A 144,179-nucleotide genomic window follows, 5' to 3' on the forward strand; every position below is an offset into this window, starting at 1 on the left:
AAGATTAGAAATTTACATAAAAATTAGTCCTGGGACAGTGATATCCTTAGAGTATCTGGCAGAAGTGAAAAGAGAATCTCCATGGAGTGACGCTTCCACAGCCTGGACCACACAAGATTTTCATAGGAAGGTTTCCACTGAAGATGAGTTTATAATCCAAGATGTAAGTACAAAAACAGAAGGATAGGTTCCCAGTAACCTATAATAATAGAAGTTTTATCTGAAGAAGATAATGTCTGAGTAGAATCTCCTGGAAACAGATTCTGAGATGGAGATTTGCATGCAGGCGGTTTATTGGAGAACACTCTAAGGAACACCGCTGAGGGAGTGAAAGAAGAATTAGGCAGAAGGAGATGTAGTGATACAGCTGCAACAGAGCCTCAGCTGATCCCATGAGGATCTCTGGAGTTGAGATAGCTCTTAAGAATATCCCAAATTGGGGCAATAAGACTGGTCCTTTATACCCCAACACCAACCACTCACTGGATGCAAGTTGCCCCTGAGAAGAGGTCATAAACTTGGGAAAGATGGCTCCCTTTCTCCAAAGACAATTCCCAGATAGACCCAGAAGGGAGCCGTCAGCAGCCAATCCACCCAGCAACAACAATGAGTGCCTCGGGCCTGAAATCACAGATAGGAGGTGGGAACTCTGAGCAGCACAGATCAGCATCCACTACAGTCCATCTTTGGACTGCTCAGTTCCATTTACATTTGCATTTTGTGGTAACTTTGTTCCATCTGTGAAGAGCATCATCAGGTTTCTGATTCTTTTCAATTCCTAAGGAATCATATATAAGGAAAGTTAGTGGAGAAAACTAGCAGTTCCTGCTGCTGCAACTAGTTTTAAGATAATAGCCAGTTTCTATCATCTTCCTTCTTTACTACCCATTCCAGATTCTCTTCACCCTTGACCAGTGCTTCTGATGGTCTTAATAACTTAACCGGTGGAAACTCTGAGGGTCTATGCTTCTGGTCACCCTGCCCTTCTGAGAATGTGTCTACTGCACTTGTCTATTAACCATCCAAATTGGGCAGCAGAGTTTCAAGAGATACTCCAACTAGTCATTGAATGTGAAATATATTCTTCCCTTTCTACATTATGTAATAGCAGCTGTAGCTCGTCCTGATGATCAGTGTAAATTACTCTGCAAGGATCGTATGTCCTTCTCTTGCCTACTGGTCTCTTGACATGAGGAACCCTAAGTGACCCAGTAGCAGCTGTAGTTTAAGGTAAAGTGGAACTCTTACTGTATCCCCTGGTGGAAGCCGCTGGAAATCAGTACTTCTACCACAGAGCCTGAAGTTGTAAGGATGGGAAAAACAAATTCCACAAGTGGGTTATTGTGAGTGATAGTAAGATAAAGAGACAGAAAACAGAAAAGAGCAGTTAAGAAATATGTTGGATAGAATGTGAAGTTCCAATACATGCATAATATGAATAAATATAACATGAACACTTGAAAAAGAAAAAGGTGTAGGATGGGAAACAAGCAAGGTGAAAGTATGGCTGGTTGAAAGCAGAAAATAATATGGTGAAAATAAAACCAAATGTGTATAATCACAATAAATATAAATGGATTAAACTCAATAATTAAAAGGCAGAGATGTTCAGATTGGGTTTAAAAATCAGTTGTATAAAAGAGACACCTAAACATAATGGTGCAGAAAGACTGAAAGTTGAAGGATGAGATTTATTAGATACATTCTTAGCAAGAGAAAACCATTGCAGCTATATTATCTCAAACAAATTAGCCTTTAAGGCAAAACACATTTTTATGGATAGAGAGGATCATTGTAAAAAAAATTACCAGGAAGATGTATGGCTCTGAATTTATATGTACTTAACAGGATAGATTCAAAGTATATAAAGAAATTCAGGTTTTGGTAGCAGCCTACCTAAAGTGCTACATCTCATAGGAGTTTTGCATTTTCATAAGGCTTACTACATCAAGAAAAAAAAATCAACTTTAAGAGAGTGATTGTCGGATCCATTTAATCCTAACTACTCAGAAGTAGGGTTAATTTATAAATACACCCTGAAAAGTGATTAAACAGATTCTTTTCATCTCGTTAAGTTGGTTTGCCAAGTACAGCTGTGTTTATGAACTTGAATTTTTGCTTACTGATTCTAGGAAGTAAATTGAGTAAATGAATTGTGGAGTTAAGCTGAACTATCATAAAGAAACCTAAAACATGAGCCAATTGTCAAAGATTCACGCACCAAGGTGGACTTTCCAGGTAAGTTTCTTACAAAACTGAAACAACTTTCGAGAACTTTGGACTGGCTGACAGCTCTGTAATGAAGCCAAATTCTGGAAATAGATTGGAATATCTTTTTTTTGTTTTTAAAGATTTTATTTTTTCCTTTTTCTCCCCAAAGCCCCCTGGTACATAGTTGTGTATTCTTCGTTGTGGGTTCTTCTAGTTGTGGCATGTGGGACGCTGCCTCAGCGTGGTCCGATGAGCAGTGCCATGTCCGCGCCCAGGATTCGAACTAACGAAACACTGGGCCGCCTGCTGCGGAGCGCGCGAACTCAACCACTCGGCCACGGGGCCAGCCTCCAAGAGAGGAATATCTTTATATTAGTTGTTTTGTCCTTTTGTTTTGTTTTGTTCGTTTAGCTAGGAAATTTTTCTTTTCTTTATTTAAAGTAAATCTCAGTGGCTCGGCTTATACAGTCATAGTTTCAATCAAAAAGCTCCTCCCTAGGGCCTAAAATTCCAAGAGAACAACATACCTGTAATTTTCAATATCTATTTACGAAATCAGACAATCTGTTCTCTCTTAAATGCAGAGTCTTCCCCTTCTTTAAGTCTCCATGACTTTCTCACCCACTCTTGCTTGTCCTTTCTCAAATGAAAGTGGAAAGAAATAAATTAATCGGGGATTAAATCAGGCAGGATTTTGTAACTGGTGATATTGTGACAGGATGAGGAGGTGGAGAGAGAGGGGAGGGAGTGAGGAAGGAGGGGAGAGTGAGGGAGAGAAAGAGCATGAGCACTAGGCTTTTTGCAGGGGGAGTAGATGTTGGGAAGGGAGGCGATAGATATGCTCTTGATGGCTTCACGAAAGGGGAGATCTGGCTGCTAAATTTGACCTTGCTCCCAAGTAATTGATGAGATGTAACATTATCATCAGAATAGTGGTAATGAGCTATAGATGCAGACTCTCTGCCTGTGGAGATTGCAGACAAAATAGACTTTTAAGGCAAAAAGCATTATTCAGGCTAAAAAGACTCATTAACATCTTGTTAGGAAAGGTTTGGTGGGGTTATTTGATTGTGGTGAGCTTAGCTCTTCCCCAGCTGAGAGCAGAAAACTTCACTGGGGAAAAAAAGCGTCCTAAGTTAGATTTGGTGATGATGTCTGAGGCTCAAGTCTCCTTGCTCCTGTCACCCTAAAGAGTCGAATCTCACTAATGCCTCAAAAACAGGTTCAGCATCAAGTTCGTTATTAGGCTCCATCTTACACTTTTGGTGCTCCTTCTCTGACACTTGAAAATTCCAAATATTCTCCTAGTCGTGGTTTTAGAATCAATTAACTTCTTCATTTCTGCTCTCTTTGTGTTCTTTCTTGAGAACGTTCCTTTGCAGAAGATTTTTGTGTTTCTATCTGCAGTGACTAAACAGTTTGCCGTTAAAACATCTCATTTCTGCTAGATAGTTCGTCTCGTTAAATGGGATTTCAGTCATGCGTCTTTGAAAAGCTCTGCCTCTGGAATTATGGGTTACCCTTGTGAATGTTCCCGCTGCCTTTGGAAGCAATCCCTCATTGTTGTTGGGTTTTTTCCTCTGTTTGGCAGCAGCCTTTCTACTGGTGTCTACTTTTTATTGATTTATGGTAATAGGTGACCAGCCCCTTCTCTTCTGTCACTTACAGGTTGACCTCCTTAGTTGAGGTTTTTCTAAAACTGGCACACAAGGTGTAAGCACAGATGACCTTGTAAATTCAAAAGCCGCTTCCACTGAGGTAAAATTCTCCAGCTTCAAAGTACTGGATCCTGAGACTAAGGAAAATCTAAACATACAGCTAAGTGCTTGATGTCTCACACTGTGAATGGTTGCCACAAATCTAGGTTTGTGAACCTGGGTTTGTGATGTCTCTCTTTTTAGACCATTGGCCTTCAAATTCTGGTGTGCATCAGAATGATGCAGCATCCTAATTAGAAATACGGATTTCCAGCCCTCCCCCTAGACATCATTTCAGTAGGTCTGGGGGCAGGGCCCTGGGATCTACATTTTAACAAGTTCTGCGGGTGATTCTAATGCAGATCATACTTCGACCTCCATGAAACAGGCTGAGAAAAAGAAAAGAATGCTCTGATTTCCAGATGCGCCTTGGTATTGCTAAAAGCTCTTCTGGCACTGACTTGTAGGCCCTGGTGTTCTCCTGGTGAGCAAACAAATTCACAGAACATTAACATCAGACAAGACCACGCTGTGACCCTGGTGGATCAAGACAGAAACATGACCGCTCTGTGATCATGTCTGAACACAGACAAAAGCAAGAACAACGTGCAAACCACAAAATTCTAAAGATCCCCCTTCCCTCAGCTAATATGAGTGACTGACGCTTCTTTACCAGTTACAGCTTTATCCTTGGTCTATCCTGGCCTCCTTATAGATACGATTTGTTGAGATATGCAATCATGGAATTACTCCTGCTTCCTCACAGCATCCAATCCAGAGCAAAGGCCTGCTTCCTTAAACCGTCCCCCAAATCACCAACACATGCCCACATCCTATAAGAAGTCCTTTCTAACTTGCTGAGATGTCCCCGTTAGTGTGCTTTCTCCTTCTCTGCAGCAAGTACTAAAGCCACCTTGTTCAACTACAGGTGTGTTTCTGGTGGGTTTTGGCTGAAGGATGTTGACAAGGCTCACCAGCTAGAGCAATGCTTTACATTCTTTCTTTATGGCCAAGTTGTGCTAGGCACTTAATGGCTACTAAGACACTGAAGGACCTTATAGCATTCCTGAGCATTTGTGCTCCCTGCAGAGGAAATGTGTGAGTAATTTCTGTATTGGTCACGATCACACAGGACAGTACACCTAATGGGCATAATGAAGGAGAGTTCATTGAATTGGCAGAGGCACTGTTAATATACGATGATAAAGCACCAGAGACTAGCAACGGCTGAGAGCTGTTACCACCCCTAAGCCTGAAGGAGCAGATCAAGGAGAGGTTACCAGAGACAGAGAGAGCCACACAAGAGGCCACCCAACAGGCACTGTGGCCTTTGGAAGAGGAAGGCAGCCACTGCTAACTGACTGGCCAATAGGGCAGGAGCTGGCGGGACAACACCCTGACTTTACTCTTCTCCTCCTCTTTGATCTCCTGCCCAATGTCTCCATAGAAGCCCCTGAATCCAGGGGCAAACAAGGCATGATACAGTCCATATGGTCAGCCTCCAGAGACCAGAGCAGGGCAGAACTGGAGGGACAAATGCAGAACAGGCAGCACACTTACAACGACTGCATTTGTTTATTCACAAACGTGTTTACACCACCTGTACTGCAGATACATTATATTATCGAATATTCTACGAACCAACAAAATCTAAGTACAAAAACAGAGTTCTTGATCCTATGAAAACTAAATTGAGTGCTTTGGGAAGACTGAATAACAACAACAAGAATAAAAAATGTTTGTGCTTATCAGATGCCAGGTACTGTTCTAAGTGCTTCACGCGTATTGAGTTAGTTCCCTCTTGACGCTGTAACAAATTATCACAAATTTAGTGGCTTAAAAGAACATAGATTTATTCTCTCACTGTTCTGGATTCCAAAGAAATTCCAAAATGGGCCTTTAGGACTAATATCAAGGTGTCAGCAGGACTGCAATTCTTCTGGAGGCTCAGGGGAGAATCCATTCTTTGTCTTTTCCAGCTTCTAAAGGCTGCCCACATTCCTTGGCTCATGTCCCGCTTCCAGAAATCACATCACTCCAACCTCTGCCTCTATCATCACATCTCCTTCTCTGACTCTGACTCTGTTATTATATATATAGGGATTATCTCATGTTTCCTACAAACAAGGACTTTCTCCTATATAACCACAATATAACCATCAAAACCAGAAAATTAACATTACTACCATCTAACCCTCAGACCCCATTCAAGTTTTGACAGTTGTTTCAATAATGTCCTTTATAGTAAAAGAATCCAGTTCTGAATCATAGATTGCAATCAATTGTCACATCTCTTCAGTCGTCTCAAATCTGGAATAGGTCCACGATCTTTTCTTGACTTTCATGACCTTGACAGTTTTGAAGATTACAGGCCAGTTATTTTGTAGAATGTTCTTCATTATGAATTCATCCAGTGTGTCCTCATGCTTTTATTTGGGAATATCATACAAGTGATGAGGTGATGCTGTGTTCCTTTCAGTGCATTTGATCAGATATTACACAGTGTTTATTTGTCCCACTGCTAATGGTATTTACTTGGGTCACTTGATTAAGATGGAATATGAAAAACTTTTCCACTCTAAAGCTACTCTTTTTTCTTTCATTGTTCATAAGTATTTTGTGAGTAGGTACTTTGAAACCATGTTTCTCATCCAACTTTCAATTCATTCATTCTTTCTTTATCTCCATAAGAACTCATAATATCCTGTTTTATTCATGGGTTATAATCTATTAACATAATTCCTTTAATGCTTAAATTGCCACCAATTTTGCCACTACCAGCCCCCTCCAACTGGCTTGATATATCCCCATCATTCTTGAGCACTTCCTTGCTTTTGGTACAAGTCGTTTCCAGCTCATCTTGTACTTTCCCTGCCCAAACCCTGGAATCAGCCATTTCTCCAAGGAGTCCTGGTAACTTAGTGGGGAATAGTGTTAGAAATCAAGTTCTGGGCACTAAGTATATTGACCACTGTTGGTTCTTACAGTGGACAGAGCTAAGGAATATATATTCCACCTATATTTATTTCTATAGCTATCTATTTATATTGAAAACCACAAACCACACTTATATCTCTGATTCCAAACCAACACCACAAGGTTCATTCTAGTTTTCTCCCTTTCCATATTTCGTGAAGGGGGGGAGCATTATTTTGCCTACCACATATATTAACTCATTTAATCCTTATAACAACCCTATGATTTAGAAAAAAAATTGCCAGCCCAATGCCTCATCATCCCCAAACACTATAGTGTGTATTTCAAATGGTTCAGAAAAAAAGTTCTTAGTACCCTACTTGCAACTTTTCTCTAAGTTTGTGATTGTTTCAAACTTTTAAACAGTTTAGCTAGAAAAGATCTCTACGGATCAATAGACTATGAGATACAATAGTGTTCATAGTGTGTCTGGTAATCTGAATGAGATAAGGGCATTAATACAGTTTCCAAATTGGGGGAGGGGAGGAGAGAAAGGGAGAGACAGGATTTTAATCTAAGAAGGACAGGAGCTGAGAAAGGTGACTTGGGCTGCCTTATCTTTAACAACCTGGGCTGGTGGTTCAGAGTTGGAATCTTCGCTGTGTCATTTCATTAATCATTTACACATGGCCACTGACAGCCATCCAGGCCTGAGGTCCATGCAGGAGTTGGAGGTTCTTGATTAGCTAATCTGCCATCTTGGCTGAGACATAGGCCATCAATATGGCAGAATATTAGCCTAAACTAACCACTGAATGAGTTTCTTAAGGCATATTCAGCCACCTCAATGAGAGAAAAAAAGAATAGAACAAGGTGACTCACTGGCATCTTAGAAATTCTCTGGTCCAAGTCTCTTACTTTACAGGCAGAAAAACCCAAACACAAAGTGGTTAAGGATTTGGACAAGGTTTCACAGCTACTGAAACACTCAGAAAACACTCAGGCCCCCATACACATCATCGATGGCAAGCCAGAATTGCCTTACCTCCTCACCGACTTTGTTGCAAGTAGGAATAGACTTTATCAAGTGGCAGGGGAAGCCTTCTTTATCACAGGTGATTAGGGCTAGGAGTTGTTTGGTTAGTTACTAAAGTCAGCCAAAGTGTGAAAGTTATAAAGAGTGATATGTAAATACCTTAAATATTTTATTTGATAGTTTCCCTTTGCGACTCAATCTCCTCATTAGAGCTCCATGGTGTTGTTCTTGTATAAACCCCAGCCATGGTGCATCATCTCTGATTTCCACTGTGTGTTTCTTTAAAGAGGAGTTAAAACTTAAAAGAACTTAAAAATATTTGTCAAACAATTTGAGTGGCGAATCATTCTAGATTTTAATGTTTTTTCTTCTCACTCTTTTAGAGTGGTGCCACCCACACAGAATTCAACTGCAGTTTTCTTAGATGTGTGACTTGGGCAAGTTACTTAACCTCTTTTTGCTTCAATTGTCTTTCCAAAAAATGAGATACTTAAGGCTCATCTTGTATCTTCCCTGCCCCAGCCCTGGAATCAGCCATTTCTCCAAAAAGTCCTGGCTCCTTTTAGTGGTGAATGGTATTAGAAGCCAAGATCTGGGCACTAAGTGTACTCATCACTATTGGATTATTGCTATTCCCAGGTCCTCACGGTGGGCAGAACCAAGGAGTTTATGTTACATATATATTTATTTCTATATCTATTTATGCATGTTGAAAATCATGAGTCACACTGATATCTCCTATTCTAAACCAACGTTGCAAAATTTCTTCTAGTTTTCTTACTTTCCATATTTGTAACTCCCTTCTCCAACCATGAATAATCTCTTAATATATTTACTTATTTGAGCAATAGTCTTGTGTGTAACCAATCTACTATTTCTACCACCATTCTCTTCCTGTGTATACTCTGCCACTCCGTGCCCAGTCATCTTTCTACATAGACAATCTGCAACACTAGGTGGGCTCTGATCCCTCCCCATGCTGGGCCACTTCACACAAGGATGCCTATTTCATTCTGCTTAGATTCTGACTCACTGTGCCACACTGTCCTGCCCACCATGGATGCCCTCCTCACTCCATTTGCTCTAACTCCCCACACTGGGCCAATTCCCTGCATGGCCACACTTGTTACCTTGCTCAGTTCTGATACCCTATGTCAGGCCACCCTTCTCTACACTAGCCTCAGTCCACTCAGGCTCTGACACCCATTCTGGGCCACTGTGGCTTCCCCCCTTCTTTTGGAATAGATGCCAACTTTGGTCTGCATTACCTAAAGACATTAGGACTGAATTGCTCAAGAAGAAAAGGGGGAGAAGGAGAAGAAGAGCTCTTTTTTTGTTTTTAACACCTTCTCTGACACAATGAAGACTGTCAATAGGGTAAAGAAAGGAGGAACTGTTTGCATTCAATGAGACCATTTGATGCTTCACCTGTATTATGTAGGAAAAATTATTTCCTGATTTATTTATCCCCCAAAGTGTTTTGTCACCAAAAGGCACAAATTACTTTTTCACTGAGAACACCCTTGGCATTCAAATATTTAATTGCCATTATTATCAAGATCACTCATTAATTGATACTGTCTTTTATTTCTTTTTCACTTCATTCCCTCATTGGCACAGAGGCCTTACCTGTCCCGTCTCATGGTACTTAGCTCTTTATGTAATTTTTATATAGTCTTAAAGCCCTGGCACACATTGTATGATACAATCAGTGTGGGCTTAGAAGTCAGACAGAACTTGCATTCAAATGACTCTTATTTATCTCTCTTTTTTATAAGAATTAAAGACACACATATCTTTAAGATATATAACATATATATGATATATTTATTACATCTGCCACATGGTAAAGCATTCTCTAAAGTTTGTTCCTATCACATCTACCTTCCTGACAAAGTCTCATGTTTGTGCACGTATGTCTCTGTCTGTCTCTTTGTTCATTTTTTTTTTCCTTTGAGACCCGAGACCATGGGAAGAACTTCAGGTAAGTAAAAACTGGTAAATAACAACAACTCTGAAAACCAGAAAATTGGTCTAACTTCTCATTAAACTTTAAACAGATGTATTACCTGTTTCTCTCAGAAGTTTTTGACCCACTGGGCATTCCTAGGACTTCCCTGAAAAATTTGGATCTTGACAGTTTCAAGTGTCCTATGGTGTTTAGCATTATCCCAATGGTATTCTCATTATAGCCAATACAACAGCAGAGGAAAAGGGAAGTAGAAGCAACATTTCTGTAAATCTGCCTTTCGGTGCCCAATATACCAAGAGTGCATCCTGCTGCCTACTCATCTGAAAGTCTTTCTGGGTCCTAGCTTGCTTACCTCATTCTCTCTCAATCACTCATCATTGAGCTGTGAGGATTCCCTGTTCCCTCCATGTTTCAAAGACCATTCTAAGGCAAGTAGAACTGGAAAAGCTGTAAAAAATACTATTGGTCCAATCCACCCCAGTTAGTTGGAAAAATCCATATTTGTTGCCACATGAAAATATTATGTGGTATCCTGCATTCTGTTCCTGTCTTTGACCCACTTCTGTTGAAACTGTACTTTTTCCTTGGTTATTTTTTTGTAATTTTTAGTGTAAAATCCTTCCTCTGATTACACTGAAGCCTTGTGCAGAGTGAAGCATAGCGTCTCTCTCCTGCGATGAGATGGAAATTGTTATCTTTGCCCCCATGACACCAGAGTAAAATGGGAAACTGCACTTGTGTAATCATCAGAGTACAGACCCTATAAGAGAGGTACAAAATTGTTTCCTTCTTAGAGGGCTTAATTAAAATCATTACTTAAAAATAAGCATTGTGACAACATCATGATTGGGCTATTTTTGAACCGTGGAACACCTATGAGAATTCAGTGTTCCATGAGGAAAGTGCCTCTTCTCAGTTCACACATGTACGTTTGCTGGATTCAAAAATTTAAAGAAATCTATTAATCCTCTGGTAATGAATGTGCTGATTATTTTATAGTTGTCTAAAAATGAGAGGCATATCAAAATAATTTAATATTTTGTAATATTTTAGAGGGTCATTACAAGACATTCTCTTTTACTCAGTAAGGATTAAATAACCAAGTCTATGTGTTTTATTGCTGATTTCTACGATTAAAGCAAGTACATATAAGCTGAGCTGATTGCAATATAAAGAATTATTCTCCCGGGTCCTACTTGTATTCATTCTCTTTCTACATTTTAAAAACCCATTCATCAATTACTCTGCAGTGGCACCAGGACTTAGCATGCGCATATTATCTTCTCATATTCCTTTGCCGTCTTCCAAAATCATGAGTGTGCATGTGGGAATGTGTACACCCACCCGCACTCACAAACACATATGCACACACGCAAGCACATATAATGGCATCCAAACATATTTACCCATAATTACATTCTAGGCACTTTATCGAACACAGATATTTTTGCATTCATTTGTGGAAACTGAAAAGAATCCACACTAACGTGTAGAGTCTTAAAGCAAACCGTAATCTTATAAACAGTGAGGTGAACCTCAGAGGCAGTAGTCTTTTGATATGCAGCATAAGTGAAATGCTGCATAATATAAAATGATGGTGCTATTAATCCTTCGGCACTGGTGGTGCCCAGCCCCCCCTTCGCTATTGATACCCACACCATTGTCTCTGGCTTTAAACTTCATCAGTATGCAAACGGAGTGTCACTATGATGGGTGGTAACTTGGTTGGATGCACTTTCTACATTTCTGGCAAATGAGTATAATTATTTTCAGAGCTGCGGGCAACTCATGCATGTTTTATCCTCCATCTGGACCAGCACGGTACACAATAGTGATAAAAGATGATTTTCCCCGTTGGATGTTCACAGGCCATCATCGACACAGTCCTGATGAAATGGCCATGTATCCCCTAGCAGTTCTATATCTGCCACAGCTTGACAACAAAATTATTTCCCCATAGTACTAAAACACTTCAAATATTCAAGCCCTCTGTGCATATATTTGTGTTTTGAAGCATTCAGCGTTAACATAATGTGGTAATTTATAAACTGACAAATTAACTATGCAGAAATCACAGAGAGGCCTTATGAGGTCTGCAAAGCAGCAGAAAAGAAAGCAGAAGCTTTTTGCGCTCTGTAATAATAATAATCCTATCAACTGTCGCAGATTGCCCGGCCTCCCATTGTTACAGCCACACGCTCTGAAGCTTGCTTACTGTAGGTGCTTCTGCCCGAGATGGCTCGCCTCAAACCACGCCAACCGGGAGGCTCGGCTCGGGCTTAACGTGCCATCCCTCTCCGGGTCTGGGGCTGATGCAAAAAAGGGCACCAATAAAAAAATGCAAGTTGCCCATATTGAGCACAGAGAGCCAGAAATGGATGTGCGGGATGGAAGTTGGGGAGGGTGAGATTTGCCTTCCAGACAGGAAGTGAATTGAGGACTGGCAAAATCCATAACAGCAAAACTGAGATTATGCATGTGAAAGGACGATCAGCCTTCTTTGTTTTGTGGTTATAAAATCATTTGAATGATTAAAATCCATCATCTTGCTAGTCCGCTTTAGCAAATGCTGGCAATCCTTGAAGGCCCACTATTGATCCTCAGACAGACAGCTGAATGGAGGCAGCATCCATCAAAAGATGCAAAAGAGCGCATTTTCACTTTTATTGTATTAGCCTAATTCTCTTTCAGATGAATTAAAGACTAATTTTGCTAGATCAAGGGGACAGTCTGTATGTGTATCTTCTGCTGCCCCCATCTGTTTAACGTGTAGATTCTTAGAAGGCAGAATTAATTTTTTAGAGGCAAGAAAGTATTTACAAATTCTTTGTAAAAATACAGAACATTCCTTCATGATCCGCCAAGCCAGCCTCTCTTCCTTCCTTCCCCATGCACCCTGATCTCCACTCCGCCTCCCCCAGTCACTCCTCCCACACACACAGGCACACTTGCTCTCTTACAGATTCACACATGCATGCTAAACACACACACACACGCACACACACACACTCACACATGCCGTTCTTTAAATGGTATGTACCATGCTACGAGGCCTACCAAACATCAGACACTCTTTATCAGCAGTTGTGCCAGGGTCTCCATGGCAACAGTATAATAGATTTGCCCTTATTCAATCCCAGAGGCCACATTGAAGCGCAATGCAAAATTTGCTGGGGCCTGAATTCCTTTCAAGCCATGGCGCCCGTGTCAGGAAACAAGTCAATGCACAGACAGCACTGCACAGAAAGATGGAAAGGAACCTTTTCTCTCCACTGCTGTTTGCTCACAGTGACATTCAGCAGCTCGGGCCCTTCTAGATCTTGTTTCTGTCTCATTTTCTAGTTATTAATTCACTTCTTTGGGAGGAGAGGCGAGTGGGGGAGGGGAGCGCCATGCTTTGCAGTAATAAACCACCAATGAAAGTGCAAAGCAAGCTGCATAAAAACGAAGCGTTCTTCTCAGCCTCCAAGGTTATATAGGATTCAATATGGCTGAAGCCCACCACAGCTGCAGACTAAATTCTGGGGTGTGGTGCACCCCAGTGCTGAGCAGGGCTGAGCAGCCGAGCCAACCTCCTTGCCCCACACAGGAGTGGTATTTTGTGATGCTCAAGCAAACTTCCCCAGGGAAGGAGAGGCAGAAGAATGGACACATGCCCTTGTCCCAAAGCCAGTCTCGGCAGGCAGGAGGAATTCCCAGGAGCTCACACCTGAAGTACACTGTGGCTAAAACAAGCACAGCTTAAAAGTTAAACAATCATTTGTTTTAGGTTTATTTTAATCATTAGCTTTGGGACTTACAAGATGATTACTTTGTGGGTTAATTATTTTCTGTGCTGTGGCTTTCCAAACCTAATTGCTCAACTTCATTATTGTACATAGCGATCCATAGCTGGTTCCTAAAATTACCTGTCCAAATATTTTCCCTTTTGATTATCACTGAGAATTTGCTATTTTTCTCCCTGCGTCGGAACTTTGCATAAATGACTTGGTTGGGAGATTCCTGTGTGATTTTGAAGATTACTAGAGATATCACGGGCACGTGATAGAACTCACTTGGTGATGCTGTTAGGATCTGAAAGAAGACTCTTCAGGGGCTTTGCCCTGGTGAAGCCTAATTAACTTCAGGGCAGTGGTTCTCTTGCTTTCATGTACATCAAAAGCACCTGGAGTATTGTTAAAACACAGTTTCCTGAACCTCATCCCCAGAGACTCTGATTCAGCGGGTCAGGGTCAGGGCCAGGGCCCAGGCGTTTGCACCTCCAACAAGCTCACAGGTGATGCCAACGCTACTGGTCCAAGGACCAGGCTTTGAGGAGCACTGCTTTAGGCCAATCTCCATCTGTAAAATTCCTCGACCTCTGACTTAAAGTTTATTTTGGCTGTTTACCATAGCTTCAACTTCAGTGTCCTTCTTGAAGGGCATTACTTGTCATCCTAATATAATTACCCCTTTCTCCAGTGGATCAGACCCACAATTTCACCCAGCTCCTGGGACACAGAGAAGATGGAAGCCTGTGGAGAAGAAAAGAGTGTCAGGAGGTGAGGATATATCCTCAGGACTCGTGCTATACTTGCCATGTATTAGGACTTGATCAATATTTTTTGAATGAATACATGAGTGAGTAAATATAATAGAATTTCAAAGCTTTCATACTTTAGGAAAGAGATCTTAAGAATATAGGTGTTCTGTGTTTTATTTATATTGAAATATATTCAATGTTATATATTTGATTTTAAAAAGTGACATATGAATTTTCACTGGGAGAGGGATTAAATAGCACTTCAAATTCTTCTAGGAAGTTGGAACCATAGGATGAATCACTGTAGAAAGTAAAATCCTTTTAGGATTAAAAACATTACTCTCTACTTTATTTTTGTAAGTTTGGAATTTCAAGTGAGAAACACTACATTTTCATTTTAAGAAGCACCAATTTTACTTTTCACTGAACTAAATAAAAGTGTGCATTTTTGCCTGGTGTTTTAACTTGAAACCATCAATTATTTCTTTTCATTTCCTGCTCCTGTTGATTTGACCCTAAAATCTGGGTCATTTTAACAAATAAATAGTGTTAACAACAACAAAAAGTTGAGTCAATGCCACATAACACTAACTTAAGATGACTCTGTTCACTTTGATCAGACTTTGATTGTCTGTGCAAAGGGAGCTATGCATTAGAAAATGACTACCGAGGCGGGGGTGGGGGAGTGGTAAACTGAGAATTACAGTGTCCTGCTTTGTGAATTACCTAATCTACAGTGAATTCGTGATACGGTAATGGCAGTGTTTTTCACCACACTTTGCAGTATGTCTTCTGTTCTGAGGCTTTTCTTCCCAGAATAAGGCCAATGGCGCAGAAGTGGGCAGCCTCTTAGGCAGGGACCCCACTGGGCCCTCTCCACCCTTCCCCAGGAGAGGTGCAGTGGAGATGAGAAGAACTGACTTTTCTTCCCCATTCTGTCCTTGCTTCAGCCCTTGAATAGCATCATCCCACACTGACTGGTAAAAAATAAAATTCTCTTAACATAAATCTAAATATACAGAACTGGAGAATTGTTAAAACCAGCCCTGGTGGTCTAGTGGCTAAGATTCAGTGCCCTCACCACTGGGACCCTCGTTCATTTCCAGGTCAGGGAACCGCACCATCCACTGTAGGTTGTCACACTGTAGCGGATGCTTGTTGCTGCGATGCTGAAAGCTATGCCACCAACACTTGAAATGCCAGCAGGGTCACCCATGGTGGGCAGGTTTCAACAGAGCTTCCAGGGCAAAACAGACTAAGAAGAAGGACCTAGCCACCCAACTCCAAAAAAATGGGCCCTGAAAATCCTATGAACAGCAACAAAACATTGTCTGATACAGAGCCAGAAGGTGAGAGGATGGTGCAAAAAGACCAGGCAGGGTTCCACTCTGCTGTCCACACGGTCACTAGGAGTCAGAATCGACTCATGGCACTGACAACAAAGAACTGGTAAACTACATCTTTGAGAGGGTGCGACTTGATGCCTCCTTTTGCCAGAGGAGATAGATCCCAAGATCAAGCAACTACTCAGTGGCAGAGATGGGACCTGGTCCCCGTGCCTAGACTCTGACAGAGGTCTGATGACACCCACCACATGATACTCCAGCCTGCTTTGCCCTCCCAGGATGGGTGGCCTGTCACACTGCTTGAGTACATGTCACCCCCCACAGTCAACACCCTGCCACAGGCTACCCAGAGGGGAGAATGACCTCAGACTGCTATCAACAACTTGCAATTTGACAGGTATTTACTGAGCACCTGCTGTGTGCCCGGTGCTACACTGTTCTCTGACAGCACAGGATGAATGGACACAGACTTTTATTACAAGGTGGTTACAACCAGGGAAGTTTCTTTTTCACCACTTTACAATAGCCGTCTCCTCCGTAAACTTTGCAAACGGGAGTATGCCCCAGTGTGTCGGCAACCACAGATTAAACTGATTGTTACTTCCTCAAGTTTCCATTTTCCTTGATTGTAATTACTCTATTTCCTTGATTTTATGACATAGATTTTTCTAATTCACGCTTTAAGCTTTGGAAATCTGGATGGTTGCCTCTCACAGTCAAGGTCTGCATTATACTGGTGGTTGTCTGTCTTTATTTCTGAGATAGATTAAGCTGCATCTTAGAATGATATCTTAGAATTGAGGAAATAAAGGCATTTAAAATGTGATTTTTAATGTTAAATCTTTCCAACTACTGCACAATATATTGGTTTTAGTTGCTTTTTAAAGATAAACAGATACAAGACTTCCCAGGAGTGTCTCCCTTGCGGAGGGTGCTTTCAGGCTCCCTGTAGGTCCCTGAACTTGAACTTCTGGCTCCTTTGCCATTAGGGGCACTTCAGGGGAAACCAAGAAGCCCTGGTTTAGCTGATGCAACATTTTTGAATGGCAAAGTGAGAATGGGAAACAATCTGAAGGACGAACATGATGCTGAGCATTCAGTCAGAATCTGGACCCGTGAACAGTCAGACACAAACACTTTGGGATGAACCGTTCATTTTCACTTTATTAACATCCCCCAGGAAAGCTGGTCCATCATTTACTGTTACATTGTTGTATTTTTCCGCCTTGCCCCCATCTCAGTTCTTTGTGACCAGCAGAAACTTGGGACCCTGCCCCTTCTCACTGTCCTGCCCGGCCACCTGTCCAGCCCTGTGCTCAGCAATAATGACCAGCAGACAGTGCCTTTCTTGCCAAGTGGAGCTGACGCTCTGTAGGCCATTGTCTGTGGGGCTACGCTGCTGTCCCCATCACTGCCCCTACAGGACACTCGTCAACAGCTGTGAGAGGTTTCCCACCCTGGCCCATATAAAAGGAAGGCCTGGAAAGGCTTCTCGGAGCATCAGTTCAGAGGTCCCACAACCAGCCAAACAATACACGATTATTCAATGGCTCCAATTCATTTTCCTCTGCTCCTCCCCCATGGTTACCCTTGAGAGAAAACTAATTTGCAGAAAAATAGCCCCTGCCAGCTAACTTCTCCTCCTAAATGTATTATGACCCTGAACTCTTGTTTCTGTGGGTGCTTATTCTCATAGTAAATGCACAAGAGTTCTGAAAAGCCACTTCTCCTTTAAAAACTACCCCACACCCCAGCCTGGGAGATGCTTTCTTTCCTTTTATTCTTTGCTTCTCTTTTTAACATGTGTGCTGAAATTGGCACTTTCTCTTTTCAGTTCACTCCCTTCCTACTATTAATGCAGGCAGCAATGGAGAAATGTGCGCAATTTTTCCAGTCTCTGCACTCGGCAAGCCCATGGGTGATGGATTAAAGGTAACAGGCTCTACCTTACATATCACTATTTAAGCGAAGCGCTGAGCCGGCCAACCGGTGATGCATGGTGTCATCCAAGCGCCCGCTGCAAGCAGGGGAGCACGGCTGCCTCCACTGTTGTCTGAGTAAATAATGGGGCTAATGGCGTTTGGTGCAAATGAGACTCCTAGAGAACACGTCGGGCTCCTCCATCTCCTTATTTTTTTTCCTCTCTCTCTCCTCTCAGGAGCTTCACCAGTGTGGCCTGCCTTGGTTATCTGGGGGAGGAGGGAAGGTTCTCGGGGAGTTCAGGATTTTGTAACGAATATTGAACGCCAGGGAGAATGGATGCCAAGGTCAGGTTAAGAATAAAGAAAATTGATTTGGAAGTCTGGGTCACGATGTGAAAGGCCCTGAATGCTGCCAAAATATTTTCATTATCGCTGTTTTTGTTATGGAAAAGACGAGGCCCTGTGCAAGGAGGCTAAGAGGTGGGAGCTGAGGCTGCAGAGAGGGAGTCTGAGAGAAACAGGGGAATCAGAACTCCAGGATTTCCTGGCTTTGCGTCCCTGAGCCTCTTTGCCTGGCATTTGCCTCCCCTGGACAAGTATGTGGATGGACAAACACTGATAATGGCGCTTATTCCCACAGAACCAGGCAGTTCTGAACTCTCCCTTTCTGTCTCTCTCCTGGTTCACAGAAGCTGGAGACAAATTCTTCTAGTTCTCTTTGCAGGAGTAAGCTGTTCCATGCATCACTGTGACTCTTCGTTTCGGCCAGGCCTACAACAAATCTGCAACGCAGGGCTGTATATTTTAACAAAATCCTGTTATTATTGGAGCTCTGACCCGATTTTGCTTCTATATTCTGAAGTAGAAAAGACTCCAGTGGCATGAAATTAGCAACACATTCTGCTAGTGTGTTAATTGTGTGAGAGTTTTTGGCAGGAGGAGCTCTTAGCGCAACATGGAATTTATTTTTTATTTAAATTTGGTAGTGATTTCATGTCGTGTTTGAAGAGAAGCACCGTGGCTTAAACCACTTGGGACTTACTGTACTTTCAGGAAAAGAAAAAAAAAATGTGCCTAATGCAGTGGTGCAGAAGGAATTATGTAATTTTTTTACTTAGCAGGGAAGCTGCCAGCGCCAGTTTCTAATTCGTTAGGAGAGGTGGGCATTCCCAGGCAGGGGTCTAGAATGCCCTGGGCCCTGGTGCAGTGTCCAAATGCAGTCGTATCTGGCGTAGCAGATTACCTAGTTTCATAAAAGCAAAGATACATGAAAAACAAAGTCAAATCTCACGGGTGAGAGTGGCTATTTTTGTCCCATAGATACCCCTTCTGAATCACCCAAGGACCAAAGGGGAAGTTGTATGAACATGGCTGTTCATGTGACCATGCGGATGGGGAGCCATGTCCAGAAAGGTGAAGGACGGGCAGACGAGCCAACAGATGTGTCCCACCAAAGAGGATGGACCCCTGCCCTTATCTTGGGGGCAGGAGGCCACTCTGAAAGAGGAAAAAGGTAACATAACATTTATTGAATACTTGCTGTCTACCGGCTGCTGTACGGGCTGGCATATGTCATCTCCTTACCCCAGCCATATAAAAGGATTTTCTCTCCCTTTCCCCCTCTGCTCCTGGCCTCTTGCCCATCTCCTCTCCCTACAATTCCCTCCTTGCCCACCAGCCACCACTAAGCTCTCACCTGAGAGGCTCTGAGCTGCCCCAGCCAGCTGCGAGCTCCTCATTGTCCTTTACTGTGTGGCTCAGGCCAGCAGTTCAAAGCAGGACAGACAAGGGCTCTTCTCCCTGGTACCAACACTTCTGTATCAATTATTCCAGAATAATCCACCATGACTTTGATTCTGCAGACAGACAGAACAGGACTCCAATCCCAGCTCTCCCTCTTGATGCCCTTGGCAAGATGATTTATTCCCTGGACCTGGGTTTCTGCATCTGTGAGAAGCAGCCACACTTTGGGCCAGGATTACACAAGGTGATGGATGTAGAGTTCACAGCCCTGGGGCTGGCCCATGACCCCGTTAGGTCCCTTTGCTTCCCAACCCCACAGTCATGGCAGTCACATCTACTGAATCCACATTAGGGGCCAGGCACCATGCCAAGCTAGGCATGAACAGAGATGTCCCTGGAGAAACCACGGAGTACATACCACCCCTCATTTAACAGCCACACAACCTGGAAGGCGCTGCATGACAACCATCCTTCTACAAACAGCAAATCTGAGGCTTAGACGAGGGAAACCACATGGTAAAGAGTAGAGCCAGGATTTCACCTTGATTTGTCTGATTCCAAAGACTCTCCTTTTAATTCATTGGGTCTCAACCCTGTCTATCACGGGGAGCTTCTAGGTTTTTAGCTTTATTTCTTTTTTTTTTTAGGTTGAGCCCTCCATAAAAGCACCCAGTGAAGGGGCAGGTGGGTGCCGAATCTTCTCCCTGCTCTGCTTGCCAAGCCCCTGGACTGGGAGATTGCATTGGCTCTGAGGACACAGAGTGTGTGTGTGTGTGTGTGTGTGTGTGTGTGTGTGTGTGACTTAGATTAGGGAAAGGGGTGTGTGCTTTTCTAATTCACACAAAGGTTTTGTAGTAACAGCAACTGCCCTGAAATTGAACCTACCTCGCTGAGTTATTATGCTAGACAAATGTGAAAATTTAAATAAAATGGAGGCTCCCTAGGGGAGTTGAAATTTGAACCCAAGCTGTCAGTCTCTAAAGCACCTATCCTAACCCCTGTCATTTTCCCGGGAATGCAGAGAAGTGATGGTCTCTGGGGAATTCTACAGATAGGAAATTCTCTGGGCAGGCAGACGGGGAGAAGCCTCACAGAGGCGGGAGGTGCAGTCCCTCCCTTCAGGGCCAAAAGCAGGCCAATAAAAGCCAACCAGCTTGTTTCCTTTGCCCATCTAGTTAAGGCCTCAATGCCTTTGACCTTCAAAAAACATCTAAAACTTGCGATGACAAAAGTTTTCTTGGGGGAGAGGGACGTAGCTGACAAGGGAAATGGTGATGCTTGGCACCTGACCTCTGTTTCAAGTAGATTCCTTCCAGGCTACCTACTTGATAGGTAGGTAAGGTAAAGAAAATGAGATCGTAATGTGATAATCTGTCACTATTCCTCCTTATCAGATCATTGCCTTTGCTGGCCTTTGGACTGAATACTTGGCACAGCATTTTAGAACAAGAAGATCCCTTAGAAATAATCCACTCCAGTGGTTGGCATCAGAAAGCCCTTTTAAGGATGGAGGTCTTCACAGGACCCTTCACCATTTCTGAGCTTATACGTGTGTTAAGGTGGCAGAGGCTCACTAAAATACCTTATTTCTTTGCCTTCGACTAGAACTTTAGTAACTTAATATGCTAAAACTTTGGACATCTCATGCTGAGTTCTGGCCAGCAGCTATCTGTCTTTAATTGATAAGAATGACAATGAAATCACTATGACCCCAAACCCCACTTGGGGTCCTGATTCCCAAGCCAGGGTTTAGTTCCATCTTCTTGACATTTAGGTCAATGATGAATTTTGTTTGGTAATTAGTTTCAAATCACCCAGCTTGATTTTCAAAACAATAAATTCGTTTTTCAAATTTCATTTTAAAGAAAACATAAACTAGTGTAAATTTAACACCAGATCATTTGCCATCAATAGAAATAACTAGGAAAACAAGGCATTGTGATTGAATTCTAGCTAACTCAGTTGCCTACCACGCTCTTAAACTAAGGCCTCTTCCCTCTTTGTTAGGGAAAGGGGATGGGGAAGATTGGGTAACGTTGGAGAGGTGTTAAGGGAAAACCGGCCCCAAACTGTGGCTTTGTCTAGACTTATTCAGAATATGGAAAGGCAATCAAAAAGGGAATACTTTTCTCACAAAAGTTACGTCATATTCCTGCTGCCTTCAACCCATGGGAGAAATATCACATTACAGAGGTCATCAAAGAAGTCAGAAATGGAGCCTCTGCCCGCATCCACTGTCTTCCCTTTTCCAGTTTGACCAAGGACTTACCCCTTTGCCCTCTTGAATGGACCATCCTTACTTCTCCTTCTTCTCCAGGGCTCGTTGATCCTTTTATCCCCTTTGCTCCCCATTTTCAGAGCCCTGCCTCTGCTACTAGATCTCAAGTCATGGAGTTCCTAGCTGGAAGGTGAGGGAGATTTGGATCTCGGAGACAGGGGGAGAGGTGGTGGTGGTAATGGCGGTGGAGGTGGTGGCGGTGGATGGAGACCACTGATATTAACCAGATCTGCTATTCCTGCTCAATAATCCAGGCTTGTTTAGTCCCTTAGTTCTCGCTCCCATTCCCATTGTGCTGTGGGAGTGCAACTGAGCCTAAATGCTAATTCTCACACCCCATAAAGCCCTTTAGCCCCCTGCTCCCTTCACCCGCCTCCCCGCTCTCCCTGTTCCTCCGTAACAAGCAGGATGATCCAGTCTTATCCTTTATAGCCTTTACTCTGTCCTGCCTTCCCAAGGCATTCATAAACTGCAACACTATTTTGACACTCAGTGACATAGGCTAGAGAGATTATTTAACTACCCAGCATTTTCTATCCGGTTCACCACCCTACCTCAGTGAATTTTGAAAATTTAATCATCCGACGCCAAACAGAATGTGGTTAGACATGCCAGCTTCCTTGTTACTTGAATCTTCTCAGTTAGTTCCTCCTCCACGTCCCTGGTGTTTGTTTACGCTGCCTCATTATCTAAAACTCCTTTATCCAGAAACTCTGTAACCTGAAATGAGATTGTGTTACTGGATGTGTTTTATTTACTTTGAAAACTGTCTAGCTCACTTGAACCCCTGCTTATCCGATTTAATTCAGTGCTTGCCTAGAATCTGCAGATCACCAGGACCTTGGGGATCCCTGCTCTTATTTGTCTTATTGTTTAACCTCTGCTGCAGAACAACGCCAATTTCAGTCTTACTTTCTATGGTGCAAACACACGTCATGTTATCTGAATCCTACAGTTGTTCCACTATCTCTGTTCCTGACTACTTTTTACAATTCACATTAAAAAAATAAGAATTGGACTTTTTAAACCTCCTTTGGTATCCTGGGGCAGCATTGCCACAGGGAAAGGATACTGTCTTGCATTTAGGGACCTATGTTCTTAGCTTGGTTCTACAGTTGACTGTGTAACTTAAAACAAGTCCCCTAAATTGTGTGTATTTCCATTTCTCAATCAGCCAACTGGAGACAATAGTATCCAGGCTTCCTTGTCATCCGATGTTCTATAGATAATAGAGAGTATAGCTGTAGACAAGTTTAGAGGGAAATATCCTTTATATAATTAATCTAGAGAGAGAGTCATTCACAATTAAGTAGTAATTAATCCAGAGAGAGTCCTTAATAATTATTTTTATAATTTCTCACAGTTGGCAAAGAATAAGATTGAGAAGTGTTAATGGAAAACTGGCATCAGACTGAGGCTTTCTCTGGATGATACAGAAATGCTGATTCCCAGCAAATGAGCACCCTCACTCTGCTTGAACACTTCCTGTCATAACAAGATCACCACTTCTTTTAAAAGTTTCCATTATTGAACTCCTAGTTAGATATTTCTTTCTCGCACAAGACACAAAATATCCCTTTGGAAAAATCTCACCTGCTTGTCCTATTGCAACTCAATTTACCAACATTTACCAAGCACCTACCATATGCAAAGTCCTGTGTCAGTCATCTAGAATTCCAAAGATAAATTCAGTTAGGTTTCTGCATTCAAGATCTTTGCAAATGTTCTGTAAATGAAAGGTCAAATGCTGTGTTGGATATTTTAAAGACAGAGATACTCCACTACTGGCTAAGACGTGTAATAGAGACCAGACTTCCCCTTCTGCCTGGACCAACCAAAATAATGAACAAAATATGTGCAACAACAGTCTTTAAGACACTGGATACCAGGCAACAAAAAACAGTGATTCCCAAGAGAAGGGGAACAAGCAATTGCTCCTATAAAATAAGCTCAACCAATCTTACTGCCTTGAGAGAGTTTTCAAGTCCCCATAGTGGGAAGGGCGATTCTGGCACAAGGGTCCAGTGGACTCCCAGAGAGAAGACAGGGATGATTCCTGGAGACAAGGACAGCTAGAGTTTGCAGGACAGACTACTGAAGAGAAGATAGCTGCACAGGGTAAGAACACCAGACATCTACAGAGGGTCCCCCTTGCATATTCAGCAGAGTACTGATCAAGGAATGCATGTGAGGAAACTACCCAATGAGGAAGGTACCACCCAAAAAAATTAGAGGGAGCAGAAACATGAATAGTGCCTGTTTCCACCCGCCAGACTAAAAACTTCATAATTCATGGGGCACTGGGTAGAGTACTCAGAAGGTTCTTTTCTCAGTAATGAAAAATAATTCACCCTAGACTAAACACAACTCTGGTTCCACCTAACAAATCTTAAAAACAAGACCCAAAAGGAGCAAACTGTTTACAAGCAATTTAACTGCATCCCAGAACAAAGATCAAGAATAGAAATTCAAAAATAGCCAGTACCCAACAAAGAAAAATTAAAAAAGTATGGCATCCAGTAAAAACTTACCAGTTATGCAAGGAGGCAGGAAAATATAACCAATAATTGAAGAGAAATAACTACTAATCAAAACCAATCCAGAACTGACACAGATGTTAGAATTAACAGACAAGGACATTCAAGTATTAAAACGGTATTGCAAGTGACCAACTAGTGAAGTACAAACAGGGGAGATATTCAGAAGACCCAAATTGAGCTTCTAGTGACGAAAACTCCAATTTCTGAGGTAAAAATTTACACTGGATGGAATTAATAGAAAAGTGGGCATTGTAGAAAAAAACTAAGAAACTTTAAGAAATAGCAGTAGACACTATGCCCAATTAAAGATAGAGTGAAAAAATGGAGACTGACTGATCTTTGGAACTACTTCAAGTGGTCCAATATTCGTCTAACCAAGCAGATGGAGAAATGGAAAAAGAATCAAAGCCCAGCATAGGAAACATAAAGAAACTAAACCAAGGAACATCATAAACAAATTGTTCAAGCCAAAGATAAAGAGAACAAGTAAAAAGCAGTCGTAGGAAAAAGACACATTATGTATAGAGGAAAAACAATGACAATAAGAATGGCAGCAGTTTCTCATCAGATACAATGCAAAGTGAGATGACAGTGGGCAACATCCTTAAAGATGAAATACTGTCAACCTAGAATTCTATACCCAGTGAAAATACCTTAAAGAAATGAAGACAAAATAAAGACTTTTTAGACATAAAAAAGAAGAAAGAATTTGTCACCAGCAGATCCATGTTCCAAACAATGTTAAAGGAAACCTATCAAGCAGAAAGAAAAATGATGCCAGATGGAAATATGGATCTATGCCAAGGAATGAAGAACACTGGAAATGGGTGTAACATAGGTAAGCATATAATGTTTTAAAAAATTATTTAAATCTCTCTTAAAGATAATTGACTGTTTAATCAAAAAATGTAAAGTAAGGTTTATAATGTATATAAAGGAAATGTATGACAAAAACAGCACAAAGCCATGGAGGGAAGAAATGGATGTATCCTATTATAGGGTGCTTAAGCTATGTGTGAAGTACAGTATAACACAACAAAGAGTTTAGCTAAGAAGACAATAAAGAATATAAAATGGAGTCCTAAAAAATAGTCAACCTAAAAGAAGGCAGAAATAGAGCAAAGAGGAAATAGGGAACGAGTAACAGACAAGAAAAAATATATCTTGTCATCCACTCTGGACTCAAAATACGATCTCCCCCTTTCTAGAGTAAAACAGCCTCCCCTAATGTGGAAACACTGCCATGGCCTCATCTGAGACAGGTGCTTCATAAGACAATGCTTGTCCTCCTCAAGATCTGACCTTGCCCTCCTCCCATTACTAATCACTGGAGTCAGGTCTCAGCACAGCCTGACCCAGGAAACACAATGCCTTCTCTTTATGTTGCAAAACACTTGCAAGATCTGGAAAATAGTCATTGGGAGAAATCAGCAAAACACACATGGAAGCGCATTTTGAGAGGGTTGGACAAGGGAGCCCTGAATATGAAGATAGATGGAAAGAATTCGTTGATATGGGAGCATCCTTCCCTAACTCAGGATTTAACATCCTGGCAAAAACATCAGAATCCAGTCACAACACTCTGCTGGCATGACTCGTTGAAGCTTGGATACAATGGACTATAGTAAACACGGCAGAGTTGCTAGAATGACTTTGGCACACTAAAGAGGACGGGTCAAAGGGAGATGGAAATGTTAAAATGGATTTATTACTGTGATCATAGAACTCTCCATCTGTCTGTACTCCCTGGGAAGTCTCAGAGGACATTCCTTTCACTACAGAAATAAGAAATGCACTGATGAAGAAAGCACTAGCATCCCTTGAGAAACTCCAATAGTGGTTATCCCCTATGAACCAGAGTTAATAGGAGGAGATGCTGCCATGGATCTGGGCACCTTAGCATCCATCAGGATGATAGGATTCTGGAATGTCAGAGGCCAGGTGGCAATTCTGGTATATGTGATTACTGTAACGGGCAACTAGGTTGGAAGATGCTTCGCCCCTCAGGAATCTGTGGCAGTGGCTAAAAGGCCAGAGTGTTGCCAGTGATGAGACAGATGAACAGCCAACCAGGGTGGTACTTGACTTGTAGAATTGGAAAAAAATTGAGAGCTTATACAAAGTAGATCCAATAGGTCTACAGACCCACCTTGTGGTTATTTCCCCACTTCCCAAGTGCATAATTTGGATGGATAAACAAAGTAGCCAGCACAATCCTCCCACTGGTTCCCTGACCTACAGAGTAAGAGTCACTAGAGTAGGAAGGCCAAGTGGAAGCCTCTGAAACTATCCAACCCCAACCCCACCAGCCAAGAGAGTAAACCCAAGTCAGCACTGCATCCTAAAAGAGAATTCATGTGAGCATCAAAGACAAAATATGTAGGGATGACGGTCTCCATCATATCCCTGTATAATTCACCTGCATGGCCCCTGAAAACATAAACTAACAGATCATGGTGGATGATAGTGGACTACCATAAGCTTAACCAAGGGGTAGCCCCAATCTCAGTTGCTGAGCTACATATGACATCTTTATTAAAACGCAGCCTCTGGCCCTCCGTATGTTGCGAATATGTTCTTTTCAACCCCTCGTGAATAAATAGGATCAAAAGCAGGTCTCCTTTAAGTGGGAAGGACATCAGCACACACTCATAGCCTTGCTTAAGGCTGTGCAAAGCTTCTTGTGCAATGTCACACAACAGTCTGCAGGGATCATAATTGCCTTGATATTCCGTAAGCATGCTGGAACACTAGATGGACGACATCATGCAAATTTAACCCAGTAAACAGAAACAGCAACCTGTATGTCACAGGGTGGGAATGAAACCCCACAAAGATTCTCTAACCTGCCCCATCAATGACATTTTTAGGAGTCCAGTGATCCAGGGGGTGCTGGTACAACATCTTCAAGGTAAAGGACAAGACATTAGGTCTTGTACCTTATTCCAGTTCTCTATTTCAGCATAACAAACCACCCCAAAACTTAGCGATGCAAAACAGCAACAATGCTATGCTCATGGATTCTGTGGGTCAGGAATTCGGACAAGACACACCAGGAATGTTTTGTCTCTATTTCTTGATTTCTGCCAGATTTCTAAACTGTGGTTCCATGATAGAATTAAGCCCTAATGCCCTAAGGCATCTATTTGTATGTAATGAGTTAATTTCTCTCCCGTGTATCTAGAATGGTACTAGTTACATACCATACTTGGGTGAACTGAGAAAATAGTCACTAAAACCATTTTCTTTCTTCTGCAGCTCAGATGAGGAACTTCAGTTGAGAGAGCCTGGCTGGAGCCTTAGGGGGTAAACTCAAGTGCCTCTGGGTGACTCAGATTGGACAGGAATCTTATGGAGTCATCTTCACCTGTATTTCCAGTGCTTGGGCTGGGTGACTTAAAAGGCTAGGCTCAGTGAAGGCTGTCGACAAAAACACCAACATACGGCCTCACCATGTGGCTTGGACTTCTTCTCAGTAGGGCAGCTTCAGGGTTGTTGGAAGAGCAAGTGTCCCAATGAATGAGGGAGAAGCTACATGGCCTTTTATGACCCAGCCTCAGAAGTCATGTGGTATATCTTCCACCATCTCCTATTAGTTGAAGACGTAAACCCTAGCCAGCTTCCAGAAGAGGGGACATGGACCCCATCTCTTGATGGCAAGTTTCAAAGAATTTTGAGGTGATGTATTAAAACCACTAAAAGTCTTCAGAAATAGGAGGCAGCATATACTACTCTTCGAAATACTGCTCTGACCCATTTATTGGGTGACTTGGAAGGCTGCCAGTTTTGAGTGTCAGAGCAAGATCTGCAGCAGGTCTGGGCTGTGGTACAAGTGGTCCTGTCACTCAGGCCACATAACCAGCAGAGCTAATGGTGCTATTTATTGCAAATAAAGATGTGTGTGTAGTCTCTGCCAAACCCAATAAGGGGAGTTGCAGCACAGATCCTAGAGTCCCAGAGTCCTTCCTTCTGCAGCAGAAAACTATAAACAACTTGAAAAACAGCTCCTGAGCCCTGATAGAGATGGAGCCTGACTACAGGACATCAGGTGACCATGTGGCCAGAACTGCCCATTATGTGCTGGGTATTATCAGACAGACAATGTTGGGCACGCACAGCAGGAATGTGTCATGCAATGGAAACAGTTCACTGGGGTGTGGGCCAGAAGGTATACAGAGGGCACAAGTAAATTCCACCTGCCTCAGATTCCCGTGTTATCTACCTGCTTCCCTCAGTTCATACGTAAGGCCTTATAATTTACTACAATCAACCAAGGGGAAAAAAACTTGGACCTAGCTCACCTCAACCTTGTCCGGGTTGCCCTGACAAGTTGGTGCTAACAAAAAATGGGCCTCCATCAGACTACAGCCTCATTCTGGGTGGCCCTGAAGGACAGTGGAGGTCACTCCTCGCCGTGAGCAGAGCTGTAAACAATGCACTGGTTCACTCACTTTGAGGGCAGGAGAAGCAGTCTGTGTTAATGGTATATCTGGACCCATGGGCAGTGGCGAATGGCTTGCTGGTTGGGTCAGGAGCCTCAAAGGAGCAAACTTAAAGTTTGGAGACAAGGAGATAAAGTGTGGAGAAAATTATGTAGATGGATCTATGGTCCTGGAGACATAGCACACGGATCTCTGGCTCATATCCAGGCCCACCAGAGCACCTCCCCTGCAGGTACAGCACAGAACCACTAGGTGGACAGGATTTTCCTGAGGATGCCAGCCAGCCTCTCTCCCTAGCAGCTCCAGAACTTGCATGACAGAGGGGACATGGAGCAGGGATATAGGATCTGCATGGCCCCAGCAGCATGAGTGCCATCTCACCAAGACCAGACTAGCAACTGCTATACTGAATATGTGCCTGTCACCAGAGAGACTGACACAGAACACTCCATATGGCATGCATCCCTGAAGGACGCCAGCCAGTCACTTGGTGGTAGGTTTTTTCCACCAGATGCCCTCTATCCCACAGGGAGCAGTGACTTAGCCTTACCAGAAACGGATCTGGGTTTGCCTTCTTTGACCCAGTGCCTCTGCCTGCACCACCATCAACTGAACCATTCTGACATATAGGCACACCCGGATTTTTGAGGAGTTAACATTACAGGGGCAACACTTGACCATTTGGTGCCAGGAGACAGGAAATGATACTCTCTTCCATTCCTTGAGAGGACAGTCCTCAAAGGTCCAAGAAGGATGGAGCCCCATTTGACCACCATAGAAACCATCTCAACAAAGCACCTTGGGCTGGCTTTCCCTCCATCTTGCTTGACATCTCTTAGTCTCCCATTCCTGGTGCCTGTGTTTCCCAAATAAACCACTTGCCTCACCCTCCTTTCTCAGGCTTTACCATCTGAGAGAACCTGGGATAAGACGCTCTGAGACCTATTCACAAAACATACTTTTCCTGTGAAGTGAGAAGTCCCTGTGTTGTGATTTAAGCAATCTCTACTCACATGGCACCATTGGTTTTTTTGTTAGTTTGCTTACTCTCTTGTTTTGAGGTAAAAAAGAGTTTAGAGAACACAAAAAATCAGTTTCCCGCTGAGGTATTGTAGATTCTGCCAATGGATGAGACACCCATCACACTGACCTTCAGGTGGGCTGTGCAGGTGGTGCCCTGCACAGGGGGCTTGGCTGAGGAGTAGGTGGCCTTCTTTCACTAAGCAGAGCCCCCTGGCACAGGCCGCATCTGCCCAGAGGAAGGGGAGCCTATTCCTAATTCCCAGAAAGGACTGTCAGCTCACTAAGCCATGTGCCTGAGAGGCACTTCCCCCCAAGAAGGGCACATTTTCTAATGAGCAGAAAATCATCCTATGGGCAGCAGAGTTTCAGCCTCCACCCTACTCTACGTCTGCCATTCAGCTCTTGATGCCACCACATTTGGTTCTGATCTAAGAGCATTTTCCTGATTAATTAAAGACTCAGAACACAACTCACCACATATTTTAAAGTTGTAGGTCCAGAGCTAGTGAGAAAAACATAGTTTTGAAGTTGGAAGGAACTTCAGAAATTATCTAAGGCCAGGCCAACCCCTCTGTTTGACAAATGAGGAAACTGAGTCCAGATCCACCTCTGCATCTCCTCCTACTCTCACCAGGCCAGATGCCAGGCTCCAGCCCGGGCACTGCAGGGGCAGCGTCCGCGACCCAGCTTAGTTTCAAGTAAAGAACTGCTGTAATTGACTAAATGCCTCCTTTCCTGAAAGTGACTTTATGAAGATGAGTAAAGAGGAAACACAGCACCTGAATCAACATTGTGCAAACTTAAATTATACACTTTCCACTTGTGTGCAATGTATTTGGAGGAGTTTCTGTTTTTCATGAACACGAAGCAATCTCTTTTGACTTTGGTTACTAGGCATCTGTAAAATTGAGGACATGGGGTTGCATTCATATTATTTCAATGTACACTGAACACCAGGCCAAAAAAAAAGGAATAAAACGAGATTTGTTGAATGGCCACTTGATTATTGTGTTTTCAACAAGCCATAGACATTACATTGAGGCCTTTCAACTCGCTGGTGGCACAGCTTTGAGCCTGTTCTGTTGTGGGTGGTAAGTGATCATATTTCAGTGTGAAATGAAAGATGAGACTGACGAAAAATCTAGTTATAAAGCTGCTGTCTAAAAGGAGGCCAAGAAAGAGAGGCAGGTAAACTAGTTTCCAAGAAATGAAATAAAGAGCAGGAGGGCTCATGCTGTGGCCCAGGCTTAAAGAATTCGTGAGCTCCAGTCTGAGCTCTGTCAGTTACCTGGACATCTTGTGCCGGCTTTTCCTCATTACCTTGCCCAGTTGACAGCTCCTGACCCTTCTCAGGTTAACTAATGAAGGCAGATTAACTGATGATAGCAATGTGCTTGACATGCTCCACGCAAGGAGGGGTCTCCCCATCCTCTCCTTCTGCCCACAGCAGGCAACTGAGCTGGAGCACACGCTTGCTCTCCATGGTGCACATTTTGGAAAGTGAGGACCCACCTGGCTGATGCGGGCCCTGAAATTCCCACAACTCCGCTCTCCGTTCTGTCTGATCTCAAGAAAGAGGGGACTCAGAAGGAGCTACTGGTCTGCCCCTCCCCACCAGCTGCCTACTGCTGGGGGTCTACCCACCCACAGGAGGGCACCCTGGAGGAAGGGAGATTTGAAGGAAGGATGGGGCTTCTGCAGATTGTCCACTGCACAATGGGGAGGGTGTTCTAGAAGGTGAGGGACTTGTTTTGCATCTTAGGCAGGCAGAGAGAGTGCATTGACTTCAAACCCGAGGAGGTGATCCCAGGCCCTCTGCTTCAAAGTAACAGGGAGCAAAAGAGTGGGCTCCTTTGTATAATACTGGAACCCTACTTCCTGGTTAGAGTCCCAAGTCTGCTGCTTATCAGCTCTGTGACTTGAGGCAACTACCTTAACATCTCTGTGCCTCAGTTGCCTTGTGTGGGAACTGAAGACGATAACAACTAACATATATTGACTGCTTGTTATGCGCCAAGCCCAGCTCAGAACAATTCACTCGTATTTATTGATGTATTCCTCCTCCTGAGCCCGAGAGGTAGACATTATTATTGTCCCCATTTTACACATGAAAAAACTGAGTCACACACCAGGGAAATGGCAGAGGCAGCATTCAAACTCCGATGGTCTGGCTCCATTATGCAAGCTCTTAGCTGCTCAGTAGAGTAGTAAACAATGTTACCTCCTTCATAGGGTTGTTGAGAGACTTAAGTGAGTTAATCATGTCGAGTGTTTGGAGCACGCAGTGCCAGCCACCTGGGAAGTGCTCAGTAAATGTGAGCTGCCACTGTTACTTGAGTCCCACTCTCACTTGGGGCTGGTGTTGAGGCCACTGAAGTGGAAGAGGACATGGGACAGCAGGAAATGGCTCGGAAGATTTGGGATGACTTGGGTCTTCCTCTCCCCAGCAGTCCCTTTTTCTGCCCAGGCAGCAGGGAGGGTGTTATTGGTATCCAGGAACGCACAATTTTATCTCGGTGTAACATTCCACAAAGAAGTCTGCGCTCACCTTGGGCCACGTGATCTCTGATCCCATCCCCAGGCTTTTGAAGCTCTGAGCACAGGCAGAAAAATCAGATTCCTCACCTCAGGTTGCCCCAACAGGCTCTTCCTTTCTGTTTCAGTTTCCTGACCAAGAGACACCCCTTTTCTCCAGGGGACTGACACCGGGGTGGGGGGTTCTGCTCCCTGTGTTTGCTGCACATGCCCAACGTCAGACCCATTTCCTGCCCTTCTCTTCCTGTTCTGTGCACCAGGGGGCTAACCTCTATGGACTGCTGACCCCGACTCCCTTGCCAGCTGGCTTCTGGCTGGGCTTGGTCAATGGGAGGCAGCAGCAGGAAATAAGAGGGTGGGAGGAAAGGGGTCGGAGGATTTCCTTCCTGCTTCACTGGCGTCTGACAGGGCTGTGACCCTTCACCACTACAGCTTCTGCCAAGGGGCTTTCCTCCACAATGCCCACCCCTGGGCTCCAGTGACTATTTCCTCCTCTTGTCCCTTTGGCCTAGGGGAGCTTGTGGCTTCCCACCACTCCTGGTGTCTGGGTGCCTTGTCATCCTTGTCTGCTCCCCTAACCCCTTTCACACCACCGTAAACTGTGCCTTAATTCACGCTCTGCATTTCCACCATCTGGGTGAACTCAGGTCCCTGCCGGGAAGATGGCTGATTCACCTCCACGTGTAGGGCTCACCTCACCCATGAGGCCCCAAGGTAGAGCTGCACCTGCTCCGTTAATTATTGTTATAAAAGTTAATCTGGTTGAAAATGTTGAGTCGCACATTGTTTAATTACATTAAAGTTGGAAGTGATAGATGAGCATGAGAAAGAAAACAAATATCACACATATTCTCAGCACACAGAGGTAAGCACTATTTTACCATCACATTTTTTCTTATCACAAAGAGATCATCCTACATCATTTACCAGCTTAAATATATTATGAATCATTTTTTTCATCCATAAATATACTTCAGCACTAATGGATTTGCTTCTAATACCTCTAAGTCAAAATTCCTAACGGCTGTATAGTATTCCATCCAGGCCCGTGGCATGGTTTCATCAGTCCTCTATTCAGGAACATTCAGGTAGCTTTCCATTTTTCCTTATTATAAATATCCCTGTACAATATAAAATACTTGAAAATACAACACAATAAACTCAGTCTTCCTAAAACAAAAGCCACAGGGCCACGCCCTCTCAAGAGATAATAACATCTGCCTTCCCTGCCTCCCACTGACGTTGTGAGGTGCAACTGAGAAAACATCTGTGGAGGCTCTTTATAAACTGTAAAGTGTATGGGGTGGTTATTATAGTATGATCTTACTCGTTCGCAGCGAGCCTGCAAGGCAAGCACGGTGGATAGATCCTCAAGGCACACTGTACTGACAATTTTGCCAGACATAAAGAACTGAAGGCTTACTTTTAGGCTTTTATATATTTATGTCTCTTTAGCACAACAAAGAATTGTGCATAAGAAAAACAGCCTTCCTGTACAAAAGTAAACTACCAGCTGGCAGGACATTCGATCAGTTCTGGTGTGTGTTAACTCATTGTGTCCCTTCCAGAGGACCAGTTCAAACAATGGAAGGAATTCGAGTTGTCTGAGAGGTCCCCGGGGCCCTGAAGGCCCTCCGCCAATATTGGTTCCTTCAACCCCTGCAGTTGATTAGTCATAATGACTACTTTCCGGTTCTTTCCTGATAGTCTCTTCTAAAAAGCACTTTAGATAACTCTGCTTGATTAAAAAAATTGAGCAGTAGTTTAGTTTTTTTTTAATGGGAACTTTCATGTCAAGTGTAGAAGCTCCATTGACATCTCACATAAAAACCACCCCATCACTCAGAAGAAGGCACTCCATTTTGGATGAATTCTTGATTTACTTTCTATGAATCTAAGTTCCTGGATATTCTCTCATCTTACTAAGGCAATGCTATTAAAATGTCAGAACACGGTTTCCTGGAGCAAGAGTCTTACACAGTTTTCAAGTCTTAATGAAAGGCACCAGACAAGTTTTTAAAATCTGACTTGAGTCACGCTTAATGCTATTTGCTAACTAGTGGGAAAAGCAAAGGTTTCTGTACATTAAAGGGATTCTGTTCTACCAAGGTAAATGATGTTCTGGGGCATGATATTTTATATGATGGCTTGTTTTCTATCGCGATTGGGTTTTTCCACAAAAATTCAATAAAGGGGACATAATCTACTTTATAATGTCAAGAAGGGTTTTTACTTTAAATTTCTATGAGTTAAGAAAAGGTCCAAGGACTTCTCTCTGACTCTTTCTCAACAACTTAATCATTTTTCTGTCTTCTGGGAAGGACAGACAGAGGGAGCAGAGCATGGTGTTTACATACCAGATGTGACTCGCCTCAACAGAGCAAGAGGCCCAGGGTGGTTTTTCTGTGTGAGTCAAGGAAGCACCTGCTACCTAGTCAGACGACCTGGTCCAGGGGTCTCGGCAAGGAAAGGTGACCACGCTCTGCACAGAGACACTCAAATCCCTTTGCTTCCTTCCTTTCTAATTTAATCTCTGTAGATGTTCCACTGTTTCCATGGGTTTATCTATTTCTATCATCTCTACTGCCCCCATGTTTTTTACAGGTGTGTATTCAACCAAAGAAAACGAGTAAGAAAAACAATTATGACAGTGAAAAAAAAGATTCAAAACTGCCATATGTGACACCCATGGGAGTCCCTGATTAATTTTCATTTTCATCATTTAGTTCTGAGCTTGGCCTGACTCAGTAACTATGTGAACAAGTGTGGTCATGGACTTGATTTCCTTGCTGCTTTAGAGAAAATGAGTCAGCCCAAGTCTCTTTCTTACCATCATAGGTTCCTGAAAGGCAAGAACTGTGATTCCACGTGCAAGCGGTCCCAATGCCGCCGCAGCAGATGCTTGTCACACAGCAATTCCCACGATGGGAATTTCAATAGATTTTAGAGAGCAGCCAGCCAACACTGAAAACATCATGTTGTAGACAAAATTGTCCATTCATTTATTTGTGTCTCCCTTATCTTTCCTTGGAACCATATTCTCCTACCCATTTTGGATATTCAAAATATTGATTCTGAAAAAAATAATCTATTAGCAAATAGTTACAACTGGTAGGATACTCGAGGAGTCTAGCTGAAAAAAGCAAGCACTAGCATGATAACTGCACAAAAAATACTCAGGGAAATCCAAAAATGGGGAGATCACCGTATTTTGAGAATAGTTAGGAAGGGCTCCACTCAGGAGCAGAGAGGAGAGCTAAGCCTTGGACGGGTAAGGAGGTTGGACGGGACTGAGCAAGGTGGGCAGGAAGAGGAAAGACGTGGCATTTGTGAAGTACAAGTTGACAGAGGTGCGGAGGTAAGTTTGAACAGGTGTGTTATGGAAAAGGTGAGTTGGACTAGAAAAGAGTTTTCACAAAGAAAACATGGCACCTAAAGGCAACGTGTCATTAGGAACCAGGTAGTTCATTGAAAACCTAAGATTTAGACTTGATTCTATGGGCAATAGAAAGCCACTGAACACTTGTGGGCAGGAGAGTGGCATGGAGAAAGGTATCTTTAAAGATGATTAACATGACGCTAATGACCAAAATAGGTGTCAGGAGGCTCCTGACAGTCCAGCTGGGAGCCTCTGAGGCCTAGGAGAGGGGGGTGGCATGGCAGCGGAGAGAGTAGGAGTGGGTGATCAACCCTGGCAAAGAAGACCTGACAGAACTCCAGGAGCTGCCCACGGTCCTCTCGAGAAACATCTCGTGGATAAAGCCTTTCTCTTTCTCTAAAAATCCCCCCATTCTATTCCTCTACTTTGCTCTTAACAGTCACTCAACTATGCTGTGCTAACATGTTGAGGACAGATTATGACTTAAAATAGGAGCAAGAAAACACAAAATTGCACAGTGATAAGAAATGTTAAGCAGCAGGCACACTACGAGAAGTAACTTCTCATAGAATTCCTTCAAAATCCTTTAAAACCAATAAAACATAGATTTTAATAGTAAGAAACCAAAACAATTGGGTAGGCTTGGGGGCAGTTACACAAGAAACCATTTACTCCAAATTTTTCACCAAGTTGCAGCATTCGGGTTGTGGTTGGTCACTCTGACACCGAGAGAAGACAACTTATCATGGATTGCATATCGTTTTTCTGCTTTCCAAATTACCTCGATTGCTCAGGGTCATTGCACTCTACACAGCTGGGCTCCAGGAATGAGTCATTTAAAGAGGCGCCCCCAAACAGAAGTTTCTGTTCTCGTCCGTTTCTCTAACGTGTGCTCTGTGCTTAGACCGGCTGCTAAACAAATTACAGAAGAAAACAGGAGTATCTAAGCAGTCACGCAAATTTCCACAGGTACAGGCTCTGAAAGACATCAGCCCAGACAAAAGGACCTCAAGCATCTGCCAAGGAGAAGAACCTTGCTTCTAAGAATGTTCTGCAGCCTTCCACGTCTCCTTCCATGACAGGCATCAGCGGTGTGACAATTAGGTGTGGGGGGTGGGCATTTCTGTGGGTTGGCAGCCTATTTTAACTTCCAACTGTGGGAGTGAGCTTCAACTCTGTGCTAAAATTAGGGGAATCCAGCAACTCCTGTGGTTATTTCAATCAGTTCCCACTTATTGAGTAGCAGCAGCACAGTTAAGTAATAACATGGTAACCTTGCCAAGACATAAATGAAACGCTGAGTGTTGCCCAGTTGGCTCTGAAATCGCTTCAATGATCTAAGTGGAGAGCTAGACCAACAAAAGGGCTGCTGTCAGCTCTAAGGGCCGGGGAACTGGGGACATGCAGTGGAATTCCCAGGGCAGCTCCTCTGACGCTCGGGGAAAATTTAAGGGAGTGGGAAGCAGTCAGCCTGGCAATCCCAATTTCCCTAAAGAAATGCCAAGAGTCCCAGTGGTCAGAAAGCCTTGGTTGGACCTCCCCTCTCAGAGAATACACACTGGCTCTGCCAGGGTAGCCCGCTGCCAGAGCCAGGGCATCCAACGAGACCTTGACTGGCGCGTGTGCTCACACCAAAGTAACGAGTGCAGTAATGATCTAGATAAGCAGCTTCTTATGGCCACCCTGTGCAGAACGTGGTTCTGACTGGCCTTCCTTTGAGAGGAGGATTTTCTCTAGCTGAGAGAGAGGCCGTGATGCCAGCTCCCAGTTCAGACCAGGCAGCAGGTAGAGAGAAGATGAAAAGAAGGAGGAGGGCAGGACCAGAAGCTTGAAGAAAGGTTCTATCAAGGATGTTTAGAGCACCAAAGGGCTGATAACCCCTCAACTATCCCCAGTGGGTTGGGGTTAAAGTTGGAGGGAGACTGAAGAGAGAGACCAGAGGAGGCAAAGGTCACTGATATCCACCATCAGATCACCCAAGTTTGTGGATTAAGTAGGACTTTTCATTTCATCCTCGCCACCCTTCCCACTGTGTTGACCATTTTCCTCTGGATGGTTAGGCAGAGCTGAGTTCAAGTCTAGCCCACACTCAAGGGACAGAGCTACACAAGGGCAGGAATACCAGGAGGCAGGACCATGGCAGCCATCACAGAAGTCTGCCCATCACACACCCATTAGCCTTTACCCCATCTGAGAACCAGAGGCACAACAGGAAAGAAGGAGAAAGGAAATCATCCTGTTATGCTTCATGTCCACGGTGGTTGTCAGCCTTGGCTGCACTTCAGAATTATCCAGGGAGCTTCTAGAAAACGTTGATACATGGACAATACCTCAGATATTTTAATTTAATTGGTCACAGGTAAGGCCTAGGTGTCAGAATTTTTAAATCTTCCCATGTGATTCCAATAGGCAGCAGGATTGGCAAACTGATTTTATCTTTCCAGCAAAGGTCAGGTAAGGGAGAAGATTGAAGGTTAGACTTCAGAAAGCATGGGCAGAAACTCTGGGAGTTTCCAGGTGGAAAGCCTCATTAAAGGTCCCCAGACCAGTGCCCCTCGTCCCCTACCTGGGGGTTGACTCACCTCCACACCATCCTGACAAGGAGTGGTGCCTTGGCCTCTGGAAACCCCTTCCTCCTCGATACACCCGCACGGCCAGGCAGCTCACAATGGGACACAGCTGACTGCTTGAAGGTCACCTTACATGGAGCTGATTTCCGTGATCTTTTCTATTCTTATTCCTATGCTTTGAGTTTTAGTAGAAAGGCACAAAGAAAATTCCACATAATGTAAAAAAAAAAAAAACCCGAGCACCAGCCATATTGTTGGATTGAAGGTTTGGGCCTATTATACTTTCAAACAATGAGGAAGCCTGCTCAGGTTGGAGTGGCAGGTTTCAGCAGCACAGAAGCTCATCTGTCCTTTCTCAGGCCCTAGAAATCCACCTGCCCCATGTTCCATCCCCCGTACACCACCACATCTTTCATATTTTAAAAGGACGAGGGGTTAAGAGCTTAATGTGTTACTTTGTCTTTTGTTTTAACTGCCTTCACTGCCTTACCCTGAAATTAGGGCTCTACAGAAAAGTTAGTAGCTTTTGTTTCATTCATTAATTAACTAATGTTTTCATTCAACCAACCTTTATTAAAAGCCTCTTGCGTGCCAGGCAGTGCTGGGTTCCGGGAGATAGAACGATGGGGCGAAGGCAGCCACAGTTCCGCCCTCGTGGGAGCCTTCACTAAATAATCACACAAACATGTCAAATCACAACCATGGTCAGTGGTGTGTGGGAGAGCACATCCTGGGGCCCGACTTGGTGTAGGTGTTAGGGAAGTGAGGCTCAAGTGAAGACGGGAAGGTGAGGGGGAGAGTTAACTATGGGAAGGGTAGGGGCCGGGAGAGGGGTCCAGACAAAGGAAACAGCATGTGCAAAGGTCCTGGGCGGGGAGGAAATACGCATTTGGGAGGAACTGAAAGAAGAGTTGTGTGGCTGAGGCCCAGAGCAAGAGGGAGCCGGTGTGGCTAAGGAGGGGTACAGGCCCTGTTAAAACATATTATCATTATCACAAGAACAATAGAAGGCCATCAAAATGTGTTTACTAGTTGAGGGCAAATGTAAAGACGTCAGAAAGAGCCTCCAAATTAGGTACCTTCCTACCCCCAATTCATACTATTACTCTGAGTTTAGGGTTTGAACATGGAAAGCTCCTCTTAAAAACTGTAAAATGCTTTTTAAATATCCAAAGGCCTCCATCATGTATTCATTCATTTATTCATTCTACAACTATTCCTGAGCACCCACTATGTGCTGGGCACTGCCCTTTGGTCACTGTCCATACAGAGCTTACACGCAGGAGACAAAGACAGACAAGGAGCAACAGCCAAGCTGCCAGGCACCGCCCCTCCCCACACACACACTGCCCGCCCCATCCTCCCAGTGCCTCCCTGCATCCAAGCAGCCTCAAATTGGCATCGTATGAGCGGAGCTGAGACTCACCAAGTCAGACAATAGTGAACTAAACTAAGTCCCTGCTCTTCCCAGGCTGGCAGCGTAATGATGAGCCTAACACAAAACAAATAAATACGTATATATACACCAAGCAGGATGTGAGAAATGCACTGAAAAATAAATCAGGTAACAGGGATGCCAAGTGAGGAAGGGCTTGCTATTTTATAGACAGTGGTTAGAGAAGCTTTCTGATTAAGTGCCATTTGAGCAGACAGCACACTGGGAAGCTGGCTGGAGGAAGAGCATTCCAGGCAGATGGTATGGCAAGTGCAAAGATCCTGAGCAAGAAGCATGTCTTTCCTGTTCCAGGAACGCAGGGAAGTCAGCGTGGCTGGAGGGGACAGCGAGGGGAGATTGCCCCTAAGGAGTCAAGGGTTTTGGTGTTTGCAACAGGGGCAGGAGCCAGCCAGGTCACATAGTGTCTCCAGTAAGGAGTTTGGATTCCATGTTGCAATGGGAAGTCAGCCTCTGTAATAAAGCCTGGCACAAGGTGGTTAAGCGCTGAGAGAAAATAAATCAGGTTAAGGGGATGGAGAGACTGGAAGGCTGGGGAGGCTATTTAAAACAAGTGGTGAGAGAAGTTCTCTCTGAGGAAATGACTTGAGGGCTGAGTCTCGAAGTATCTGAAGGAGCAATCACGCCAATTTCTGGGGGAAGCCAGTTCCAGGCAGAGAAAATAGCACTGAAGTGGGAATAAGCTTGACATATTCCAGAAAGAGCAAGAAGGTCAGAGTGGCTGGTGCACAGCACAGGAGGAAGAATGGGAGGAGACTCAGGGTGGGAAGCAGGCAAGGGCAAGTTCAAGAAGCCTTTGGAAGCCAGAGTAAGGCCTTCTGTTCTAAAAGCACTGGAAGAAGTTTGGAGGATTTTAAGTAGAGAAAGGACCGATGTTTGTTCTAGTGGGATTACTCCGATTGCCGTGTTGAGAAGAGACAACAGCAGGGAAGAAGTGGAGCAGGGAGATGGGATAAGAGGTGGCTGCAGTAGCTATGGCCTAAGATGGCGATGGCCCGAACCGCCACGGCAGCAGTAACTAGATTCTTGGTCTGTTTTGAAAGCAGAACTGGCGGTACTCGCTGGTGAACTGGATACAGAGGTGGGGAAAAAAAGAGAGAAGTCAAGGGTGGCTTCTGTTTTCGTGGTCGTTTGTTGGTTTGTTGAGGGAATCAGATCAAAACTCAGTGGATTTCAAGGGTTGCTCCTGACAAAGAAGAGTGTAGAGCAAGGCCACAGCCTCAGGCAGGGTTAGACCTGGGTGACGGGCTGCAGCCTCTCGATGGCTGAGACTTGGAGGGGCTGGAAGGGGCACCAAGAGACTGGGAACAAGCCAGCAAGGAGAGGAAGGGAAGGCCTTCAGCCCCCTAAGGAGATCAGAGTGAGGGAGGAGCTGTGGGGGAACTTGAGAGTTTTGTTCCCTACATTACGTCTTTAATCATTACACAGTAAAATTGACTCTGTGTGTTTGTGTGCGCGTGTGTGGGGGTGTGCGTGTGTGTGTACAGGTTTATGGATTTTTGCACCTGTATAGATACATATAATCACCACCACCATCAAGATACAGAACAATTCCATTGTCCAAAACTCTCCATCATGAAATCCCTCGGCTCTGTTCTCCATGACTATAGTTTCGTCCTTTTGAAACTGTCATATAAATTGAATCACATAGTATATGATCTTCTGAGACTTGATTCTTTTACTCAGAATGCCTTTCAAATGCCTTTGAGATTCATCCAAATGGTTACTTTGTACTGCTGAGTAAGTATTCCACTGTATGGACACACCACGGCTTGTTTACCCATTCGCCTCCTGAAGGACATCTGGATTATTTCCAGGTATGGGCAATTAGGAAGAGAGCTGCTACAGATATGCGTGTACAGGCTTCTGTGAGAACTTTAGTTTTCATCTCTGTAGGGTAAATACCCAGGAGTGGGACTGCTGGTGGTATGGTAGCGTGTGTTTAACTTTATAAGAATCTCAAACTGTTTTCCAGCGGTGGTTGCATGGTGCGTTCCCACCTGCAATGTGGGAGAGTTTCATTTGCTTGGCCTCTTCACCAGCACAGAAAAAGTATTTCAGTCATTCTAATGGATGTGTAAGCATTATCCAGCTGTGATTTTTAACTTGCATTTCCCTTATAGCTAACAATGTTCAGCATCTGTTTATGTCCTTATTTGCCCTCCTTACAGCCTCTCTGGTGAAGTCTTCAAGACTTCTGCCCACTTTTTAATGGCTTCTTCTCTCCCTGCTGATTTTGAGAGAGCTTCATATTATTCTGGATATAAGTCCTTGTTCAGATACGTAATTTAAAAGTATATTTTCCCAGTGGGTGTACGACTCTTCATTCTGCTAATAGTCTTTCACAGAGAAAAAGTTTTGAATTTTGGTAAATTCCATTTATCACTTTTTTTCTTCTATAAATCATGCTTTTGCTGTGATGTCTAAGAACGCTTTGTATAACCACAAAGATTTTCTTCTAAAAGTTTTACAATTTTACTTATTACATTTGAATCTATGATCCATTTTGAGTTAACTTTTATATAAGGTGTGAGGTTTGGGTCAGGGTTCATGTTTTGCATAGAGATTTTCAATTGTTTTAATACCATTTGTTGAAAATGGTATTGAATTGAATTTGTACCTTTTGTCATTGAACTGAATTGTTTTTGCACCTTTGTCAAAACCATATATTTTGGGGTCTATTTCTGGGCTGTATTCTGTTTTATTGATCTATACGCCTGTCTCTTCGCCAATACCACACTGTCTTGATTACTCTAGCTATTTTATAAGGCTTATTATTGAGTAGTGTGACTCCTCCAACCTTATTCTTCTGTTTCAAAATTGTTTTAACTATTCTAGTTCCTTTGCCTTCCCATATAAATTTTAGAATCAGCTTGTCTATACCTACAAAAAGTCCTGCTAGGATTTTGATTGGAGTTGTGTTAAATCTATCGATCAATTTGAGGCTAACTGACCTCTCTACAACATTGAGTTTTTCAATCCATGAACAGGGTGTCTCTCCATTTTTAGGTCTTTGTTGTTCTCTTTCCTCACCATTTTGTAGTTTTGGGCAAATGGATCCTATGCATGTTTCATTATGTTTACAGCTAAATATCTCACTTTTCAGAGCTATTGTAAATTGTAAGGGTTTTTGAAATTTTGGTTTCTAATTGTACATTACTAGTATATGAAAATCCAATTAATTTTTGTGTGTTTACCTTGTATCTTACAAACTTGTTAAACTCACCTATTGGTACTAGGAATTTTTTGTAAATTCCTTGGAATTGTTTTCATAGACAAATAAGTCACCTGTGAATAGGAACAGTTTTGTTTCTTCTTTTCCAATCTTTATTTCTGCTTCTTGCCTTATTGCACTTGGTAGAATTCCCAGTACAATGCTGAACAGGAGTGACGAGAGTAGCACCATTGCCTTGCTGCCGATCTTAGGAGTAAACCATACAATCTTTCATCATTAAGTATGTTAGTTATATGGTTTTTATAGATGTCATTTATTAGTTTGAGGAAGTCCCTGTGAATTTCTAATTTTCTGAGAGTTTTTATCATGAACGGATGTTGAATTTTGTCACACACTTTTTCTGCAGCAAATGAAATGAACATGTGATTTTGCTTCTTTAGACTGTTAATGTGGCAGATTACACTTAATCATGGTAAAATATTCTTTTTTGCTGGATTTGACTTGCTAATACTTTGTTGAAGAGTTTTTCTATGTCACTGTTCATGAGGGATAGTGATCTGTAGTTTTCTTTTTTTGTATTATCTTTGTGAGATGCAGATTAAAGCAGTGTTTAGAGGGAAATTTGTAGCATTAAATGCTACTTAGAGTATTTAACAATGCTAAAAAACAGGAAAGGATTCAAATCAATAATCTAAACTTCCACCTTAAGAAACTAGAAAAACAACACCAAAATAAACCAAAACAAGCAGAGAAAAAGGAAGTAATAAAAATAAGAGCAGAAATCAATGAAACAATAGGATCTGTTTGGTATTGAGTTAACACTGGCCTCATAAGATGAGTTGGGAAGCGTTCCATCCTCTTCCATTTTCTGGAAGAGATTGCATAGAATTGATCTAATTTCTTCTGCAAATGTTTGAGAGAATTAACTAGAGAAATCCTCTGAGCCTGGAGATTTCTTTTTTTGGAGATTTTAAAGTACAAGTCCAGTTTCTTTAATAGTTATAGAACTATTCGGGTTATCTATTTCATCTTGGTGAGTTTTGGTAGTTTGGGTTTTTCGAGGAAAACGGTACAGTTCTTCTAATTTGTTGAATTTATGTGCATAGAGCTGTTTGTAGTATTCCCTGATGATTTTTTTTTATTGTCTGTGGGATCTGTAGCAGTATCTTCTCTTTCATTCTGGGTATTGGTAATTTGTGTCCTCTATCTCAATCTCTCTCTCTTTCATTCATTTGTTTTTCTCTCACACACACATTTCCTCTTGCTAGAGGCCCATCAATTTTAATGATATTTGCAAAGAATCAACTTTTGGCTTATTTTATTTTCTTCCTTCTTTTCAATTTCACTGATTTCTGCTCTTTATTGCTCCCATTGCTGCCATTAACGAATTCCTTGGGGACTGGGGTGCAAGGGAACAGAGGAAAAAACCAGAAATGATGGGTTTTTGCACTCCTTCTGAGAGTTAGGAGTTTCTTTCCCTGCTCCTTGAACAAGCTTCTCCTGGAGCTCTCCCAGTCTGCTTCCTGGAACCCACTCCTAGTTTTCAGGCTACACTGAGTTCAGGGTGGGGAATATCAGAGGGAAGAAATGGTCAACTCACCTCCAGTTCAGTGGTACTCCAAATTCTGGTCTTCTTCCCCAATTTACCTGCTACTTTTAAATTTTCAGAGTCCATCCTTTCTGTCCAGGTTTTATAGTTGCAGTCAGTCAGAACAACCGGGTTGTGTGTGTTTCTTCCATCTGACCTAGAACTTCCATCCCCCACGTTCTTTGGGTCCGATTCAGAGAAGGGCTTGGGACCTGATATATGGGGCCATCTTATCTTCTACCATCACCACTGTTCCATCTCCATGAGCTTATCTTTCACCACTACTGCCTTCACCACTACCCCATCTCCTTGAGTTCCACAGGGACCATCTGCACTTGAGGTTGAGGCAACTTTACGATTGGCACATCCAGGACTAGACAGATCCCAGACCAGCTAAGAAGTGTCTTCCTTGAGAGATCAGTTCCTACTACATAAGAATTAGTAGTTTGTTCCAAAGGGGATACTTAGTGAATTCCGTGTTGGGGCATCATGTTCAAATGTGGTACAGATTGTCCTGGAGGCCCATGGTTGCTTTCATGAAGTTGTTTTCCAGGCTAGACTGACAATTCATGAGATGACTTGATTTTTCTTATGAACTCACTAAAAGGAAAAGCAAGCTTACCTGTTCTTCAGGCTCATGCACACTCTCTATGGTCTTTTCTGATGCTAGGTGAATTTGTTCCAAATTTCCAGTGCTCTACTGAGAATGCAACCTGAGCCAGGCATCCACATCATCCTCATAAAGTTGAGTACCAATTCTCCTAGTGCAATTAGAGAGAAATGTCCCAGTTGCAATACCTTGCAGGCTTGATGGAGAAGCCTGACAGCAACTGAGAAACCCATCCTTTCCCTGCAGGCCTGTCTGAACCAAAGGCGCCTAGCAATTCAAGGGCTTGTCTTTTTAACATATTTTAAAATTAAAGTCAACATGGAAATAAGGTGGGTGGGTGACTCAAACTGAATGGTCATTGTGTGCCAGGCTGGTTATCTCACTGTTTGTTATACAATAAAAGAGGATCAGATAAACACAGGCATAACCTCTGCCTCCATTGATAATGTAAATCATCCCTTGTATCATTTGTCTTTCCTTCAGACTGGATACAAAAGGCATAGAAATGAACAATTCATGCCTAAACACAGGAGAGCTTGAAAGCTAGTGTATGTCAGATGTTTATTCTGGGTCATCATTAAGGGGTTGAGTGGATTTGCTTATAAACACAGGCTATTCTGTCAGTAGGGAGTAGGAGAGACAGGTGTTTCTTGTAGTGTGGAGTCAGCTCTCTTAAGAACACACTGCAACTTCTCTGCCATGCACAGTAAGTTATAAAGATAATTCTTTTTATAAGATATGAAATGTTGTCTCCTGAGCAGTGAAAAGCATAATGTGTTATAGAAACAATGCTTTTTCTCTCCACTTTGTGCAAATGCCATTTTTCATTAACCACTGAGTGGGAGCTTGCTAGAGATTGAAATGAGAGCAGAGTTGCCCCTCCCGCAAATGGTCAGGCACTTCCTGACACACATTCAGCAAAGACCTCCATGGGGGCCCTGGGAGATCTCCCCAGGCAGCTTCCCCCACAGTGAAGCTTGGAGCACCAAGCCCTTGAAGGATGTCGTGTCTTTTCAGGTTATCCATTTCCACCGCCCTCATTCTCTGCTGAGGCTTTTGTGGGTGGTGCTGGTTGTTTTTCCCACCCAGTCCAAAGGCAGCTAAAGAAAAAGTGCCAAGACAAACAGAACGAGAGCCTTGGGGACTCGGTAATGGGCACAGAGCGTAGAGTGCAGTAATCATTCTTTTGATTTGTGCTCAGATATGTTTTCTATTTGCTTTCACACAGAATGTACATTTTCCCCCTGGATTGCAAATAATCTGAACCAGGGTAAAACCATTACAAAGTGGCCTTCAAACATCATGTCTGTATTGGAATTGAATGACTGATCAGACATTTAAATACGAAAACTGGGAATTCGGGTAAACTGCACTGATATGGTTTTTTAAAACACGCTCAGAGTTGTTTAAATAACCTTTGCTTTCTTGGGTCTTTCTCTCTCTTTTTAAAAAGGTTCTGCATTTTTTTTCTTGTTAATTTTGCTCCCATTTGGTTTGATTTTAATGTTCTTCAATGATTTGGTTGTATCCACGAAGCCAAAAATAAAAAATCACTTATGCATCATTCTAACAAACAGAACAAGGAAAGAAGATGAGATGGAATTCTCAACATCCCCAGCGTCTGGTGATCTCTGCCCTTTCTCCAAGGCCACTTTCTTGGGATAACCGACATCTTCTTATGTTATCATGAGTGTCCCTGGGCTAGCCCCTTTGAAGTCAAAAACAAGCAAAGAAATAAGCACACGTGGAATGACTGCTTCAGCTGGGTGTCCTGCACCCTGACCCCGCAGAGAGGGAAAGGAAAAGCAGAGCTGGGGAAGAGTGAATGGCTCATGCTGCGCTGGGCTAGGCTCTTCTCTGACGGCGACCCTGATGGCAGTCAGGCGAAGGAATCCTGCGACGACAGGCCTCTAAGTCCCAGGTTAATGTCAAGTGCTAGATTTTCTTTTAGTTACTCAAGGATCAAAGGGAAATTATTCAATAAAAAGGAACTTAAAGGGGACTTCTGGGCCGACACAAACCTTAATCAAAAACACTTGTTCAAAGGCAGCTTCCTTGACCTGTTTTTTCATATTGTCTTTCCAGTGCTTGTACACATTTGTGATTAAAGTAAGGATTTTCTCCATCACAACTCCACGTTCCCTTTCCTCTCAGCTGACCAGAATTTCACAAGGGTGACATGACAGTTTGTTGCTAAGGAACTGAAGATATATGTCACAATTCAACATTCTGATGAAGAAAGAGTAAATACTTTTCAGCAGATTGGATGTTAGGCATAAATAAGCAGTGTGCGCATGTGCGTTGTTATAACTGACAACAGGAGGGAGAGCGAAAGCACAAGCGTCTTCCTGTTTGAAATGTCGGTGATTAGCCACCTCCTCTGTGAAAGCTACTCTGTAATAACCCTCAATTGCCTCTTACTTGTAAGAATATCACTCATGCATTTGAACTTTTCACTTCGGCTTGTTTCACTCCTCTCCGTTCAGATCCCTGCTCCTTCACTCTGTCGTGTCAGAGATTTATCACACCATGACCTTAGTCATATTCTGCTTTAAAAGGAGTCAAAAACAAACTTCCCAGAGTCTCTAAAATTCTAGGTGTTCAGCAGGGAAACTGGAACATGAAATTCCTCCCACTTGGAGTACACCCACGTCGATATTTCTTGAAAATCTATTTATCTTAGTCACGACCTATGAACATGAATAGACTATGGCTGATGTTTCCCCACATCCCGCGTGCCTGAGCACTAGGAAAAGTTAGCATTTATACAGTGACAATTTCTAGAGGGAAGGACAAGAATTTGACAGGGTTTTTTAAAATGTTCTTTAAGAAACAGAACATTTTAAACGTGACTTTTTCTTTTGCACGATTAAAAAATATTTCTGGTCTCATTTATTGCTCCTGCTATCGTGTTGCTGATTTAGGTATACATACAATAATACAGAAGTACACACCATGAATTAAAGAGGAGATGCACATATGCAGAAAAGGAAACAGTGATCCTTCGAAAACTGAAGATAGAGCTCAATTACTTTATAGAAAACTACAGGAAAATGTGACGTGAATTTGATTGAAGAGAAGTAAACTTCAGTGGTCAAACCCCTGGGTTCTGGGCCAACATTTTGCTTGAATTCTGTCTATACCCACTGCAGTGGGGGACAGTTTGGAGTAGCGCAATGTTTACTCTGCCTAATTGAGGAGGTTGGACGTTAATGAGTTTGCTGAACACTGCCAAGAAGAATGTTGCATGTGAAAGGGAAACCAAAGGGTAGGTGGAAATGGAAAACTGTCCTGGGAACATGGGAAAGTTCATTTTGGTGGGCTGGGAGAAGTCCAAACAAAATAGGTTTTAGAAAGAGGTGATGTGGTTAAAAGACACCCCAACTACAACAGAACTATAAATGTTGAGTTTGACCTGACCTCACATAAATGATACAGGCATGTTCACAAGCAAACAAATTGACATTATGTCACTTGATTCTGCTCATTATTTATGCTACATGGGCTTGCTTTCTGTGGGCCTTGAAGATTTCTCCCAAACACACCAAAAATTTAAAGTTTACACCCAAATCTGAGAATAAAAAGTGGGAAGTATCTCTAAATCTAAATACCTAATGGAAATGTGTAATTGAAGACAAACCTTGGATTGGTACCAATATAAATTTGGTTTAAGGTGACTAGGGCTATGTATTCTCAAGATGAGAACATTTAGGAGTCTCAACATGTTTTGAATCCCTTCTGTCCAGGACTCTGCCAAGGGGCAGAGGGATCGAAAAAAAGGAGCAAGGAGTAGGCTCTGCCCTTGGGGAGTTAGGACATGACAGAGGCCAGAGTATCAAAGAGGCACATATGACCACACACCCAACGGGTTCTAAGAGTGGCTTTGGCCAAACTTGCTACAGAAACAATGAATAATCAGAGAAGGCCTCTCCAAAAGGGAGATATGTCCTGATAACCAAAGGATATAGAGGTGGGGGAAAGGATGAGGGTGTCCTTAGGCTAGGAAAAAACATAAGGAAAGGCAAGGAGGCTGGAGTAGTCCTGAGATGACTCAGAATATTCTGGTTACCCACTGGTGTGTAGCAAGTTACCTCGAAACTTAGCAATTCAAAGTAAACATTTTATTTTCCTCACAATTTTTGTGTCTCCATAATTCAGGAAGGGCTCAGCTGGGTGGTTTATCTCTGATCTACATGGCATCAGCTGGGACTAGAGGATCCATTTCCAAGATGGTTTCTTCACTCATAAGTTTGGTGCTTGGAGTCTTTGGCCTGCCTGTATCTCTCCCTAGCATCTTCCTCACCCTGGCTTGGGCTTCTCACAAGGACAGTCTCAGAGCAGTAGAACTTCTTACAAGGCAACTTAGGGTTCCAAGAGATTGTTCCCAGGGACACAGCCAGAAGTTGCAAGGCTTTTTATGACTTAACCTTGGAAGACCCAGACATCATTTCCACCACATTCTACTGGTCAAGCAGGTCACAAAGGCCAGTTCTTATTCAAGGGAATGAGAATTAGAGTCCATCTCTCAGGGGGAAAAGTCACAACAAATGTGTGGCCAACTCTAATCTACCATAAGGAGCAATGAACAAAGCAGAGTGATTTAAGTAAATTGTCAATGTCCAAGAGCAGGAGCAACTGTCAGAGAAAGAGGAACAGGATGAGTGTAGAGGGCTTTGAAGGTGAGGTTAAGAGATTTGAATGTTTCGAGAATAACATCTTTTCCCCTGGCATATCCTCTCTTGTGGAACTGCACTCAGCTAGATGAAAGAGAGCACCAGGATTTTCTAAGGTTCCCAGGCACTGGACTAGGTAAGTGAAGGAGACTGAAATTCCCCATCTGAGTGTCTCTAACAGGATACTTTCTGGTCTGGGTATATTTGGTTGTGAAGAACAGAGACTCATTCAAGCCAGTTTAAGAAAAACAAGGACCTATTCAGAAGCACAACAGGCAAGCATAACGGCATTCCAGGACAAGAGGTAGGGGACCTGGGTCACAGGAAGTTTGACAAGTCTGACACTGCAAACCCCAGAGCCAGGGTTACCTCCCCTGTCCCTGATAGCGGCCTGAGGTCTCTCATCTCTGTGTCAGCTTTGATCTCTTGCTCGTCTTCATAGACAAGCTTTCTCTGCTGACTCATCAGAGTACACCTGGCTGAAAATGGCTGCCCCAGGTCCCCAAAGCCTTTGATTCCTGGATGGTCTATATGCCTTTGATTCCAACTGCCCATCATCTGCTTACAGATTGTGTACATTTTAACTTGAATTCTGGAGAGAAGGTGTCCGGTTGGATTAGACCAGTCTATGGATTGGTTCCCCTTGAGTCAAATATCCACTCTTAGTACAATCAAGTTTGGCTGGAGAAGAGGCTTAGATGTTTAATGAAAAATAACATAAAAAGCATCTGGTCTTCCCTCTCCCCCATCAGTGAGACAGCATAGATGGCGAGCAATTCAAGAGAAAAGGTGTAGGATGGCTATGTGACAAGAAAGAAGGACCATGTGGAAAACATGCCAGCCTAGAGCTGGGAGCTGGGAGAAGGACAGAACAGCTTGGTCCCCAAGTCATTCTTCATTCATATTCCAAACCCTTCCCTGAAGGAGTCAGACCCATTTCCTATCGAACTTGTCCTGGCAGCCTTGATATATGAAGCAGTAAAGTAATGGACACTAATGGATAGTATCACAGAAAGTCCTTTCTTATCTGGCTCCCACAGAGGACTTTAATGCTTATAATAGTATTTGGGGGTATTAGCCCTCTCTTCCTATGCTTTTCTCCAGCACACCCAAGTCATAAGGGAAAGATTGATGGCATAACTATAAGCCCTTTAATTTTGTCAATGAAAATTATTAATTAAAAAAGTGAGTAAGAAAACAAATCCCAGTTGGAGAAAAGTATTAATGACACTTCATACTGTCATAGAAAAATGCTAATTGGGATTTTCCTTTCCCCTAATTAGCAGACATAAATCAGGATAAATTTTAAATTGATGAGAGCTCTGTCAACACCAGCAAAAGGTATTGACCTTCTTGTGGTAAAGGTAAGTATGAAGTACATTAAAATCACCATTTTCTCAGTAATCAAGTTTACCTCCATAATAACGTTGGACTATGACACTCCTTCAGAAATTCTCCAAACAACAGCACTGAATGGAATTCTGCTAGGGTAGGAGAATTGTGGCTGGGCGGTCAAAATCAATTTGTTCCTGTGATTGACATGAGGGCCTGCGTGTCAGCCAAGCTCTCTCATACCATCTGTGCTCTGATGATGATCAATAGGTATTTGCAATATGCCCAGGAAATGTGCTGTTTGATTCCTTTTTTTTACATGAGAGAGACAACAAAACCAACTCAACTAGAGCCTTCTAATGTGGCTGTAGAAGCTGGCTGATGAATTATTAGAATATAGAGTTTGCACTGATAAACTTTTGAACTTTCATTGAACTTGTAGATTAAGAATAGGCAGTTTTTCCAAGAGGAAAATTCACCAGACAACCAACAATTTTTCTTTCACGTATTTAAGCAAGATGTTCGAACTGGTAAGGAAATAATAGTAATTTATGTCTTTGATAATTGAGAAGGATTATAGTTCTATACACAGAAAAAGCAACCATCACCCAGGCCCTGTGAGTCACAAAGCCATTAAAGAAGAAGCTTCCAGCTTAAAAGCACATGAAACCTCCGGATTTAGAGTGTGATGTTCTCTAAGAGGGAGCTGAGAGAGGGGAAAAAAATCCCCATCTACTTGCAAAATTAGGGCCCCCTCTCTGCCTTCCTTCCAAACAACCATAATGACACTTTTCAGATTCAGCTTAATCTCCCACACTAAAAGAAACACACACACAAACATGCAGAACCATTTCTCTTTGCACACATAGCTCCCTTGCATATACCACTATGCACACACATAAGAGGCCCACACTGACCCTTAGCGGGAGGCAACACTCCAGATATAAACGATGAAGCTGCCTCTTTGAATCTGCAGAGAATCATCGTTCTCCGAACATCTTTTGTCCTGTAATCTGTAGGAACAGCCAGGAGCAGATTAAAGGTTAAGAGGGAAGATTGCTGACCAGCTAGAAACGTGTTTGGTACATTCAACTCGCTACAAGAAATTACTTTACTGATAAAATAGCATCAGCTGAGATTAGATTCCTGAGAGATGGGAATTACTAATTTTGCTGCTAGGACACTAAACAGCTTGTGTTAAAAATGCACGCTGGCTTGTGGCTCTTTGGCTTGGTTGGTACAATCCACCGAAGACTTCAACTAAACGCTGGCCACTCAACAGTTCAGTTGCCCTTATTAGTGATAAATCCTATCACCTTCCTTCCTAGGTCTCTTCACTATAATGCTTTTGCTTTCCTGGAATTAAATTTGAGTCGATCCTACTGTTACTTTTAGCATCCACCTTGCTAGATGCTCAAAAATGAGAAGGACACGATCTTATCACAAGTTGCTAATAGCTGGTGTTCATAGCATCACAGGTGTTATAATGCAAAGCTGGGAAACAGCCAACAAGAATGAGGGATGCGATCTCAAAGAGAAGTAGAGGGATGGAGCCGGCAGCTTCATTTGGAGGGTCCAAAGTGGCTATTTCAGTTGCAAGGAACAGAAACTTATGCAAGTTTTCTCAAGTCATGAGGTTAGGTATTATTATAAGAACCCAAGACCTGGTACTGGAAAGTCACCAGGAACCTGGGCAGGTCTAGGGACCCATTATTCTCACCATCTCTCACTTTCTCTTATGGCATCTCTACCATGTCTGCGTGTCTGCTCCACCCTCTTGTCTCTACTTCCTTGGCTTACTCCAAGTTTCTGTTTCCTCATAACTGTTGTTTGCACATGACTGCTCATGACCTTGACTCTATCTCTGGGCTCTTAGTTTTAGCAATCACCGCTAACTGCCTTATTCAAATTTCTAAAAAGGAGACAGAGGACCAGCCCTAGTGGCCTAATGGTAAAGTTCAGCACGCTCTGCTTCGGCAGCCTGGGTTCAGATCCCAGGTGCAGACCTACACCACTCCTCTGTCAGTGGCCATGCTGTGGTGGCAGCTCACATACAAAAACAGGAAGATTGGCAGTGGATGTTAGCTCAGGGCAAATCTTCCTCAGCACAAAAAAAAACAAAAAGGAGAGAGAATTTAACTGTGCTACTCACATTTCCTGTGGCCACACTCAGGGTTACTGGCCAGCCACTAGAAGGACTGCTGCTCACCCAACCATGGGCCAATTCTCTGTGGTCAAATGGACCATATCATGGGGTATAAATAAAGCTGTCCCTTCAGAAGAGGCAGTTCAATTATAAAGGGCTTGGCAGGCATTCTGAAGGTTGATCTGCCTGGCCCATGGGATTCCAGGGAGGAGATAACATTTGAGATGATCATAAAATGATCCCTTGTACGGATAGGTAAAGATGGAGTAAAAGTGGAGGTAATTCCATACGCAAAAGACAAAACTGGGAAAGTAGGGAGTATATCTGTGAGTATTTTAGTTTGGCTAGAGCAGTGCTTCTCAAATTTTCTGTGCACGTGAATCACCTGCGGATCTCGTTAAAATGCAGATTCCTATTCAATATGCTTGAGGTGGGGCCTGAGATGTGGCTGAGATGCTGCATCTCTAGCAAGTTCCAAGGTGATGCTGATGTGCTGGCACACACTTTGCATAGTAGGGCTAGAACAAAGAGCCTGTCAAAGCCTCGAATGCCAAGCTAAGAAATTGGCACCTACTCTGCTTTGGCAAGTAATAAGAAGCCCTGGAAGATTGGGGACAGAAGAATGATACAATCAGAATGGTGTTCAAGGACAATTGATCTGGCAATGCTTTGTGGGATAAATCAGAGACCTGGAAGATGAGCTATTCAGCAATTGTAACGACTAGAAAAGAGGTCAAAGGACTTAATCAGGATGACCTCAGTGGAAGGGGAAAGGAAGGGCTGCATGAGATAAGATATACAGCCAATTGAACACGCCCTTGCCAGCGTCCTTCCCCAGTCTTGCCTTAGTTGACAAGAGAAGCCACTTCTGCAGGCATCATCTGGCAAGATCTTTCTATGTCCTTTAGAGGGTGTCTGCTTTTCATTTCAAATCACATCTAAAGATACATCCTCTCTTTTACCTCTAACCCTTAATTTCATTCTCTCTGCCTAACTGCATTTTCTATGGTGTGCAACTTGCTGCATGATTTAACTATATTATAACCATGTAACTATGTTATTTAGCTATTATTTCATTGTGTACCAGTAACCAAATTCGGTAACTCTGTTTGTTCTGCTGGGGAGTTTTGTAGGAAGCATATCTGAAGGGCACTAGGCAATGAAGTAAAGTCTATTACCGCCTTATCACCATCAGGAAAATGATCTGTTTGTTTGCAGTTCACTGAAGTACATGGCTAAAGAAATTGAAAGAGAGCTTCCGGAGGGTCTGTGTAAAGTCCAGACATGGAGATGGATGGATACTCCCAATGCTACGCTTTGGTTCAAGATCCCAAAAAACAGTTATGACAATACACAGTAGGGTTGTTTCCAAATCAAGTAGTATTGATGGGAAAAGGAGATGGGGAGACAAACCCTATATTAGAATCCAGAACCTCAGTTAGTACCCAGCTTACCCAGGCCCTACTATATATTTAAAACCAGGCAAAAGATAAGCTTGAAGTCCCTGAAATTTTCTTAAGGCTAAAGCTTTCATAATATCCTGAGATTATGGATATAAAGGAAGAAATCTGTGCTTACCTACTGGATTATTCGTGCCATTTTGAGGTCAAACTCTGAACGCTGAACTTTGGTTCTCTGGTTGAACATTTGAGGTCCCTGTGCATTAAATAATTTACACAGCAAGCAGGACTTTAACTCCAATCCTTTTCCTCCTAATGGGGTGGAATTTTGTGCACAAGTATAGACTCACAGCTCTAAAACCAAACAGCTGTTGCTGACCAAAAAATAAAACAACAATAACAACAACAATTAGTCCTGTATTTAAAGAAAGAAAGAAAAAGAATTGTCCAGCCCAAAAGACAAGAGCTATTTTGATTGTACAAGAAAGAACATAATCAGAGTCAGGAACACAATGGAGGAAATATTCCCAAAGGAAATCAAGATTAAGATGCACACTTGGGCCTCTTCCTACAAGCGCCAACCTCCCAAGCCCACAGGTCATTTTGCTTGACAATGTCACATCGATTCACATTTCACAATGTGCTCTTAACTTTAGAATCTTAATGTGCTGGCTGGAATTAGCTGTGTCTTTGGAGCAGAGCCTGATCTTGGCCATGTCCTTCTTTGGAGAGACTTCCTGGTTGGCTAGAGGCATCAGCAAGATGCCTTGTCATTCTGGTAAATGAGAACCAAGAAGAAATAAACAATAAATGTGTGTGTATACATGTATATACATGTATATACGTATGTGTATATATACAAACACATATATGCATATATACATGAATTGAACATATGTATTATATACATATAAACATGTGGCATGTCATGTCCTTGCAAAACACTGGGAAACCATGCTTTGAAGAGAACATGGATATTCTGAAAAACTTTCATGTTCCATAATGACTGTAGTAATGATTTCATCATGTTGTACACCTTAAATATATACAATTTTTATTTTAAAAAATAAAATATAAAAACATAGGAAAGGAGGAAATGAGACTTCCTGTGTTCAGTGCAGCCAATGGTAATGGGTCAAACTCTCTGGCCCCGTTATTGGAAGGAAAATGGAGTTCAGGCCACTAGGAAGCTGCAGGGAAGAAAGAGGAAAGGCTTCTGAAGACTGGCATGAACTGTGTGAGTCACTGGGTAGGGGAAGGAAACCGAGATTCTGTGGGCCCACTTCCTTTCCTCAGCCCCACTTTGGGGCTCAGGACTGTGGGCACATTTCTGAGTGTCCTGGTGGTGGCTGGGGTGGGGAGGAGCAGAGCCCAGAGTCAGCCTGCTGTGCTGATCATCTGCTGCCCCGAGGATTTCCTCCAGAGGCAATCCAGAAGGAAATACCCCTAATGCCACCAATCCTTTTCCTTGCTTCCCTCTGTGCCACACCCTTTCCCAGCCTCGCTTCCCCAGAAGTAAGACACACTATCAGCCTAAGTAGCATCCCTTCCCTGAGAGGTCATGGTCTACAGTCTCCGTCTCTCAGGTATGAAGAGGCTGCGGCAGAAGGAAATCCAGCCTCTCCAGTTGCACAGGGCGGCAGGCACTCTCCTCCTGGCCTTATGAGCAGAGTGTCCCTCAGCGTTTGTGACTGACAGGCGGGCCCTGCCTCCTGGGTAACAGGACGGACACTGGGTTCAAGCCTCCTGTGTGAGGCTGGGCCTCACCCGGTACTTTCACACAAGGTCCCATCCTGCCGCTGTCTGCAGTGTCACCCTCCAGGCAGTCATCGTGGAACCTGCTCCTCGGTGGAACACCACCCACAACCACCCATTGCCCCTACAAGGGACAGGAGAGCTGAGGTTTCAGGGCCCAAGTGTAGATGCAAATTGGAGTATTTTTAATGTTCTGAGAATGATAGTGAAAACACCTTAAGGACAAGAGTTGCATTTAATCTGCAAATGTGGATTGAGAAGAACCCCTGAAAGTGACTATAAAAGAATCATAATGATGTTATAAGAACAGGTGTAGTTGAGTGGGGTGGAGTTTAGGGGTGGCATCATGGAGAGCTGTGGGTGTTCGGGAGCCACCCTTACCCGGTAGATGTCTGTGAGTTGATGAAGAGAAGAGCAGTGCACCTGACAGGAGAGCCACATGGAAGAGCCCAAGCAGAGAAGGTCCTTGCGGAGGGAGGAGAGGCGCACCACACAAAAAGCCTTAGCTGGAGATGCTGGACTACTGAGCCCGCCATTTACCCAGAAACCAGCATGGCGCAGGACCTAGCTGGCAAACAGGACAGGTCCTTACCTCTCCAGAGACCCAAAGAAGGTGACCTGCAGAGACCCAACTAGGTAGATGTGGAGGATGCTGTGCACTCGTTTGCTCAACCTCCATTCCAAGCTTCTCCAGGGGACCATCCTATATGACAGACACCTTAGAAAAACTAAATTTCCCGTCCTCCTTTGCAAGTTGGGGTCCAGATGGGATTAGGTTCTGCCAATCAGATGCACCAGCGCCAGACCTCAATTCAGAGCCCAGTTATATGGGGCAAGAGACAAGGTCTTTACTTGGCTGGCCCTGATCTCAGCAGAGGCGAGGGGCTCTGCAGTGGGCAGGTGGGAGCACAGCCTTCCCAGCCATGTCTCCCGAGTAGAGTAATTCTGCCAGCTGGAATTCTTTCTGGAAGCTCTGATGAGAGCCTGCTTGCCTAGCCCTTCAAAGTGTTTGTAGGCCACTCAATACCTGATTATTAATCCCCCCGCGTTTCAACTAGCTAGAGGGATTTTTGTCTTCTGAAGTGGCACAGACAGTGGAGGACCCAGCACGTCTAACACCCAAAGTGGATCATCTTTTTAACACCCTTCTCTAGGTGACAAAATTATTTTCAGTGATAACCATAATAATCAGTAATTATTATTATTCTCATTAGTTCATTAGTTTTAAAATAATCATTTAAGAAGAATAAATGTCTATTTTAAAAATATTATTTGAATTCAGTCAAATACTTGGTGTATGAATGAAAATTTGCACTTACTAAATTTTAAACACAAATTAAAATGCCAAGTAGTCACACAGAAGAACAGAAGTGAATTAACTCAGGTTTTGTTTCTTGGCTTTGCAATCACTGTGCTGTCATCAATTGTCTGTTGTTTAAATGCAGGAATACCTAGGACCACGGGGGCTGCAGACACAAACCATGCCTGAAGCCAGCTCGAGCCATCTCCCACTGTTCTCACTGGGAATGCTCCTAATTACTTTCATGTGGGATATAATATTTACTGAAGGATAAATAATAAAACATGTTAATTTGAAACATATATATACACATATATATGTGTATACACATATATATGAATGTATACAATTAAATTCAACAGCTGCCACAGAGACTGTTTAGAACATGGACCAACAAAAGATTTGGGGGAGGAGTATTTTATCACTGACATTGTTTAGAATTGCCAGCATGGGGATAATAAAAAGCAGACTGACTTACAGTCGATTTTATTATTGGTTTTAAATTCTCAGCAGACATTGCAGACCCACACCGCATGTGCCAGCCAGGAGGACTGCTCCTGCTGCTGGCAGGGGTGTTGCTGCCCCCAAGCCACCTGGGTGGGCGAGCCTGGAAGAGCCGGGTGGGATGGCAGGCCTTAGGGCTCTAGGAGGGACCTGGGGCCTGAAGGGAAGTGCTGAAGGGTGAGCCTGAGACACCAGGGCCTTCACCAGGTGTGCCGATGGCTCAGCCTGAGACCCTCATGACTCCCCCAATTCTCAAACATCGCTGAAGCAGAAAGACCCCCCTCACAGATTGCCTTTTGTGAAGAGGAACCGAGAGCCCGAGCTCTGTTGAAACACTAGTGCCGGGTTCTCAGTAGTGAAGTGACTCACCCACCCGAGTGTGAGGGAAATGTGTGCTTCAGCACAATTAAAAATCACTTCATGTCATGAGCCCTCGAGGGCACACACAAATAGTTGAATCCATAAATGTTAACTCTACCAGTGCCAAAGTCCCACTTCCACCTAAACCCTGCCATTCCTCCATTTGCCGGCAGATGAGCCGTACACCGGTGTGTTCAGGGGACAGGCAGAGCGAAGGCCTCCAGCAGAGGCACCCGCCACCGTGCAAGGCCACCAGCCGGGGGTGTGTCTCACTCCCTCTCCAAATGGCAGCCGCCCTGAAAGACCTCGAAAGTGCTTGGAGGGCAGAGACCGAGGTTCTGTCCAGTGACCCTCACAGTCCCCAGTGATACAAGCCTGATGAAAGGCTCATTTCCTAGTTCTGGGAGAGTCAAGTTTGTCTTTTCTCCTGTAAATGAGGGGCCTTCAACAGACTGTGGGTACAGACCCGCAGAGGAGGGATAAAAACACCAGCTGATTTTAACGCTGGCTCCTGAGACCTCGTGGGAATGGAGGGGAGGCTATCTCCCTGGACCAAAAGGAGAGCAGTTACTCACCACCCCAGGAGGGCACCGTGCCCTGGCAAAAAGGACGCAGATTCGCATTGCCTGATACCCAGGGACCCACAGAAGGCTGTGACCTTTCTCCTCCAGGCCAGACGTCCATCTGCAGATCCTGAAGATGCAGCCACAGCGGCAGGGTCTGTATGCCAGCCTTCTAGCCTGACGCTGCCCAGGAGAGTGCCACCAGCACCCCATCCCGTAGAAGCAGTGAGTGTTGTCCTACCAACAGAACAGGCAGGAGACGCAGGGCCGTTGAGCCACAGGGCTCGTGCCCATGCGTCGGGAGCAGAGCTGCCCTGGCTCGTGCATTCCGAACACAGCATTGGCACCTAAGCTCAGACTGCTGCATTACTGTCAAGCAGTGTCAGCCAGCCTTCTATCTAAGGACCACAGACCTTAATTACTCCGGGGAACAGTCTGGTGGCCAAACAAAGAAAGGCTTGCTACAAAGGCCCCATTGTTGAAAGGGCCTTTGCCTGGACTGCTCCAGGCACCCCTCATTTCAGTCACCAGCCCCGTGCTGGGAAGCAGTACAAGCCTGAGTAACACTCTAACCCGCGGCTGTTGCAGAAGACTGATACTCAGGTCTCGGCTAGCTCAGCTTTCCCGGCTGTGCGATCCAGGATAAGTCACAGATCCTTTCCAAGGCTGCTTTCCTTATGCATAAAATGGAGCTATCCCTGTGAATTTCACCCATGTTTTCCTAGCCCCCAGTGCTGAGGGCCCCAGGGCTGGTGGAGGTGCCCAGCATCCCTGGGTGATATCCCAGCACTGCTGAGTAGTATTGGTACCCTCCCCTGGCAGGCAAAATTTCAACTATGCCCTGCCCCTCCATCTCCCCACATATAATAAACACGCATACAATAAGTGAAAGATCATGTTTGTAGTGGATGTTTTTCCTTTTTCCTATCCAGGATCCAACACTCTCCCTGCATGGGAGAACAGGGCAGAAACCCACCTCCCGCTAGGACACTCCAGGAAGGATGGCCATTCCCTCCTATTCCTCCCTAGCAACAGAGAAGCAGGTAGGCAGGTGATCCATCGGCCCAGCCAGATCTCCCGCCCTAAACTTGGAATCTGGAGGGAAGGCATGAGACAAACATTCAAGGAGTATGGAGGTTCCTCGTGGTGTTGGTGGAGCCAAGAGAGGAGGCACTGAGGCCGTGTCCAGGAGGAGGAGCTTGCAGGGTCTTAGCTGTTTGCGGGGGTGGACCTGGGCCGCACTTTTGCCGCCCCGACCCTGAGTTCCTACTGCTTTTCCGAGCGTGGTTCTCCAGCCTCCTGTCAATTCTGTAAGCTAGTGGATAGACAGCCTTCCAGTACGTTCCTTTTCTACTTAACCAGATTTGGAGCCTGTTGTTTGTAACCAAGAGTCCTGCCTGATACTGTGAAAGATACAGCAAGGGAGGAAGTTACCCAAAACACAATTTAAAAAAAAAATAATAATCTGCCTACACAAATACATTTATCGCGGCATTATTTAAAACTGTGAAAATGGGAGAGAGAGCTCATACCCGACAGCAGTGAAAGGTTAAATAAACTCTGATCCCAGCGAGCAGTTGTCAGCATAGTGGACGTGAAGATGACGCAGTGACAAGGGAAGTGCTCCTGAGATAGACGGGCAAGTGAAAACAGGGTAACAAATTGTTGGTACAAGAGACATGACCCTCCTCCCCTCAGAATATAAGTCCCCAAGGGGCTGGAATTTGTATGGCTTGTTCAGGGTCCTATATCCGGGCGCTGGCAATAGCAGGCACTCAACTAATACTTCTGGAATGAATGAAGGAAGGAACCAATGATTTGCATAGGGGAGGGGTGGGAAAAACCCTCCCGGTGCTACCGGTGACTGTTGTGGGTTAGTCAGAGTTTTAAAAGCTGTTGTTTTCTCTGTTTCTGGCATTTTCCTTCATGTGGTTTTATTCATTTTCCTGAGAAGAAAAACATTTTTTTCTTAGCCAGAACCACTGGTAGGTGACCCAACTTCCCCTAATATTTATGTCCCCTCTTGAGAGGCCTAAGTTGCCACGAAGCAGGGTGATGAGGGCAAAGGAATCTCGCTCCCCTTTGCACGTGGAAATGCTTGGCTGAAGCAATCCATTAGGAACCTGCGGCCGGTAAACACTGGAGGCGGGTCTGTCGGGGGCCAGGGGCCCAGGTCAAGTCAAAGCCTCACCCTCCTCCTGTCCCCTCGGCTGTCATCTCTTCCCCCGCCTCACCCCGGCTTGGTAGCTAGTCCTGCACACGGGGGTCTACACAACAGCAGATTCAACAGCCAGAGGGGGTTCAAAGGGGCCTACCGCCGCATCTGAGTGACATTCAGCTGAGGGCGCCACCAACTTAGCAGGTGGGATCCCGGCCCACCTGGAATGACTAAGCAGGGAAACGGAACAGTCAGCGCTCTGCAGAAGTCAGAGGTTGACTCCAGGCAGCCCCGCACTCTCCCAGAGGAAGGAAAGAGGGTGTTGACCTACCAGGTGAGCTGTGAGGAAATGGAATCTGCTGCAGAGCGCTGGGCAGGGTTGGCTGTGGACACCTGCTAAGACCACCATCTTAAGACCACCACCTGCTTGCACCCACTCTGACAGTCATATTCCTGCTCTCCTTCCATCTCTGTCTCTCTCTCTCTATCTCACACAGACGCACATTTTCTTCCTGGTAACATGATTGAAGCCATGTGAAGGAAAATGCTGGACATAGAGAAAAGAAGACACACAAGAAAGCACACACCCTGTGCAAATTTACTTCCTTTGCGACTTCCTCAGAAATTCTTTTCTGTAGCTGCTACTTCCCCTCCTCCTGTCAGGACATGCTCCATCCTGGTTTGACTCATCCCCAGACCACAAGCCCCAGGCTCCATGGCACACCCTGCAGGCATTTTTTTCCCTGCCGTATAGACATGTTTAGCGGGTTGCCCACAGTGCAGTAACAGCTGGGCAGCAGCCCTGCTCAGAGCTCTGCAGGTCTCTCCTCCGAGCTCCTGAGGCACCGGAAGCAGCTGGCAGTGCCCCTCCTCAGAGTGCTGGGTCCAAGCTGCGTGTGGTCCCTTCTCCAAGCTTCTAGTTGCTAGTCACCCCAGCCTCTGGCCTTTGTTTCCTCAGCCCTTGGGGTGGTAGCTGCTTCCTGGAGCTATTATCTCTGAGATACCTTTCATCCTTTCAGTCTGCTAATGCCAGCTTAATTAATTCCTTGTATTAAATTCTCTCTGTTAAAATAACTATAGTGATCAACTCTTTACCTAACTAATGCTTGTATGATCAAAAGACTTTCCCCAGTGGTATTGGCAGTTTTGGTTTCCTTAGTTAGTTTTACTGTATTCAATTTAAATTAAAATTCATTGAATTTTTTTCCAATTATGCTTTAATTTTATAATCATTAAAAAGAAATAATGGCAGTTCCTGTTTTTCTGGTTGGACCCGTACTGATATAGGCAAAAAGCCAGTGGGAAAAGATGTGTCAGGTGGAACCTGCTAGAGAAGACATGTTTCTAGGTACTTTGATGGAGGGTCCATGTCCTCCTCACCTGGGGTGGGAGAAGAGTGTTTGTCCATCATGTTCAAATGACAATCCTCAAAGAACTGTGTTCAAGACCTAATTGGAAATTACCACCCACTGTCCAAGTTACTGACCATTTCTTCTATTCTGAGAGGTTTTATGTACAGATGAACAGCGGAGGAACATATGACTTTTAAAAAGCCAGGGGTTCTAGAACTCCAGAAGAAAGAAAGTCTTGGCAAGGAAAGAAGACCCAACTGGAGAAGAGAATGCTATAGAACGAATATACAGAAGGAGTTAAGCAACCTAACTGTTCCTAAAGACCAAAGGGAGGCCACCACACTCTAAGTCAGGAGGGGAAGAACTATTAAAATCACAGGTGGTTGTAATAACCACACATCCATTCGGTGCTGAATTTCCAATCCCTATCTCCTTACTTTGGGAGCAATTAGTCTCGGGTGAAAAATTGCACTTGCAGCTAATTGCACCTGCAATTACCTACTTCCGGGTGCAATTAGCCACTTGAACCTAATTCTGAGTGTGCAAGTGTTTAATTTCGTATGTGAGGAGGTGATTCCAGATACAGTTAGTTGTACCCTCAGTCTTTGCACCTGCAACTAATTGTGACTAATAAAACAAGTCCTCCTGCAAGGCAGGTTGAAGGCGCATATGGTGGACCCTATTTGGGGAATCAAGAATTGGATTGGAAGGGCTGATCGAGGTACAAGTGTACTAAAGGGATAAAGGGACAAATCATTAGAAATTGTCATTCTTTGGATCTATGGTCACATTATCCATGCCCTCTTCCTGCAGTCGTGCTCCTCCTGGACTATGGTATATGAAGTCAGCTGATGAAAGCCCTCGCTTGGCAAAGATAACAGAGCAACTCTTCAGCTGACAATGAGAAACGTCCATGAGGCACAGGTCAGAATTGCATTCTAGCCAATTCTCCATTATTTGGGTTAACTCTGATGAGGTTGTTCAAAACACTTAGGTAACAGACATTTACTAAAATCCTACTATGTGCTAAGCCATATAGTGAATCCAGAGATTAATAGACATGGCTCCTGCCTTCAATTTCATGTCAGTTCCACAAATATTTATTGAGTACATACTATCTGCTTGGCATGTCAAAGTCCTCATGAGCTTACTGGGAAAATCCACTTATTCTGCCTTCCTGCAATTATTTATTTATCGAGCCCTCTTGGAATTCACATGCAAAAGGAAAGACAGACATTAAACAACTATTTACACAATTAATGTCTTCAGTACAGGGGCTGTGAGAGGACATGATTGGGACTTGCCCTAGGTTGAGAGCTCAGATTAGGCTTCTCCAAAGAGTTGACTCTTGAGCTGAAATTTAAAAGATGACTAAGAGTTACCTAGGCAAGGGGCAAGGGAGGGAGAGCTCTAGGTAAAGGAAGTGACACTGCAAAGGCTCTGAGGGAAGAAGGAACATGTCAACACTGAGAAACAGAATCAAAGTCAGAGTGGCTGGAGCAGAATATGAGTGAGGTTTATGTGATGAACAAGAGGAGGTTCTTCAAAGCACCAAAAACTGTGCCCCATGAGGGAAGCCATGATGGTCCCCACCAGAACAGAGGACATTGGGCAGCTTCTTAACATTAGCCAACAGGGAATCTTGATGTGACATATATTTTTTGCTTTTCTTCTAATCATCAGTGCCAACTTGGACCCTGAAAGACCCAAAATGGAGATGAGCTAGAGGGAGGATAAAATTTCCAATCAACCCCTCCTTCCCAACTGCACATCCCCAAGCTTAAGCTGAGGTAAGGAACTTTGGTCTGGAGGTGAGACTGAAGTTTTGCATTAGACTAGAATGGACTTGTAATACTTGAAAATAAATCTCATTATCAAAATTGAGGCTTTTCTAATAGCTGGAAGTGATGCGGAAAGCTATGGGACCTGCTTGAGATGTCTCTAAAGGATGGGAGATAGGGACCCACTGGAGCAAATTCAAAGGTTAAATGGAAGAGATATATAGCCTCTTTGTGATTGCACTCCACTGAGGTATAAGAAGCTAGAGAAGGTTCCACAAAGATAAGAAGGACTAGTAGGATTTGGTAGAGAGGAGGGCCCAGGCACCGCAGGAGAAAAATAGGGAGAACACAGGAGATGAAGTCCATTCTCTGTTCAGTAGGAAACTATAAGAAGTTGGGCCTGGCCAGAGTGGATGTGTGAGCAGTAGGGTTAGATGAACATGGGGTAAAGTCATATGGAAGGAAGCCTTGAAGGCCAGGCAATAAGAGTTAGGGGTGTCTAGCATCAAATCTGGCCTCTCCTCCAGACCCTTAGCAAGTAGTAAAATTAGTTAATTTGAGTCTAAAGTGAGGGGTTCATCTAGGCGAGCTCCCTTCCAGGGCTGAAATTATGGCTCCTCCCTCCCTTTCTTCTCGGCATATTGTCTGGTGGGATGGTATGAGGACATTCCTTCTCCATCCTGGGGCCTTCACCAGTACTCCGGCTAAGATGGAACACATGTTATGTGGGTCTTCAAGGACACAGGGAGAGTAGGAGAATCCTACCTTTTCCTCCTTTCTCTCTTGTGGCCAAGACTCGTTTGATGATGCTCCCGATTCAGCCACTCTTCCCTCAGCACCCAGGAAGACTGTTTCCCAGCATCCCTTACAGTTAGACTAGCGTCATGGACCTGGATTCTAGTCAAGCAGCCAGTAGAGCCCTGGCACCTAAAACGTTCAATCCAGCCTTCCACTCATTCTCCCCTCCTGATTCATGAGACTGGAAATAAAGGACTTGGAGATGGTGGAGACACATGATGGCAAGAATCTGCTTCGCTGCTCAGAGAAGAGCTGTCAGACCCGCGTCAGACCATGACATGGCCGGAAAGAAACACATGCTTGGTTAAGCCACTGAGCTGTGGGATTATTCATTAGTGAGTGTGGCCTAGTCTACCTTAACATGGCCCTCCTCCCCTATCCCCAGTGTTCCATACCCTCTTGTTCCCTCCCTCTGCACACTTCCCACAATCCCCTTGGCCTCATTCACTTTCATGCAGCAGAGTATTCACAGCTCGAGAGGTGGGGGAAGAACGTCCACGAAGAAAACACTTAGGCTTTCTCTTCCTCAGCAGACTGATGCATTGCCACTCCATTGCTTTGGCTGGGCCCTCTTCCTGGAATGTTCTTGGAATGAGATGCGTGGGGCCACCTGCCCAACAACTTACCATCACAATACTCTCCTTTGCTGCCTTCAGGGCACTTGTCAACCCATGAAATTATCTTATTTGTTTATCATCTTCCTCCTTCTAAGATGTCATTTCCCGGAGAACAAAGCCTAGGTTTTGTATGTTCTGTTCTTTAGTGCCAGAACGTGCCCACACCTATTCAATAAATGTGTGAAATGAATGAATAAGAGGGTATAGGGATTCACATGTCCTGGTTGTCTAGTCTCGCTTCCGTTACAGAGGAAGAAATAGGGCCCTTTTCCCTAAAAGGAGGAAACAGGAAGGCAGCTGCCGCAGCCCTACCAGGCTAGCTGTTTCTGGAGAGCTGAACTTGGATGTGATTCATTCAAACGAAAACTCCGGGGGAACTGTTTCGGAGGGATCCATAAAACAAATGGCATTTTCACCTGGAGAATTCACCCAACCTGCTAACCAATTTCAAATATAGTTTTTTAATGCGGATTTGACAAATTCGAAATCTCTTACACAAAGCCATTTATCATCTAATGTTGCCTGCCCTGCACCACAGTTTAAGTTATAGCTTTTTAATGGGGTAAAACATTTCTATAAAATCATCAAAATACCTTAAACCAAAACTGCTTATAAGAAATGGATGAGTTTCAAGCATTGATTCAACCCCTGAAAACATCAACCTTGCCATTGGCACCATGGGCACTTCTAATAAAAGCAGCTAAGGAGGTCTAACGAATATCTGATGAACCATTTTGTATGTCTATGGGGTTTCTCCAATTGGAAATAAATCAATGAGCCTTACAAAAATGCATATTTTAGTGGTATATTCATAAACAATAATCTTGTTTTTCTATCATGACTTGAGCATCGTTCTTTTTCTAACACAACTGCAGACAATAATTTATTTTATATATCCATAACCCAGAGCTTAAAGGGGGAGGGCCATGTAGTGCGTATTTGCTTTTTAAGTGTCCTCCTGTGTGGAAGCTGTGTAGATCATAAAGGTAAACTAAAGCACTCACAGTCTAGTAGCAAACACAGGCATGTGAATAGTAACGAGTAAACAACCTAGAAACTTCCATGAATACAATACCAGGAGATGGCCTAGACGAGCGCTGTGGGCTAAATAAATGGAAACAGACGCAGTGACTCAATCTTGCTTTCCAGGCACTGTAGCTGAGCCCATGCTGGCCCTCCTAGCCGGCTCAGCCAGGGGCAGCCAGTCTCACTGGGCTGGACCAAGCCCCGGGAGCAGGAGTGTGTGCGTCCTCCTGCACACCTCCCTGTGACCCTGCCAAAGGGTTCAGCCGGGTTGTCTCACCAGCTTCCTCAGCTGGAAGTGGGTGAGTTGCCTCCCCTCTTGTTGGCATAGGCTCAAACCCTCTGACCCAAAGCTGCCTCTCTATCTCAGCAACTTCCCTTCCAGAGGCCAAATATAACCATCCCTTTCCCGGCTCACAAAAATTCCAGTCAGACGGCAATGCACAGTGACAGCCGGCCAAAGAGTGTCTCACCAGCCCAGCCCACAGCCAAAAATAACAGCCACTTGGTTAGTATAGGCTGGAGATTTTTTTTTCCTGTTGTTTAGACTTTGTTTGGAGTTATTTTTTGTTTTGGTTTTGGATTTTGTTTGTTTTGTTTTTGTCATTTAGAAGTAAACAGAGTAACTGAAGAAGTTGCTACACCAACGTCCCACATTAGGCTCATGGGTTTAGTTCCAGTCACGGTGCGGCCCGATCAGAAAGGTATTCATTGCTTAAACCTCCCCAGTTGCCTACACAAAAGGAGAATCTAGCAAGTGAATCTCTTCCCCTCTTGGTCCAGTAGCGCCTCCCGCACAGCTACGATCATGCTGGGCCCCACCAACTGGTCGTGTTTTTTCCTCCGTCTAGTTGGAGCAACTGGAGTGACTGGAAGAGTTTCACTGTGGGGCTGGGTGGGTTGGTTCCATGGTTATACTCGATGCATGTGGGCAGCAGACAGGCCTTGGTTCCCAAAGCTCTCAGGTCAGTGCCCTCCACAAGCACTAAACCCACTTCGATTATTAATTTATTTCTTTAAAAGTACAGTGTTCAACAACAACCAAGCCCATTTTTGATCTGCTTCCTGACACACAAGGCTCTTGTCAACCAGGGATTTTGCAAGCCAACAGACACACCTTGTTAAACCGTATCTAACCGGTGACGCTAAATTGCAGCTTGCGGAAGAGCGCCAGGCTGGAAAAGCGGATTGTCTTCTCCAGGCCCTGTTTCCAAATGCAACAAGTAATAAACAGGTGTGCAAAACCACAACCTTCAATTGTTAGGACATCTTCGTAATTTTGTTCTTCAAAGGCGGAATGTTTTCTGGCGTCATGTTTCTACCTGAGGAAAAAACACTCCCTCAATTTCTACATGTGCACGCGTATCACACAGACGCACTTCATTTCTTCTCAGATTGTATGCTGTCCCAGGACCAATAAATAATTTATGCATTTAATGCATTTATCAGCTCTCCTGTGTGTGTATGTGTGTATGCGTGTGTGTATATACATCCTATGTGCTAGTGTCAAAGATGTCTTCTATATTAATGGAAAGCAAGCAACCTCTTGGGTGTTTCTCCACCATGATATTAAGCTTGCATTTTATCTATCAAATGAGTGGAAAGTGATAACAGGTCCCTGTTCTTTACAGAAAACTAAGTGCTAGTCTACACCAAAAAAGGAGCTATACTAAGCATTTCACATTGCATATTTTCTGAAATTGCTCCCCTCCCTTATTTTTTTCTAAGGAAAAAACTTTTTTCCTTTGCTCTTTCTTACTCCAGGACCACACAGACTGTAGAGGGAACATGGCTCCTAAGTTTCAACTTGTTCTGTTTAGGTTGCCTTTCCTTTGCCTCTCCCTTGGAATATTTATCCTGCTTGTCATCAAGAACTGCTTCGGAGCACCTCGCAGTGCCAAGCGTGGTACCAGGTGTGTGTGTCTGGCAGGCCTCGCCTCCACTGCTGTCCACAGGCTCCAGCTTGGATGTACCCATGGTCATCATTCATACCCTCATGGCAGGAGCATCTTGGGGTGCTACCGGTGTGACGACAAGCAGCAAGAATGAGCACCAGGCCAGCAGCTGCTATGGGGCAAAGTCACGTGACTGCACCTGGCTCACGCCTGCCTTTCGCCCCAGCTGCCTCTCTCCACCCATCCTCCTCACAAGGGAGGCTTTTGTGTTTCCTTGATGCCGTGAAAGGATCGCCAGAAAGATACATTCTTAGAGGAAGAGATCTCAAAAACATCTAGTTCAAGCTGCTCCTTTTAAAGATACGGAAGTGGATGCTCTGAGGGGTCAAGTTCCTTGGCCCAGCTCATGCAGGTGGTTGTTGGCAGAGTAATGACTAGAATCAAGTAATGGAACCCACTTTCCAATGCTCTTTCTACTCTACAGTGGCTTTCCAACATTTGTTAGCACAATCCACAGTATGAAAGAAATTTTACCATGACCCACAACTACGCATGTATGTAACTAACACAAAAGTCTCAGAAACCAATACTTACCTCTACTATATGTGATACACTTTGGTATTTTCTATCATAGTATATTCACTTTAAAATATTCTGGAGACTGCTTGGCAGCATGCATACTAAAATTGGAACAATACAGAGAAGATTAACACGGCCCCTACACAAGGATAACATGCAAATTTTTCCCATATTTTTTGTACATTTACCAAATGTTCTTTTTCTTTCTGAGGATAATATTTATAGGTATACAGTCGACTAATTTGCATTTTTCCTAATTAGATACATCTACTGAATGTCCAGGAAGGTGGGAGCTGAAGTGGATCCAGAGAAGGGTCCCGCCCAGCTTGATCCTGTCATGCAGCTAATCAGAAAAGGTCTCATTGTCTGATCTGCCCTTAATTCTGAAAGGCAGAATGATATAGTAGAGAGAACACTGGCTCTAGTCCTGGCTCCACTACCTTCCAAGTGGTGTGACTTTGGGTGAGCTTTCTCTGGGTTCCGTTATCTCATCTGCAAGATCAAGCTGTTGCTAATTGACGGAGTTCTGAGAAGTGAACGAAATAATGCAAATGAATGCAATAAAAAGATCTCTACACAAGACTTGTCCTGGAACAGCAATGGGCTTAAATTCTCACATTTCAGAGAAATATGGTGTCTCAAGATGTTTCTGGATTCTCATCAAAACACCTGCATAATGTATCACGAATAAATTTCGTATAATAAAGAAAAAACTATACCCTGGAACTGACTCATTTTTAAATGCTTTTGGAGGTGTTTGGAGAGGAGGGGTTGACCCTAAATCTTGAAGAAGTTCAGCCTCCGTAAAGTAGAAGTCATTGAGACCAAAGATGACTCCACACTCTTGAAAGGGAAAAGTGATGAGTCACAAATTGAAAAACGTGTTCAAGAAAGGATGCTACTCGCCACCCCCCTGAAAACAGGAACGAGACAAGGATGCCCTCTATCACCACTCTTATTCAACAGAGTACTGGAGGTTTTGGCCAGAGCAATTAGGCAAGAAAAAGGAATAAAAGGAATCCAAACAGGGAGGGAAGAAGTGAAACTCTCGCTGTTTTGCAGACGACATGATCTTATATATAGAAAACCCCAAAGAATCCATTGGAAAACTTTTAGAAATAATCAACAACTACAGCAAAGTAGCAGTGTATAAAATCAACTTACATAAATCAGTAGCATTTCTATACTCTAATAACGAACTAACAGAAAAAGAACTCAAGAACACGATACCATTCACAATCGCGACCAAAAGAATAAAATACCTCAGGGTAAATTTAACTAAGGAAGTGAAGGACCTATACAATGAAAACTACAAGGCTTTTCTGAAAGAAATGGATGACGACATAAAGAGATGGAAAGACATTCCATGTACATGCATTGGAAGAATAAACATAGTTAAAATGTCCATACTACCTAAAGCCATCTACAGATTCAACGTAATCCCAATCAGAATCCCAATGACATTCTTTACAGAAATAGAACAAAGAATTCTAAAATTCACAGGGGGCAATAAAAGACCCCGAATTGCTAAAGCAATCGTGAGAAAAAAGGACAAAGCTGGAGGCATCACACTCCCTGACTTCAAAACATACTACAAAGCTACAGGAATCAAAACAGCACGGTACTGGTACAAAAACAGGTGCACAGATCAATGGAACAGAATTGAAAGCCCAGAAATAAAACCACACATCTATGGACAGCTAATCTTTGACAAAGGAGCTGAGGGCCTACAATGGAGAAAAGAAAGCCTTTTCCACAAATGGTGCTGGGAAAACTGGATAGCCACATGTAAAAGAATGAAAATTGACAATTCTTTTTCACTGTTCACAAAAATAAACTCAAAATTGATCAAAGACCTAAAGGTAAGACCTGAAACCATAAGGTTTCTAGAAGAAAATGTAGGCAGTACACTCTTTGACATAAGTATTAAAAGGATATTTTTGGACACCATGTCTTCTCAGACAATGGAAACAATAGAAAGAATAAACAAATGGGACTTCATCAGACTAAAGAGCTTCTTGAAGGCAGAGGAAAACAGGATTGAAACAAAAAAACAACCCACTAACTGGGAAAAAATATTTGCAAGTCATATATCCAACAAAGGGTTAATATCCATAATATATAAAGAATTCACACAACTCAACAACAAAAAATCAAACAACCAGATCAAAAAATGGGCAGGAGACACGAACAGACATTTCTCCAAAGAAGATATATGGAAGGCCAATAGGCACATGAAAAGATGTTCATCATCACTGATCATCAGGGAAATGCAAACCAAAACTACACTAAGATATCACCTTATAGCCATTAGAATGACAAAAATAACCAAAACAAAAAGTAACAAATGTTGGAGAGGTTGTGGAGAAAAAGGAACCCTCATACACTGCTGGTGGAAATGCAAACTGGTGCAGCCACCATGGAAGACAGTATGAAGATTTCTCAGAAAATTAAAAATAGAAATACCACATGACCCAGCCATCCCACTACTGGGCATCTATCCAAAAAGCTTGAAGTCAGCAATTCCAAAAGTCCCATGCACTCCAATGTTCATTGCAGTATTATTTACAATAGCCAAGATGTGGAAGCAACCTAAGTGCCCATCAACTGATGATGGGATAAAGATGATATGGTATATATATACAATGGAATACTACTCGGCCATAAAAAAGGATAAAATGGTCCCATTTGCAACAACATGGATGGACCTTGAGGGAATTATGTTAAGCGAAATAAGCCAGATACAGGGCAATCTCTGTATGACTCCACTCATATAAGGAATTTAAACATGTGGACAAAGAGAACAGATTAGTGGCTACCAGGGGAAAGGAAGGGTGGGGGATGGGCACAAAGGGTGAAAGGGTGCACCTACAACACGACTGACAAACAATAATGTACAACTGAAATTTCACAAGATTGTAAAACATCATTAACTCAATAAAAATTAACTTAAAAAAAAAAAGAAAGGATGCTACTAGTGAGTACGAAGAGGAAGAATTAAATGAAAATAGAAAAATGCCCAGATGCAACAGCCATGGGGAAGGCTGGTGGGACAGGTGAGGCAGCGCAAATGAAAAAAAAGAGTTCCTGACGCACTCAATGCTGCTCCAGCTGCTTTTGAAGAAGGCATCCTCCTACAAGGTGGATGGGCTTGGTTTCAGCATATTCCAGCTTTGGATTTACTAAATCCAGCTAATAAAGATTTAAAAAACAAAGATAAAAATTATTTTTGAAAAGATTCAAAATGAATCTTTTCAAAGTATTGGAATGACCTTGCCAAAAATGACAGTTAGAAGGATCCTTGACAGCTGAGAACATTAGGCACAGCCGGTCAGAAGTTGGTTGTGATGCTATGCTGCGAGATTTTGCGGCTGGGAGGGCGAAAGGCATCATTGGCACTACTAAGGTAGTAAGGGCTGCTTCATTGATGCTGGTGCTGTGTGAAACAGAGCAGAATTTGTCACAAAGATCCTGAAGAGGAGGAGGACCCTGGCATGGACAGAGTGGGTAGAGGTGGATTGGAAGCCGCGTGTTCTAATTCCTAAAATAGTGCATTATCACTATTAATGAACGTTACAGGAAACTCAAAGCTGTGTTTCTCACCAATAACCTCAGAGAAATGACTTGGAAAAAAAAAGACTAAAGGAAAGGTTATGGGTTTCAGTTGACAAAGTACATGATGGTTTAAGGCTATCAGTGGGCATGCCCACAGATAAAATATTTTGTGTTTTTGAATAAAAAGACATTTGTATGTTCCTTTTTTAAAAAAATGCCAGCTATGCTTACAACGTTTATTCCACAACCCATTAAACAGAGCCTTAGAAAATGGTACACCCCCGGTGGGGAAGGGTGAGCCCAGAGCTCAGGCAGTGTTTTCTCTTCTCCCATGGGCTCACCTCCAGCCTGCTCTCAACTCCTCCAAAGCCTACTCCCATGGCATCCTTCATTCCAGAGCTTTCCCAGTGCCCTCTGGAACCTCTGTTCTATGGTGAGCAACCTCCCTTCAACTTTAGCCCGAGGATGGGAGCATTCCTTTCTCTTCCTGTTTCCTTTGGAGCCTGGCTCTCTCACAGGATCGCCCACCCCTCTCCATCCCCCCAGGCTCCAGGGCCTGGAGAGGGAGGATCTTGGGCCTTTTCACCCCTCAGAGACACCGTTACTCTTCTACCTTCATCTAAGTCCCTCCCTCTCTCCCTTAGGCCACCTGGTTGCCCACGGCTACCCCGGGACCTCCCACTGACATCTTGGTGACTGACCATCTTCTTTTCTATTCTAGAGCCTGCCATCAACTCAGGCACTTTAATATCCATGTGGACAACACATCCAACGGACGCACTGGCCCTCACTTGCTTCATTCCTTCTCTCCCCGTTACAGGTCTGACTTTGGAATCACCTAGCATTGTCCCACCTGAGGGGTTCTCAATCTTTGTCCTGCCCTATGATCACAACCTCCTCTCCTGAGACCTTGTTCCCTGAAATCCTCTAAACCTGACTTCCAATCTCCTTGAGTCTTTCCATCCCCCTTTCGTTCCATTTTCCCCATTCTCTCAACTCCCTCGTGGTTTTGCTCCCTTCCTCTTCCAACTTAAGACTCTAGGGCCCAGAACTTCAACCACTCTTTTGACAATACTCTAAACCAATGGTCTATGAATTTATTTCATTACACACATCCAACAAGAAAAATAATTGAGCACATATCTCTGACATTTATTCATTCATCCATTCTCAAATTGCAAAGATTTTGCTACTGGACATTTTCTTCATTTTAAAACATATCACAAAAATAGAAAGGCATAAATGACAAGATTTTAAAAGGCCAATGTAGTAAGCACTTCAGTATTCTCTGCCCATTCCCAGTGGATCATCTTACACAGCCCCTGGAGGTGTGCACACCCCAGTTTGGGAACCATGGCCCAAAGCCCTGTCACTCCCTTTTCCCTCTGTCACATCCACCCTGCAAAACCAACACTGAACCCCTATAGCCATGAGTGTCCTGTTCTCTGCCAGGTGGCTGCATGATGCGGGGGACCTCTCTGGACTTACCTTTCTCCTCAGGGCAATGTCACTGATAGGCTCAAGGGGTAAAGATAAGCCAGTGGGCCAGAAAACTTCCTTCATCTTTGTATTGTCAGCACCCAGCACGATGCCTGGCACCTGCCATGAGTGTTTGTGCGTTGAATTGTGTTTACACACAGCATCTCCACCACTCTGGCTGCGTGGTTATACAGGCACAAAGAGTAGATAGAGAAAATCCCACAGGTCAAGAGGTCCCAGCTGGGTGCATGCTTAGCTCTGAAGCTGTGTGAGGATCACTTTTCCTCGCAGCACCATCTGCCCACTGTGACTCAAACAACAGACGCAATCTTCAGAGGCCAGAGACTCCACAGCCGACCCCAGCTCACGTAGGCCGTGTGTGCCTGAGGCAGCTTATTTAAAGCCCATTTCATACCTTGACTATTCCAGGGGGTTGCTGCAGAGGTGGGAAACAGTCCCCTCTAGATAATCTTCTCTTTACCTAAATGCTTGGAGCAGCATGGGCTCAGGGCTCTGCTGCACCCTCCTTTCCTTCAGACTCCCCCTCACACAAGGTCTCCTTAGCTATCAGAGGGAAGAGGCAGGCAGAAGACTGACAAATCTTAAAGGAGCAGCCTCAGTGGACCCAATATGGAGGAGTGAGATGTGCTTGTGGCCAGACGTTCCTCTCTGCCCCTCCCCTGCCCCTGCTGGCCACCTGGAGATGCATCCCCAGGTAGGCAGGGCCTATAGAAGGACACGTGACAGCTACCGCACTTTCTCAGAGGAGTAAAGGTGATTAGGGCAAAATTCCCTCACCTCCTATCAGTTCGTTCTTCTTCTCTTTCTCCCCTTCTTAGTCCAGTGTTTCATAACCAGTGGTCCATGGACTGACACTCTGCATCAGAGTCACTTAAAAGGCTATTAAAAATGCAGATTCCTGGGCCTTAGACAGATTGAATCAGAAACTCTGAAACTGGAGCCAGGGAATCTGCACTTAAGCATTGTTTTGCCCTTACGTTTGGGAACCACTGAAAAACACTTACTTCTCCTCTGTTCTTCCCAACTATGCATCCTTAATCTTGGCCCCTCTCCATCTTGCCACTGATCCCCCTTGCCCCTCCGCTCCTCAAGCCTTTATAATGAAGCCAATGAGGACTCAAATGGAAGGACCTGGAAGGAGCAAGTTCCCTTGGGCTTTCACCTTTCTGTGCTGACCACAAGCTCCCCCCTTACTATGCTCTTACTTTACTTGATGACATCTCCTCGAGCGGTTCCCAGAGGCCCTGCTCTTGGCCTACTTGCCCAAAATGAATACTGGGCAAGCTGGGGACTGAGTCCACTGAACTCAAACAAAGTTGCCAGGAAGAAACCAAGTAAATCAGGGAGCTGAGACCTGGCCTAATGTTGATCTATTTTTGGCCAAAGTCACCATCTCCTAATAGAACTCTACTAGCAGACCTTCAAAGATGGAAATCATCAATGCTAAACAAGAGTTATAAATGACAAAGATGTTTGCCATCTACTCACCTCCCCAGGATGGGGTGTGGACTGGAGACGACCACGACCAGGGAGCACTCCAAACCCAAAGAAAATTCTCTGATCTGAACTGTTCTTCTGCTCACAGAATTTCCGTGGCACCAGTCCCCATGCAGCTCTGACAAGCGAGCTATTTTCGTATGTGAACAAGTCGAGTCATTGTTATCTCTGCTCTGAATCAAGGATAAAAAGGGGAAGGTGAGAGGGAGAAGGAGGGCGTGCGGAAGAAATGGAGGTGAGATGCAGGACGCAGAAATGCAGGAAGGACATCGCAAACCTGAAGAAAAGGAGCCCGGATGAAGTAAGTAACTGACCAGTCTGTGAATCCAAGGCACCACGGGACTCCTCAGTGACCGCAGTAACAGTCCCTCCCTCTGGGCTCACAGGAATCTGGAGGGACTAAGGATGATGTATGTCAAAGGGCTTCATAAATGGTGAACTATTATCCACACAGGCTGTCACCTCCCCACTGGTGACCAAGGCGCTACTGCCCCTTTCCCACAGCCCCACCCAAAGACTCAGGACGCCACAGGCCAAAAGGACGCTTAACCAGCAAATGCTTTTCCATCAGTAGATGCGTTTCCTCTGTCCTCTCCCCAGATTACCCAGGGACCTCAACAAGGATGCTATTTTAGCAAGAAACTGAAAATGAGAAGAGAATATGTGCTCAGAACAGGCTACCTACCTATGGTGACACACAGCCGCACCGAGGGTCAGTGCTCCACATATGTTTTAGGGTATTTATTCCAATTTGTGTTGAGACCAGCAGAGTCTGAGCCACAGCTTCCTGTGTTCTGCCTCATCAGCAGGAAGGATTTGCTGCCATAGACTCGTTCAGCTCCCTCTGGAGCTTCCCTTCTCCTCGGAGTCTGACTAAGACGAGAGGCTTACCCCACGGCTGAATGCGGAGACTTCCTTCAATTTTCATTTCTGACTCACCCCTTTGAGCTTCCTGAGGCCGGTACTAAGCAGGCCTTGCTCCAAGCCGCGGTTGCCTCCCGGACCTGGCCGCTAGGGGGCGCGAGAGAGCAGCGAGGGCCCAACCTCTCCCCAGCGACAGCTGAGTCCCCGGGCACACCCGCTCCCTCCTCCAGCCCGGGAAGTCTGAGACTGCGAAGCATCTGCCCATTGGCCTAAACGTCTCGCCTTCACTGTCCAGGTCCCTGGGAAACTCTTATTTTCTTCTTTATCAAGTTTGGGTGAAAAACAAAACAATTAATTTTAAAAGCAGCACAGAAGAACCTAAACATTATTTATGTCTCTAATTATCTCATTCTAGTGGGTATTTTAGTCCCTGTCTGGTCAGGACATTAATTATCTTCATAACTACAGCAAAAGTTAAATAATAAGCACCCAAGGCTACAGCACTACTGTAATGTGCAAGCTTAAATGAACTTATAAATTTTATTAATGGATGCTTTATACAACTCCATATATTATAAATCAAACAAGAAACCTATTCCTATCTTTTAAGGGTACGGTGAAAAAGCTTTAACATTATTGAGGATAATTTTTATTAAGTTTAAAACTCCCTTTTTTTTTCAGTAATGAGACTGTTATGAGGATAATTTAATCTGGTTTGTCATGAGGCACCCCGGCTTGTTAAATAAGTTAATAAATGGCTGTGCATTAATCAAAGTGACAAAGCTATGAAGAGCTGGGGATGGGAGACAATTCTGGTGATAGTATTAATTAGTATTTAATTAGAAACTTAGGGCCTATAAATAAAAAAAAAATCATGGTCGAGACATTTATGCAAATTGCTTGGTGCCTGCCGTGGAGTTAGCTTTGCTTTAAAGAAACACGATTTTTTTCGAGCATACTGTACACAGCAGCACTGTGGCCACATCACGTGGCTTCAATGAGCTCTTCTTTTGTTTCCAATTTGTTCCAATTACAGGCCTGTAAATTCAAATCATTCTTTTGACTGTCTTGATTGAAATGTAGAGTTTCCACAATTTCTACTGGGAGTTTTTTGTTTTGTTTTGTTTTGTTTTAATAAAAAGAAATGTTTTGGAGAAATGAAGAGTTTCAGACTCTTTTTCTGCTGTTTTAATTAAGATGTGTGCCACCATTTTCTAAGAACAATTGTGGATTCCGTTCTGTACACAAACAATGCGTCCTTTTTTAGTCCTGATGAGTGGTAACTGGGTTTTGTTACGTGATATTATATCGAAGACAGCATAAACTCAACTGCCATCATTTTTATTATAATCATAGCACTTTTCTCTTTTCTCTCAATCACATGCCCTGATAAATGGGCAATTTTGGATGGCCCCAAAAGATAATAACCATTTGGTTCTGAACGTCACTGGTTTCCTAAGGTACATGTCCTCTTTTTCAGCCTTTATTATTTGTTGCATTTATTCAAGAAAGGTTATCCACAGTAAAACTGCTTTTTCTATTCAACAGTCTATCTCTGTCATGGTTCATTTATGTGTGAGCATGACGGACTGAAACCCGTATTATCCACAGCTGACAAGTGTCAGGCCGACAGTTCAATCAACCCTTCCTTAAGATGATGCCCAGGGCCCCGTGTTTGAAGTAGGACAATAAAGCAGGCAGCACAATCAGGGTCAAACTGATCCACTCCCTGTATATAAAGGGGATTCTGCCTAATAACACAGCGCAATTTTTTTCCCCCTCTCCAAACACATTAGTCCTTAAACATTGACTTGGCCCTTAAGAAAATCTGTGACTGACATGAAAATGCTCAAGTTTTAACGTGGTTGGTTTATCCATAACCTCATGGGGCTGCTGCTTTGTGCAGACTGGTTTTGTCAAAGTCAGAAAAATAATGTATTCAGTGTCTGATCATTTTTAGGGAGTTATTTGAATGGGATTTTAAGTCAGACATCCTGATGTTGACACAGGGATCATTTTCTTGTCCTTTTGTTTTACATTTGTGGAACAGATTATTTGCATCAGCTAATAAAATTAAATCTCTGAAATGCATACAGAACCATGCTCCCTTCAGCAACACTCCTGAATTCCCTCCACTCGCCCTGGAAGCAGAGTTGCTGGGTGTTTCTTTATATTAGGTCTCTCCAGAACACAGACCAGAAGGCAAACATATCTTCAAAATTAGTGCTTCTTCAGCCCGGGCAAGGCTTTGACTCAAACGTATATATGAAAGCAGTTCCCTACAAATCCTAGCAATCAACAGCACGGCCAAAGTCGATAAAATGCTAATCGCCTGCAGACAGCTCGGTGGAGGGCCAACAGTACTGTTGTCTTTGCTCTCCCCTAGGCCGGGAACCACTGCAGACAAGGGAGGGTTGCTCACCCATTTGGAAGGAGCCAGAACACTAAATGCCTTTCATCGGGAGGAAGCCAAAGACCCCCCTGAAAGCATCATAAAACTTTCAAGCCAGAAGGCACCACAGAGAATATGAAATGCCACCTCTGGACTTCATGGATGAGGGAGGCTCAGAGACGTTTGTGACTTCCAGTGTCAAAGAGCTTGTAAGCGGTGTGGAAAGACAAAGTTAACAACAACAGCAAAATCCTCCGTATTTTGCTTCTCTTTGTCTGGCGTTACTGGGCAGGCTCAAGTTAGTGTAGGAGGCAATGATGAAAAGCAGAGTCCAGAAATCAGAGGGTGAGTAATGGTGCCCGGAGCTCCCAAACGTGATTTATGTCGATTCCCTTCTTGGACAATTATGGAAGTTCTAAGTAATGTATTCTCTGTGTGTTGGTTATTCTCCATTTACGCTGCTCCATCCCAGTCCATGCATTTGCTCACATGTGCTGCCCTGCTCTGCCCCTGCAGACCACATCACCCAGGCTCGCCCGGCAGTTAGAGACCAGGAGGAGGCACTGAGGATAGTCAATCAGACGGTGGGGGGAGAGAGGCCAGGGTGTGCCTTCCTTCCTTCCTCCTTCCTGCTCCAACTCCCTGTCTCTGAAGAGGCTGACCCCTCCAGCATTCCTGCCTCCACTGAGCCTGCCTCCAGGGCTCCAGCTGTCCTGAGCCCAGTCTTTCAGTTGCCTCCCCTTTGCCCTGTAGTCCTGGGGGGCTAAGAGCTTCCCACTGTGGCTAGTCTCTGGGTGCCTCCACGTCTCTTGTTTGCTCACGTAACTCTGCCCATACTTGTAGTCTCTTCTTTAAGTTGCCATCAGAGCCATCTCGGGTGAATTCTATTTCCTGCAGGACCCTGATTGACACATTGAATTACTTAGCTTCCTAACGGGTCTTCCTACTTCTGGTCCAGTACTTGTTAACATATTTTGGAATTCCATAGAGAATCTGATGAAAGGTATAAGCTCTGTCCCCAGAAAAAAATTGACTTACACACATATACACAAACTTTTGCATCCAGTTATAGAGTGTTTACAGACTCCCAAAGGCTATCTACAAATCTTCTAGGGGGTCCATAGAACCTCTGATCCGTTCTCTCCACCTCTGTTAAGTGAACCTTCCTAAAGGTTCCTTCCATTTCTTCCATTTGATCATATCCATTTCCTCCTCAAAAACCTCTAGTGGTGTCCTATCAACCACCGTAAAGCATGAAGCCCAGAATCTTCAGCAAAGCATTCCAGGCTGAATGTGACAAGACCCTATTAAGAACAAAGGTCAAGAGGAGGAATTTAATACAGGGAAGTTGTTACAAAGACATTGAAAGAAGTGAAAGGGCACAGGAATGGTTGGGCAATCCAAAGATGAGCACCAGCAGGGAGCCAGTCCCTGGGAGGGGCAAACGGAACAGCCCAGGAGCCAGGGCTGCCAGATGGGGCTAAAATCATAACTGGCACTACCAGGTAGGGGCTGGAGCCTAGAAGATGGCAAAGCCACGCAGCAATGCTGCCTAAAACAGGAAGAAAGGGCGAGGAGGATCCTGACTCCTTTTCTCTTGTTGCTCTCCAGTCTTCCACAGACAACGCTACTCAGAAGCCCGCTGAATGGAAGCCTGCAGGGGCTCGGTACCTTGAGGTTCAGAGCGGAGAAGGCAAGTGATGGATCTGAGATCAAGCAGGTAAATGACTCGCACAAAAGCCTTCTGGGACCTGAACTCACCTGTCCATGCAGCCGTGACGGAACCTGGATTGTCCTTGGAAGGCTCATTCTTCTAATGTCTATTGTGCCTAATTGTGTGCCAGGCACTAGTTCCAGGAGGAAGGCTCAGGAATGCAGCCCAAGAGTTGCGAATAAATATTCAAGACTGAGGTTGATGACTTGCTTAGGCAGAAAAGTAGCCAGGGTAGTGAATACAGTAGCCAGAGCAGGTGACCGCAGAGGCTTCGTCAGGCTGGCAGGGCAGCAGTAACTCAGGTGGGACAAGGCCAGGAGTTTATTACTGGGACAGACAGAGAGAGAAACCTCCATGGATTAATCAGAGACTTCCAGAAATTTGATGGACAGGTTTGGAAGGAACCACACCCCTGGGCCTCTGGCTCTAGTCATAACAGGGCCAGATTTACTAAGAGCACTGGTTTTAAGTTGGAATCTCCTGGGAAGCTTAAAAAAAATAAAGAGACTTCACTAAAAATAAAGTGGTGCAGCCAGACAATGGAATATTATTCAGCGCTAAAGAGAAATGAGCTCTCAAGCCTTGAAAAGACATGGAGGAAACTTAAATGCAGACTACTCAGTCTACATATTGTAGGAGCCCAACTATGTGACATTCTGGAAAAGGCAAAACTACAGAGATGGTAAAAAGAGCAGGGGTTGGGGGGAGGGGATGAAAAGGTGGAGCAGAGTGAAACGACTCTATGCGATACTATAATGGTGGATACGTGTCATTAGAAATTTGTCTAAACCCACAGAATCTGCATCTCCAAGAGTGAACCCTAATGTACACTTTGGACTCAGTGATTGTCATGGGTCTGCGCAGGTTCATCAGTTGTAACAAACGCACCACTCTGGTGGGAGATGCTGATAATGAAGGGAAGACCATGTACGGTGGGGGGAGAGGATGTGTGAGAAACCTATGTATCTTCTGCTGAATATTACCATGAACCAAAAGCTGCTCTAAAAAATAAATACTACGTAAAAAACTACCCAAAAAAATAATAAAATAGAAAGATGCCAGAGTGCCATGTAGTAGAGTACTGGAACCAGTTCCCACCGGCTCACAAGAAACTGAAATTTTCAGAGCAGTTGTTAAACACAGCCATTCTTCAAAACTAGATTATATAAGCTTACAATTAAATGAGTCTTAGTAAACATAAAGGTAGTAAATACTCAAAATTTATCACTTTCTAATTATTTTACTACTATCTGTGCTCTTGAGGTTGGCTACTGCATCTGAAAAGTGGAAACGCTATATGATGCTGTGCTGTTGTGCATTTCTTCTCAACTCCATGTCCAGTGACACCACGTTGATGGCCTATGGGATATTTACACCACAGAAATTAGCAAACACTATAAATCAGGGCTTTACTTTTTGTGTTGATTGCCTAGATCAGGGTCTGAAAACCCCAGCACACAGGGCAAATCTGGCCCACAGTCTGTTTTTATATGACCCGCAAGTTTTTACCTTTTTTTTTTTGGTAAGGAAGATTAGCCCTGAGCTAACATCTCTGCCAATCTTCCTCTATTTTTTGTGTGTAGAATGCCTCCACAGCATGGCTGATGGGTGGAGTAGGTCTGCATGGGGGATCAAAACCAGCGAGCCCAGGCCACTGAAGTGGAGCACACAGAGCTTTGACCATTCGGCCACGGGGCTGGCCCCAAGTTTTTGCATTTTTAAAGGATTGTTAAAAAAAAAAAAAAGAGGAGGAGGAGAAAGAGACCATTTGTGGTCCACAAAGTGTAAAATATTCACTATCTGACTCTTTACTAAACAACTTTGCCAACCCCTAGTCTAGACTTCATAAAGTGATGGGTAAGATGTTAACAATGCAAATTAAACTTAAAAGTGCAGCGTATCTGTAACCATTACATTTTAAATAGCACAGAAAACTGAGGAAACATTCTTCCAGTGTTTGAAAAGTATGACCCCATCAGCAAAGAAGTCTCTTTTCGTTGATGAGCAAGTGAAGTCCCAACACGCATCTTCATTGTTTCACATTCATTTTGTTTGTCAATGTAAACGAGATGTCAACCAACATTCATGTTCAAACTACACTCGCGAGTCAGTGGCTGCATTTGGACAGTCACCAAGCATTCCTTTCCAGTCTGATTCTGTGAAATCACAGTTGAATTGCAGCCATAGGTTAACTACAGACATAAGAGTTCAGCAAAAAAACAGGAAAGCATTATCTGAGAATCAATGGGCTAAAGAGCATTCAGTAATAAAGAGTATTGTATATTTTATTATCATTTGTAAGTTGTAGGCTACACATCCTTTATATCAGTAAAATTTATAATAAATTTATGGGCATCTATACAGGCGTATTTTTTTTCTAGATAGCCAGTTATTAAACTTTTGCCAGCACACCACTGACCCCACCCCCAGAGTCTGACTTAATTGGTCTGGGGAATGGCCTTGGCATTGGGGTTTTTAAAACTTCCCCTGCGTTATTCCAATGCGTAGCCAGTGTTGAGAATCGCTGGCTCAGGGGAGAGATCAAAGTGCAGGGAGCAAAATCCCCTTCAGATTGTGTTCTCTTTGATCAGAAAGTCCACTTGAATCTGACAGAGGAGGCTGGGAGTGAGCGTGACGGGGGGATAGGCTGGGGGTAGGCGAAGGTGGGAGGCTCCTCAGAACTGGACACACCTCACTGGGCTCACTTATTTTTTTTTTTTTTTAGGAAGATTAGCCCTGAGCTAACATCTGCTGCCAATCCTCCTCTTTGTGCTGAGGAAGACTGGCCCTGAGCTAAGATCCATGTCCATCCTCCTCTACTTTATATGTGGGACACCTGCCACAGATGGCTTGCCAAGTGGTGCGTAGGTCCGCACCCGGGATCCAAACCAGTGAACCTCGGGCCACCGAAGAGGAATGTGCAAACTTAACCACTGCACCACCAGGCTGCCCCTGGGCTCACTTTTTTCCAACTTCTCAGAACAAAATTTTCCTGGACCAGTGTTTTCACAGTCTCCTAGACATGCTGTTGTTTCTTGCTCTCCCAAAGTTACTCTTACTATAACTCTACCAAAGGTCCCTTTTCCTCTCCTGTCTCCTGCCTAAATCTTACCCATCCCTCATATTCCAGCTTAGACATCCCCTCTTCTCTCACACCTTCCCAGTTATGACAGACTCGTTTATTTCTCACTCCAGTACCCACTTCCCCTTTGCAAACAAAACCCTCATTTATTAGGGACAGCACTGTGCCCAGCTAAATACTGTTTCTAGGCTTCCCTTGTAGCCAAGTGTGGCCAATGTGACACAGTTTCAGCTAATAAGACCTAAGCTGAAATCTGATGAGGATTTTGGGCAGATCTGTGCCTTCCTGACAGAAGCGTTAGACATAGCTGGTGCAGACCCCTCCCCACTGCTTCTACAGCAGTTGTTTCTAGAGCAGGAGGCAACCAGCTCCATGCAAAGGATGGAGGAAGAGAAACGCAAAGGGAGCTGGGTTTTTGATGCCACCACTGAGCCAAAACACCAATCCCTGACTTCGAGAAAAATAATTCCCTAATTGTTTGATCCCCTCTTGATCGGACATTCTGTGGTTGCAACCAGACAAAATGGCCAGTCCAACAGTTCCACAGAGTGCCCCTCCTATAACTCTATACTCCCACAGATTTGTTCTGCACCTCCCGTAACAGCAATCTCCAATGTGTGAATGGGTCATGTCCCGGATATTTAATTATAAATCAATTGTATGAAACTTGGATGCGCTTTCCCTATAGAAAAATCCAGAATGAAGGTTTGTTGTAGTAGGTCAACTGGAATAATCGAAGTGACTAGAAACAAGATTAAGGCAGAGTTAGGCTCATACAGCTCTGTGAAGAAGTTAGGTCTCTAACAGAGATTTGTAATAGGAAAGATATAGTGAGGAATGATTCTCAAGGATTTGGCTTTTGCCCAGAATTTATTTTTGAGGCAGAAGGAATGCGTGTAGGTACAGCATGAACTCAGTGGGTGCATGTGCTTGGATCAGAACGTAAAGGGCATGGAGTGCGGAAAGGCCACCTCTTAGAAGTGCAAGAGAAAGGAGCTCGTGACAGCTGTACTCTGAGCTTAACGGATCACATCAGCAATAACTATTACATACACGGTGGCATTCTATTTTTGTATCACATTAACGGATGTATTATTGGTAATTGTTCTTAATAGAATCACAGAAATGAGAGATGGAAATGCTATATGGTATGATGGAATGCTGTTCTTTTACCATTGATCATTATAATAAGCCCGCTCAGTCATTACTTACAAACCACGCTACAACTTTGCCAATGAGGCAGACCGAAATGAGAAGATCAACAAAATTGGTTTCCTTGCTAAATGCGACACCCAGGTTTTAAAATATTTTGCTGAAGTTTTAAACTGATTGTCAATTAGTCAATGAGCTATGGCAGACAGTGTATTTCTGGGTAATTAGTGTGTGTCTTAGGCGGGTTATTTGGCATGAGGCTGAGGGCAAAGTAATTTGTATCTCCCAGGAAGTGCAATAATTGCCTCAAGCTGAACTTCTTGGAAAGTGTATTAATTCTATTAGGAAACATTTATGTTGTTTTATACGGCATCCTGTACATTCACGAAGTGTACTCGTAAACCATGAATTATTCATTTCGGGGGCGTTATCACAGGCGCAAGACATCACTGATAACCAGGAAAAAGGGCGGGGTTGTTTGTGCTGTTGGAGAATTCATGCATTGTCGAAAACCACGACGACGCATGTTGGGTTTTGAAATTCATCTTATTAGGCGACCACTGGATCCTAGAGGGTAAAGAGTTAGTCTTCAAAGGGAAGGCCATTTACTGAAAACTAGCTTTTCAGGAAGCCAACAGGCCTTCTAGTCAGAGCTTGCTATGCGGCCCGGGGGAAAAGCCCTGTGAGAGCCGAGAGCCATGGGGATTATAGGCTTGATCTTGGTATGTTTGGACACTTCCTTTCCCAGCCCTGCTCAGGATGTTCAGGGCACGACGAAGACAATCATTCATTCATTCATTCAGCAAATATTTGTGAATGAATGCTCAGACAGTGTACCAGTGATCTATTGTTGTGTAACAGATTACCCCAAAACTCAGCAGCCTAAAACAACACACATTTATTATCTCACAGTTTCTGCGGGTCAGAAGTCACATCCGGCTTAGCTGGGTCCTCAGCTTCACAGCCTCTCACAGGGTGCAGTCAGGGCGTCAGCCCGGAGTCTGCAGCCTCCCCTGAAGGCTCACGTGGGGAAGGATCTGTTTCCAAGCTCAGTTCCAAGCCCTCCGTTTCTCAAGGGCTGTGGACTAAGGGCCTAAATTCCTTGATGGATGTTGACCAGAGGCCACACAGTTCCTTGCTATGTGGGTCTCTCCAATATGGACACTTGCTCCATCAAAGTATGCAAGCCAAGAATGCAAGGCGAAGGTCACAATCTTTTGTACCTTGGTTGCAGTAATGACAGCCCACCACCTTTGCCATATTCTATTGATTCAGTCAAATCACTGGGTTCAGATGACACTGAAGGGGAGGAATTACACAAGGGTGTGAAAACCAGGAGACAGGACCGCTGGGACATGGCGCAGCCTGCCCACCACAGCCAGCCTCTGTCCTCATGGCTTCTCAGTCTATCAGAGCCTCCGGAGGCTGAAAGGGAATAGCAGGAGTTTTAGGCTGGGTGACTAGGGAAGGCGATCTGCACAAGTGACATTTCATTTGAAGACTCGAAATGAAAAAAAGTTAGCTAGGTACAGAGTCGAGGAAGAGCATGATATGTTTGAGGAGCTGAAACAAGGTCTGAATGCACAAGGGGAAGGTGGGACAAGACGAGGTTGGAAAGGTAGGCAGGGCCCAGATGGTGCCGGGCTAGAGTCAGGTGAGAAGCCTAAATTTTATTCTGAGTGCAAGTGGGAAGCCACGGGAGGATTTTAAGTACAGAGTGACACAATCCAATTTACATTTTTCAAAGCTCTCCGTAGCTGCTGCTCAGAGAATGAATTAGAAGTAGAGAGAGCAGTTAGGAGCCTCTGCTAGCAAGAGCCATGAGAGCTGCACAGGAAGGTGGCAGGGAGATGGAGAAATGGGTGCACATCCTTTAGAGCTTAATATCAACTTCCTCAGTGGGAATATGTGCACGGCACTACCAGTTTTCTTCACTCCTTCTCCTCTTCATCCATTTTTTTAAAGGAAATAAAGAGAAAGTTGAAGAAGGGATTGTGTAACCACAGTGGGAAGAGAAAGAGGAGGACAGAACACCACAGTGGAGGATGGAAAGGGCAGCAGTGTGGGAATGGGATGGGAAGAGCACTGGGAAGATGTGGACCCATCTCTGCACTCCCAACGGGATCAGCTTGGTCACGTTGCTGTACTTTTCCATGCTTCCCTTTCCTCTTATATAAAACTGTTTGTCTTTCAGGATTATTGAAAGGATTAAATTAAATAACAACCTCATACATATCCTATACATCATCTGCCTGGCTCATTTGCTTACTTAATCAGATCTCTACTCAACTGTCACTACCTCCCTGAGCCAAAATAGCCAGCCCCACCCCCCCATCTCCTTCCTTCTCCAACCCCTCCCCCCGCTTCAGTTTGCTTCAGAGCACTGACCACTGCCCACTTTGTTCACCCTACATTCTCAGGGCCTAGAAGAGTTCCTGGCGCGCAGTAGGTACTCAGTAACACTTGCTGAGTGCTGCAGAGGAGAGTCACTGAACAAGGGCATTGCTGCACAGGCCGTCTGCAGTGTTTCAAGGTGTGTCACAGTGTAGAGAAATCTGCTTAGGACGTGGAGAGTAACAGCAACCGAAATACTTGTATGGCACTTTACAGTGTACAAACGTCTTGCTCGACCACCGTGTCTTAATCCTCCTAGCCGGTAGCTGAGATAGGTAAGGTCCCCATTTACAGGGGAGGCAAGTGAAGGTGAAGGGACTTAACTAACTTCCCCAAAGTCCAGAAACAACAGACATGGGAAAGCAAGCTAGGGTCCTGCCTTAAGAAGACTTTACTTTCCAATGGGGCAACAGCGTTCTAATAGTGTCTAAGTGTTCCTCCGCCTTGCCAGCAGATGCACTCATCTGCACCCCTGGAATCCTGCAGCTGGTTCTCCAGAGCTGCTCTTGCTCTGCCTGCACACCTCCTTTCCTTGCTGTCAGAGGCAGCGGACATACAGACGCCGAGACCGTACCCAGCAGAATTGCAGGAGGTTAAGCAGCCCATTGTGTGGTTGCGAGTAAACATCTCCACATTCCAGAATTCCTTCTTTCTTTCAGAAGAACTCATCTGTGCCTCCCCGTATTTCTTAATTTGGTTTAATCCTACCACAGACTCCTGGCCTGCGTACTCTTTGGTATTTATGAAAATAAATAAAATCCCTTCACTTTGACTCAGTGCATTCATCAAACAACTCTTGAGCCTCTGCTTGGTGTCAAGCATTGTGCTAGGAGATGAGACTTGTTCACATCTGGAAGGGAAAGTAGACTTCAAGTGGAAATCACTAAGTACTTAATATTGTGGTTGGAGCTGTAATGGAGAAGCTCAGAGTGACACAAGAGCACAAAAGGAAGGACCACCTGTGACCTGGTCTCGGGGGTCCAGGAAGGCTTCCCTGAGGAAGGGTCATTTAAACTGGATAAGAAAGCAGAATAGCCTAGGCACAGAGAACAGGATATAAGAGAGTCCTGAGACCTAAAAGAGCTTCTAGAAACCACCAAAGCAAAATCACAAACAAATTAACAAACAGAATCAGCATGAAGAGGCCTGGTGCCAGATGAAACTGGAGAAGTAGCCAGCCACCAGGAGGAACCTCATCTACTTCTTCCTCTTCCCCAGGATGAGCAAGAACAAGGCCGTGACCTTCGTCTCACTTGACTGAACAGTAGAAACATCATTGGAGCTAACTTGTGCCTAGAAAAATGTGTCATTCTGCCTCAGGCAGCATCCTGAAAAGGTCATGTCTCAGGGAAACATGCAGCTTCTGTCCTCTTTGCAATACAGAACACAAGCCACTTGTGTCCACTCAGCGTCTGTGGATTTGCAAACTCGGCTTAGTGGATGCAATCCGGTGGTGGCTTCTTCCCAGGGACATGCACCTTCTGCTCACAGCAGTGGGCTCTGATGCAATGTGCTTCTGGAAGCCTCCACCCACAGTCGCTCTTCTTCCTCAGTCCCTCTACGTCAGTGGCTCTCAGTGGGGCTGTTGTGGAAGCTGGAGGGGATGTTTTTGGTTGTGTCAATAATTGGGAAGCACCAGCGGCATTTACTGGGCCGGGGCAGAGTCGTATGCATCCTGCAATGTATGAGACAGATGGTCACAACAAAGACCAGTCCAGCGTCCCACGTGAATTTCATGTCCCACCAGGTATGGATGCAGGTGAAAATCTTACTTATAGTTCTCTGAGACTAAAGCCTAAGTATATTCTACATACTAACACAAAATAATTTTTGCATAATTTCGATATACACTGAATTATCCAATAATGAAACTACAGTAGAAATTGGGGAAAGATTTACTTTGTTTTTTCCAAAACTTTCCCAGAGTTAGTCGCCATTTCCAGAATCATATCATGGTATTGGAGTCACCAATAGGACACACTTGAATAAATCTGCCTCTGAAACTGTCACATTCACAATGGTTATACAAATGTCTTATTTCAAAATGCCACTCTAAAGAAAGTGCCATCAATATTCCATTAAATGTTGTCTTCTCTTAAATCCAAATACTTTTGTTCTAAGACAAGGAAAGCATCCAAATACTACCTTGTGAGCCCTCGTTCCTTGCTCCTCAAGGGGTGGGCCACAGACCAGCAGCATCTGCATCCTTGCTGGAAGGAAGGCTCTCAGGCCCTGCCCAGGATCTATTGAATCTGGATCTGCATTTTAATAAGACCCCTAGATGATTCACATGCACATAAAAGTTTGAGAAGCCCTCTTCTAGGTTAGGGAGCATTGAAAAAGTATTCTTTTATTATAATTGACTTTCCTTTTATTTCTCCTCCTTATTAACAATTAGGAGATTACATAATTTTTTAAAATTATATGTAAAAGGTGGATTGTATTATCAATGAATTTCACCTCAAGAAAGTAAAATGAGAACCACAAAATACATTTTTAATGAAAGAAGGCGTTGTATCGGACGGGTTTGAGAATGCTGCTCCAAGATGCCTGGAATTCGGTAACTGGGTGCGATGAACTTCAGAGCGTCTAAACGAGGGTAGGGTGTCAGAGTCACATTTCTCAGAACTTGGCCCTTTATAAACTCTGATGACTCCTAAATCTATATCTCCCTCTCCGTGTCTCACGTTCAGAGCACACTAGCTATAGCTCTGCTTTCTAAATATACGTCCACCAGAGCACAGAGGAAGTGCCCTGCGGTCTTCTCCAGGTCAGGCTGCACTCACTTACTTATTCTACAAGTGTCTTTTGATCTCCTTCTATGTGCCTCGTAATGTCACAGGGCTGCGAGTAATAGGAAAACAAAGCCTGCCTTTGTGGAGCTTACAACAGTCTACGAGGAGAGCTAAGAGACCCCCAAATAGCTGTATATAGATTTAGAAAGTGATAAGTACCCTGAGAGGGGTACAGACAATGTGAGACACGATGAGAGTGTGAAAGAGACACAGATTATTTCCACATAGAAAGAATATGGGAAGGTCGCCAACCGTCAGCTGAGCCTTCTACACTGCCGAGAAACCCGTGGTTTCACCCAGCAGCTCTCCAGTTCCCTGACAAGCTATTTCAGCCTTCTATACTGCCCTCAAACCTGGCTTACCACCCCTGGCCCCCCAACCTCATCAGTTGATCTTGCTTCCTTCTTCTCAAAGCAAAATAAATCACGAGGTGGAACTCCTTATAATTCCCGTCATTTTCTCCCTGCACCCTCTTCGGTCCATCTCTGGTCCACGTCTCCTCCACTCTTCCTGTTACTATGGCAAGGCTATCCCTCCTCCAGGGTAAGCCTAGTCTGCATCCCATCCCTACTCTCTGCCACGTCACAGACATCTCTCTACTACATGGATCATTCTCTCCTCCCCTGCAAGGTCAGCATCACCCTGTCTACTGGATCCTTCATATTAACCTTTAAACACACTTCAGTGTCTCCCAGTATTATTTTTCAACCATCACTCAAGCTACTGTCTTCTTCTCTCCTTCACAAGAAAAGCTCTTTAAAAACAAACTGTGTCTGCACTCTGTATCTCCACCTCCTCAACTCCTACTCATCCTTTGACCCACAGCAACCAGCTTCTGACCTCACCGCCCACAGAAGCCCCTCTTACCTGTATCACCAACCACTTGCTGGATACAAACACCAGCAAACTCTTCTCTGTCTTCATCTCATTTGAACCTTCAGCAGCATTTGACGCTGCCGATCAGTCCCCTGAAACAGCCTCTTCTCCTGGTTTCCCTTCAACCTGGTCATCTTCCCCTGCCTCTCAGACCGCTCCTTCTCAGCCTGCTCTGTGGGTTTCTCATCTCTTAAAAGCTGGTGTACTTTGGTGTTCAGCCCAAGTCCCTCCTCACTCTCAATAAACACTTTCTCTGGACTTGACCATTTCTATCGTTTTTTTTTTTAAAGATTGGCACCTGGGCTAACAACTGTTGCCAATCTTTTTTTTTTTTTCTGCTTTCTCTCCCCAAACCCCCCCTGTATACAGTTGTATACCTTAGTTGCAGGGCCTTCTAGTTGTGGGATGTGGGACGCCACCTCAAGGTGGCCTGACGAGCGGTGCCATGTCCGCGCCCAGGATCTGAACCCTGGGCCACCGCAGTGGAGCACGCGAACTTAACCACTCGGCCACGGAGCCGGCCCCCTATATCTTTTAACGACTCCTAAATCTATAGTTCCAGCCCAGTTCTCCTTCTTGGATAGACTTCTAAACAACTCTGTTTGGATGTCCCAAAAGTATCTCAAACTCAGAATATCCAAAACTAAATTAATTCACTATCTCCTGTCCCACCTGTTCTTTATTCCTTGACCTCTCCGTCATTGAATGGCACTACCATCTACCCATTTTCCCAGGCTATACACTGGGGCATCATCCTTGAGTGCCTCCACATCCCCACACCTATTCGGTCACCCTCCAATCCATGCTTTGCCCTACAGCCAGAATGATCTCACATGTGAATTACTACACCAATCTGCCTGAAACACACTGCTGGCTCCCTCGTTGCCCTCAGGCTCCAGGCACAGTGAACTTCTTCTAGAGCTTCACTTCCTTGTCATTCATCCCACAACCTCAGACCAGCTTGATCTTTCTAAAATATAAACTTACTCAAGTTGCCTTCACCTCCACAGCTTTCAGAAGCACTGTTGGATCCTCCATTACCAATAGAACCAAACCAAACATCTTAATGTATCAGGTTCTGTTAGAAAAAAACACGGAGTATTCAGAATGGTTGGTATATTGTTCAGAACGGCTGAAGCACAAAGCATCCCTCAGAGAGAGGCAAGAGCTGGAGCTATGCAGTGAGCCAGATCATAAAGAGCCTTGAATGCCAAAATAAGAAGTTGAAAGTCATCCCAAGAGCAAGGGAAAACACATCTTTGCAAAATTTTAAAAAGGTGAGGATGTTGTATAGCAGCTTCTTTTGGTGTCCCACATCACCTGACCTCAGCTGTGGTGGGCAGTTCAGTGTGAGAACAGACTCTCCTTGAGAGGGTCCAGCCTGAAGCAGGGTCTACCCCAAGCTTACACTAAGTTCATTTCCACTTTCTGCCTTGGGACTTCTCCAGGAGAAAAACTGTCACAAGATGTATAAAATGTGTATGTGCATGTGCGCACGCGCGCGCGCACACACACACACACACCCAACACCCAACTGAGAGTAGGAAAGAAGAAAGAGGCAAGACTGAGCCAATTGTTCAAGCCTGGGTGACTGAGGAGATGAAGGTGCCATTGGCAGGAACAGAGAGGGCCTCATCGGAGATAGAGGCAGCTTGACAGCAGAAAGTCAATGAACAGAAGAAAGAGGAGGCCGGGAACCAAGTCACATGCGGAGGGTGGAAGTCATTTGGGGAGTTCAACCTGCAGGATAGAAAACTGAGGGAGGACACAAGCACTCTCTTCACACACATAAATGTCTGTCCAGACGTCGAGTCCAGACAAGGGAGTTGAGAGAGGATTAAGAGCAAGGGGCAGAAACCCGCAAGGAGGCAGATTGTAGCTCAGTCCATGAAAGTACTTCCTAACCCTGCACTCCCTGTGAGGACCGAGCATCCTCTCCCCGGGGCGGCACCAACAGGATGTCCAGAAGGTTCTAGATCAGATTCCTAATGCCAGAGGGTGGTGGAATTAAGTAAGATTAGATCTAAGTGCTCCAACCTCCATTTCCCCCCCTCTCATTCCCACCACTCCCAGTCTTCACACTGGTGATGCAGCCTCATCACAGGTTTTGCCTCAGGAGCACCTCTGAGCAAAACAAGGGAAGAGGTGATGCTTGCCCTGGCTGCCCTCCACCACTGCATCCTGGGACCTTCTCCTTCCCACGACTCCCTCCCCACCAGGAGCCCAGCACCGGTTCTGCCTCACTCCCCACGTGGTCTGCCTCCCAGCACTTGCCACACCCCTGGGATCTCTAACTCCTTCAAAATCCATCTGCCCACATCCCCCTGCCCTTGGCTGCTCTGCTCTCTGGGGACAGACACTCTTATAAACTGAGCTGAGCTTTGGACTTCAAGAGAACTGACTCTATTTGTGCACATTAAGACTGGCCAAGGTTCCAGGTACCAAGGCTCAGGTGGGCCTTCGAGCGCCCCCTCAACCACACCATGCACATGTCCACCTCTTCCCCTAGTGCCTCCCTTGGCCTGCGATCTTCATGAATCTCTTTAGACAAGGGTGCCAGGAAAGGGCACATGCTGCCTCTACCTTTGGGGTTAGACAATTTGCCCAACGGTATATCCCTTATTGTCCTTCTCTGGACAAAGGGGTGGGGGACTTTGACTCAAAACATTTGTTCAGGAAAGCCAAACTCACACACACACACACACACACAGAAACCAACTTGTCTTAAACATCAAACTGGCAAATTCATGATCCAATCTTCTGGGGGAAAATTTCTCTGAACAACCTCTAAGCAAAGGGAATTATTTCAGGTCTTTCATTCAATAAATATTTTTTTGAACACCTGCAGTGAACTAGGCCTTACAGGGGACAAAAAGAAATGTCAAATGTATCCCTTGTCCTTAGCATTGCACTGAGAAGAAGAGACACTCACACGTGGGAAGCCAAGTGACAACACAGGCAGCAGGATACGGTGAGGGCCGTACTGGTGGACAAACCCAGGGGTCTTAAACCCTAGTGTACGTAAGATACATACCTCGGGGTATGGAGATGTTAAAAATGCAGATTCCTGGGCTCTACCCAGGAGATGAGAGTCTCTAGGTCTCTGGCGAGTCCCAGAAATCTGCATTTTAAGTAATTCTGATGCAGGTGGTCCACAGGCCACCTTTAACGAACACAGGTCCAGGCAGCAGCTCTCTGTAGATGACCAGAGGGAAAAGAAAGCCCATGGGCAGGCCCGGGAAGGAAGCTATTTTTGGGTTCAGACCTTGAGAAGCTGACACGGAATCCTTTTCATTCTTCCTCTGCACAGTTGAGTGTTTTGAAGGAGAGCCAATACCTTGCCACTATCTGGAGAATGTGCAGTTGGCGCTAGGAATAAAAAGGGACACGAACAGCTGAGTCTAGAGTTTATGAAACCAGTTTATCTGAATCTGATTCCAGGGCAGTTTGATGCTGAAAGGTGGTGTTATGACTCACGAAGCTTTCACATCTATTGTTTTTCTTTTCCTGGGTGGCTTTGCCAAGGACCTCATAGATATCATTATTTTCAGATTACTGTTATTACACACATTCTTCTTGAATAAAACACTACTTCGTTTTTATCTCCGTAGAGTGAGGACCAAGTTTCAGTTGTTTCCTTATCTGTGTATGTAAAACAGTCAGAGCACTGCCCTCCTGGGTTATTCTCTCTAGTTGTGGGTGGGGTAGAGGCAAGAGGAAACACAGGGAGACTTGCCGAGGCCCAGAGGGAGAGAAAGGACTGTGGCAAAGCTCTCCATTCTCCTCGGGCCCTTCCTGGAGAGCTACAGTCTCCTTCTCCACATAGCAGGGTACCTGCTGTGCACCAAGCACCACCCTCAGCCTGGGGGCTCCCATTCCAGAGGAGGCAGACATGACAAATAGATGAACAAACAGATAAACTGGAAAATAACAGTAGTGATAGTGCTATGAGGGTTTTTTTAAAAGCCAATGAGGCAGTAGAGAGAGATTAGACTGGGAGGCCAGGCAGGAGCTGACAGGGAGCAGTGGTAGGGAGATCTGGGGGAAGAACATTCCAGAGGCCCTTTGGACGGAATAAACTCAGCAGATTCAAGGAACAGAAAGGAGGTAAATGTGGCTACAGCCAAAATGAGGTCAGAGCACAAAAGTAACATGGAGAATTTGGAGAGGACCCAGAGGCTCAGTCTCAGATGGGAAGAAAAAGAAGCTAAAGCTTTCGGCTGACTTAAGGGATCCTCGTGACCAAGTGGACAGGGTGGTACCTCATTCCCAGTAGACACTCCAGAAGCTGGGCTTAAACTGCATCAGGAGCAAATAAAGTCTGATATGAAGAAAAGGAGTTTCTGCAATTTAGCAGGAGTGAGTGATTGACAAGTAACACTAGCCAGAAACTGACAGACTGTCAAGCCCGCCCGCTAGCCCTGGGTCATGTCAGCCTGGAATTTCTGGCCCGTTGAGAGCAGTCATTGCTTTCACCCTCAGTGGACTTCACCACAGAGAGTTCAGAATAGGAGAGAAAGAGAGATCCCCAAGCTTTCTGAAAGCCATGCTGTGGTGGGGTTTCGCGTGCTGTGCCGGCATCCGGCTCCATCTGTACCACCACAGCAGCTCCAGTTGTGACTATTTATGAAGTCAGTTGAGGCTTGTTGGTGGGTGGCACTCTAACGAAGGGATTGCAATCCAAATTCAAACTATTTCTGATAGCAAGCGATATTTTATTCAATATGAATGTTTGTTCTGCTGACTCAGGATCCGGCCCTAAAATGGACCTTTCAGAGAGTCGAGTCAAGGGAAGACACCCGCCTGATTTGCTTTGACCCGACACCTGGCTCATCTCAGGCTGGCTGTTCTATATGGGCTTCTGTAATAGAGTGGCCAGATAAACACAGGGTGCCCAATTAAACTTGAATTTCAGAAAAAGAACAAATAATTTTCAGTATAAGTATGTCCCATGCAATGTTTGGGATATACGTAAGCTAAGAGATTTATTCACTCTTTTTCTGAAGCTCAAATTTAACAGGGCATCCTGTATTTTTATTTACCATATCCAACAACCCTCCTCTGTCACAGCACACAGGCACCGAGCTTCCCTTGGGTCTCAGCCAATGTCGAGATCCCCACTGGGCTCAGAGTGGGATTTGCTTCCACTCTGCGCAAGAAAAGTGTAGAAAGCCCTCTGTCTGGGAGCATATACCTGAAAGGCCTCTATAGGGTAGGGCTGGCCTGACACAGGCTGGACTCCAAGATGGCCCTCTGCTGTGTGGCAAAAGGGACCCCAAGTACGGCCCCCTGCTTAGCCTGCCTGCACTTCCTCATGTCAATCCTAAAGATCGAGTGTATTGCAGTTTTTCGGAGGAGCCAATCTGCTCAAAACGTTTCTGAGCCTCCACTCCTAAGCTATGAGCTTAAGCCCTAGGATGTGGATGCCTAGATATGGATGCTCCCAGGAGCCCCTAGATATCAAGGATTCTGTACACAGATGCCCAGGAGCTTCCTCCGGGCTGCCCTGGCTCACCTCGGTCCCACCCTGTACTGATGAGCTCCCTGCGGTTCCAGATTCTGCTGCCTCTTCACTGGACTCACCTTCTCTGGCCTAGTACCATCTTGGTATCCCCACGCCAGGTCTGGGCTGCTTGCCTTGGGCACCAGTGGCTGTGTTCCTGGGCATTACTTCTGGGACTCACTCTGGCCTCTGAAATATGCCACCTCAGCCAGCCCCATTCCCCAGACCCTGCCAGCCTGCTCTGTCCGAAGAACATTAGGACCATTCAGTGTCTATCTAAGCCATCAGTGGGGACCATGAATTCTATACTCTGGTCACATGCTGGTACAGATAATGCTTCTGCCTTGCCCCCCAAAAGTCCCTTAGACAAGTTCAACCCCCATGTGCTAGTAGTTCAGAATGCTGTGACCAGGTATGTTTACCTGATCACCCCTTGGCCTTCGCTAGCCAGACATGATGGCGCGGAAGCCCAGGACGAAGCTTCAGGGACGACAGTGTGCAGGATCCTCTCCTCGCTGTCCCTATCCAGCTCTAAGGGCAGAGGCGTCCCACCTAATGGTCTGCCCTCCTCTCATGACCCTCCCTCTCCAGTTTTGGGGCTCCATCTCTGGTTCTTCTCTCTAAACCCATCATCCATGACAGCATTAGGGATCCTGGGGAAGCTGCACATGGTAGTTAGAGGGATGATAAGAGGTTGTTTTCACCTTATTATCTTGCATAGAGCACGAACCTACCAAGTTTAAGGGGCCTGAGCGTATTCTAGGCAGGCAGCACCTCCTCCCCGACTCAGTTCTCCTGCAGGACCACCAGAACCCGCCTCCTCACTTCGCAGCGCAGACGGGATGATGCTCCTGGGATTATTTTCTCCGGCTGAGGCCGCAGTTCCCCTGATTCGGTCCTTCTATATTATTCTATTGTTTTTTTTGACATACAGGTTTGTCCCAGAGGGGAGTGCTTAAAAAGTGGCGTGGCATCCCTGGATACAGAGAGAAATACAGCTTTAACTTCTGTTGGCCTCTCTCCTGCCAGACTCCTCCCAATTATTCTGCAGGCTTCTTTGCCCTGAGGGCAGTCTGCAGCTCCAGGGGACTGGAATTGGCTTAAAAAAATTCCTCCCTCTCTGTGCCCCATGTGAGGGGGCATTGTGTACTCTCTAAATAATAAAACTGGCTTTGTGTGACCTAACTGGACAGGGCCCTCTGAGAGATTTTTCAGTGGCAGAGAGAGCAGTCAGCTGCACCCTAGGAAACCAAGAAGTTTCCAGACCCAGGAGAAAAGTCTAAGACAGCAAGATTTTTTTTTCCTTAAATTGTATTGTGAACTAATTCCTCTTTCCCACTGGTGTTTAGGGTAATTAGGTAACAGTGTAGCAGAAGAATCGAAACTTATATTTTGGATCTAAATAATAGCATTTAATCAGGTGTTCCCCACCCCACCCATCACTAACAAAATAACAAACAACCAAACCATCCTAGAGCCCTTATTATATGCCAGGCATTGTCATCGATCTAGGTCATTATTTATTACATTTATTGATTTCTTACTTGAGACCCAACACCAGCTAGAGCCGAAAGGGTTAGAAAGATTAGAGGTCATAGGGCTTGGCCTCCAGCTCCCAACAACCCCTTCAGAAGAGAACAGTGACCAGAACCACCTCCACTGTGCCAGATGGAGAGATTCTCCTGGATTATTTGGGTGGGCCAAATGTAATCTCAAAGGCCCTTATAAGAGATAGGTAGGAAGGTCAGAGTCAGAGCAACAGAGATGTGATGAAGGAAACAGAGGTTGGAGTGATGTGGGGCCATGAGCCAAGGAATGCAGGCAGCCTCTAGAAGCTGGAAAAGGAAGGAAATGGATTCCCTCTGGAACCTCCTGAAGACACCGGCCTTTCCAACCCATTAGACTTCTGACCTCCAGATTGTAAGGTAATAAGTATGTGTTGTTTCAAGGCACTAAGTTTGTGGTAGTTTGTTGCAGCACCAATAGAAAACCAACACAATGTGCTTATTCATACCTGCTCCAACTGTATTCCACAGCAGACTTGAGCTGGCCAGAGAAGGTTACTCCAAAGTGGTAGAGCCAGGCAGGGCTGCCATATCGCCTGACTGGCCCCAGGAGTTCTGCAAAGCAGGGACCCCAGAGCAAGCTTCAAACCAAGTCAATGTGTCCTTAAAGTCTATGTCGTTTCCTCCTTGCTGATCCGCTCCCTAAAGACAAAATGTAGGGGCAAAATGAGTGAAATACCAGAAGAAATATTCCATAATAACATCACATACTTAATGAATGAGTGAGGAGTTCAGGAAATGAGTGAGTTCCAAGAAAACGTTACTGGCGCATACTGCAGATCAGAGAGTGGAGATCAGTGGAGAAGGCACAGCTCCACCTAGGCCCTACAGCATGGGTCGATTTCAGGTAGCACTGGAGGCAGACAGAAGGCCTTGCAGGTGGGGGAATGGCCCGATATAAGAAATGCCCCTGGGAACAGAAAGAATAAACCAATCTCCTCACCCTTTATCTCCACTCCTAACCTCACCCCATCTTCTGCCTATGGATTCCATTAAATTTTTCAACCAAAGTCTTGTCAAAGGCTTGGACAATATCCTGTGGTCTCCCTCACCTTACAGATGGCAAGTCTTGACCCAAAGAGGTATAATTTATCTTTCTGGCCCACAGTTACCCAGCAGATCAAGTCTCCCAGTCCAGTGCTCCCCAGCAATGAGGAACAAAGTATTTTTGGTTCTTCAAAGTCAACAAGCACACTCTGCATATGTGTGAGTGGCCAGTTCAATTCAGCATGTCCAAATGAGTAAAATTTGGATTAGAATTCCAGAGCTTGACCTAGGCAGCACAATATTTTAAATACAAGGACAGTGTTTTCAGAGATACACTTTTAAGCCACCCTTAATTTATAATAAGTAACTTGTAAAAGAACAAACATATAATAACAATGACCTTGGAGCAGGAGACCCAACCTCTTAGTCCTGATTTGTATTGTCACCTGCAACAGGACATTGAGTAAACTCGGTTACATCTTACGTGAAATGAGAACTTGGTCTTAAAAGTCTCTTAATGATTTAAGACGCTTTGGGCCATAAGCAACAGAAATCCTGATTCAAACTGGCTTAAACATTAAGGAAATGAATTATTCTGCAAAACAGAAAGTTGAGCGGCAAGGCAGCTTAGGGGCTGTATTAGTCAAGGTTCTCCAGAGAAACAGAACCAACAGGATATATTTATATATCTTAAGTGATTTATTATGAGTGATTTGTTCACATTATTATGGAGGCTGAGAAGTCCCGTGATCTGATGTCTGCAAACTGGAGGCTCAGAAAAGCCAGTGGTATGGTTCCAGTCCAAACCCAAAGGCCTGAGAACCTGGGAACCAATGGTGTCAGTCCCGGTCCAAGTCTGAAGGCCCAAGAGCCAGGAGGACCAATGCCTGAGGGCAGGAGAAGATGGTTGTCCCAGCTCAAGCAAGAGAACAAATTTGCCCCTCCTCCACTTTTTATTCTACTCAGGCCCTTGACAGATTGGATGAGGCCCACCCACATTGGAGAAGGCCATCTGCTTTACTGTCTACAGATTCAAATGCTAATGTCTTCTGGGAACACCCCCACAGACGCACTCGGAAATAATGTTTTACCAGTTATCTGGGCATTCCTTAGCCCAGGCAAGTTGACACATAAAATTAATCATTACAGGGATTGATCCAGTGGTTCAATGAGGTCATGAAGGACCTGGGTTCTTTCTATCATTTTCTCTATTCTAGCCATCCTGAGTATCAACTTCATCCTTATGCTAGTAGTAAGATGACTGCTGGTATTCTAGACATCACAGTCAGACACAAAGCCTCCAGAGGAAAAGGAGAGAGAATTCCCCAGAAGACTTCCCCTCACACAGCACTGGCCATCCTTCGGTCACATGTGCCCATTTCTGAATCAATCATTGAAAAGGAGATCTCTGGAGAGAGGTGGTTTCATCCTCTCCTGAGGGGACAGGAAAGGAAGGACAACTGAACAAAATCGTGATTCTGTGTGGAAGGAAAATGGGAGAAATTGTCGCTGGATAGGAGATTTACAGTGGTCTCTGTTCTCTCGAAGGAGGTCCTTTCCAGCTCTAAAAATCTATAAATTAAAAAGTCACTGATTGCCTTATATGGTTTAAACCCAGACTAATAATCTATGTGCCTACCCAGAACCAAAGACTGTGACATGCACCAGAGATACAGCACTGAACAAGAGTCATGAAACTCTCTTGGAGCATCTACTCTAGGAGATCTTGACCACACCACAACTAAGTTGGTCAATCCCATTGCTTCAGCCCTTCTGACATCTGCTCCCCAGCAGTGGTTCTGGAGGAGACCTGGTAGTTTAGGTTGTGTAGATGAAAGAGAGAAAACGGTTGCTATTAATTTAGGCAAGATCCATGAAAATTGTCCAACCAACATCTTGGTTTTCTACCCTTAACACAATTCAAAAAAATCTGGTGGTGTTACACAGTGAAGGGTTGGGGCGGAGGATGGAGGTGTTACATTTTCTTTTTTTTAAAAAAATTCAAATTGGCTATTAGAGTTACTGACCTAACATTGACCACTGGCAGATTGTCTGTTTAAACTCATTTCCAGATTACTTGAATGAAGAGTAGCATTTTTCCCCTTGTGTAGACCAGGCCCCTCAAGTTATTTCCTACAGCTCCAATGACTATTGTAAGGAAAGGAGAAAATAGACGTATAGATGTTTGATGGGAAATTTTACACTTCTCATTCGTCTTTTTTTGAGGGGCTCAGTGTGTTTGCTCAGTTCCAATTACTATGTCTTTCTTCTCTGGCTGGATTAGTAACTATTCAATTCAACCAAAGCATAAAACAGTATCACTAAAATGATTGTTCTTCTCCCAGCAGGATACTTAGGTTTTGACTGAGTAACCAAACTCTGTAAGAAATTTCATCAAGATATTTATTACACCAAAGAATGGGGATAGGCGGCATGTTTAGTTATAGAATATATTGTAACCAGCTAGAAGAAATAGGCAAAAACAAAATACTCTTCCTTAAACATGAAAGCTACACATATGTGGTAATAAATTTATGTACCCCATCTCACAAAAGTCTCACCAGATGACCATTAGAATAAGAAGCATGTTAAGTAATAGGAATATTTGAATGAATAAATGAATGAAAGAATTAAGCATTTTTCCAGTTCTAATTTTTCTACCAAAATATTGCTGGTGTTCGTTGAATTACAGGGGAGGCATTCTGTTCTTGTTATAAGGCTTGAATTCACCGTATAAAAGTGGACCTGCACAGCACATGTAGGTGAATTCCGTAAGACCTGCAATAATAACTGAACCTCTCTCTCCCCGTCAAACCTCTAAGCAGACCTACTCACAGGTCTTATATGAGGTTCGTTTCCACCCTTGGTGGAGCTGCTAAGAAGCAGTAGAATGGCCCAAACAAGGAGAAATAAGAGAGAAGAACCAGGAGAAAAATAAAGGCCCAGAATCATCTACAAGCTGAATAATTAGTACTTGAAAAGTGGTGGGCCTAACAGCAACCAAATGAGAAAACAGGTGGGATTTGTCAATTTTCTTTCAGACTCTCATTTCAGGTCCTGGGTTTATCCCGCCTCACAGGCCATCTCAGTGAAGGAAAAAAAAAAAAAACCATTAATTTGGTGGAGATTTCTTATTTGATGTCTTCAAGATACCATATAGCATTGATTGTTTTATGCTATCTTTCACTTTCCTGCTTGAGGTTTTTCCTTGGGTGGAAGGCATCCTGAAAGCCTTTTGCTTTTCATTCTCCCAGGATCTATGCTCTGACTCCTGATGCATTAGTCACAGTTCCAAGCGGGGACAGGTCAAATAACTTTACAATCAAAACCCAAACCTAAACAGATGGCTCCTTTATCCCAAGAAAACGCAAGGACTTGTAGGTCTCCTATGGTAATAGGATTTGGCCTGAACGTTAAGGGATCTCAGAGTCAGCGAGCTGGAGTTCAGGCCTGGGAGCCAGGCATCAGGGGCTCTCTGTTCAATTTCAAGTCCAAGCCAATTGACTGTGTGATCTTCCAGTGTAGTGCTGACTCCAGGATGTGCTAAAAGGATAAATGCCTGAGAAAATCATAGGCAGGCTGGCCACATTCTCCCAGAGTGGCCTTTGACTACCACGTGCATCAATTCACCTGAGGACTTAGTAAAAACACAGATTCCTGGACCTCATCCCTGACACTTTGAATCAGCCCTGGAATCTGCTTTTTCCATAGGCTTACCAGGTCATTTTCATGCTCACTGAAATAATGAGGACTATTTCTAGACTCTTGGTACTCAAAGGTGGTCCTGAGACCAGCAGCATCAGCATCACCTGGGAGCTTGTCAGAAACCCAGAATCTCGGACCTACTGAATCGGAACCTGCATTTTAACAAGACCCCCAGATAATTCCCTAAAATTTGAGAAACATTTTACTAGGATAGTTTTGTCTTTTAATCTGGTTCTCATCAGCTGGGAAGAGAGAGAATACAGCAACACAAACGGGGCTTCCTCTCCATCCTGAACTACATATTAGAATCACTAAGGAGCTTTTTAACAATACTGACCTCGCGGCCCTACCATCAACCAACTTAATCCAGCTTTCTGGAAGTGGGGCCTGGGCATCTGTATTTTTAAGAGCTCCACAGCCAATTCCACTGCGCAGCCAGAAGGGAGAACCACTGTTCTACTGGAGGAAAATTCAGAGCCAAAGCTTAAAGCCCTAAATACAGAGCATCAAGCTGAGCCTCACTCCCCTCGAGAGCAATCAGGCACTTGCCTAGTAACAAAGGATTCCTAAAATATTTGCCTTTTTCTAAGAAGAGGCAGCTTTGGCCTTTTGAATGGCTACTCATTGTCCACGCCTCATAAAGATATGCTGGGCCTCCACTGCCCGGGCGCTCCCCTTGCCTTTGTTAGTCAAGGCTGGGCTCTGGGCATCTTCATGATGGGAACCGGCTCCTTCCGAGGCGGCATTCCTCTGCTTTCTCTGCCCCTGGGATTTGTGATTCTGGACAAGGCATATGCCTTCTCACCATGTCATTTTCCTCATTTCCAGAGGGAAAACACAGTGTCCATTGATTCCTTTGGTTAAACTGACTGGTGGCCTGGCTCCCGTCCAGTGACTATTTCTCTTTGCAGCAATCCTCGGCTGGGGGCGAGCCAGGAGGGAGATGGGCTGCCCACTTAGAGCGCCGAGCCCCGGAGCGCGCTCTCCTGTGAGCGCCCCCAATGCCTATTGTTCAGCTGATCCTCTGCAATCTGGCCAGGGCCATCAGAAAGTCTTGCAACAGGTTTGAGAACAGAAATGCTACCAGATTCCTTCGAAAAGTCTGAGTTTAGTTTAAGTCCGGACTTCCAGTAGATTCAGGCTGTAAGAATACAAGCCCTTTTCCCCACCAGGAAACCCTCCTATCTAGTCTGGATAAACTCTTGAACTCAAACTGTAACTCTAGCACAGGGACTCACCACCTTTATTGCTATAATTATTGATAGTTTGTATTTCTTTTTAATATCTCATGAAGCTGCATTCATCTTCCCATCTTTTCTCTACTACTACTACTAACAATATTGAGTGCTTGCTATGTGCCAAACATAATATCATGTGACCCTCACATCCATCCTCAGAGGTGGGTGCTATTAGCATGCCTGTTTTACAGATACAAAATTGAGGTTAAATAAGTTACGTGACTTCCTCCAGGTTCCACAGGGTGAAAGTGTCAGAAACTGTATTTTATCTAGATCTGTATGATTCCAATCATAAGCGGCTAAAGAATGGGTCCTGTTCCTGCTTTAGGTAGTTTCCCAATCCCTCACCTCGAGTCTCTGCTTTCTAGAGGCAGGACCGCCCCCATCAGATCATCCCCTTTGGCTCTGCTTGTTTAGGAGCTGGCTGTACTGTGTGCCAGGTCAAAAGGATAGGGAACCAACAATGAAGGTAGGACAAGTGGACAGGGAGAAAACTTCGATTCCTATTTTATACTATATACCAAGACAAATTCCATATGAATTAAAAATTTAATTGAGACAATGGAGGAAATAGAAAATCTTGAGGTAGGAAAGGACTTTACAGAATGACACCAAAGGCAGAAGCCACAAATTAAACTATTAAGAATTTCAACCACACAAAACTTTTTTTTTTTTTGGTAAGGAAGACTCGCCCTGAGCTAACATCTGTGCCAATCTTCCTGTATTTTATGTGGGATGCCACCACAGCATGGCTTGATGAGCAGTGCTAGGTCTGCACCCGGGATCTGAGCATGCGAACCCCAGGCCGGCAAAGCAGAGGGCGAGAACTTAACCACTACGCCACCAGGTTGGCCCATCAACCACACAAAGATTTTAAGTGTAAATTTAGATGTAAAAAGCTATTGATAAATTAAGAAAAAATTACAGAATACATGATAAAGAATTAATAGATTGAGTATATAAAACACTCATGCAAACCAGTAAGAAAAAGATGAATACTTCAATTAAGAAATAGGCAAAGACAAAAGATTAAAACGAAACCTAATATTCGTGACTGATGGTGACGAATTCTGGCAACAGACTTTCGAATTCTCTGCAGGTGGGGGTGTGAACTGACATGACCTTTCTAAAGGTCAATTTGACAAAACGTAGGAAAACTTTTTAAAACGCATAACCCACCTGTTTTGAGGAACGGATCTTAGGGAAATAATCAAGGACATGCACAGTGACCTAGCAGGAGAATGACCCTGGAGTGGTGTGGACAGAAGCAAAAACCGCAACACCCTAAAAGCCCAGGACAGGGATGGTGAAAATGTTGAAGTTATGCCTGCCACGAAAGTACTGTGTAGTCATGACGGAGAGAGTCTATTTACTGAGCTGTGTTCACTGGAAGGATTCTGGCATGGAAAGATGTTCACAATATATTGTTTGGAAAAGAAGCCAGTTGTCCCACACAATAACTGTGTTTGTACTCAGGATATACAAGGAAGGTTTGTCTCTAGGTAATGAGAGTGTGTTTGGTTTTTATTTTCTTCCTTTTGCGTGTTTGCATTTTTCATTAATTCTACAATAAACATGCACTGCTTTTGTAATGAGAGAGAAAAATACAATAGAAGTTACAAAAGAGGCATCGCAGGAGCCCCAGTCCTAGGCCTCGGGCGACCAAGAGAGGGAGGGTCGGATTGAGTCATGCAATTGACCCACACCGTCCTCAGGGGGAGGCGGGACCTGCCGAAGGAACGTCTGGCCTTGCCAGCACCCCATGGAGGCCTGCCCTTCCCAGGGGTCAAACACGCAGCCAGCCTCCAAGGCTCCCACCCCTCCTTAGAGAGATCTGAGCCCCCGATACGGGCGCGTACCCTGCAGAGGGTGCCCCGGACACCGAAGGCGGGGACAGAGGCAGCCTGCGCCTGAGGAAGCTCAGTGGGGCAGCATGGCTGGGACACTCCTTCCAGGCTCAACCCCTCTTTTGGCCCCATGCAGGTATTTGTTTTCCAGAGATAGTTTCTCTCCTTTGGACCCGCCTAAAAACACCCTTTTGACTCTCCTGCCCTTCGTTAAGATTCCCTGGTGACCCAAAGTGGCTGCCTCTCTCTGCAAAGGCCGACTGCCCCACCAGCCCTTCGGCTACTGCCTCCCAGCCTCCCTTCACAGTCCCGTGGCAACCCGACCGCGCCGCAAATTGCCCCTGGGAGGCAGAAATGCCCGCTAACAGCCAGGGTGGCTGCACCGCGGCCGGAAGCCCCCCGCGAAGCCGGAGAGCCTGGGCAGGGCCTCGGAGCGCTGGGAACCCATCTGCATCCCGTGACTGGTTCCCGGAGAGGCGCACCCGGGCTCATTGGGCCGGATCGAAGAGGCGCACCCCGCCGGGCAGCCGGCTCGCAGGGATCGCGCAGAGACCCCCCACCCCCACCCCGCACCCCCCACCCAGCGCCTGGAGGAGCCGCCTCATTCTCCGCTCCGGCACCCCGGTAGCCCCACCCCGCTCGGACGTGGGGGTTTCTGGGCGAGGTAGACGCGGGACGCGAGTTCCCGCCCCGCCTAGAGCCCCGGGGCGTCCCGGATCGGAAAAGCCGCGCTCCGCCGAGGCCCAGTCCCCCGCCTCTCGTCCCCGGCCCGGCGCACGGATACCAAGGGGCTTCCTCGCACCCCTCCCACGCGTTGGCCAACACAGGGGTCTCGGATCCCGCCCCCAGCTCCAGGTGGGGCTCCTGCGCCGAAGCCCGCGAACCCCCAGGTTGCGCGGCGCCCGATGGCACTGCGGGGCTGAGGTTGCTTCGTCCAGCGGTCCCTGCGTTTCCCCAGCCCCCCCACCGCAGGACTAGAGGTCTCTTGGGGGCACTGCGTCGCCCCAACCCGTGTATGACGGCTGGACGGGATGGGGGTCAGGGGCTCCGGGCCCGACGGCGCGCTCAGCGCACGTGGCGCTGCTGGGCACGTGGAGAAACTGAACCGGGACTGCGGAGGGGCAAAGGGGTGGACGCTGGGTAATCGGGCCGCCCCTGGGCTGCCGAGCTCACGAAAGGGCAGAACTAATTTACTAAAAGAGCAAATTTTAAGAGAAAATTTGAGACTGTCAGTAATAGCAGCAGCATCTCCGGGAACCGCAGGAAAAAAAAACAGTTGTGAATCAGGCTTTCTCGCGGGGACTCATTTTGCAATAAGCGCTTAATTAAAAATAAAATATATTGATGCGGTAGGCAAGTCTCGTTCCTGGGAAGGTAAAAATACAGCGGACTCCCCCACACCCCAGATGCTCCACCTGCCTGCTGTAATTACAGGGCTTCAGAGAGGAGGGAAAAACACGACAGAGAGAAATCCGCTTGCATATTTTTCTTCTATTGTGCTGGGCTCATTTGAATTATAATGTGTTGCAGGCCAGAGTAGGAAATTTTGTGCCTTGAATAATGAATCCCCCTGGAGCCCACGGTACCTGTACTTCTCTTTAGTGTCCACTGAGAATAACGTGTTCGACATTCAAGTGACAACACTGGAAAGGATTTCAAAGCCCTGGAGCCCCAGAACGCTGTACACCCTGGCGGCTCTTCTGCCTGCCCGGTCTTTGGCTTCCAAATGCAGCGAGCTCTTTCTTTACTTAAAATATGTTCATCTTTCACACGGGTCCTGGCTCCACCGCAGAAATACAGTACAGATAAGTAGGCTCTTACTTCTGAACCTAAGCTAGCCCTGCCTGGCACAAAGCTTCAAAGCTGCTAAGGCTCCAGGATACTACCCACATTGTTAAAAATGGCAAAAGTGGGGAACAGAGAGGCTGCCATGTCTTGTCCCAGGCCAAGACAGGCTTTTCTGGTGTTGATATCATTTGACTGGCTCAGCCTAGCTTTCCATAAGAAAAGATCATAAACATCCAGTCATTTAATAAAACAGACACGGTTTCCGTCACAGACAGTAGCCAAACCTTAGGGACACTCCATGGTTCTGAACAGCTATTTGATAGAAGTTTTAAGTTAAGGGACAAATGCAGAAAAAACCCCTGAAGATCAGTAAGATGAAAGAAGGAAAGCTTCACCAAATGATAAAAGCAAGTGGCCTTTCATGCCTAAACTTTCAAACAAGTTTTGTTTGGTTGGGTTTTGTTTGTAGTTGAGCATTCTTTCTGGTTTAAAACAGATTCAAAAGTCTTTTTTTAAAAACATGTCACTTTTGGCCAAATATGTTAAGGTATATCCATATGATACCATAGAACTATTAAAAAGCAAAAGTATTGATATGGAAGGATTTACAAGATACATTGCTGAGTAAAAAGCAAATATACTACTATTTGTATGGGATGAAAAGATCAAAGAAGCGTGTAGATGCGTATGTGTTTGTATGGCCATAGAATATCACTGGGTGAATATTGCTTTTTGAGAGGGAGCAGGTGGGGAGGTGGGGGGGATTGTCCCCTCTTCGCCTAAATTCTTTGTCAGTTTGTTTAAAAACAATGTAAATGAATTGCTTGTTTCAAAAATAAATAACACTTAATAAATATTCCAGTCATTCCAAGCTGTAAAACAGCCCAGACGAGACTTGATGATGGGGGGAGGGACAGCATGGTTAATTGTTAATCGTGATTTTTAAAGGTAAATTGTCATTACTTCCTCATCTTTTTATGGAGTCTGTTAACAACTTGCCAAAGGAAGCTGATAGGGCGTTTTCTTCTCTGCCTGCCCCTCCTCTCCAAGAGAGGCACAAACAGGCAGGGAAATGACCTGAAAATGGGATACAGGAAGGAGGAGAAAAAAGCAGCAAAGACCAGGTTTAATCAGCAAGTTTACAAAGGACAGCTGACTCCACGCGTTTACTTTCCGAGCTGGGACATTTCCTTTGTGTCCTGAGAGCTATTTCAGGACTTTGTAAGTCCCTACTTATTAACATTCTAAGAGCTTTGAGCTGAAAAGCAGAGAACCCCAAAGCCTGGGAAAGGAAGAACTCTGCCAGACCTTTGGGTCTGGCTGAACCATCTCGAAATAGCTTAGACTCTGCTGTACCACTTCCAGCAGCCACAAAGAGCAGGGAAACTCATGGGGTCATCCACATGGTCTGAGATGTTGCCCTAAAGAGCTCTCAATCCTGCTTCTCAGATGTTCAACCCTACAGTCCAGCTGATGCCCAAGATGGTCAGAGAATGAGCCCAAGAGCCCAGGGGCGCCCCAACAGGGGACCATCCCCTCCAAAGACAGAGGTGGAAACTTCTCAGTGATAGGCTCCTCCCACCCAAACAAAACACACAAAACTCCTTCTCTCCTTTTCATCTGCTCTGAGCCCTTTTGACAGAGCCTCATCCTTCCTTCCTCTACTTGGAGCAGGGTTTCTCAACTTTGGCACTATTGACATTTTGCAGCAGATAACTATTTGTTATTGGGGCCTGTTCTGTGTATTGTAGGATGTTCAGCAGCCATCCTGGCCTCTGTCTACTAAGTGCCAGTAGCACCCGTCCCCGAATTGAGGTGTATATATATTCGTTAGGAGTCAGAGATATAGTGGAAGGCGGGTTATATTAAGATGTCATGCTGGATACTCTGTGCCTCAGAGCAGGTGGACTCCTATGGGCTGCATGGACAGGCTTCATCGACATGCTCCTGTGCAGGCCTTCTCACTCTCTCTCTCTCTGGCATCTGGTTGGGTTTGGCCAATGGAAGGAACTGGCCAGTGGGGGTGTGGGAGGAGAGCTCAGTTGATTGCTCTGGTTGGTTGACTGCTTCCCCCTTCCACAGGCCAAAGCTGCCGGCAGGAGGCTGTGTCCTAGAGCTCCAGCTCTGGCTGGCGTGCAGGAACTGCTCCTTCCCCTTGGCCTTCAGACCTAGGAATAGCAACGGTTTTCTGCTGTTGCTGGCTCCAGGATACTGCACCATCCCTCGCTGGCTCCCCTAAACCCTGCCTACACTTTTGTAAGGCATTCCTTTATTTAAAATCTCCTCACAGTACTCAGCTTGAGTATGCCGTCTGTTTCCTGCTGGACCTGACTGATCCTGATGATCATTTGAGGGGAGGGTGGTGGGTCTGCGACAGGTTTTAGAAATTCCTGGATCCTTTGACCAAACACCCAAACACTGAAGTGCCTTGAATGAGAGTGATTGTGGTACCCTTTCTCTCTATATTTCTCCTCCAATAATCAAACCCAGGCCCGAGGTCTCCCCCTTGCAATATTAGAAAGCAATTGCCCCAATACCAAGAGTGGAGGTTGTCCAGGCCATGTTTGGCTTTCTCAAAACAGACATGATTGAGGACTAAAAGAATCCATGAGAGACAAGACACAGCAAGATCTTCCCCCAAGACAGCAAGCTCTGTCCTCTTTTTCACTTAAGCCACACAGGTGGAAGAGGAAAATATTGACATGTTAACCCCTTTATAAGTATATTATCTGGAAAATGAGGACAAATGAGTGTATGGGAGAAGGGGGGCCCTCTTCACTGGCCCCTGGGCTGTCTCAGTTGGACAGGGGGATGCTGTCCCAGGCCTCCGCTGCCAGGAGGTGGGAAGGAACAGAGCTCCTGTATGGTGCTGCCCCACGAGCCCCCGATGATAAGGAGGGCAGGTGCGGCCAGGATGAGCCCAGGGTGCCAGCTCTGCATCTGGCAGCGGTGCCTCTGGGCCAGGCCAGGACAACAACCTCGATTGTCCCTCCCAACAGTAGCCCTGCTGATCCCGGAGAAGAGAAAGCCATGGGGCCATTTGGACCAGACCTCTGCAGGAAGAATGCTGCCCTTTCTCTGCCGCTCTGGGTCCCAGAGTCATGGAATCAACAGCTCAGAAGCTGGCAGCCCCCTCGGAGGCCTGGGCAGCCTCCCCCATGGTCACATGGCCCAAGACACTCTGTTCTTTGTGACAGCAGCTTGGCTGGGTTGGGCCGAGGACCTCTGCAGACAAAGATGCTTCAGGTGCCCCCTGAACCCCCTAGAAATTGATGAAAGAGCCTCTCTCCTCGCATCTGTGCCCCCAGCGTACCCAGCTCACCTGGTCTTTGAGCCCCCCACGACCTGATGCTTGACTGTTATTCACAGTAGAAAGAGTTCCTAAGCCCATGCCAGAGACAGCATCAGATCCAGAGAGCACAAGGGCAGCGCAGACTCCTTCAGGGCTTTTGCCTCATGCAGCTAACGTCAGAGATGTTTTATGAAAACAAGATTTGAGGTCACATTGCTTCTTGGATAAAAGGAACTTTGCTTCAAAGAAATTTACTTGCTAAACAACACTAGGAAAATTGCCAGAATATCACTAGGCACGGCCAGCCACTTTTGAGCTGCCCAATGCTTCCAGAAATGCCAAGTAAATCACTCACATTAGATCGGGGCTCTGGAGGACTGACCACTGAACCTCCTGGGCCCTCAGTTTCCCCTTCGGTAAGAACACAGAGGCTGGACGAAACCAACCCCAAAGCTATTTCCATTACCCTACTCCATTCATATTTAGGAACATCCTGTCTCTTGGCCCCTACCAAGGAGAAGTTAGCCAAGAAGGAAAAGGAGGCAGCGTAACTCTGGAGCCAGCTTGCTGGGGTTCAAATCCCAGCTCTACTGCTTACCATCTGTGCAACAGTGGGCCAGTCGTTTCATCCCTCTGTGCCTCAGCTTCCTCATCTGGAAAGTGGGGATAATGTTAGTCCCTGCTTCATGGGGTCATTGTGAGGGTTAAATAAAATAGCATATGGAATGCATTTAGGACACACCTAGCACAGGGGAGGCATACTATAAGCATTTGCTATTTTCATTACTCTATCTTTATAGAATGCCATCTGAGTCTTTTCCTGTCACTAGTTCAGCCTTGCTCAAAGCAATCTGGCAAACAGGCTCACACAGGGCAGAGAATGATATTTTTCTGGGGGAATTGAAAATAATGCCAACCTTATTCCCTTCTCAGCTAGCATTCCCCTGTGCTGGGAAGGAGGCTTGGCGAGGGGTCTCCAGTTCCTTCCAAAATTTGGCAGGACGCTGTTTCTCCCAGATTGGAGGGAAAAGTGAAACGCAGTCCAGAACTTCCGTGCAAGTCATGGCCAAGGCTTCTGTCGGACCCTAAGCCTGCAGCAGGCTCCTACACCCACCCACCTGCCTCCCGGCTCCTACTTAGAACCCCCGGCCCCCGCCCACCAAGTCCCATGTCTGTGCTCAGGACACTCAATGCCACAGCTGACCAGCTGGACAATGCCAGTGAGTCATCTGGTACTATTTCCACATGCCCAGAAGCCACAGCCATCGGAGCCAAAGTGCTGGGCAGTAACTGCAGCTGGGTGGAATCACTGGCCCCGTGGAGCAGGAAAACAACCACGGTGGGAAAGGCAAGGCTGGAGTCCGCCATGGTTAACTCCCAGGCAGCACGGGGTAGGGACGGATCATAACCTTAGAAGTGCAGCCCATGCGGGGCCTAAGAGGCCCCATCAGCCCGTCAGTGCCTAGAGAGCCCATTAACAAGTGCATGTTGGACTGGGCACTGGATACGCCCACTTTATGTTTCAAGATCCCTCCACCCTTCCCAAGCCTGCTCTGACCTTTGTCCAAAGTACCCCTGGCTTCCCTTGCCCTCTGGCTTCTGGTTGGGGTTTGGCCAACAGGAGGCAGTACCATGAGAATGGAGGGTGAGATTTAAATGAAGTCAGGGCATGGTTCCCTGGTCCCCACTCTCACCCCCATCCTGGGCTTCTTTACCTAGAGCCGCAGCCTCTGTTAGGAAGCTCCTTCCTCAGCCTCGCTCCCACCCCTTCAGGCCCAGCACTGAGTGAAGCCTGTTACTAGCCCCTGTTGTTTCCCCTTAACCCTGCCCATGCCTCTGTCAAAAGCCCTAACGCCCCTCGACTACCCCACTGGAGCCATCTGTGTCCCGCAGGATCCTGATAAAGGCCAAGTGCGGCCCAAGGGCTCATCTCTCCACCAGCTTTACCTTCTCTTTGTCTCTTTTCATATTGTACCACGAAAGAATACATATAACATATATGTAAGATATAAACCCACGATCCAACTTAAAAATAGAGTATTAATGCTTTTGAAACTTTCTGTGTGTTTCACAGCCACATCTTCATCACCAAACACACACACACACACACACAGAGGCGCACAACTCACCATAGCACAAGCCTGGAGAAAAACCAATTACCTTCCTTGTCCACTTGTCAGCTCGCGGTTCACATCCCAGCTGGCACATCTGACCCAAGAGACCAGGTACTTGGAAATGCCATGGAACGTGATAGCCACACAAAGGCAACCCCCCAATGGGTAGAACCCCGGGGGATGGGGAACACTGGGGTAATTCTGATAGTCCCTTACGCTTCCTAATGGAGAAGTAGGACAGAATGCCACACACCTAGGACTCTGGGGCAGCCTTCCTTCCTTCCCGCTGCGGTAATCATTACTGTATGCAGCCCAGCAATTTGGCGCCTCAGCAGCCAGACTCCCAGTAGGTGCCTGGGCTTGACCATTCTGGGGGCTATTATGATCATGATTACAGGATGGCTGAGCCGTCCAGCAAAGTGACCGGTAATTTGCAACCTAATGGCCATTCAGTGGTGGGTGATATTATGGCCCTTACCCTGCAATTGCAAGACAGCCAGCCCTCTGTAATGCAGCAGTTTGCCCATCGAAAGCCCAGCCTTTGCTTTTGATTTCTGCTAATCAGTAGCTGTGCCAGCTTTGGCTTTAGGTTTGGAGGAGCTAAACAAGGGAGCGTGAAATGATACACTCCTCTTTAGAGCCCCTGAATGAAAAGTTTAGGCAGCTCTGTCAAGTGGGGGAAAAAAACAAGTGAAAGAAGCATCTGGAAGGCAATTTCATTTCTTAAAAGAGCAACAGAAGCTGGCCCCCAAAGTTCTGCAGGATGTAGCAAGTGTTGCCTGGGAATCTGGAAGACAGACACAGCCAGGCACGACACACACAGCCAGGCGTGAGCACAGGTCCAGTTGGGTACATACCCAGCGCCCATACCCACTGATGCACACACACATACACACACCCACACACACAGAAGAATACAGTTTCCTCCAACCACAGAGTTGCTTGCAGACAGACTCCCAGAAGAGGCCTTGAGGGTCTCTCCTGCATGCTGTTCACAATTTGGCTTGTGGGCACAGCTCAGTTCCATCTGCCCTGATGTCAGTGGACACTGTCAGGAGAGAAGACAGTCTGATGAGAGACTCAGATGACACCCGGATCACAGTCCACTGGGACACCTCGATTTTATATCACTCCCCAGTAGCATACAGCACAGCCAGTAAGAACTGCTGGGTGCTTACGAGTTCAAATCCATCACCAATGACCAGTTTGACCTTGAGTGGCCAGCTTAGCCAGGCCAGCAAGCAGAGGGCAGTGAGAAGAATATGTCATTAACTTTCTGCACAGCAAAGTGATGGCTTGGTCTTTCCGAACCTCAGTTTCCTCAGCAAGAATGATGATAACCTTCTCTGCCTTTCTTACAGAGGATGTTCTGTGAACCAAATGATCCCCTGTCCGTGGAAGTGTTTTGAAAAATAAAATCGGGCTTACAGAAGCTAGGCAGCATTGAGTGCTGGCCTGCTGGGGGAATTAACTGCACATCCTGCCCTAGCCACCCTCCTGTCCTGGCCACCCTCCTGTCCTGGCTCTTATGCAGAATCCCCTGGTCTGGCAAACATTACTTGCAAGCCATGATGGCAGGGGGCTGCAGACTGGCCCTCCAGCTGTGCATTACCCCTACTGTATAGCACCCCCCAACAGGGAAACCCCAGAATAGAAAGAAGGAGAGAAGGGTAACAGGACACAGTTGCCTCAGCCCGTGGTCATGATATTACAGAAAGAGAGTAGTGTAGTCCCAGCACACATGGTAGGGCCTGATCTTTTCCATTTCTGCCTTCTTCCCTTGGCAGAAAAGACAACTTGCCATATTTCAGACCACTGCAAACCATAATGGGATTCCCAACAGGGCAAACCTTCATGAACACAAAATCCACACCTTGCCTTCTAAACCTTGCACCAGGTCACCCCCAGAACAAGAGTTAGTGGACGCAGGCAGTTGACCACTGGTAACAGCTTCTGAGAGGACATGGTGGTGGGACTTGAAATGACTGTACCTTTCATTTCTGGTTACAAGTGATCCTTGTGGTCCGAAAAGAAAGGAAGGAAGAAGGGGATCATGACCTGTGAGCTTTCACGCAACTCTGAGTTTCAGCCTGAGCCTCCTCTGACCTGCCTCACTGCCACATGTCCCACCCAGGAGCATGGGATCGTCAAATGTCTACTGCAATGGAGTGGGAACCAGAGTCCAGCAGGTAGATGCATCAGGCCAAGAGAGACAATGGACCAGATGTGAATCCTGTCATCTCTGGCCTCAAGAGAGTCTATATTTGGGGTGCCCACCTCTAATAAATTCAGAGGGAGCTTGTGATAAAGCTGAAGGGTGAAAACAGGGGTAATTAGTAAATACCTAAAGAGAAGGAGATTGAGGAAGCAAGAAAGCAGGCAGATTACATTACCAAGAAAGAAAATAGACAACACTAGAAACCATGGTAGACATTGGGTTGCCTCCTCTGAATCCATTCCACCTTGGATGATTAAGCCAATCAAGTACTCCCAGTGGATGTGCCACTGAACCAGAGCCTACGAGATGTGAGGGGAAATTTTCTCCCTCTTAAGAGAAACCCTCAGAAACGGACAATCTCTCTTCTTCTTTTAGATATCATCACATCCACATGTGATGCCTGGCACAGCCGCAGCCATCTTGCTACCAACCAGATGATGAAGTCAATATCAAAGATGGCAGAGGGGAGAAGCACAAAGAATATGGGTCCTTGATGACATCCTAAGAAACAGCCAAGCCTGGCATCTATCCAACCTAGATCTTCAAATTATATAAGATAATACAAGTCCTTTCTTTGAGCCAATCTCAGTGGGGCTTTCTGTTTACTGCACCACAGGTCACTTTAATTGCTCTAAGAACCCAAGCCAGGGGAAACTGAGACATTAAGGGTGGAGTGGACCCACAGCCACACTCAACGTTGGTCTGATGAGGGCTCTTTCTAACCCATCCCTGTAAACCTAGGCTCAGCCCCAGTGCAGCCTGGAGCCAGCTGAACCTACAGGTGTGGAATTCCCAGCTTCGGCTGCCAGTCAAAGAGCTGAGAGGGCACAGAGCCAGCCAGCCCATTATAAAAACTCATTCTAGGTCTTCTGGAACACAAATGTCCAGGCCAGTTGGACACTTCCCCTTCTCTCTAGGGGCCTCCCCTCAGCCTCCTCATCAGCCAGGCCCCACAGCTGCCAAGCATAGAGACTGACTCCAAATGAGGACAGTGCTCCACAGAGCCCCTCTCAGAACGGTACATCCCCTGACCAGCTGGGGCTTTGGGGCACCTGTCCTCTGTGAAACTCCTCATTCCAGAGCCATGGAAATGCAGATTTAGAGGCATCATCTCTCAGACCCTCTGCTTGGCATGGTGGGAAGGAGGTTGGCATATGGCAAGAAGGTGGAGCTGGGCGTGTTTCAGATGGAAATCGGTATTTCTGACTCAGTTTAAAAATGCCTCCTGAGTCCTTATGCTATTTGTGACTAGTTCTCTCCTGATAGGTGGAGCAGGTCAAGGAACCTCTCCTTCAAAGATGCAAAGGCTACCCAGAGGAGAAAGCTCAAAAGTCCGTCTCTTAGTTTGATAGGTGAGGAAATCAAGGCCTAGAAAGATGAGAGAAAATCTCAGGGTGCTCAATAACCAGCGAATGAGGTAGGGCAGGAGTTCAGGTCTCCTCACTCAGGGTCCATGTCATTTCTTTCCTTGCCTGTGACAAAAAGTCAAGGTGGGGTGTCCAGAAGACGGTGGTTAATGATTCCAAAATTAATAGTGCTACTTCCCAGGGTCCTCTGGGGATAAAGCTCCTTTCTCTCCTAACAAATTTTTTTAGCATAAATCATGAGCAGAAATATTGGTGCATCATGCTGCTCGTTGGCCAACAGGAGCTGACACATACTCCCTAATTTAGGAAAGAGGAAAGGGGTTCTTTGCTGTGGCATGGAGGCCGTGCTTCATGTGAGCCATGTCAGCAGGTGGTGTGGGCACAGAGCTAGTGAGGGGCCCCTGGTCTACAGCAATCACACCTCCCCCGAGAACAGGCTCTGGGCACAGCCAGAGTCCCAGAGTTGACCCCATTCTGTAGTCTGGCCACCCCAGAGGGGCCCCTTAGGTCATGGCCATCGTCACATCCATGCTGGGCTTGGCCAACCCCTCAGAAGCCTGGGAAGCTAGAGCCCACCTTGCCCCCAGGAGAGAGGGCACGAGACCTGCCACAATGGTTCCCAAAGCTGGCTGCACATTAGAATCACTCAAGAAGCCTTACTCACTCTGGCCCCTGCCCTAAACCAGTTCAATCGGAATCTCTGGGTGGGGTCCAGGCATCAGGATTTCTCAAAGCCCACCCAGGCGATTCGAACATGTGGCTGATGCATGGTGGGTCCAGATGGGGACAATGCGGAGAGGAGCACCCTACTCAGGGGCTCCCCAGGCTGAGGGGAAAGAACTGCCTCTCTCGTGGGGCTCCTTCCACTACAGCAAAGCATTTTCTGGTCTAAAGGACTGTGATGTGGGCCGGATATGCCACTGAATAGGCCTGCTGCTGATTACAGGTACTAGTTTGGCTCAGGCATGAGCACACTACCTTTCTCCAGTGGGGGTGGGGAGTATGGAGTAGGATGACAGCCCCAGTGTAACTTACCTCCTGATCCATGAGATTGGGTGAAATTCAGGCATTTGAGATTCTATTATCCAGCCTGGCGTCACAGGACACCAGGGGAGAAGGGAGCAGAAAGCCCCACAAAATGAGGAGTTTCCCGCTCCTGGCAGCCCCTCCATTCTCACCTTCTCCCAGCCTCTCTGGAGGAGCCGACCCAGAGGGGCAGCACAATTTGGAGACTATTCTGAATCCTGAGATTTTTAGAGCTGGAGGGGATCTCAAACAAGAGGTCAGTGGTTCCCAATGAAGGAGTCAGGGTCAGGATGAACTGGCTGCCTAAGTGTCAGGACAAAATTAAAACTTCAGGTTTCCAAGCTCAGCCTCCAGAGAGAAGAACAAGAATTCAGAAGGCCCAGAAATCTGCATGTTTAAGAAACTTTCCAGGTGATTTCCCAGCCCCTGCAATGAGCCAGTCCCCCCTCCTCAAGAGAAGAACCTGAGGGGCGGAGCTCCGGGTGCACAGCCAGGAGGGCACAGCACGGCAGAGCTGAAAGACCGTGGACTGAGTCCTTCTGGTAGGGTTTGAGTATCAGCTCTGACACTCCCTGGCCGGGAGACTTTGGTGGGTCTCCTAACCCCTCTGACCCAGCCATTCCCTTATTAGGAATTCCAGTGAGGCCACGGGTTCCCTGCAGCACGGTTTGTAACAGTAAAACACTGGAACCAATATAATTTTCCATCAAGAAGACGAGCTGTATGAATCACGGCACATCCGTGCTATAGAACACTGTGAAGATTCTAAAAGGGAAACGGCAAAACAGCAGCTCTGCATGTGCTGTTGTAAAAGGTGAAGAACGAAAGGCGTGGACCAAAGCTAACATCCTTACCTTACCCCCGCTTCCGCCTCAGTGGACTCTTGTCCCTCAGCCCTCACATCCAGCAGAAGGACCTTAGTCTGGTGGTCACCCTCACGAATGTCTCTTAATCCACACACCTCCATCCCCACTGCACCATCTCCCTGCGGATCCCTGCTGCAGCCTCCCAACCCAGCCTCCACGATGCATCCTCACGTGCAGATCTGACCTCTCTCTCCCTCCACCACTAAATCCCCTCACTGCTCGCCACTGCCAACTCCTGAGAAGCATCTAGAAAGTCATTCCTGACCCGTTTCCTTGTCCAGCCTCATCTGTTGCAACTTCTCATTCTCCACCATAAAATTTTAATCCTTAAAATGCATCGCATTTTCTCTCTTACCTCCAGATCTGCTGCTCCCTCCCTCCCTGCACCCCTACTCCTAGTCACAGCCACACGTTCTTTATTTAACTGTCACTTCCTTCACAACTTTTCCTTGGCACCCCGCCGCCCCAAGTGCAAGTGCTCCCATAGTGTCCCCTTGCCTCTCCCATCATAGCGCGTTTCTTGCTACACTGTAATTGCACGATTCCTTCTCCACACATGTCAGCGCACCTAGAGCTCTGGGAAAGGAGAGACGCGATCTGTTTCTCCCCTAGGTCTCCAGGGCCCAGCACTATCATGAAGCAGATGCTTAATAAATATTTGTCTGGTGAATAAATAATAACACTCACCACAATGTATTAAAAATTATCTGAGCTCATCAATGGTAAACTCTGTGTGACAGGTGCTGAGGAGAGAAAGATGAATTAAACAGTATCTGCAATACAGGGTTGAGCCCACCCCAGTCACTCCCTATCCCCCGAGTGACAGGACACACCTTCTCTCTCATCTCTCCGGGCTTGTCAGCTGAGCCAGGATACGTGAGTGGCAAAGCATGCAGCACTGGAGCCCAGACAGTGCCCATCATCCTGTCACCAGGACAAAGGGAGGAAATTCCATTATGTCACCTTCCACGAGCGAGAGACAGCGACAATTTCCCCCGTAAACACTGCGCTGACACTGTTATGATGTGTCTCAAGCACTTCTAATCAGCATGGAAGTGGAGAGACTGCGGAAGCTCTTCAGCCTGGAAGACACCACGGTTCAGCTGGAGTTGGGGTCTCCTGTTGTTATTGAAATGACCTGGCTGGGAGCATCCACCACTCCCTGCACGCATCGCACCAAACGTAAATACATATACAGCATCTTCTACCTTTGCAAGGTCCATCCTGTCGTTCGGTCCCTCTGGGTGAGCACCAGAAGCCAGGGGTATTTAAATTCAGGTACCACATTGTCACCTGTATTCACTCATGCCCCTTTCTGTATTTCCTCCCCTCCAAATTTTAAAAAGGGAAAAGTTTTTATTTCTCTATTTTTGAAAAAGAAAAGTACTTTTATTTTTCTAGTTTTGAAGAGAGAGAATTTTCTTTCTATAATTTCTTACCCATAGCAGCAATGAGCTTGACTTTTTAAAGGTTTGGTCAACGCTATCCAACGGTATAAGTGTTTTTAGTTTAAAACTTGCTTGCTCTCTCTCTCAACAAATTACTTATTAATCATGAAGGTAGACACACTTTAACCATGTGATCAAACTTAACATCACCAATAGTGGGACCCACATGCTTTCTAATCTGTTGTATTCAGAAGGATAGAATACCACTTATGTGGTATTCCTGCCAAACAGACATAACTTGAATTGACTCGTGAGGAATACCAGACAAATCCAAACTGAGCGAATTCTGTGAAACAGTTAGGCTCTACTCTTCAGAAACGTCAATGTCACAAAAAACAAAGCCAGACCGAGGAACCGTTCTAGACTGTTGGAGACTAAAGAGGGCTGTGGAATAGAGTACACTATTAGATCAGTTAAATTTCAAAAATTCGATGATTGTATTGTGGTTTTATAAGACAATGGCCTTGTTCTTAGGAGACACATGCTGAAGTATTTGAGGAGTAAAGTCTGCAACTTACTCTCAATTGGTTTGCAAATAATAATAAAAATATGCATATGGACATATAAGGACATATACAAGAGATCAAACAAACGTGGCAAAATATTAACAGTTGGCGGGTCCAGCTGAAGGATACATGGGTGTTTGCTGCACTGTTCTTGCAACTTCTCTGTAGGTTTGAAATTTTCAAACAAGTTGTGAGGGGAGAAAAGTCTGTTTACAGAGTGAAGATGGAGTATCAAAGAAAACACAGAAGATATTTCTGACTTAGAGATAGGAAAGCATATCTTAAACAGAACACCAAACATACTAGCCATAAAAGAAATGTTGATACATTTTATTATACTGTAATTAAGAACTTTTTTCATCAATCAAAACTTTAAAAAGTGAAAAGTCAAAATCCAGAGGAGATATTTGCAACATACAAAACCTACAGTGTTTTCATATCCAGAATATATAAAGAATGCTTTTTACACTAAGCCATTAGAAAATTGCACAAAATACATAAACAAGCGTCTCAGAGTGGAGGAAACACATAGCTCATAAATATAAGAAACGATGCTCAACCTCAGTAGTGATCAAGGAAGTGGATATTAAGACCACAAGGAGGTCACAATTTATACCTAGATCAGCAAAACTTAAGTTAACAGCACATGATGGAAAAAATTTAGACCAACAAAACTCATATCCTGCTAAATGGGAGTGTAAATTGGTACAGCCACTTTGGAAAACATTTTGGCACTGTTTTCACTACCTGTTCTTCAAATCCATTTCATTTTCAGTTTGGGTATACAGAATGCCAGCCGGCTCTCATGGTGCAGTGGTTAAGATTTGGCTCTCTCACCCTCACAGCCCCAAGGTTTGTTTCCGGGTCAAGGAACCACACCACCCATCTGTCGGTTGTCACACTGTAGTGGCTGCATGTTGCTGTGATGCTGAAAGCTATGCCACCAACATTTCAAATACCAGCAGGGTCACCCATGGTAGACAGGTTTCAACAGAGCTTCCAGACTAAGACAGATTAGGAAGAAGGACCTGGCCACTCACTTCCCAAAAAATTGGCCATGAATATACTATGAATAGCAGCAGAGCGCTGTCTGATACAGTGCCAGAAGGTGAGAGGATGGCAAAAAAGACTGGGAAAGCTTCTCAACTCCACAGCACTAACAACAAATTATGGTAAGGGGGCCAGAAAGGATGGAGTTACTTTGGAAAAATGATGGTAATGAAAAACTGCACTAGGATGAACAATGATGCCAGAAGATGAAAAATGATGCTAGGAGTCAGCTTTGCACAGTGGCAGTATCTTAGCCAATGAGGTTTATCCAAGGCACAATTATTGCTAATTGATGCTAAGAGTCAGAATCGATGGGCTAACAACAACAACACAGAAAGACTACATTTCCCAGCCTCCTTTGCACTTAGGTGCGGCCATGTGACTGAGTTCTGGACCAATGGGATGTAAGCAGAAATGATTGTAAGCCACTTCCCTGATTTGCCAATAAAGCTTCCTTTTGATCCTCCAGTCTCTCACTTCCCCATCTGTTACCTATTTGTACACTTCCGGGGTGATTTTGGATGCCTCCTTCTCAAGATGGAGAGCACCCATCATCCTGGATTCCTGAATGCCTAGGTGGAGTGGACACACCTCCTCTCCCCACCCCCACCCCATCTCCAAATAGAATTTACACAAACAAGATTCCTTCTATTGTGCTAAACCCCTGAGATTTTCTTTGTTTTCTGGGACAGCAGCTAGTGTTACTTTTGAAATGAAGCCTTTAAGTTGAACATTTGCATACACCCAGGAATTCAGTTCTAAGTAGATGCCCTAGAGAAATTCTTGCACATATACACAAAAAGGCATAGATAATAATGTTCTTAGCAGCACAGGTTGAGGTTGATCCAGGAAGAAACTGGGAGGAAAGCCCACTGAAGGAGAATGGATAAAGTGAAGTTGGGGGAAAAAAAGCAATCGTGCAATGGAATATTACATAGCAGTTAAAATAAGTAAAGTATAGCAACACACAAGACTACGGATAAATGGTAAAAATATAAACTTCAGGGTAAAAAACAAGCCCCAGAAGACTATATAGAAGCAGTCATACTGGATATAAAGTTCAAAAACAAACAAAATTAAGCAATTATTGTCTAATCATGCATACATTTGTATTAAAGTCATTTTTCTAAGATAAGGGAAAGATAAACACAAAATTCAGAATAGTGGCTTACTTCTGGATGTTGGTGATAGTCAAAATGCAACCAGTCTGCACCAACCATTCAAAATGGCCACCAGCTATAAACCACCAGCACAGCTGCACAGATGTGGTAGTGGGTGAGGGGAGGCAGAGGAATGGGAGGCAGAGAAACACAAAGGAAGATGCAAATTATTACTAATTTTCTAGTTCCTGAAATGGGTGGTGGGTTTATGAATCCCATTCTATCATTCTTTAAAATGCACATCTGTGTTACATATATTCTTTAAAAAATAAATAAATAAAAGCAACTGGATTAATTAAGCTCTGTCCTCTCATATTCCTCTGCTCTTATCAAATTCCAGGCTCCACTCTAAGCATTGATAAATGAATGAAGGGTAGGCATATACAGGTATTTAGGTCGTACACTGCACAAGGGCACTTCATCCAAGAGGATGCCATGGCGGCCATGTATTCATTTATATGAGAGTGTGTGGGTGGGTGGCACAAAGATGTAGCTTCTGGGCAGGGAGGGCCCTGGAGCGGGGAGGAGGGGGGGGGGGGGGCCTGCTCCTAACCTCTCGCCCACGCATCCTCCCTGCCACACTCAGGAAAGTGACCGGGCACACCTCCCTGGCATACACCCTCCGTGCATTCCCTGTGTTGCTTCTCTCACTGGATAATCAGTCTTAGAGGCCTGATCCCTCCTCCTGCCAATTCTAAACATCAAATGGGGGCAGGGGGAGGAGAGAGTGGGAAGTGATGTGGACACACTGCCAGAGGCACGGGCTCCCCGCCTTGGCAGGTGGTAAGCAGGCAAGCGTGCGGCTCACGTGTGCACAGCCAAGGACTCTCTGGAAAGAGTCCATGGGCGGAGCCAGGGAAAGGCCCCTGCATTTGATTAGTCAGGTTACGCAATAATATTCTAAGCTAATTTCTTATCGTTGTTGTTGTTTTTGTTTGTTTGATTTTTTTCTGCGGAAATGGGACCAAGCATTGGATGAACAAGGACGAATAAGAGGCTCCAATCTTTCAAACCCGGCCACCTTGTCGTGGTCGTTCCTGATCCTCCCCACATCCTTACGAGGTGCCAGGGAGGGGGGCCCTCCTCTGGGGTTCGCCGGTCTGAAATTCTGATCTGCTCTCGCGTGTTCAGTAGGGACCGAGGGCTTGATGCTTACTCCTCTGGGAAAATGTTCTGACGGAGGCTTCTGAAAACAGGGCCTTCCCGCAGGGGATGGATGCAGACGGTAGGGATGTGAGCAGCAGGGCCAGCCCAGGAGGGTTGTGCTGTCGGGGTGCCTTCTCGGTTTTTCCGGGTTCTCGCCTCCGAGGCAGGGGCCGGCTCCGCTCCTCCAACACGCGGCCGGCCGCCGGGTGAGAGACTGGACAGTGAGATGTTTCCAGGACCACACGGCGCCGGAAGTGAGCCCTGGAGGCCTCTCAGACTCCTGAGATGGGGCAGGAAGCCCGAGGTCGCTCCGCAGCTGCTGTTCCCCCTGCCGGTGACCTGGGGGAAAATGGTCACTTTCCTGCTCTCTCGAGCAGGGTAATCACAGCCCCCTCCTCCCAGGGTTCTCCCGGGAATTAGATGGACATAATGTGCATCAAGAGCTTACCATATGGTCTGGCGTACACTAGACACTAAATAAATGTCATCTACTTGTGTTATCACCACCCTTAAACATACGTGGCTAAGAAGACATATTCGACGTCCTCATGGGATGTCCCCTCTTCCTCATTCCTCCCTCCCACACACCCTCCCAAGTGGCGCCTTCTCTAATGTAAAAGCCATTAAGCATCAAGCCAAGCCTGGACTCCAGGGTCCTACCGCCCGGGTTCAAATCCCAGCTCTGCCACTCCCCAGCTGGGTCACCTTGGGAAACATATTAACCTCTCGGTGCCTCAGTTTCCCTATCTGTACAAAGAGGGAAACAGTAACACAAATCCCTTAGGAATCTCCTGAGGCTTGATTGAGATGGTACACGGCAAGCATTTAGAACGGTACTCGGTACATAGTAAGGCTCAGTGATCTTGGGAGCACTAGCTCTTAAAAATGGAGATTGAAGAGTTGGTTAGAGCACTGATTGAAAGGAATTGTTTTCAGTTTTGTTTGGCTTGAATGGAAGACACTGATGATGAGATTCCTTACGGAGACCTCCCGTCCCTTGTTTTGCAAAGCCGCAGATACATTCCGTAAAGTGAGATTTTTGCCACCAGTTATTCTAGTGACGAGTTATTCATCTCCCCATAAACCAAATAAAACTAAAGCTGTGCCAGGCTACAGGTATTAGTCAGGGTTCTGCAGAGAAACAGAACCCAGAGGAAGCAATGGGATGTATAGATATACACACGTGCACAGAGAGACAGAAAGGGAGAGAGAGTGTTTTTTTAAGGAATTGGCTCACAGGACTGTGGAATCTGGCAAGCCCAAATCTACAGGGGAAGCCGGCAGGCTGGAGACCCTGGGAAGAGCTGCAGTTCTGAAGTCTGAAGGCTGTCTGCCGGCAGGACTCCCTCTTTTGGGGGTAGGGGGTGTCCAGTCTTTTTCTTAATGCCTTCAACTGATTACATGAGACCCACCCACATTACAGAGGGCAATCTGATTTACTTAAAGTCTACTGATTTAAACGTTAATCTCATCCAAAATAATACCTTCACAGCAACATCTAGAATAGCATTTGACCAAATAACTGGGTGCCATGACCTAGCCAAGTTGACACATAAAACTAACCATCACAATATTAGATACTAAACTACTCTTTATACTATATATCCCAGTGACCCTTGCTTCCATGCACAATTCATAACCCTGACTTCTGCACCACCTCTTAAAAATCCAGACCCTCACGAGGTGACAAAGACTCTGACCCTCAAGCCTCCTGCCCCCTCTCTCTCTAGGTCCTGCTGTGGACTAAGGTCCCAGTGCCCTTTAGACCCACATCCAAGGACTGTCAAGTACAGGCTGAATTGCTATCATGCTGCTTTTTGGTTAGGTGGCAAACTCCACCCACATTAATTCACAGCTTTTCTTTAAGTTCTTACATTTGTTATTAACTGGATCATCACTCTGAAGTATAACACTCAGCACCATTTCTCAGGCAATCACTCTTTAAGCCAGAACCCTCGTTCCCACTGGCCCGATACATCAACAAATACCTATTTTCCCTCCCAGGATCTAACAAAGGGAGGCAAGAGAAGGTGTCAGCCAAGCCATCTGACATGGTAGGTTCAGGGAGGTCAGGAAGATGTCCCCGAGGGAGGGAGGAGCCTAAAGGGTGAGCTGGAGTCAAGTGGGTGGAGAAGGGCAATCCAGAGACAGCAGGAGAGAGAGCAGCATGTGCCAATGCCTCGTGAAGGGGAGGGGCTCTGTGGGGCCCAGCCTACCCCAGAGGGCACCTGCAGACCAACCAGAGACACACAGCGGTTTCCAGGTCTCTCTGCCACAGAGCATTGCCTGGCAATTATAGCACTAACAGATGGGAGGGGGAGGTCGTTCAACAGGGTGGTGGCAGTGATGGGGAGAAATGGAGATATCCAGACCACTACAAAGGGAAGATGGACAGAACTTCCTGATGCATGTGGAGGGAGGAGAGATGGAGATGCTGGGGCTAGATTGACTGTTGTGAACCAGATATTCATATGAACGCATCTCCAGATGTGCTTCTCTCTGCCTTTCAAATAGTTCTGTCTGCCTCCTCACCCAGAGACGTCCTGACTGCTACTTTTGGTCAACCCAGCAGCAAAGTCCATCTCCACGAGACACTGACGGGTGACTGCCCAGGCACTCGGAGTGCCCCAACCATACACTCACCTCACAGACCCCACCCACAGGTGTGACCAGGAAGCAAAGGCTGGAAGGGCTCTGAGACCCTCTGGGCTGCCTTTGCAGCCAATTCTGCAAGTTCACTAAAAAGGGGAGGGTCCACGGGGTGGGCTCCTGGCCAAAAGAGCTCCTCTCAGAGTTCTCCTTTTCGTTTACAGCCTTCCCATAGAGGATAATAGATAGCTGAAGTTTGTGGGTTGGATTACTTCCATCCATAAAATAAAGACTATAAAGTCTTTTCACCCTAATCAGAAAAACACATCCTTTTGTCCCGCTGTATTCCTCGATATGTCATATTTAACAGTTACAATTATTGACAGGCCTATAAAACATCTGGTGACAGAGAAAATAGCTTCCTATAAAGTGTTTATTCTTTTTTATTGATAATAAGTTGGCTTCTCTAGCCCTACCAAGAGAATACAGACCACTAACAAGAGATCAAATCCATTTATATGGCTCTCTCCAACCATTCCTTTCACTCTGGGGCTCTGTACAAGGCCCTGTCTTTTAAATTTCAGCATCGTGGGAGCTTGGAGCTCTAAAGCAGGGCCGTATGACTTCAGTAAGGAGGAAAGTATAATTCTAATAGCATCATTTACTACACCCTGTCATTTTTCTTCTTCAAGGCAGACTGTGCTACTGTGTGCCTATGACTGGAATCTTTAAAATAGAAAAATCTCAACTGTAGAGAAATATCAATCAAAGGATCTATCCACATGCAGTGCCAGGTGGGCACCATGCATAATAATAATATTGTACTAATAATAACTATAAATATAATTGCTACTTTTACTTAATGTGTACTGTATAGCAGGCATTTCAGCAAAGCCACAATTTCCAGTCGTGCCCTGTACAAAGGTGTCTGGCTGAGGGGCAAGTGGGGACTGAAATGCACTTCCAAACCGTTTGTCCTTGTGCGGGCTGCGACGTCCCGAGGCAAGGTGTGTCTGTGTGTACTGTGCTCCCACACGTGCTAGGAGATGTCTTCCTTATATATCAGTGCCTTTCCCAACCAGGAGATCCACGTCTTAAAAACCCGTAAGTTTTTTCTCACAAAGCATTGCCTTTCTACAGAAAGAGAATCTACAGATTGAATTTTTTGTTTTTAATTCTAAGGGAGTATCAACCAGAAACACAACCGATTCATCTGTTGGTTTCACAAATACGTGTTTACCTATTTTTCACGAGACGAACTTCTGCAGGTCTGCAGAGACAGCAAGGTTGAAGGCTATGGTGGTTTCCAGGAGCTTACAGTCTCAGGAGAAAGACAAGCTGTCCGGGCAAGTAATTGCAATGCTAAAGAGGATAGGAATTCAAAAGAGGGAGAAATTTCAGCTGTGACACGTTCGAAGGGCATCGAGCGAAGCCTTGAAGGATGAGAAAATTGGATATATGGAGATAGCGGTGGAATTCCAAGAAAGCTGCCCCAGTGCGAGGAGATGGAAGCTCCATGGTCCCTCTTCTGGCCTCAGCCTCTCCTGACCTCCTTTCTCATGGAATCTGCTGGATCCTTTCTGTCTTCCCACCTTTTCCCTCCCAGGTCAGGCTCCATGGCCCATCACTGCGTTCCGTCACACACAGCCAGCAACACTCGAAGCTTTGATGGAGCCCCCCAATTCCCTTCTTTGCACCCACCCTGGTCACTTGAAGCCTTTGAGAGGAAAGCCCACAGCAGTGCCGATGGTGCCCCAGCTTCAGTGGTGCCCTCTGGCCCCTCAGCTGTGCCCCCAGTGTCCTCGGAGCTCTCCTCCTGCTTTCATCACCGCAAAGTCAAAACCACAGCCCCCTTGGTGCTCACCTCCTCGCTCTCCCTCTCTCTTGCAGGGTGGGTACCCCACACTCACCGCCCCCAACAAGCCTGTGCCCCAGGTGTCCCCTCCTGGACACTCCTGGCAGAGAGAGGGCTGAGACCCTCCTCCATCCATCGCTCCGGACCTCATCTCCGCCAGCAGTGTTACTGGGGAACAGTCCCCTTGTGCCTCCATTCTCAACCTCTCAAGTCACCTTCCTTTAGTCAACCAATTATCTATTGTTTCCCACGTGCCGGCACTGCTGTGGGGGCCCAGCAGACTGCAGGGAGCAGAGCAGACAGCAGTGTGGGCCGCGTGGGTGACAGGCCCCTCAGCTGCCCCCGTGCCTCTTGCTCCTCAGCACTGAGCAGGCCCCCCCGCAACTTCACAACCTCCATGCCTCCCTCATGCCTTGCAGCCCCCCAGCCTTTGCCTCTGTGCTCTCCTTGCCTAGAGCGTCCTTCCCACCCATCTCTCCATTGTCCTCCTGCTTCCCTCCCAGACGATCCAGATCTGGGACCCTCCTGTGTGCTCCGACCTGTCTTAAGCTATCACGGACCATTTGCCAAGACAAACACTGGCTTCCTTTTCCGTCTCCCTGAGCAGACTGTCAGGCCCTGCAACCCCAAGCCGTGGCTTCCTGGTCTTTGTGTCGGTGCGTCCAACACAGAGCTGGCCCCTAGGAGCTCCTCCACGCGTCTTAGTCGAAGCCCCTCATGCTTAATTTTATCGTTGTGTTAACAGTTCTCAGATGCCCCTGTGCGTCCTGCACTACTCTAAGCGCAGTTCCCTACATGTTCTCTTAATTAATCCTCGCGACAACCATTCGAGAGAAGTGCTAAGGTTGTCTCCATTCTTGTGAAGGGAGAAACTGAGGTTTCAAGAAACTAAGCCACTCACCCTGTTCACACTGCTGGAAACAGGTAGAGCCTGAGGTCGGACCTCAGTCTCTGTGGCACCATCTCTTCTCCATCACCCACGAGGACCTCTCCACATGTTACCGTAACGTAAAGAATGTCCTATAGACAAGTGACTAGTGAAGGAAAGGAACTAACACTTGAATGCCCACGGTGTAGCAGTACTTCAGATACATCCTCTTATTTTAATTCCCACACCCCCTCTGTACCACATACGTATTTGATATTACTGTGCAGTAATTTGATTGATAAACTCAGAGAGGTTAAGAAATTCACCCAAGGTCACACAGCAAGTAAGTGGGGTGGTAATTAAATCCTGGCTCTCTGATCACAAAGCCCGCTTTTCGCACAGAATCCGGTGCTCCCTGGCAGGCACTGGAGCCTCTGCACCTTCTGAGGAGAGGTGGGTTGAGCCCAGCGCTGGGGAGGGTGGAAGATTCTCTCAATTTCTGCAACGTAATCACCTCCTTTCAAAGTTCCTGTCACAGGGGAGACAGAAGGAGAAAGCTGGCCTCATTCTTCCCCTTTTCACACTTTAAAGGGTTTTGTTTTGCTTTGCTTTGCTTTTTATGCCTCCGATTCTTCTTGCTTTAAATACTAAAATTTGCACTAGACCTCACTGAGTTCTTAACATAGACTTCAGAGGTTCTAAACCCAAGCAGTGGTTTCTCTGACTCGCGGAGGGACTGTTTTGCCTGCAAAATGCCCTAATCATTATCCTCAAAGCACTGGGCCACAGCCCACCACAGTTTCCCCCACACGCAGACGCCATGTCGGGAAGCGGCAGGCAGACGGAGGGGGCAGCCTCCAGCGGAGCTCAGACTGCAAAGAGACCAGATGTTTACCAGAGAGAGACGGTTTAAAGTACGCCAGGCAGAGAAGCCACTGACCGACAAAATATGTTTTATCCCTGCGACCCGGGGGGGCGGACAGGGTGGAAGAAATGATCCTGGGCTCACAAGGACATCAGACCGACCATAGCAAATAAAGAAACTGCATTTTCCTGGGAGGGAGGAAGGCGCTGAGCATCCCCCAGCCTCGGCCTTGGTTCGAGGTTAACAACTGCGGGATGAGGCTGCCTGAGGTGTGGGAATTTGCTTGCCCGCATCCCCGAACACTGCCGCTCAGGCTCTCACGTCCTCTCCACCCAGTTCTAGGGGGCATTCAACCCACTGGACCGTGAGGCCCAGCTCTGCCCGGGACTTGGCAGAACTCCTCTGGTCCGGGAAGTGAATAGTTTTCCTCATTCCCACGAAGTAAGAATGTCATGAGAAACGCAAGTGTTGCTCTTGGTGAGGCGGATCCGATGGTGATTTTCACAGTCCTGTCTCGCACAAGTGGGAGCTCCCGGCAACCTGCAGGACCCAGCCTGGATGGACTCAAGTCTTCAGCCCAGAGATGGAAGGGCAGCCTCAGCTGTGCTCACAGCTGGAAACGAGCGGGCAGACGCCGGGGGCTAGGCAGTCAGGGACCGCAGTGGTTCTCAGTCTTCAGCGAGCGTCAGAAACACCTGGAGAGCTTGTGACAACGCAGAGGCCTGGAGCCCATCCCCAGAGATTCTGATCCAGCAGGCCTGGGGCAGGGCCCACGATTGTGCGTTTCTAGCAGGTTTCCAGGGATGCAGGGGCCGCTGCTGGTGCACGCTCCACACTTGGAAGAGCACTGCCTTACTGCTGCACTCTGTCCCTCGGCCTCGAGCTGCAGGAACTGCTCGGTGGGGATTAAAACATTCCAAAGGCCTGCCTTACGTGGTTGCACCGTTTGTACACTGCCCAAATACCCCTGGATGAGGGGATGAGGGGCACAGTAACAGAGTTCAAGCTCCACTAGCCAAGCCGTGTGCCCTGCCCAGGGGCTGTGTGGGCCTGGAAAAAGGGGCTCATGTGTCCAGGGAGAGCACCTGTTTCTAAGCCATGCACCCAAAGGGAGTATCTTTTCCTAATTTGCACAAAAGCGTACATAGGCAGCAGTGGTCCTTTGAAAATGTCCTTTACCCACCAGTGCATATAACAGGACATCAAATGCGTACCCACTCTGAGACCCCTGGGAGGGGCACAAGTCGGAGGCCATCCTGGCATTCACTGGGGGGTGTGATTTGGCATCCCCTACCTCCGTTCTTGCCTCACATTGAAGCTCTCCAGTCACATGAGGGACAAGTCATTCCCACGGCCGTAAGGACAATCAAGGCATGTGGTCCTTCACCTCCTGCCTAACCACAGCTCGCTAGGCAGGGAAGTGCTGCCACAGAACAAAGGTCTGCAGCTGCTCCTGTCTTGCCTGCGGGCAGCTGCCGCGCATGAACACCCACATCCCAGGCCCTGTTCCAGGCACTTGTAGAGAATCAAGCAGCTTCCCCTTAACCCTCTGGCCGGGCTGGTCCATGCCCCTCCTCTGTGAGACCTTCAGTCCGCCGCCCGCAGCAGGCTGACCCTCTCGGCTGGCAGAGCATCCCTCAAGGATGCCCGCACCATCCTCCTGCTGTTGAGCTGTGTGCCGACCAAAAGTCAGCTACGGGGGTTCCCAAACCTGCCGATGCCAGCTGCGTGTCGCTGTGATCAAGTCACTTAATTAACTATCCTGTAAACTGGTGAAATAGAACACAAAATAGAACTTTTGTTTCCATGAAAATTAAGTTGATTGCTTTGGAAAAGCTCAGTGAAGGCAAGTTTCCAAAAAAGATTACTGTCAAATTAGGCAGCAATGGAGGAGACAAACGTAAAAGACTTGGGGGGGCGGGGGCCGTGAAAACCAAAGAGAATGTGGGACTCAGATTGCTTACCAAGAGTTTTATGTTCTCAATCTAAAGACGTACTGAGGTTAGAACTGTAGGCAAGGCACAATTGGAAGGGTCTACGTGAGAAAGACGAGGGGGGTCTGGAATCGGCAGACCCCACCCCTAAAAACAAGGCTTTGGCCCTAGATCAAAAGGGTGGAGAATGAATGCATATTCATACGTTTTAAGTAAAAATACGTTTAAGCCAACATCGGTAGCAGAGAAAGAGTGTTGGAATGTTGGAAACAGCTAAATCAATGTGCTCAGGCCACTCTGCCCTTTCCAGCTGGGTGACCTTGGGTGAACAACTGCTCTGAGCCTTGGCACCCTCCCTGTAAAGGGGAACACACCTCATGTGAGGGAAAATACAATGTACGAATATCGGTGGCTACCATCGTGTTTGCCACCCAGCATTATCTCGGCCCTCCACCCAGGCACGGGTCTCCTGTTTCTTTGCAAGGAATCCACACCACACCCACACCCACCCCCCCACCCCCCACCCCTTACCCCTGCCCTCAGCCTGGGAGCTTCCAGGGGCAGAACACTCAACTCAGGCTGGGCAATCCTCACGCACCACCTACCCAGCCGCCGCAGTTGTTTCCAGGATGGCATGCGGCTCAAGTCTGGGCAACCAGGACCAGTAAGACTCAGTTCTCCAGGATTTTAAGTTATCAGGGTATTGGCCTCTCCCCCCGCCTGGCTTGGGTACTGTGATGATGTGAGCCAGAGGGCAGCTAGGGAAATGGGAGGACGGAGCCAAACCAGAGGAAACAGCCAAGAGCAGAGTTGGGGGGAAAGGGTGGCCATCACTTGAATCCTGAATCAAGCCAATCTTGAAGCCAGACTTTCAATTACGTGACCCAAATAATACCTTTTTTTACCTTAAGATAGTTTGATTTTGGGATTCTTTCTTTGTTTTCCCCAGAAGCAAACCCTAAGATGAAGAGTCACCTGCAAGTCATTTACATGGGAGGTGATTGTAGGAAACATGGGAGGACTAGGGAGTGAGGCAGGGAAGGAAGAAAGCCAGTAAAGGGGACATGATCTAGCAAGTTCTGCTGCACGCAGCTGGAGCGAAAGCCTGCGGAGAAGCTCCAGGAAACAGAGGTGAAGACATTACTTCCCCAGCACTGCTGGCCTGACCTGAGCACAGGCAGACTGGACTTCTGCTTCCAGAAAAAGCTCTTGGACAAAGAGCTGCAGGAGCGGGCAGCTGTGCCGGTGCTGATGAAAATGCTGGGACCGAGAGGATGCAGGCGGGGGCCAGCAGCACCACTGTCCCTGGCTCCTCTATTACTTGCAACAAAAAGACCTCGCTGATATATTGAGTCGCTTAGCACCATGCTTGGGACACAGTAAGCACTCGAATGCGACAATCATCATCAATATTATCATTATTGCTGTTGACCACTAATGGGCATTACGAAGACCCAGCTTGTTGTGTAATTACAAGTATCACCTTTATAACCTAAGAACTCCTTAGGCAGAGGTAGACAAGTGATGTCTCTAAAGAAGTCCCTCCCCAGTCTCTTGGGCAAGAGTACCAGCCACAGATTCACAGACCCCCCTGTTGCTAGGCCTTCCGTGCAGCAGAGGACGCCCGCAGCCCTCAGCCAGCCCTCAGGACAAATGGTCCCTTCAAGAGTCACTTGTCCTTAGGCTCCCTAAGCAGCGAGGATGGGGAAGCCACTGGGAAGGGCCTGCTCAGGAAGGTTGGAAAGACATGTACAAGAGACCTTTTGGTCTTTTTTTTTTTCCTTCTTGGCTACAGTTCTAGCATTTCTAAAGTCTGAAGGAAGAAGCTGATATAATGTGGAAGACTATGATTCATTAATACTTAATTGATTGGAATAAACGTACTCAAATATTTCAAGGGTTTGGCCCAAAAGGTTTCACTACAATAGTCCAAACATCTGTCAGGAAGAAAGATTTGGCCTTACTGAGGTCACACCCGAGGGATATGTTTGGGTCCTGAGCTGGGTTCGTGGCCGGGAGCCGGAGAAGCTGCCTGGGTTCGGGCAGGGCCCACCCGCTCCTAGAGAGGCTGCTGGAGAGGCTGCCCTCTTCCTGCATTCCAGCGGCTCCTGAGTCCCAGGCACCTTTGTAAGCACTTTACTGCCTTAGAGATGCAACCTTTATTATCTCCATTTTACAGGGAAAGGAACTGAGGGACTGAGAGGGCACACAGCTTGGAAGCGGTGAAGCCAAGATGGGAGCCCGAGACTTCTGGCTCCAGAGTTCACTGCGCGCTGAGGTTTAGAATATCACACTTTGAACCTGCAGTGTATACAAGCCTTCTCCACCCCGCCCAGAGATCAGAGATGTCTTCTCAAGTCCCTCTGCGCCGCTCACACGCTGAGTCTCTTGGGGGCTGAATAAGGGAAACGGGGAAGCTTGTTGGCTTACTGTTGGTGTCCTTTGTGGCGACTGTGCGTTTGGGATGTTCTCCAAGGGCCACCAGCTCTCGCGGCTTTCTCCCACCCGCCCCCGCATCCGTAGGACGGGCCTGTCCCTTAGCCTCGTGAACTGTGTGTGCTGCAGAAAAGCATGCGTCCCGTTTCTAAGAATCAAGACCAAACTTTTTAAAGGAAGTGGAGGGGGAGAGAGGGTATTAGCAAGGACTCTACAAGTGACACAGAAGCCTGTGGCTTTGAGCACAGGTACAATCTGCCAGACGTGAATTCAAATGGCAGCTCTCCTCGGTGACGTTGGAAAAGTGACCATCCTTACAGAGCCTCGGTTTCTTCCCGTCTGCAAAATGCAGACAGGAGTGCCTATTTGACCAACAGGGTTGTGCCAAGATTTAAATGAAAGCACCTTGGCAAGGCTGGTGCCAAGCGCAGGCACACAGTGGGCTGGCCATAAATGCTCGTTCTCTTCTTCTCTCTTGGTAGAGGGAAGAAACGGGGCTGTGGAAGGCTAACTATGCTCCACTTCCAGGAGGAGTAGAAATGGCTCTGCTGACGTCATGGGAAGAAGAGCGCCACTTGGGGATGGATGCTGTCTGCGGAGAGAACCCACTCAGCGTCTGTCTATACATTGTGTGGGGCTGCCTTGCCTCGGGCTTCCTGCCAGGCTCGGCTGTGAAACCATGGCAGTTGTTTGTCTGGCCGGGGCACAGGGGGAGGGGAAAGGATTCTTTGCTCGGGTCCCCACGTCCTCAGCCCACACGCGCACCTCCTGGGACCGGAGCATGAACCCTGCAGTTTGTGAGTTTGTTTGCTTTGGGCAAATAATGACTTCCTGTTTCTTAGAAGACAGAGCTAAGCTTCCCAAGGCTTCTCTGCCAGGCAGCATTTCTGACCAAACGACAGGAATGCTTGTGGGGTAAACAGGACAGAGACGCGGCAATGAGGTCCGCCCACAGAGCAGCCCCAAGAAGTGCAATTGAGGGTTGAGAAACAGGCAGGCCGTTTCAGCTTCCTCAAGCTCCCAAGTTTTAACCAAATCCCAAGAGCAGTTTCTAGGACTTCAAGGCCCTTGCCCACACACACTGCATCTGCTCTGTGAGATTCCCACTGGACCCTCAGAGTTGGCACAATTCCCCTGCCTCCTGAGCCACTTGGCAGCTCTTTCTACCCACCAAGCAGTCTAAATTCCTCCCAGTCCAAAAGGGATATCAATCTCATTCCTATCTCCAAGCCATGATAAGTTGTTCCATTTACCTTTCTATCTTTCTCATAGGCTCAGCTCATTCCTCACTTCTTACAGGAAGTCCTCCCAGATTGCTCCTCTGATCTTCCTATTCACAGCCCTTACCATTCAATACTGTTCACTAAAATTAGTCTCATTTCTATGGCCCAAAATTGTGAATTGTCTGAGGGTTAAATAAATAGCTCCTGTGTGCTGAGAACTTTATAAGCGTGATTTCATTTAAACTGTCCCAACCCTTGTGAGGTAGGCACTTCCATTACTCCCATTTTACAAATGAGGAAATGAAGGCTCAGGACACATAAATAACACACCCGAGATCACAGAGTTAGGGACAGAATCGGGCAACGACCCGGCACTGGGGCCAGCTAGTCTTGGGAGCACTGTGGGATGTTGCCTCCTGGATAACTGTCCAGTTGACTGTTAACTACATAGACCAGTGGTTCTCAAAAGGCGGCTTCCAGACCAGCGCCACCGGCAACATCTGGGAACTTGTTAGAAATGTAAATCATGGGGCCCTACCCCAGATACACTCAATCAGAAACTCCAGGGTGGAGCCCAGAAAGCCGTGTTTTCAAAAGCCCTGCAGATTTTTCTGAAGTTTGCTGGTGTTTGAGGCTCCCTGACCAGACCAAGGATTGGCCAACTTTCTCTGTGAAGGCCCACATAGTAGAGACTTCAGACTTTGCAGGCCTAGAGGTAAAATCGAGGCTGTGACATAGGTACTTCTATTACAAGATAGAAAACACATTTCCACAAACTTTTTATTGATGAAATTCAAAATATGATAGTCACTCAGTATGGTTTTTTTTTTTTTTTTTTAATAATACAGGTCTAATAATGAGAAGAACAAAATTCACTTTGTGGGAGGGAGACCATTTTGCATACTTGGCATTCAAAGTTAGTGTTCCCCATCATCAAATCAATTGAAAATGTTCGTCTGTAAAGACCACTCTCGGCTCCCTGCACATAGCAGGCCATGGGCCGGATTTGACCTGTAGTGAGTCTACCATTGGACCAGACCATCCCAGCAGAATCAGTACCGTGGGTGGCCTTGGGTCAGTTCTTGTCTGTACTGAGCGGTCACTGTAAACAACCAGTTTGGGAGTTCCACACCCCCAATCCCACTCCTCTGCCCCCCAAAACAGTTGCTCAGCAGAACTGACAGATTTGACCAGGCACGTTGGCATCCCGCAGGAGAGGCTGCCACACACCAGGCAGGCCTGGCCTCACATAGCGCCCTGAGAGGGGGAACAGCTGCCCAGCCAGGTGGCCGAGCAGCTGCAGGAAGCCCTCAGCCCCGCTCCCACCACCACCTGTGGCTCCCCTCCCTACCTCAGCCGGCTCCTCCAGGACCTCCCTGGGGCAGGCGTCCCACTTGCTCCAGAGAAGGTGGGTGACTGAAGAGGGCAGAAACTGACCTTTGCCCCATTTTATCCTTGGCCTGGCTTTCTCAGCACCTGTGTGAACTCACAGTAGGATGGGAGACCACAGGGAGCTGAGACACAGAAGTAACATGAAACACAAAACCTTTACTGGCCCCTTAAAAAGTTAGGTGGAATTAACAAATGGCTGACTGATTGGTTGAATTGTGTCCCCAAAAAGGTGTGTTCAAGTACCAACCCCCAGTACCTGTGACCTTCAGTAGGGTCTTGGCAGATATAATCAAGTTTACAATGAAGTCATACTGGATTAGTGTGGACTTCATAAGAAGCGGGAAATTTGGACACAGAGACACATGGCGACACAGAGAGAACACCATGCGAAGATGGAGACAGTATGAGAGCGATGTGTCTACCAGCCACGGGACACCAAAGATTGGGAGCAACTTCCAGGAGCTAGGAGAGCAGCATGGAACAGATTCTCTCTTGCAGCCTCTGGAAGGAACTAAGCACGCCTACTCCTTGATTTGGGGGTAACCTCCAGAACAGTGAGGGAGTGGATTTCTGTTGTCTTAAGCAGCCCAGTCGGTGGTACTTTATTCCAGCTGCCCTAGGAAACATACAGCTGATGATAAGGCGTGGTGGAACACAGTGATACACCACAATGGTGAGCGAGGAAAACTCACTCTGCTTTCCAAAATCCCTAGCATTGGAGACTGTGCTTATGACATAAAGTTAAGCAAAAGGAGCAGGTTTCAAAACTAATCTTGCAATTTGAAGACTTACACCTATACACACATGAAACATAGACAAAAGGTTGGATGAAAGCGTATTATAACATTTGCATTATGTATCTCTGGGTAGGGAATAAAACAAACATTGGTTTTTAAAATCAGGAAAAATGGCCATTGAAAAATAAAAGCAATCAAATAGAAGTAATAATCCATGTTTACTCTAGACAAAAAAGCCAAGAAGTATGAGAGCAAAAGGCCAATTACCTGGAATCAGAGCCATTTTGAAGTGGTTCTGAGATGAGCCTGAAGACGAGATTGCGGAGACAGGTGCCTGGGCAGCTCTGGGAGAGCAGGAATAACAAAATCAGACACCAGGGCTGCTTTTCAGCCTGGGATGCACGTTAGAATCATCAGGAAACTTTCCAAACAAACCAGTGACCAGGTCTCACCCGGGCCAACTGCATAACCCAGGAGAGGTCACCTAAGACAACACAGAATTTAAAATCCATTTCAATCAATCTTCGCTTTGAGAAAATCCTATGTGAGGAAACCCAGATTTGGTCTCACCAGGGAGGGGAGGTGACAAAATTAACGTCATGTTTTTGAACATTTGCTACATGGCCGGCACAATTCTAAATTGTTTACGTGGATGATCTCCCTTAAACATCACAATAGCATCGTCATGGTAGTTGCCATGATTATAGCCATTTGAGAGATGAGAGAACTGAAACTCAGTGACGTTAAGGAAGGACCATGGCCACGGTCACACAGTTTGTGAGTGGTAGATCTAGAACCCAGAAGAAGGAAGTTTAACTCTCCGACACCCCCCTACTGCATCTTTGAAGGTTGAGACATGATGATCCCGGAATTCAGTAAGGAAGGCTGTGGCCGCTCGACTCCAGCCGGATACCTGGAGTCCTCCTGTGGCCAGCTGTACGCAGCACGGTCAATGACTCTGGCCCAGTATCTCTCAACTCGCGTCCTGAGCGGGTCCCATGTGTGCAACGATTTAAAACTCGGTCAACCACCTGAGGAAGTTCCCCTACTTTCAGAACTGAAAATGGTGGGCTTCCATGCTTGAGGATCTTTGCTAAACTGCGCAGAAACCACTGTTCATGGTGAATCACAGACATTTCTCTGTAGCCTCCAGCCCAGGGTCTGTGGGGCTCCTCTGAAGGACCCTGCTCACATTCATCACGTGGACGTGAAATCTCGATGGGGTCACCTCTCTCCCGGCTTCCACTGCTCTGTCCTATCCACATTTCCCCCTCTCCTAATTCCGTCGTCCATTTATTGCTGATCTCCTTTAACTTTTTGAACCGTCTCTACTTTTATACATCATTTAAGTCAGTGGTCCTCAAATCTGGCCGCACTGCAGAATTACCTGAGGGGCTTTTAAAAATCCCAATGTCCAGGCCACATCCCAGACCAATGGCATCAGGACCTCAGAGTGGAACCAGGCATTGTCTTTAAAGCTCCTCGGCAGGTGATGAGCAGTTAAATGTGTTCCCACATTCTTCTGGGAAAAATACACAACAATAAATAAATAGTAATATAGCCCTAGGCCATTTCAAGTTTCCAACAGCTAACTTACAATCATGACAAGCATGGATCACTTCTTTAAAATGGTCCATCTGCCGTTTGACCTTGAAGCCTTTGTGTTAACAGGGGCGGCCACAGGACTATGCTTGTTCTGTCTGTTTCTCTGTGTGCCTCCTCCTCTGCCCACCCCCAAGCCAAGCCACCTGCCTCTTCTCATGCAGAAACCTCCTCCCACCCTTCCATATTCAGGGACCACCCCCCACACCGTGTTCCAACATCTGTGCCTCCACCAGGGACTTGAAGAGCAAACGCCAAACCACGGCAAACCACTCATCTGTAATTTGCTGAGCTGCCAACCTAAGAAGAGACTAAACATTCCCCTTTTTTGTTGTTTAAATGAACTGTGAAACAAACCAAAGCTGTGGTTTAGTTTTCCAGAAACAATTTAGTAAACTAGTTTAAGGCAGAAGTAAAGACAATATACTCATAAAACTATTGAATCCAAAAAATAACTCTCCAAAGTCACCTAACATTATATCCAGTTTGAGTGAATCAGATACACACATAAAATGGGTGTGGGGGGGTGAGGGGTAGCAAGCCCAACGTCAGAAGGGCTGGTCTTTGAAAAGCACATGACATGGGAGCCCCTGAAGACAGAAGCATGAATGTTATCTGCAGAGTCATGCCCACAAAATAGTGCAAAACTTTTCATAAACGTTAAGCTGCTGTCTATCCTCATCGGAAACCCTTGCCATCTTTCCTGGCCTTGGCCTTCTCTCTGCTGTTTCCCACGTGTGGGACTGTGGCTGGCGAGAGACTGTCCAAGAAGGCATGGAGATGGAAAGTGTGCCCTGGGCTTCGGAGGCCCCCTGCTGTGCTCCTCAAAAGGGCAGTCAGGGTGGGGCGTAGCTGGGGGCCAGACTCCAGACGTAGTCTGCTCTCTGACTTACCTGTGGATCCTGAAGCAACTCTCTCCCCACCTCTGAGTCTCTGTCTCCTACTCAGTAAGATGCAGGGTCCTCTAAGGCCCCCTCCAGGTCTGACGTTTGAGGCGGCAGGCTCTAGGAGCCAAGTCAGGTAGCTGACACAGGATCCTGAGAGGGCTCCTCCCTACCCATCGAGATTTTAGGAAGGGCTGCCCCCTTTTTGCATCTGGAACCTGAATGGCTGGTCCTCTGGTGTGTATGAAAGGACCTCTTTGTCTTAAGTAGGAGCATAGGAAATCATTGAGACAACAAAAAAAAGGATAGCCAGGAGAGGGACCAGCTCACCCAGAGGGTGCTACACTCTCCAAATGACCATGAAGTCATGACGGTTGTGCCCAGAGCATGGACTGCAATACACACACACGCACAAACACACACATATGATTTTCATACGAATACTAGATTTAGAGTTAGCAAAGCTATGTTCCAATTCAATTCTATTCTGACACTCACTAGATCACTTCAAGCCAGTTAATTTTGTGTAAAAAATGTCAAATGAGGCTCATAAGGCCTACCCCAAATTCTCTGCTGCTCCTCCCACTGAGAGGTGCAGTCTGATTGCCCTCCCCTCAAATCTGAGTCGTCCTCAGTGACTTGCTCCACCAGTAGACTACAAAGGAAATGACATGCTGTCTGCTGAGGCTGGGTCATATGGAGTCTTGGACGTCACTGTGGTCTCTAGGAGCACTTACTTTCCAGATGCTCCTCTTGGAACCCAGCTGCCATGTTCTGAGAAACCCAAGCCGCATGGAGAGGCCACCTGTAGACATTCTGGGCAACTGCTTCTGCTGAGCTCCCAGCCAACAGTCAGCGTCAACTGCCAGCCATGTGAGTGTGCCATTCTAGACGTACAGGCATTAAGTCTGGGGGAGTTGGTTATGCAGCAATAGAGAATTGGAAGCCTCAACTTGCAGAGCAGGAGACTACTGTGTGAGATTAAATGTTAATATTATAGGAAAGCACCTTGTAAATCATAAAGTGCTCCACAGACGTAAAGGGTCACTGTTAACGTTATGAGTTTCTGCACTGCCCTTCCTCTCCTGTCCCAAAGAGCAACTCTGAGCCTTTATCCCCATCTGCGGCAATTTTCTGCCTGGGCTCTGTGCCTGGCTCTCGGGTTTTCCAGGTGAACATTTAAGAGAGGCCGAGATCACAGACAGAAGCCCACAGAGTGGCTTCCCTGAGGTTCCTGACCTGTATGCTCACACTCTCACCTTACTTCCTGCTCACAGATGACAGTTCAAACCCTGGGCTTCCTAATGCCTAATGACAGCTGGATGTGGGGGCACAAGCGCCTCTGATCACTTGCACCCTCAGAACTAGATGCTCTGAACCGTCCCTGAAGGCAGTGTCTCTCCAGCCAGAGTCTCGATACTCTTCCTAAGGACGAATATTCACCGTCATAGTGGACCAGATTCCTACATTCAAACAGAGGATCACAACTGACATTAAAGTGGAACTGTAGCCATAATCAGCTTTCCAAGACTTCTTCTCCAATGGCCTTCCCAGAGGCACTGCTGCAGAAATGAGGGACTATTCCTCAACAGAGTTTATTCACTGGCACAAATACTTTGGCCTGAACCGTCTTCAAGAGAGGTCCTTATCCTTGTCTATACTCTCAAATGACACCAAACATGAGACAGTGTTCATAGTAGGCATTTTTTAGAGGAAAACGAGGTTACATAGGCATTACATCGGGAATGGTGAGCAGTCATTACTGTCCTTAGGCTGTAGCTACAGAAAGGAATATGATGTTACGCCCCAAACTCAGAATTGCTGGACTCCTAGACCACTGGTATACCTGGTGCAATGAAAATCCATGCAAGTGTTGTAATTTCCTGGTTATCTAGAACTAAATGAAGGGATCTTTGGATTTAGGAGCTAGTTCTTTGGACACACAATTAACACAATTATTTCAGGATTTCCCAGTACGTTAGCGTTGGGAGTTGGGTTACTCTTGTCACCTGTCCCTCCATTTCCTCAACCAGTCATTGCAGACGGAGGACAATGCACACCCCCGCTGCCTCACAGACCTGATGGCAGCAACCTCCACCTCTTCACACCCTGCAGGGGGTGATGCCTGTGTCATCATTTGTCTCATGCCATTCTGGCCATCTGTGCTCCCCTCCCTATCACAAGGGGCTGGAAGCATGCAAACATTTCCCAGGTCAATTCCTACACCAGCTGGCTTCCAGTTAGGTTCTGCCAATGGCAGGCACTGGCAAGACACTGGAGCGGGGGAAGAAGGGAGAAGGTAACTTTTTGTTCTTTCTGCTCCTGGTATCATCAGTGCAGTAGCAATAACAGGCAAGGGGTCACTCTTGGGTCTCTTAGCAGTAGTGACAACGGCTTTGGCAGCTCAGTGCTCATGGGCTCTGCCCTGCAGTAGCACCATCAGGGTGGAGGTATTCAGGTTGCCAGGCTCCCACAGTGTCAATGAGAGCACTTCTGGCCTCCTGTGAGGTGGCACCAGCAGATATATGAGTGGTCCAGGAGTCCACAAGCCTGAGTTTGGGGCGTAACACCATATTCCTTTCTGCAGCTACAGCCTAAGGACAGTAATGACTTCTCACAATTCCTAATGTAATGCCTAGGTAACCTCGTTTTCCTCTTTTGGTCCTTCTGACACTTCTTGTTGAACAACCAAATCCCTGCATTGAATTCCCTCTGCTTGACATACCTAGGGTGGGTTTTTATTTTCCTTGCTAAATCCTGCTGTTACTCAGTAGTCTAAGCACCTACACACTGTTCATTGCCTACTCACTGCCTGTTCCCCCAGTTTTTCTTGTAAATGGAACTCCAGTTTTGATCAGATCAGCAAGGTTCTCAGATAAATACCCACTTTCCCAGTTTCCTTTGCAGCCAGGCGTGTCCATATGATCATTTTGGCCAATGAAATATACAGTCTTCTGGAATTTCAGGGAAAGTTTTTGCTTTCCTGATAAAGTGAAATAGATGGGACCAATGCCACCTCTTCCACCTTCCTTCTTGCCTTGAGTGTCAATGTGATGTTTGGACCCGCCGCAGCCCTCTTGCTTCCATGAGTCAACAAACATGAGGACAAAATGCAATACTCTCGGGATGATGTAGTGGAAAGATAGAAAGAGCATGAGTCCATGATTTCATTGTGAGCAGCTAAAGCAACCCCAGCAACCACCTCAGCTGTAGGGCCCATGCTTTAGTCCCACCCTATGACAGTCTCAAGTTCTGGAACTTTTCTTTCAAGTTCCAGTTCTTTTCAGTATCTTCTGCCTTTACTTGACTACATAAGAAGGAACACTGGAAAACAGTTCCCAGCTCCCGCTTAGCTCAGTTTGCATATACACTCAAACGGGACTTCTTCAAAGAGGGAAAAAGACAGATTTGGAAAATGAAAGACGGAGCATTCCCACAAACAGAGGAGCAGGCAAGAGGGTGCATCTGGGCAGAAATCTGACAGGAGTAGCCCCTGTGGTATTTGACATCCCTGTTCTGATTTTGAATTGTCCTTTCTAAAAGCTCACCACACGATTCTCATTAGAGTCTCTGAGATAAGCCAGAGTAGGTCAGAGGCAGATTATTTGGTTCATGGCTGTAATACAATATCACAAATCTTTTCCTCTCACCCTACTTTTTTCCTTTTCTTTTTTACCCAAATTGGCTTTGGAGTCCCATCTTCCTGGAGAGGCAAGCTGCTGGTTCCCGCTGACCACGCTTTGTCTTGGCAGCAGGTCTTGTCTGATCAGTACCTAGTATTGCTGGGCCTCTGTCCCTGGGAGACGCCTGCCGCCTGGCCATGCTGTCATTAAGTGGACATCTCATTCCTGCAGAGGTTGTGCAGCTGCTGTGTTTTGCTAGAATCTTGAAGCCAAATGAGAATTTTTTAAATCCTTAGCTTTTATTTGCTGAGTTCCCTGATCTCTTGTGGG

At 45.7% G+C, this 144,179-nt stretch overlaps 3 long non-coding RNA genes and 2 pseudogenes across 3 annotated transcripts; 4 read left to right on the top strand and 1 right to left on the bottom strand.

Moving 5' to 3' along the window:
• Nucleotides 1-9,471: 9,471 nt before the first annotated feature.
• LOC139077913 (uncharacterized) lies at nucleotides 9,472-76,706 on the bottom strand. The gene is made up of 3 exons (XR_011530562.1): nucleotides 76,432-76,706; nucleotides 75,738-75,919; nucleotides 9,472-14,346 (listed from the first exon to the last, which is right to left on the bottom strand). It is a non-coding gene; the product is annotated as an uncharacterized lncRNA (long non-coding RNA).
• Nucleotides 17,480-20,324, top strand: LOC139077912 (uncharacterized). The gene is made up of 3 exons (XR_011530561.1): nucleotides 17,480-17,632; nucleotides 18,943-19,135; nucleotides 20,013-20,324. It is a non-coding gene; the product is annotated as an uncharacterized lncRNA (long non-coding RNA).
• LOC139077956 (uncharacterized) lies at nucleotides 49,437-55,601 on the top strand. Its single transcript, XR_011530631.1, has 3 exons — nucleotides 49,437-49,767; nucleotides 50,915-50,995; nucleotides 54,328-55,601. It is a non-coding gene; the product is annotated as an uncharacterized lncRNA (long non-coding RNA).
• Nucleotides 69,277-69,371, top strand: LOC139078002 (U6 spliceosomal RNA; annotated as a pseudogene).
• Nucleotides 76,707-121,763: 45,057 nt separating the features above from the next.
• LOC139077991 (U4 spliceosomal RNA) lies at nucleotides 121,764-121,829 on the top strand (annotated as a pseudogene).
• The last annotated feature ends 22,350 nt before the right edge of the window (nucleotides 121,830-144,179 follow it).

The sequence above is a fragment of the Equus przewalskii genome, chromosome 20 (assembly GCF_037783145.1).
Source record: "Equus przewalskii isolate Varuska chromosome 20, EquPr2, whole genome shotgun sequence".
NCBI classification, from domain to species: domain Eukaryota; kingdom Metazoa; phylum Chordata; class Mammalia; order Perissodactyla; family Equidae; genus Equus; species Equus przewalskii.